Raw genomic sequence first — 125,444 nt, forward strand, 5'->3', positions numbered from 1 at the left:
TCTATATCATTTTACTGTTGGAGCTCCCGTCTTGGACAAGCGTATAATGAGTTTACCAGCCTATCCAGGGCCCGATGTCGATGCTTAATGTCACATAATGACATCACATTGCCATTTGAAGTTAGGGAGACTTGCATAACCAATCTTCTGTCAAGTGATCTCTCTTCAAGAACCCTTTTATATTGTTATCGTTATAACACCATTGTATACGTGAGTCCTCTGCTTAATAAATTTTGTGCACACACACATCCACACATTTGATAGTTTTTATGGTGAGTTTAGTAATAAATTTGGATTGGTTAGTCATAGTTAAAGGAATAGCAAATGCAATGATGTATACATGGGAAATCATACTTCTGTATAGTTTGAGATTAGTTGTATTAGTCGGATTAGTCTGCATTAATAATCACTAGTTTTTTTCTTTCCATCTTCAATAGATTTTTCTCTTTTCTACCATGTTTCTCTACATTTATCTTAAGAGTTTTCTTCTTTTCTATTACACATTGTATAAATTATCTTCTAATTGTATCTCTCTTGTCTCTTCCTATCATTATCTCATTTCTTTTCTAAGAATGTCGACTTCCTTTCCATGATGACAATCTTGGTTTTCTTCAGACTATCAGAAGTTTCTTTTCAGACACTTTTTTCACACATATTTTCTTAACCATTATGTTTTCTTTCCTGCTGAAATGGTTATATTTTAGAATTCTTTGCAGAATACTCTTAAGCTCGAGAAAATTGTGGATCGAAAGAGTGTAATGAGTCACCAAATTGTTATTAAGAAAAGCACTGCAACTTACTAATTTTCCCTGTTATATCCTAAAGTCATGGCTCTCTCCCTCCCCCTACTGCTCCAGATTCCAGTCACTGCTTAGGATTTAAGGATTGTTTATATGATCTTGTTGATAGGTTATACTAGTCCTTGCACCCGTGCTGCCGCACGGGTCATACAAATTGCATATGTGTAAATCCTAAAAGCAAATTTTAATAGTAAGTATCAAACCTTGAAAGTACATCTTAGTGATCACACCTCTCTCTGTTGTTCTGGATAAAATATGAAAATAAAACTGTATTAGTCTAAGAAAATAATGTGTTCTCTATGTATAATCTTATATGCTATATGTGTGGGATATATGAACTTCTTTTTGAGAAAACATATCAACCAATTTACGGACCTTCCTTAAAAAAAAAACCAATTTATGGACCGAAAATGTATACCCAAACACAAAAAATAAGGAAAGGAAAGTAAAAGGAGAACCACATCACCTTAACAAAGCAGAAAAGCATAAATGATCATGGTGGTAGAGTTGGGCAATCATGCATATATAAGATAAGTTGGGGCAAGATTTTATTGAAAAAATTAAAACGTTCATTTTTAGAGTTTCCAATCTAATGAATGGAACTTTTTTTGGATATCATAATCATTTTAATCTTCTTATCATGTTAGGACTGACTTTTCCTAAATTTTCTGACAATTTGATTAGTGTATACATTTTTTTATTTATTTTATGTGGACATATGGATTTAATTATTTAATAATTGTAGCATACATATTTTTCTTTGAGGTATATAGTACTAACTGTCAAGTAAGTCTTTGTTTTCTCCGAAGTTCCTTTTTTTTTCAATAGTGGAGGAAACTATTCAATTTGATAATTATTTAATTCTTTAATTCTTCAAAGATAATTGGAAAGTCAAGTTGTTAATTAATAGTGTAAATTTTTTTTAGATGTACAAATTCAAAGATATATAAATATATAGAAGATAGAGAGATAGATGTGTAACTTGGATCATATCCTTTAACCTTCTCTATATATTGTTTTTAGAGGCACTATTCTTTATTCATCTCAATTTTATCTATCTTTATCTTAATTGCACATACACAATGTTTATCTCTATCATTATACTTGGAGTAATATGTTTATTATTATTTTTATACGAAAAAATGGTAGACACTTGTCTTCACCTTTATAAAAAAAATAGTATTATTTATAAATATACCCCTTATTTATATTACCAATTTGTATTAATTAATAGCCAAAAAATAAAGAGTAAAAAAGTGAAGAAAAACTATAACACCAAATTGAAGAGGAATCATCCAATAGTTTCATGGAGAAAGTGACGATAAACAACCATTTTTAATAAGCTTCTTCCTCACCATCAATGATGCAACAAAATAAAAAATAGAAGCATCATTTATCCTAATTCACAAAAAAAATCAAAAATCCACATACACATTAAGGAATAAAAAAATATATAAAAGAAAGTTCGAAAAATAGACTAATAAACATTTGAAGCTTAACTATTTGATCAATCTAAGAGTAACTTGACTCCCTATCAATTATCATATCATAGAAACCAGTTAATAATCAAGAGATAAGAGAAAAATTGTACCTACACTAATGAATAAATCGTCATATAATTAATACCAAGAAATATTGAAAAATGGATTCAAATCCAAATCCAACACCAAAACTCACTGGTTTCTAGCTTTCATCTTTTGCAACGAATCAAGACTACTACCACCACATAGTATTATTAGAATTGTGAATATTGTTATTTCCTTTCATATTTGAAGCTCTATGTCTCCTCATGTAGCCACCTAAAGCTTGTCCTATTGCAAACTCCAATCCACAAATAGAACACTCTTGTTTTAGACTTTGATAATCAAAAGATGAAGAGTAAAAGTGAGTGGAAAAACAACAATACAAAATTGAAGATAAACTATCCAATTGTTACTTGAAAGTGATGATGAACAAAACCCAAAATATGATGCACAAAATCACATATTTATACACAATGTTTTCAATGTAGAAACTAAAAATATTGAGATCATATTAGTGGTTGTATATATAATGAGTGAGTGTATGGTCATAATTAAAAAATGAGTTACGGAATAAAAAAAAAGCAGTTTAAAGGTTGTGATAGAAATGAATCCATCCATCCATAATCCATAATAAACATGTAAAGAATGTGTGAAGGAGGTATAACGTAAAATGAAACAAAAAGCATAACGTCAAATTAAAAGTTAATTGTGCCTTGTATTACTTGACCTTGTGTATTCTTTTTAATTGTTGATATGAACTGCTGTATTAATTCATTGTTGGTTTGTTCATGATATGTTATTCATTCATTTCAATCATAATGTATTAGTGGAAGCAATATTATAACACCAAAACAGCTACTGGTCAAGTGGTTAAAGTGCTTGGATTGAGGCTATGGGTTGTGAGTTCAACTCCCTGTAGAGACCTTTTTCAGAAAGATTTTTTCACTCAAAAAAGGCAAGATTAGGTTTAGGTTTAGGGTTTCACAATGAGCATGCATTGTGAACCTTAGTATTATATATTAAGATATTTCACGTATTGATTATAAATTTATTATTGCTTTAATGTTAAAGTTGTGTGGTTTTGGGCTTTGATCTGGTAGTTAGGTGGGTCAAGTTTTTGATAATCAATCTTTGGAGTCATGTATTATTTTCTGTTATGTAGTTATTTAAGATTAAGATATATTTGTGTTTTATTTTGAAGGATGGTAGCTTAAACATATATGAAATGTTTCTAAATTAATTTTTTTTATGCTTTATTTGGTTTGTGTATCGTTTGTAGAAATTTGGTTAAATGGTTTTGAATAGTCACTACTTATATGTTGAATTTTTTTTTTTTTTAAATTTGGCATCCGATTCAAGAACTGACTAGTCTGAGGGGACAAATCCCACCGCCCACTTGCGGGAGACTACTATATGTTGAATAATTGATTGTAGGTTTCCTTTAGAGACGTATATGGTTCAAGATAATACATGGAATTGCAACTATTGAATGCTGTAAGATAATATTCCAAAGCCTTTCTGGACCTATATGCTATATTACAACATGAGGTGATGATACTCCTTAATATTAGGTGAATCAATTTTGGTTTTGATGCTCTCATAAGATTACGAGTCGTCATTTTGTTGTGTAGCTGAGTTTACAGGAGCTAGAATATCAAAATTCTTAAAAGCAACCAATTTTGCACTTTTTAGATCCTACTTACTTTCTTATATCTTAGTAATGATCATGCTTTTTAGGAGATGGTAAGGTGAAGAACATGTTTAATAGAGAAGCCTAATCCAAACTTTGTCCCAATACATATTTAGGGTTTAGGGTTAGATAATTAGATTAATAGAGAAACATGGAAGATACTATTAGGTGGTTATCAAATTTTTTGGTAACAAATAGGAGGTTATCAAATGAGAAAAAAGAGAAAAACAATTTCATTCCTAAAAAAAAACTAAGGAAAGGGCACACACATGCAACTTAGGACGCACATTTTTGTGTCAAAGATAATTAACGTCAAAATACACAATGGACTCAGAGGAAATTGGATTAGGTTTGCTTTCTCAACTTAGAAGAGTTAGATATTCACAATGTTGATCACGTTGATCAGATACGCCACGACCCACTTCCAGACAATTCATGTGAAAATCTCGGTCTTAAAAAAGTTACTCATTGTATCTAGTTTAAAAGCTTTAATGATTAAAAGTACTCTCAAACTTCGTGAAAATCTATGTTTACGGATATTATAAAAGAGTTTGTTCCGAGAGACTGTTGTTCAAGTGCAGATAGTGACACGGTTAATCAAAAAATTGAATCTATTTTATTGCATACTTTATTAGACCATTTCCGCACATTTCATAATTTCTGCTCTCACACCAAATCCTAAGAACATAAATTATAAAGTGTGTATAAAAGAAATTCACTTTATTATTAGTATGTCATTAGATGTACTTGTTCCTTCAAAAATTACATATGTAAACATAAATATCCACAAAATTTGAAAGTTATTTAACCATCAAACCGAATCATACTTATATCTAATCTTTGTTAACATTGCTAATGATTTTGCAAACTCTAAACCTAAATGGTTTTGGCTCCAAACATTCTTGACCGTTGATCGAATCTTTCTGATGGTTTGCATGTAAATAACAAACCCTTTATTTCCATCAGTTTTCCAATAATGGGCTCGGTCAACGTGTATTCATCATTCTCATCTTGGAAACGTGTATTCATCCTTCTCACTTTCCAAGAAAAAAATTCGGCCAAATACCTGAGTCCTTTAAGTTTCACGTTTGTTTCAGATAGGTCCTTTAAGTTTCTAAGGTGTCAGATAGGTCCTTTTAGTTTCTAAGGTTTCAGATAGGTCCTTTAAGTTTCAAGTTTGTTTCAGATAGGTCCTTCTATCAACCTCCGTTAAGGACCTATCTGAAACCTTAGAAACTTAAAGGACCTATCTGACATCTTAGAAACTTAAAGGACCTATCTGAAACAAACGTGAAACTTAAAGGACTCATGGAGATGGAGGTATTTGGCCAAAAAATTCAAACTATACCTTCTCTCTCTGGGACAGAGCCCATCCCTCTCTCAATATTGATTCTCATTCATTTTCATCTTCTCGAATTTTGTTTCCTCTCTAAATCTCTCATACTCTCTCTTCATTGATTCCTTTCCATATAAATTTTCAGATTGCTGCATTTCTCCAACTCAATAGACAAACCTTGCGACGGGAAAGAATGACGAAGCAATGACGAAGCAATATGACAAGCGGCGGAAGTAAGAATTCCAAATGCATTTTTTCGTTACAGTTCGAAAAACGAAATTGGGTCTATAAGGTACCATATACACTCCTGCATTCTTCTCTAAATTTTCATTTATGATTTTAGATGTTCTATTAATTTTTTTTATTTTTTTATTTGGAATTTTCCTTATTGGTAGTGAGTTTTGAGTTGATTTTAAACTTCAATAACAATGTCTGCATACCAAATTTTAATATCATTGTTCAATTTTGTGACAGGAAGGCAATAACATAGATTTCTCACCATTTGCAGTGGTTTGAGGTACATGTTTTTTTTCCAGACAAATGCTCTCTGTTCTAACATTTTCAATTTTGTGAGTACAAGGTGTTTGCATAATTGTCTGACACAAAAGGTTGATTTCATTTTATTCAACTTCAACCTCTTTTCTTATGTTTGTATTGTTTGTATATTTTACATTTGTATTTCAAGGTTTGTTTTAGGAGGAGAGCTTTAGTTGTTATCAGTTTGGTAGTTCTTCTATTTTTAAGGCTAAGAGAATTAAGAACTGATATTTACATTGTTAGATTTTATCTTTTTGTTTGTATGAATTTGTAGACAAAATAGAAGTTAAATATGTCTCACTTCTTCATGAATTTGGCCACATGTTCCTGTTTCTTTTGTTCATTTTATTCAACTATAATAGATTACTTTAATCACATTAACTTTTTCATATGTGAAAAGATTGGTTGATGTATATATTTTCAGATTTGCATTTAATTATTTGTTTTATTTATGTTTTCGGATTTTTTTTCTCTTTTTCTTATCATGCTATTTTCACATACTGTGATTCTATTCTGTTTTAAGAGATGCTTTTGGTGATTTATTGATGGCTCCTACTTGAGTTGCTCTATTGGTAAACTTATACGCATCGTGTTTAATGTTCTGAGTTTAATTTAGTACTTAGTCTGTGTGCAATAGAAAAGATAACATTGAAGGCCTTTAAGCAATTTGTTTTGACTGTAATTAAAAAAGATTATTAATTGCAATTTTTTTTTCTTCCTAAAGTTGTATATGTTTTGCTTCAATTCATCTAATTTAATTGCAATTCTTTTTAGAATAGTTTCAAAAGATTATTAATTGCTGCTACTTATTTGAACTTCTAGAACTATCATTTCCACTAAATTTTGAGACATTGTTGTTCTTACATCATTTTATGTATTTGGGTAGTGAGTAACATTTGGTTTACTAGATTGTGTGGTTTTTTTTATGTTTATGGCTATTCATAATCGTTAGTTACACAAGTCTTTTATGACAAAAATGTTTCTTATTTAACATGGATATGTTGTAGATAAATGTATGCAGACTTAATTTTATTGGTAGAAGATGATGTTGTCAAAAAAATTGAGTTTTGTTCTAGATTTTAACAAATCTGGTTTTGTCCTGTTTCATTTGCATTAACGTTAATTTAGATTTTTTTATAGGTAAAACATGTTGTTGTTGAAAAGTTTTTTGTAATTATAAATTGTTGTGTGGTAAATATATTGGGCTTGGCAAGGATTCTGAGTGATAAATTGTAGTATTGTAACCTTTGAGGTTGGTGTGCGCTGCAGATACAAAGTTGTTTTCATTCAATTGATACTGAATGGCTTTTTCTTTTTATGTCCAAAATGCTAATTGCCTATTCTTTCTTTATGGCAGTTGCAAGGATGATTGCCTAACCTTTCGTCTTTACTTCATACTCCACCTTTTACATGTTAATTACCTAATTTTTCTTAGTTTCATCTAAATGAGTGCTTTGTGTCAAGGTTTATATTTGTTTTGAACTTTTAAAACAATACAAGCACCTCGTGTATTTCAGGATTGTGAATTTGCTTAGAGAACAATAGTGTGTAGCTTTTTATGAACAAATAAGACTCTTTTTGAGACTGATAAAAAATCTTATACTCAACGGGAAACAAGATGCGCTCAAAAGTTTTCCAGAAAGTTCTAATTAGTATCAAATCAAAATTTATATGGTTCTAACTAAAATTATTTGTGTGCTCTATTTGCTGTGATACACCGTAAGTCTTATTAATTTATCTCTTAGATCGGTTTTAACTGATTGCATTTTTTGTTTTCAGTCTGTCGTCATATTTTGCTGCTGCTGAATCTCATGATCATACATAAGGTGCTGCAAGGGTAAAATTGGATCCACATGTTATGCAAGAGGAACTTACATTTAGTTCGGGTGGAAACTGCAATAAGGACAGCCACATGTGTCTCTAATTAAAACAGAAAATGACGAGACTCTAATAAGGACAACCACATGGTATGCAAGAGAAACTTTCATACAGTTAGAAGAGTATTAAGTTTGAGATCAGTGTCTAGATTGTCAAACTTACTCTTTATATTAAACTAACTCAAATAGTTTGAAGCTTTGTTTTTAGAATACTTCCAATTGCAACTAAGATCTTCATACAAAAAAAAGTTTGGTTCCATATTGTTTTAAGTTTTGTAGTTCAAGTTTAAACATTATTTTTTTTGTAAACAATGTATGGTGGTGCATTTTCATTCAACAATCATCTATTTTTGGGTGAACATTTAACAACCATCTTTATGCTTAGTATTTATGAATTGAATTGTTTGTTTTAGGTACATTTTTGCTCCGGTGTATTTATTCTAAACATCCCTCAACCTTTGCCATAATATTTCTTTTGTCGTGCATGTAATTACAAATGTAGTGTATAAAGAGATATTCGAAAATGTGTGAATACCTGTAGTATGTCCTAAAATATTGTTGATGTTATATTACCTTCTCCATTGTTTATGACCCGGGCGGTAGCACGGGTAAAAGTTCTAGTATAATGTATTTTAAATTAACACAACACTTTTATAATACTAAGCTTTTCTGATAAATTTAGCGCAAGCAAATCGTAACGTACGTGGCCTCGGTGATCAGCATCGTAAACAAATTTTTTATGTTAAAAAAGTTAATATAATTAAAATTCTTCTATAAAGTCACTGTGTATTTCATTATTAGTTAACGACAAAGATGTTTCACCAAAGAAATCTTCCTCCATTCAATTGACAATGACCATCTGTAACACACATATTTGACACAGTTAGGATATTCATGGAGCATATTAATGTCATCACTCTCTTTCTTTTGAAGAATAAGCTCTTGAAAATCTTTAGCTAACATTTTGAAATGAGGTTAGTAAAATAGCCAATAACAAGTTAACATGCTAAGACATCGAACATAAGACTTAAAATACACAAACACGGGTTGTCTCTGTAATTCTTGATAAAGGAAGACTTAATATAATTTTATGTACACAAACTAAATTAGCATAGCAAGAATGATTTTATGTGCTCTTCTATTGTAAGAACTTGTTAAAGTCGTAAACCTTTCTTCCCCAACGACATAGATCCAATGTAAATTTATAATTTAATGCATTAGTTAAATTAAATTAGACGTTATGGTCAATTGTTAAGTGGTTCAACATAAACACTTAATGTACCACTTAATTTCATGAAGGAGGTGAAACACAAGATTTGACTATAATATCTATGCATGTAACCTAAATTGTAAGTTTTAATCTCTTCCCATCTACAATGATCGTTTTGATCTTAGAATCAACAGCTACGAATGATAGAACTACATTAAATCATTAAATCATATGAAGATTCAAATCAAGGAAAAGCAACAAAGCTAAGGAAGGAGAGAATAATTGTAATAGTTTGTTAATTTCAATCTATAGAGACCTAAATAAAACGAGAAACACAATAGAGTTTTTAAGGCAATAACTAAAAAAAGGCCAATGAATTCAATCGTGAAAAAAAAAACCAGTTCATTGTCTACAAGGATATTTAGTTTTTAAAAGCACATTCTTATGGAACATATCAACATTGAACTATGATATGAAGGAAACTTAAAAGTTCTTAAAAATTGAAAAATCCAAGATGCATAAAGAAAGTGGTTAAGATTTTTTTCATTGAACACCACTGTTTAACGAATAAAATGCCAACATTGAACTATTACATCAAAGGAGAGTCTTGCTTCTTCACATGTTAGTAAAGGACAGACAGAGTGGTTAAAAAGCCAGAACAGAACACATGTGAATCACATGATGTGATAGCTCCACTGCACAATGAACATGTGCCAATCGAAAGACATATATATATATATATATATATATCTGGGACCAAATTATAACTGCTCCCTAAATCACTAATGATAAACACTATTTTAACAAACAAGTTTTAATTGAACTTCCACTTAAGATAAAAAGTTTTAATTGAATATATACTCCCTCACGAAAATAGTTATCTCTTTGATTGGATTTTTGGTCTTGAAAATATCACATTGTGGTAATTTTGTTGAAACTAGATTGTTAGGATGATATTTACTCCAAAGGGTGACACAAATGTGATATTTGAGGACTAAAAATTTCAAATTTAAAAAATGAGACTATTTTCAAGAGTTTGATAAAATATGAAAGCTAAAAGTGTAATTAATCCTCAAGAATAAAATATCAAAATATCAGTCCTTATTTTAAATTATTAGTTATATTTATTGTTTTCTTCTTAACAGAATCCTAATCAATATGAGTCTGTCTCTCCCTCTACTGTTCTAGATTGCACTCTCCTTTCCTCATTTTGTGATGATCGTAGCTTAGGATTTATTGATTGTTTATATGATCTCCTTGATAATAAATTTATGAATCATGATAAAGTATAGTAAGATATAAAGCATAGTACGTTCATTTTGTTTGGGAAAAATGAGCAATTGAGTACTCACCATCTAGCATTCTTGACTTGTGGAAGTGATAGAGTTATGTAGTTTCATTTCACAACTTCTGACTTTCATACTCAATGGTCATTCTGCCATGTGTTTACCCTGGATTTTGGTAAACTACTGAACTGATTTAAAACAAAGGCGAGCGAGATCAACCAGCAAATCTCAAGGCATTTCGTGCTTGATTGTTTTCCAGAAAACTGTGATCGTTCATGTTACTAATGGCGAACTATGAATATAACCGTCGAAATCCAGACACATTATCTTCAAGGGATCAATGCGAAAGCTTAAAAAAGAAGGATTTAAACAAAGAAAAAAGAAAAGAGTCTAGAAAGCTAAACTAGAATTGCATTAAAATGAAAGTAAAGTGGTGCACAAATTCATACATTAGGACTTGTCTGCTTGTTTCTCCTTATGCGGGCGGATTGTTTGAGCGTGCTCGTTTCTCCTTATGTGGGCGGATTGTTTGAGCGTAAGTAATTAGTATGATTGAATTGTGACCTGTTTTCCATAGAGGAAAATGCTATTTATACTAAGTAACTACCTACAGACACGTTTGAGACGTAACTGCCAATAACTGCTACAAACTTATTTGAATTTCAAATAATGTCTCTTCGATGAGAAACCGCTACTTAGCTCCTCTTTTCGACGCCAATCTTCCTTCGACATCTTCTTCGCTCCGTCGAACCATCCCTTCGATCAGCACATCTTCTGGACTTCGCTTCATCCGTCAAACTTGAGAGTTGAACTCAATTCATTCTCTTCGAAATCTGGGTCAAACTTCATTGATCACATTTATTATAGCCTGTCGAAAATACAGGCTAACACCATGTCAGTTATTTAGCATTAACATATAGATGAAAGTTATTATACAACTTGAGATTTTGCATATAGATGAGAGTTATGTTGAGATAAAAAAGAGGTCTATGGCTGTAAAACTACAACACGGTTTCTTACATCTATGAACTCAGTAAGCTGAAAATACTTTGATAGGTTATATATTTTTTCGTATTTATTAATATAAAATATTGTTTTAATGTTAAAATTATGTGGTTTTTGGCTTAGATCTGCTAACTAGTTAGGTCAAATTTTTGGTGTTCAATCTTTGGAGTCATGTATTACTTTCTGTTATGTAGTTATTTAAGATGAATTTATATTTTTATTTTTATTATTTAAGATGAATTTATATTTTTGTTTTATTTTGATAGATGGTTGCTTAAACATAGAAGCAATGTTTATAAAGCTCGATTAAATTTTTAATTCTTTATTTGGTTTGTTAATCGTTTGTAGAAAATTTGTTAAATGGATGATTAAAAGAACCTTACATTGCAAAGATGCATCAAATTATTTTGAATAGCTATTACTTATATGTTGAATGATTGATTGTATACGGTTCAAGAATAAATGGAATAGCTACTAGTGAATGTTAGTAAGAAAATAATCCAAAGCCTTTTTGAACCTATGTGCTATATTACAACGGGAGGTGATAGAAAGGAACTGTTGTGAATTTGTTGAAAAATCACATCAATAAAATATTTGATGTGTGGAGCAAAGTAATCAAGCAATCAATATCAACGTGGGAACAATTATAAACACAAGCAAAAGTAGAAAAACAGCGAGAAAAAAAAAAAAGAAGAGAAAACACACGTACTAGTGAATGTTAGTAAGATAATAATCCAAAGCCTTTTTGAACCTATGTGCTATATTGCAACGGGAGGTGATAGAAAGGAACTGTTGTGAATTTGTTGAAAATCACATTAATAAAATATTTGATGTGTGGAGCAAAGTAATCAAGCAACCAATATCAACATGGGAACGGTTATAAACACAAGCAAAAGTAGAAAAACAACGAGAGAAAAAAAAGAGAAAACACACGAAATTTGTTTACCCAGTTCGGTCAAAAACTGACATATTATGGGGGAGAGAGCAGAGAAATCTCTCTAAAACCCTAATTTGTTGTTTGTTTCTAAACCCTTGTTTTCAGCCCCCCTCTCTCTCTCAAGGTTTCATCTGATACAAGGTTTATATTTATAGAGAAATATAACTCATAAATCACTACTAAAAAAACAGCGTTTTCGGACGGAATTTTCGAACGGATGAGTTTTTGTCTGAATTTTTCGGACGGATTTGGGATAGTTTTTAAGGAGCGTAATGTTCGTCCCAAATCCGTCCCAAAATCGTGTGAAATTTGTGTGACATGTTCAAGCAAGGTTTTTTCCCACAAATTTCGCACAAATTTCGGTAAAAAAACAAATCCGTCCCAAATCCGTGTGAAATATTGAGATGGATTTCGGACGGCCAAATATTTTTATTTTTGTTTTTATAATTAATAAACCTACAAAGCTTGAAGAACAATTTCATTTGAGCGGATGAATTTCCCCCTTTGATATTTTCATCAAAATTGAAAGCCAAAAATTTCCCCCTTCAATGAATTTCCCTCTTCATCTTTTCATAAAAAATTAAACCCTAATATTACCGCTTTTCATCTTTTTCCCTCTTTTCACTTGAACTCAAAAGAACACTAACCCTAAACCCAACAATAAAATTTTCCCTTTTCATTGAAATCAAAATCAATTGAAATCGAACCTCATTAGTGAAGTTCTAGCTTTCTGTTCTCACCGTGTTGTTCCTGCTCTTCTTCTCACTGTGTTGTTTCTGTTCTTGTCTCATCGTACATAGGCGTTGCTGCTGTTCCAGTTCCTGAAATCTAATCTCACTGTTATTGTTCTCATCTCATCAGGTTTGTTCCTCATTTCATTGTTCATGTTCATTAAATCATAAATGGGTTATTTTTGTATCCTCTGAATATGGGTCACTTTTTTTGTTCTTTGAATCCCTCATCGAACCATTTCTCTGAATATGGGTCGTTTTTTATTTCTATAAAAATTTGGGATTAAGAACAATGAAAACAATTATCTGGATAATAACAATGACCGTATGTGTTTGATTTAAACAATGTTTAGTGTTAGCTCATGAAATTGTTTTTTGTTTTTTTTTTTTTGGATAAATTGGTTTGGTTTTCTTAGATTAAAATTGGATTTGAATCAACTAAAATTGAACCCCATCAGTTAAGTTTCAGCTTTTTTGTTCACACGTTTTTACTCATGTTTTTTTTTGTTCTCTGAATTGCTTTTGTTCTCAAATGGGTCGCTTTTGAAACCATGTTTGTTCATATTCTTTTGTTTTCTTGTTTCTATTATGTGTTTTGGATTCTTTGAATCCATAATTGAAGCCAACAGTGAAGAAATGCGAACGACGCGACGAAGAATTGGTTGTGACTTTGTTGTTTTCCAGTATCAGTGGTCTTGTGATCTACACTCTTGGGTGTCTTAAGGTTTGTTCATTTTGTTGTTATCAACACCTAGATAGGGTTTAAGTGTTTTCATTCTCTAAATACGGGTCTTTCGAATTTTTGCGTATATTTAAGTTGGTTGCTGATTGGTTATAATAACTTATTGAATCATGGGATCCAATTTCTGTCAGTGATTTATTGGTTCTGCTTATCGTTTGTTATTGTCGGATTGGTGTTTCCTGTGCAATATCTGTCCTCGGCCTAGAGTCTTTAGTGTAACTTTGTCTTTAAACAAACAATTGATTAAAGGATAGGAAGTGCTCAGATTATTGTGGCAGCGTGTTTGTTCTGCACAGGGGTTTACACAGGGCATGGACACTGCTATTTGTTTAGGCGTGTCTTGTTTTTCTGGTATAGGCTTTCAGCTTTATGTTGTTTCAGTTTTAGTGGTGGGGGACTGGTATGCCAATTGCTTTGCCTGCTCTTAGAAGCTTGCTAGTTGTATTTTGTATTGTCCAAAAAATAGTTTGATTTCTTTTATCATTTAATAAAGGGAAAATTACACTAACCTCCCTTGAGATATGTCAAAATGTCGCTCACACCCCCTTTAGTTTTCTAAAAGCACTCATCTCTCCTCATTTTAACATTCTAAAGTTTCCATTTGAGAAATAACGAAGAACATGGATGCTCTTGCAGCTCTTCGCAAATAACATAGTCTGCGAGCTTATTTTAGTGCAATTGGTGATGCCTTTTAATTTTATATAACAAAAAAGTGCCTTTGTTTTTTCATTTTTCTTTTGATGCAGAAAGTGCTTTTGTTTGTGACTTTCAATAAACATATCTCAGTTTCATTGACTTTCAAATAATACCTTATTATTTCGCAGTGCTTTTGACGCTATGTCATATATTAGTTGCAGCCACATTGATATTTACAATTTCACATTACAAGGGAGACTTTTAGAGATGCAAAAGAGATTTGTCTCCACACAACCATCAACTTTTTTTGCTTGTTTTCATGATTTTTGATTCAGCTGGTATGTTCAAACGTGTTATGTTTTGATGATAAAAACATAGCAATGTGCATATTAAACATGGTATATAACATTTCTATTTTTATTTTTTTGAAACCATACCATATATATTCTATTATCATAGCCATATATTCTAAACACAGTTCTTGAAGGACTTGTACATTTGATATATTGAAGGACCTGCACATAGCCTAAACTCAGTTGTATTGTCTCCATTGCGCATAGAGCCTAATTATTTTTCTAGTTTTTTCTTATCCTATTATGCTTAGTTATTTCCATAGTTTTGACTTGTTTATCATCAATGCTTGCAGTGTGAGTGTGTTTGGAGCCTCAACCTTGTGAAAAAGATGACACCATATGAGGAGGAGCGGGAAAAAAGATGATTTTGGCCTAGCTGGGTTTATCGATTATGTGTTTGATTGCTGCTGTCTTGTATTTGACTTTGTCTTGGAATTTCCTTTTGGTTGGAGTTATGTTTCCAAACCTCTTTACCTTATTATTTTGGCTATTTACTTTTTGAGGGCAGTTGTTGTTGGCCATGTCCCTGCTAGTGCCCTTTAGTATTGAGTAATGAGTAATTTAGTCATGTTATTTTGTGATATATTGTGCTAGAACATTGAGCACATATATTAATCTAGTTTGTATAATTTTGTGTCAGACAATGAGCATTTGTTTACTCTTGAATTATTATTTATTTTTATTTGAATCTAGTATGTATTATTTAATATGAATTTTACGGATTTGAATTTAAAGCAAATTAAATTATTAGTTTTGTGGCAATTCTATCGCAAATAAGCCCATAATTCCGTTTGAAAATCGTTGGAATAATTAATTTAAATCCGTCTGAAAAACGTAGGAAATTTTAACTTAATTCCGTCTGAAATCCGTAGGAAATTTTAACTCAATTCCATCCGAAATTCGTAGGAAGTTAAATTTAATTCCGTCCGAAATCCGTCCGAATTTTAGTCCAATATCCCACAAACGTAAATTTTAGAGTTTGTGTGAAAATCGTGCGAAATCCGTCTGAAAGATATTTGGGACGGAATTTGGGACGAAAATATTATTTGCGACGCGGTCTTTTCGGACAACGCCCTATCTGTCCGAATTCCGTCCGAAAACACATTTCCGTCCGAAATCCGTGGGAATTGTTCGTAAATTCCGTCCCAAAACCGTCCGAAATTTCGTCCGAAAATGACCTTTTTTTAGTAGTGAATTTGGAACAGATATCACGCTGAAGATACGTTTTTTTTTTCTCCTTCAGTGAAAGAATATTTGCATCAAATATAATATTCCCTTTCAAAATATATTTGCATCAAATCGTCCTTCATACGGTACAAAAATATATTTATTGTCCATAAATATATTTTCAGCACAAAATATATTTGAAACAAATCTTTTATATTTTTAACAACAATATTCTTCATCCATCAAATTTTGAGTCTTACTACAACATAAACTAGTTGATTAACACTACATTTTAACAAATAGTCTAGTGAGATTCGATTTTGTTAAAAAATGAATGACATGACAAAACAACTTCAGTTGTACAGTGTTTGATTTGTAAAACTTTTCCAGGGAACAATCTGGAGGCAAGAGACATAACAAAAGCTGAAATTCTTATCCCTCACCAAACGACAACATAACTTTTTGTCCCATGCACAAGTTGTCATGTGTTGTTCAACATGTACTATGTTGTTCACTCTTGTATTGTTCTGTCTAGTTCTTACTGTTTTGCAGATCAAACACATCCTATAAGTCGTCATTTTATTGTGTACCTGATTGAAATTCTTAAAAGCAACCAATTTTACCCTTTTCAGAATGATGATGGGAAATTTGATTGTAGACATACTGGTGTAAAAGTGTCATGAGATGAAGCTTCAATATATTTCAACTTGCATTTACAACATGTATTGGTTGAATGCTCATGTGAATGAACATATCCAACCAAAATAGAAAAAGAAAAAACGATAAAATCAAAAAGAATAAATTAATAGAAACATGGAATATACTCTCAAGAGGTTATCACTTGAGAAAGAAGAGAAAAACAATTTCATTCAATAAAAAAAAAACAGTGTACGAAAAACAGTGCACACAAGTTAGCAAAGGGCGCACATATGCAGCTTAGAACGCACACTTTGGTATCAAAGATAATTAATGATGAAATACACCATCGACTGTATTGAGAGGAATCCGGACTAGGTTTGCTTTCTCAACTTAGAAGAGTTAGGACATCACAACATTGATCACAAGAAAATTCGTTTGAAAAACTCAGTCTTATAAGTCACGTGTTGTGTCCATTGAAAAAGATTAATGATTAAAGTATTTTCATGAGTTTTGAGAATCTATCTTTACGAATATTACACTCGAAAATGTTTGTACTAAGAGAGTTTTGTTCAAGTGCAAATAATGACATTACTAATGGAAAAATTGAATACCTTTCGGTCCACACTTAAAAGTTAGATCATTCCACACACTTCATAATTTATACTTTTATCTCAAAATCGTAAGAACATAGATTATAACGGGTGTAGAATGATTTTTACTTTAAAGTGTGAATAAAAGAAAATTCACTTTTTTATTAGTTATATCACTATATGTAATTGTTGTACATCAACACATACACATTCGAAAACCACATAATTTGTAAAAATAAATCTCCATAAATTGAAAGTTATTTAATCATCAAACCAAATAGAATGAATTTTAAATGAACATAACAATGACTCTTATAATAGTGAGCTTTTCCAATAAATTCAATACAAGCGGATCATAACATATTTTCTCTAAGTTATCAAACATAGTGAACAACTGTTATTTTAAGTAGAGAGAGAAAATCTAATTCGAATTATTCTATATGTATTTAATTGTTATTGACAAAGATGTTTCATCACAAAAAATCCTTCATCATTCAACGGGTAACGACAATCGATAACACTCGTCTTTTCCATGGTTAGGATCTTTATGAAGCATGTTAATGTCATAACTCTCTTTCTCTTGAAGCCTAAGGCCGTAAAGATCGTTATGTTGAGCTTTGTAAAATAGCCAATAACGAGTTATCATACCAAGAAATATAACATAAGACTTAAAATAAATACATAAGACTTAAAATACATATAACATAGGTTGTCTCTATAATTTTTGATAAAGGAAGACATATATCTATAAAAAAATGTAATATATATTTCTATGTCCACAGACTAAATTAGCATATCAAGAATGAATTATTCTACTCCTACATAGTGAGAACTGGTTAGAATTCTAAACCTTTCTTGCCCAACTGCAAGAGATTATCCAATGCTATTTTATAGGTTAATGTATCAGTTAAATTCAATTAGTCATTATGGTCAATTGATAAATGGTTCAACATAAACACTTAATTAATGTACTGCTTATTTTCATGAAGGTGAAGCACAAGATTTAACTATATTATCTATGCATGTTTATTTTCATGAAGGTGAAGCAAAAGATTTAACTATATTATCTATGCATGTGACCCACATGGTAAGGTTTAATCTCTTCCCACGTACAAATTATCGTTTTGTTCTTAAAATCAACATCTATGAACGATAGAACTACATTAAATCATATGAAAACTCAAATCAAGTAAAAGCAATAAAGTTAAGGAATAATAGTTTGTTAATTTCAATCTAGAGACATATATCAAAGGACAAACACAATAGAGAGGACTGAAGGCCATTTAATTCAATCGTGAAAAAAGGAAATCAGCACATATATAGCATAAGCATCACAAGCCAGTTTGCCCATATTTAAAAATAAAAATTAACAAACTAATTAATAAAAGAAAATAAAGATGGTAAAAGTAATAAAAAGAGAAAAGGAAACTCTGATTTTTAACAAATAATGAGAGGAAAAAAAATCATAGAGAAAGCAAGTGGTGGTATATTTAGAAATGTTTTTTTGCTACTCTTATTCTCCTTGCTCCGTTTTTATACTAGTAGATATCTAGGTTCAAAAATCAAAACCAATATTTGATCAAGAAAATGCCAAAATAAAATGTGTATTGTGTGTTTGGTAGAAGGGAATTTTGCTTCTTCACATGTTAGTAAAGGACAAATAGAAAATGGGTTTTTAATAGACATTATTTTTTTGTAACAGGAGGGAAGAGTATATGACAAAAACGGTTCAAAATTAGAACGTACATACATACTCACAAACAAGCATCTAATGCCATGTAACCCATGTGTGCCTATTGAAATTCAAAACAAGGACAAATGAGATGAGGATGAGTTTTGGTAATCAAAGGGTTATTGTGATAGCTCCATTCAACTAAGAACATGTGCCAATCGAAGGATAAATTTGGGTCTACATTCAAACCAACTCATGACAAGCTAAAATTATATTTGCGACCAAATTAACAACTCCCTTTATCACTAGTGATAGATACAATTTTAACAAACAAGTTTCAATTGAACATATGCTCCCTCATGAAAATAGTTATCTCTTAAAAATTGGGTTTTTGGTCTTGGAAATATCATATTGTTGTAATTATGTTGAAACTAGATTTCTGGGATGATTTTTACTCCAAAAGTACAAAAAACTATCATTTGTAGGGCGGAAAATATGAGTTTGAATCAAAGGTGTAACAAATGTGATATTTGAGGACTAAAAAATTCAATTTGAAAAAATGAGACTGTATTCAAGAGTGTGTGATAAAATAAGAAAACTAAGAGTGAAATTAATCCTCAAGTATAAAATATCAAAATATATGTCCTCGTTTTAAATTATTAGTTGTATTTATTGTTTTTCTTCTTAACATAATCTTTGTCAATAGAAAAAGAATGTTATCAAAATATATATTACTGGTAATCGTTTCCAACGCCGTATTCTCCATTGTCGACGATCAGTTGAAAAGGAATGTTGTCTTCTTTGTATTTGTTGTCTAATACAACTTGAGTTTGCATTCTTTCCAACGCCGTATACTCACATTATATTCTTATTCTCTCTCTATTGATTTTGACCAATCAAAATAAAGAAAAACAAAGTTGTCATGGAAGTTATTTAGAAAAAGGTGTACAAATATCACTACTCTTTTTGAAATCTGGCCGTGAGAGGTTTGCAATTGTGAGTGCTTTATTGTATTTCTATGTGTTGTATTGTGCAACTGGAGAATAGGATGAAACTCTCTTAGCCCACTCTAACAATATTTCTCAATGACATACTCGATACCCTTCCATGCCTTTTAAAATAGAATAATCTCTAAAATCAAGGAAAGTGCTAACTAACTCTCATTCCCTATGATTCTACAATCTTCTAGAAAGAGTGCTCATGTAAATTAGGATTTAGACTTACTTTTTCCACCTTACTGGATTCTAGCGCGCCCTATTTTTTTCCTTCTAAAAATACCCCTAGTCCGGATTGCATAATTCGAACTACTTTTGGATTATATAATCCGGACAATTTCATGGATTTTGGAACTTGAAGCACCCTGAAGGCTCTTGATGCCAAAGTGCATTGGATGAATTCGGATTATATAATCCGGAAAGAATTGACACTTTCCGGATTATATAATCCGAAAAGTGTAAATCATCCCGCAGAAAGTCAATATTTGGGGTGAAAAATGATGTTTCTGGATTATATAATCTGGAAAGTGTCAATGCTTTCCGGATTATATAATCCGAACTGCATCAGCACATAGGCAGAAGCCATATGTTTTGGTTGAGACTGTTTTGGCGATTTAGCCATTTGTTTTGGCCTCTGACCATATGTTTGAAGGTGAGAAAAACACAAGAAGGGGGGTTGAATTGTGTTTTGAAAAATTCTTTGTTTCTCCTAAAACTGAAACACACTGATCAGAAGCTAAGTGAGACAGCTTCTGAAGTGATGATCAAAATCTGAACGCAGCGGATAAAAACAGAGAGAGAATAAGAAAGACACAAAACAATTATACAGGTTCCTTCCACAAACCGGAAGTAGTCCTGTCCCCCTTGCACTTCCAAGGAGAGTTCACTATAATGTAATATCTGATTACAATTGCTCAAGCACACAGCAAGAGACTTCCTTTGCTCAAGCACACTTTGCAAGACTCTTCCTATGCTCAAGAACACAATCAAGAGACTTCTATGCTCAAGCACAACTGCAAGAGACTTCTAGACAAACAAGATTACAAAGAAAAATGTTTGAGGTTGAACACTTGATATACAATCGGAGGTGCTCACAATACAAATCAGATAAGACTCTAAGACTTAAGAATTTCTAGGATAAGACTTTCAGAAACAGAATTCTAAGTGAATGCAGAACAATTTCAGCAGAGGTTTGGCACTTCTAAAATGATGATGAGTCTTTCGTTCAACATTACCAAATCTCTAACACTTCACTCCTTTATATAGAGGTGTGAAAGAGACGTTGTGAAATTGCCAGCACATCAAAAGAGTCGTTGTTGAAGCTTTGATCAATCATCAATGATCTTTTGCCTGATATGGTTGTTGTCCTATGAAGAACCAATTTGAAATCCATTCCTAATGCGAAGGAACATCTTTGCAGGCATAGCTGTTATTCTGGAGCTGTTTTCTTGTCTTGTAGCGTGGACACAAAACAGAGTAGTTGAGAAGGTGGTTGTACAGTTCAAACATAGTACAATGTCAACGCTCTTTGAAGATAAGCTTCCAATGCCTTCAAATCTTCACCAAAATGACCGTTGCAAAGTTCCACTAGTCTTCTGCATTGCTTTTGAATCCAATAGACAACTTTTGAAATGTTAATTCTTGAATCTTCAGCTTGTGGTGATTTTCAGCTTCTGATGAGGTTGCTTTTGAACTTGCTTCTGATGAACTTCAGCTTCTGATGACGTCATCCATCTTCAGGAGCGCTTTGTCTTCAGGAGCACTTTTGTCTTCAGATGCACTTCTTTTCAGATGCTTTAAGCTTCATTTAGTTGATTCCTTAGCTCTCATTTGTTCTTCAGAACCTTTATGTGATGTAAAAATTTAACTATGGTCCTGTACACTTGAACAAATATTAGCTAGTCCAATTGACAATTTTTAATACCTTGTTATCATCAAAACTCTTTAAGGTTCATTGTTAAACACATTTTGTTCCAACAATGTTCAAACAGAAAATTGAATTCATAACATAACAATTAACAACACAACATAATTTTCAAACATTCAAACACGAATCAAAGATAAAAATAAAATTATCCAAATGTGTTACATAACTAAAAATTATCCAAATTATTCAAACAAAACATAACAAACTTATAAATTACAATCATCCCGATATCACTACACCCCTGGCACCCCTGCCACCACCCCTGCCACCACCCCTGACACCCGTGCCACGTCTGCCACCCTCAATATTTTGCTTACAACGGTAAACATTCCCATGCTCTTCATCCTCCTCAACAACAATCACATCAATGGCCTCGGCACCGGAACCTCCTCGTTTGGAAGAATCATGCGTGAGACTTGATAAAACTATTTAATGTATCCCTCACTGCCTCCACACCATGCAGTGCACGGTTACCCAACTGCTGAGGTGTCATCGCATAATCAAGAGAATGGGTGATATCCCCCAAGGTCTCCTGGGGAGGTGTACTCTCACATGGATGTATTGGGATCGTCTGAATGTACCCAAACTGATGAAGCACCCGCTCCGGCAGTTATCTCACCATACGGTTACCGAATCGGAGCCATCCAAAGTAAAGGTAGATCCGCTTAAAAGGACATGCCTGACGGTGCTCTCCCTGTGGGGCCATGACAATGCTTGCCAGATCCAGCGCATCCAGGTGGCCTCTGTATGAGTCTGGCGTAGACAAAACCACCCGTGGTGCCAAAAGCATGGCGCGTGGATGTTGGTCATCCTGATATCCACCCCACACATCCTAGCTGCCTATACCTCTGAAGTGCTGACACACCTAAGCTTGCAGCAAAGACAACCACATATAAATATACAAACAATCAAAACTTACAGATGGAAAAACAAACATACTTATTTATTTATATCTGCAACAAAGGCGAGTATCCTTACAGCTGACTACAGTTCCAATGGGTAGCATGGTTAAGCTCCTTATACAAGTGAGATAGTGCCGCAGCTCCCCACGCCATGAAAAACGAGCAACAACTTCCAGGTCTCTAAAGTACCTTAGATAGACAACATCCACAAAGGTGGCACTCTTGTCAGTGAAGAGTGTGATCCCCACCAAGTACATCAAATATATGTGGAGAGCATGGTCCTGCAACTTCTGCACCTCCTCCTCCATACCACCCTCATTATCAGCCTATAATTGCTGCAAAAGACGCTCCTTGAATATCCTCCTCAAGTAGCTAAGTTGTGCATGTGCACTTCTGGTCTCATTCACCTCATAAAGAGCATCACCCAAAAAAGCCCAAATACCTCATCATCATCTCCACCTCATCATCCCTTGTCATAGTTTCATGGGACAAAAGCATGCCATCAATGGGGAGATGTAGCAAACATGACACATCATCAAGTGTCACTGTCATATCTCCGAACGGAAGATGGAAGCTCGAAGTCTTGTTGTGCCACCTCTTCGCAAATGCAGAAATCGGGCAGTAGTCAATCTGGCTGTAGTTGGTAACCTGAAGCCAAGAAAGACCAGTGACACTCAGTCCATCATGCCACCACCGTGCATTCATGATAGGTCTGATATCGTCATCATGCATCAAATCAATCTTCTTCCTGTTATTGATGCATTTTAAATTGGCTCGCCACTTCAAAACATTAACATCAGTTTCACAAAGATTAACAACAATTCACAATCATTAAAGTTTAAGATTAATAGGTACCTCGCCCTCAAACGCCTTCCCGGCTACATAGACATGGTACCTCGTCATCAAGGTAGTGTCGTGTGGGCCACTCCGATAATCATCTAGAGACTCAAGGTTTGGCACCTGTACACGCTTCCCCCTCCGCCGCCGCCACTGCAGGCCATCATCCACATCCTCCTCCATTGCCTCAGCATCATTCTGCACCTGATGCTCCACGTCCATCTGATCGTACTCTGGCTCAGCCTGAGGCTGAGGCTCAGCACGACGTGGCCTGCCAGCCTTACACCTGGAAGCCTGAACTACACCCTCCTCCTCTGCCTGCTCCTGAAGCTCTCTCTTAAGGGATGCGTGCATAGCTAAGTTATTGATAGACCTTTAGCAAGTGTACTAAAAATATATCGAAGTAATAAAATTTATAAGTTCGCATCCACAGGGACTATTTCAATTTCTACTCGGCAACACTACCAAAAAAAATTTCTACTCGGAAAAAGAGTTAAAATAAAGGATGTATTAAATTCAATAGTGCCGTAGGTAGTTGAGTTGACTTTTGTAACATAAACTGATTAAAAACAATAAAAGATTGGTTTTAGAAAATTTGAGAGAAGCATGGCTAAGACCTTCGAATCCTCCGAAGTTCTCCTATGGTAATTTGCACTCCTAATTCAAGCAATGATTATCTAGTTTAACGACAAATTAACAAAGTAATTCTACCCAATCTCTTGACCTAGAATTCTCTCCGTAAGTGACAACCCAAGTGAATTCGAAACCGTAGGAGGTTTTAACAGTCCGTTAATCCATGAGTCATAACCTAATAATTTTCTATCTGTGGCTTAATTACTTAGGTTAAACCTATTACCTAGATCAGAGTCAAAAGCCAGGGTTAGTGGTCATTCAAGTTCTAAGATCAGTTTGCATATTCAAAAATGCTAGTACTAGAAGTCAATATAATATACATACAAACAACATTAAACACAAGGTAATATGAATAAAAACTAGACTTTCATTGATATTCAAAGGAGTTCAACAAACTAGGGTTCCTATAGGATTACATCAGATTCATCTAAGTCTCAACCACAAGAAAATTAGCTACGTATAATTAACATAATCATAAAGTTTAAAAGATTGTACATGAATTAGAATTAGAGTGAATAATTTCTTCTCTGCTTCGTGAATCCTGCCAAGCTTGAACTCTATGTTGCAGTGTGTTTCTTTCCTTCCATTCCTTATTCTCCAAAACGTGATTCCTCAATTTGTCTCCAAAAGTGAATGCACAAAACATGAATAATTTCCTCGTATGCAGCTAGCTTCTTATATGAGAAATGATATTTGAACAACCATTTTTTACAACTTTTGTGACAACTTTCTCTCTCATACTCACATTATCTTTTTACTTTCTCTCTCTTTCTCTATTGCTTTGGTTTTTGTGCCACTACCTCATTTCCTTTGTAAAATTTTGGTTATCACATATATGGATGTTCAAATAACAACTCTTAATAAAGTTTAAAAGATTGTACATGAATTAGAATTAGAGTGAATAATTTCTTCTCTGCTTCGTGAATCCTGCCAAGCTTGAACTCTATGTTGCAGTGTGTTTCTTTCCTTCCATTCCTTATTCTCCAAAACGTGATTCCTCAATTTGTCTCCAAAAGTGAATGCACAAAACATGAATAATTTCCTCGTATGCAGCTAGCTTCTTATATGAGAAATGATATTTGAACAACCATTTTTTACAACTTTTGTGACAACTTTCTCTCTCATACTCACATTATCTTTTTACTTTCTCTCTCTTTCTCTATTGCTTTGGTTTTTGTGCCACTACCTCATTTCCTTTGTAAAATTTTGGTTATCACATATATGGATGTTCAAATAACAACTCTTATATATAGCATTGTGACCTAGTTTTCTTCCTTGCTCCAAATGCGGTTTCTTTTCCAATACGGGTCAACCCAATTATTTTTCTCCTTTTCTTTTTTATATTCACACCACCTAAGACAAGCACATTTGTTCTTCATTCATGTGGCCTCTTATATATTGCTGATGCATATTTCTTTTCTAGCAGTCAGCCAAGAACTATGTCTAATCTTTGATTACATGACTACTAAATATAACCATTATACATTATCTGACTTAATAAATTAAAAGCGACAATTTATTTAAAATGACTCTAAATTAAATATTAAACTATTGGAAATAGACTAAAAACTTAAGCAAAAGTGACTCTAAAGATAGTGAATGACAGACTGTCATCACAACCCCAAACTTGAACTGTTACTTGTCCTCAAGGAACAAACTTGTTAAATGAAAAATGACAGTAAAATAACAACTTGCCAACCAATGACGTCCTCGAAGTTCATCTCCCTACTAGCCATATGATGAGCTAGTTTGACTTACTTGCATCCACTATTCACAACTCCACGCAACAATATGATAAGGGTTCACACTCAATCAACATGCATGTCTACATATTACCATACGCTTGAAAAGTTTCTAAACGTCAATCAAAATCAATGTCATTACACACTTTGAGGTCTTTAAGGGTTATAACGGGGCTTAGGTAAAGGTGGGATAATATTTGGATAAGTAGGCTACACAAAATTTGAGTTAGGCACTCCTACAAAATTTAAACACATAAACACATATTCAATCCCCTCATTCACCCTTTGAAACAACAATTGTAAAGGTACTAGAGAATATTTGTAACTTATTATCAAGTTTGAAATTACTCGGATTTCTTCATTGTTTGTCCCTTACTTTTCATTCTATTTTTTTAATACACCATTTTTGTGTGTATTTTTCATGATTTGTTCTTTATTCTCTAGTACCACCACCCCAAAATTAGTTGGTTGCAAATTCCAATAGCAACCCCAAACTTATTTTTTAGTAATTCTCTACATAGCCTAACTCAAATATAACATTTTGGGTTAAAAACTGAAAGTCTCTAGGCTCAATATGTAGTTTGTCACCGAACAAAAAGTTCTAAATCTACCGGCTCAAATTGGCTTTCCGAAAGGATAAATTCAATTAAAATCAGGGTAGGCTTCAAAGGCTCACAGGACCAAACACTTTAGCCTCGTTGTGTATATGACAAAGATCAATCAATAGTAAAGAAACAATGCAAGTTCTACAAATGTAGTTGCACGGAACACTCTATATAAGTAAATTGAAAAATAAAATTTGGTCATGAACCTTACAGTGTTAGATTTCCGGGAGTTGTGACTACCTATCACACATGCCGTACACTTCGCCTTTGAATATCAAGTCACTACCCCCATATGAACTTTGATGTTATCATTGGTGAAACAAACTGTTATCAAACTGGAAAATTTCAAGAAACAAGAAAATTCATTAATAATAAACAAGCAAACAATAAAAGAGACTCAAACTGAGAACTGACATCTGACAAAGAAGTTATTGAAAAAAAATAAATAAGAACTGAAGTGGACTCTATTTTTTTTTTGTCCATCTTTTCACTTTTTTTTCCTTTTCTTTGTTGTTTTTTTTGTTTTTAAATTAAAAAAAAATAAATAAGAACTGATGGTAGCTTAAACATTAAAGAATGTTTCTAAATAATTTTTTTTATGGTTTATTTGGTTTGTGTATTGTTTGTAGAAATTTGGTTAAATGGATGATTAAAAGAAAATACATTGCAAAGATGGATCAAGTGATTTTAAATAGTCACTACTTATATGTTGGAATAATTGATTGTAGTTTGCCTTTAGAGAGGATATGGTGTTGCTACTAGTGAACGTTGTAAGATAATATTCCAAAGCCTTTTTTGACCTATGTGATATTACAACAAGAGGTGATATAAAGGAACAAGTTTTTTTGATAAGGCACAAAAACACTAAAGTCAGGATTTTGGGGCATGAACCCATGTACACAAGAGCATTACAGCAAAGCCAAACTAATGCAAAACAAACGGAAGCATATCAGAAATCTAGCCTATACAGCAACAATGTCAATTTTTTGAATTCTACAAATATTTAGGAAGGAACAAGTTGATTAACACTCTACATTTTAAGAAATAATCCTTTATATTTGAAGATTATATTTGGTTTTGATGCTCTTGCAAGATTACGGGTCGTCATTTTAATGTGTACCTAAGTTTTAAATAGAGCTAGAATATCAAAATTCTTAAAAGCAACTAATTTTCCACTTTTTAGAGTGTATTTTGGGGAAATTTGATCGTAAACATACTGGTATAAAGTGGTATTAGTTTTTTTTTTTTTAAGCCAGAAGGGATAAAAGAAAGTGTCATTAGTTGAAGCTTGAATATATTTCAACTTACAATTACGTACAATGTATTGGTTGAATGCTCATTTGACCGAAGAATGATTTGTTGTTTTACATGAATGGGAAGGCAGTGCATTAGACTCTTGGGTATAAAAAGATGCATTATGCTGTCTATGGAGAGAAATAAACAATGCACACAACTGAGCAAAGGGCACACACATAGCATAGGACACACACTTTTGCATCAAAGATAATTAACTATGAAATACACATTGGACTATATGGAGAGAAAATTGGACTAGGTTTGGTTTCAACCTAAAAAGTTATATATTCACACTGTTCATCACTTTGAGCATATATGCCACGAGCCATTTTCCACATAAGCTCATTTGAAAAGCTCAGTATTATAAAAGTCACTCGTTGTGTCCAACTTAAAAGCTTTAATGATTAAAAAGACTTTAAAAATTTGTGAAAATTTATGTTTACGTGTGTGACACTAAAAGAGTTTGTACTGAGAGAACGTTGTTCAAGTGTAGATAATGGGATGGCTAATCAAAAAACTGAATTTATTTTCTTGCACATTTTTAGGACCATTTCCGCACATTGCATAATGTCTGATCTTGTGCAAAATCGTAAGAGCAGAAATTATAAAGTGTGTGAAAATAATTTAAATTTAAAATGTGTTTAAAAGAAACTCATTTTAATATTAGTCATGTAACTAAATGCACTTGTTGTGTAACCAAAAAAAAAATGCACTTGTTGTAAATTAGTAAGACTTATGACTATACAATGTAACATATATTTATACGTACACAAATTAAATTAGCATAGGAAGAATGAATTATTGTGCTCCTCTATGGTAAGAACTTGTTACAGTTCTAAACCTTTCTTGCCCAACTACAATAGATCCAATAAGATTTTATAGCTTGGAAATTAACAAATTATTACAATTATTAACAATCGAGAGGACAGAAGGCCATTTAATTCAATCGTGAAAAAAAGGAAATCAGCACATAGCATACGCGTCACAAGCCAGTTTGCCCATATTTTAAAATAAAAATTAACAAACTAATTAATAAAAGAAAATAAAGATGGTAAAAATAATAAAAGGAAAAGAGGAAACTCTGGATCTTTTAACAGATAGTGAGAGGAAAAAAAAATTCCAAGAGAAAGCAACTAGTTGTGTATTGAGAGTGGCAAGTGTTTTTTTGCTACTCTTCTTCACCTCTACCCCGTTTTTATTCTAGTAGATATCTAGGACTAGGTTAAAAAATCAAAACCAATTTTTGATTAAGAAAATGCCAAACTTAAATGTGTATCATGTGTTTGGTAGAGGGGAATCTCAATTCTTCACATGTTAGTAAAGGAAAAACAGAAAATGGGTTTTTAATAGACATGATTTTTTAGTAACGGGAGGAAAGAGTATATGAAAAAACGGTTCAAAATTAGAACAAGCATCAAATGCCACATAACCCATGTGCCTAATCTAATTCGAAAGAAGGACAAATGAGATGAGGATGAGTTGCATTCAACAATGAACATGTGCCAATCGAACCAACCAACTCATGACATGCTAAAACTATATTGGGACCAAATTAACAACTCCCTTTATCACTAATGATAAATTAACAAACAACTTTTAATTACAATTCCGCTAAAAAAAAGTTTTAATTGAACATCTTCTTCCTCGCAAAAATATTTATCTCTTCAAATTGGGTTTTTGGTCTTAGAAATATCACATTGTTGCATCCCCTAAATTTTCCTTATATACTATATTAGGGGTATTATGACAACCAGAATTCAGCTGCTGCAGCGGTAAGGGGGTACCGTAAATTGCTCTAGGTCACTGGTTCAACACCTACTTCTCTTCTTTTTACACATTTAATCCTCTACTTTTGCATATGTATTGAAAAAAAAAAACGTTTTCAAGGGGTTTCGAACCAACATCCTCTTGCTCCTCTTAAACATTTTAAACCACTTGGCCAGTTATAAACTATTGATTATACTTGAAACCATTTAATATATATTCCTTAATATTTTGGCACCCCCAAAAAATTAACTCAAGATCCGCCACTACTGCATACAACACCACCAAAACCAAGACATTTTCAAGTTACCTATTTCATAAAGTATTCAATATTCATAGGTCCCAAAAGTCTAACTACAAAACTTTCGAAAAAACGAACAAAACAAAAATTCTTATGAATGGGAAGCAAAAAAACCAAACTGATCACTTAATCTACTGTTGTCTAAACACTTGTAAGCGGAATCTTATGAACTACAATCACTTACCCTGCTGCTGCAACAAGACACACACAAAGAGAGACAAGTTAGTAATTTGAAGTAACTTGGTGAGTTTCAAATCACTTGTAAGTTGTAATGCATATAAAATAACTAGGTAAGTTTCAACTAATTTCACATAATCCCCATCTTGAAACCATTAATTCAAACCCAGTCTAATCAAAACCATTAATTCACATAATCCTTCTTTACTGATTGTCGACAATGGAGAATTCGACGTTGGAAACGATTACCAGTAATATATATTTTGATAACATTCCTTTTCTATTGATTAGGATTATGCTAAGAAGAAAACAATAAATACGATTGAATCCCTAATGGTAATTGGTTGACGGACAATTCAGTATATTTTTACAACTCGATACTGTTTTTTAGAAACCTTAGATGATAACAATTAACACCTTTCCTTTGTATTTTGCAACATCCTTACTTAATTGAAGTTTGCTATCTTGTTGATTTAATAGCATTTCCTTTTCATCAAGTACACTTGTCTCTGAAAAGGTGAGATATTAGTTCTAAATTTTAATCCATGTTATAATTTTTTTCAATGAGTTTATTGTTTAGTATTCGATTTAGAACATGATTTGAAGGCTGTCTTTGTTATGTAGGATATCGTGGTTTGAAGGTTGATTGACTTTGGTTGTTATGCAAGCAGGTATTCGACATCAACTCTGGCAAAGAAAGTGCACTTGCTTGAGGGAATTTTTTTAACAACTACTTGCTTTTACAGTTTGGTTATTTGAGCATGAAATCATGTTAGCAGAATAATATAAGTTTATGTCTAAACAAGGATACCAGTGATTGTGAATTCTTTGCTTCTTTAGAATTCATGTTACTACATGCATTGTTTTCGAAATACAATTTAAAGGATAAGAGAGAAAAATGTAAACCTAGTAACTTGTTTATCTTACTATTTTGCTTGCAATTTCATTTTCACTATTTGAATTTTTTGATATCTTACATGAAATTCAAGCACTATTATTAGTTCAAGCTTGAGACGCACATATATTTTAAATTTTGCAGGTTGATGGAAGTTACCTTTTCAGCTTAGGTGTTATTCTGAAGCATTGTCAATTAGCCCAAGAACATATAAAGAGCATGAGATAATGATAATGGCAATGAAGGAGGGGATAGTAACGATAATTTGGAGATTGGAAAGTTTTAAATTTATAATCACTAGGAATTCAACCCGTGCGTTGAACGGGTTTGTTAAAATACGGTTAAATAATAAAAAATTATTTAATTGACTAAAAAACGGTAATCTTGATACAATGCACTTATAATTTTTTCATTTAAGTACACTCAATTTTGGTTTAAAATGTTTTGTTTATATATATATATATATATATATAGATTTAAAACAACATTTTTAGGGATTGGATGGAGGAAGACATATGTGCTACTCTATTTTTTTTAATAAAATATAAACACTTAGATCATTAAAATGATCTAATGATATATTATAGATGGTCCACCGGTGAGGGACTTAATTGCTCCCTCACCTTAGAATCCACCGAATTAATAATCTCTTTCCTCCGAGAACCATAAAGTTGACATATCAAACAGAAACTTTGATAATGTGAATATTTTAAGGACAATGAATATAGTTTTTGATGGATCTTACAGTATTTTATAAGTTTAAAGACATATCATAGTTTATCCTAATAGTGTAATCATGTAAGCTCATTTGTTTTTTGGAATCACAATAGTGCAGTCATGCTTGCTGTCAATATCGCTTATAAGAAAAGTTGAAATCAACTTCATTTAACATATGATTAATCTTGGATGATTTTTTCTTTTTCATCTTTTGATCATGTTTTTGAAAATTATGCAACGTGATTGCTTACTTTTACTTTCCTATATCTTATTTAAGGTCTCTCATATTAATTAAAAAGACAATTCTTTTGTTTGTAAATTAGCTTCTTTTAAAGTTTCATATCAAACCTCCACTTTGTAGAATTCTACTCAGACTTTTATTAGTTCAGATTTTTTAGTCAAACGGTCTGGTTTACCTTCTTATCACTTTGCGTAATCTTTTTTTTTCCTTTTTTTTTCGCATGACGTTTATTTTCTCCAATATATTTTGTCTTTTTTCTTTTATCATTATGTTTTTCTACATAGCACTATTATAGTGAGAATATATCACCATTAGTTTAAGATAAGATTGCTTTTAGTACTATTCATTCTTATATAAACATTAATAGAAGAGAAAAGGGTGTGATTATTGTTACACTGAGAATATAACACTATTGTTTTAATATTAGATTGTTGTTAGTACTGTTCAATCTTATATAAACATAAACATTAACAGAATAAAAAAAGGGTTATATTTTTATGCAACTGAAACATAATTACATTAATATATATTAGAGATTATCAGATAGAAAAAGAGAGTGTGGAAAGTTTTCCAAAGAGTTCCACATGATCACAATTTAAACTTAAAATATTTTAGATAGTATATGAGAGAGTGAGTAGTTTCTCTAAAGAGTGGCACATCATCCTGATTCAAGCTTTAGAAAAATTGAAGCTTTCAAAGTTCAAAGACATATTGTAGACATCAAATAAGGTAAGCATATAATCAGAACAACAGGTGAGAAATTTAAAAGGCCATAAGGCATTATATTCAAAAAGTATAAAATCACAATCGCATTGCAATTTTGATCATTTTTTTCTTTATTTATTTATTGGAATACCATTTTTTTTTATTCCTAGTACGAAGAAGAAAATTTTCAGTTAATTTTTTCGTTATATTCTCTATAAATTTTCAATAAAAAGGACATATACCATTCATTTACGTCACTTGCCATTTGTTCCATTTTCATGCTTCGAATTCCAACTTCTAGGGGACGCAACATTTTTGTTTAAAAAGCTGCATAATTTGCACCTAGCTAGCACACCAACACATAACATTATTTTCAATTAATTAAGCACTATTATTGTTTTCAAGAGAGGATGGAAGTGCTTCCACATTAATAAAATGCACTATTATATAATAGTCATTTCATATCACTATATATTAAATTTAAGACCATTCAACATCCAAACTCTGATAAATGGACCACTGAAAGGATTTTATGAATAACTAGGTTATGTATAAAAAATACATAATTAAATTATAAAACTGATATATTACTACAAAGCCACATCGGTATCATTTTTTTCCCGGTATATCCATGTAGATATGCTATTGGATAATTGTAAGAAATTCAAAGTCATAACAATACTAAGATAATATGCAGCAAAAACCAATATATAATCAAGAGTTAATCTTATACCTTACGTTACAAACATTATCAAAGTTGTTCATTGTCTTCAACTTCCATACTTGATAGGCTTGATTTAACCATCGACAAAGTTTAGAATAATAATAAAAGATAGTAGGCTATATTCTCATAGCGAATCTACCTTATCGTGTGCTTGAAGAAAGTCTTCATATATGTGTTTGTGCTCTTGGTTGATACAAAATATCACTACAACAACATGAGGAGGGATGAGAGAAAAGATCAATATATAAATGGAACAATATTTGGTTGATATTGAAAGTAGAACAACAAGTTACTTGAAAAGATAAAATAGTGTGGTTAACTTGGTGAGAATAGACATGATGTGCTTAAACTACTAAAAAAAAGGATCAAAAAAACAAAAAAATAAATAAATAAATAAGATTACCAAACATGTGAGCATGAATAAAAAGTTGTTGTCAATTGTTAAAAATCATCGTTACAGAGATGTCTGCTTGCTCAGTTCGGTTTAACCCACACTTTTTTTGATGCTGCTTCCTACATGAATCAAGCCATTTATAAAGACCATTGGTGTAACCTACACATCTTTTTTATCATTATTAAAAGGAAACCCAACAATCACAAGGTTTATTGTAATAATTTTGTGGTTATAATTCCACTTTGCACAATTGAAAAGGTTCACTAATTAAAAGGTTATGTGCAACTGCAAGCGAAAGGTATGAATTAGGAATACAAAGTGAACTTTCTATCTATTCTATATATCTTCTTTAATGTTTATAACAAAAGTAAAAAAATGTTCATAAAATTTGGAGCTTCCGTGACATATTTAATGCATCGGTTTTTTGTTTTAGGATTTGTACCATTAGACCATATTAAAAAAATTTATGGTGGAAAGGTTTTAAGTGAGGGATAATAGCAATGTTTCAATGCAATAGAGAATAGGGAGTTGGAGCTTTTTTCAGAGATGCCACATCATCACAATGGAAGCCTAAGAATAGTTCAAGTTTCTAATTCAAAGATATATAGAAGATACTATACTATTATTTTTAGGTAATGGATGGATAGTTTTACTTTGAATAGTTAAGTTAATTGTGTCCTCATGAACTTAGCTCAGTTGGTATGGACAATGCATAATATATGCAAGGTCCGGGGTTCAAACCCCACCAAAAAAAAGTTAAGTTAATTGCAAACTTTATTGTTTTAAGAGAATTTTTCTCATGAACAACATTATGTTGTTGATCTAAATATGCGTCTTTACAAATAATGAATAGCATAAACAACTAAATTATTATTATTTTTTAAAAATTAAGTGAGAGATGGAATTTATAATATGTCTATGTAGAGACGGACTAATCCGTCGATATAGAGACAAAAATTAGTTTCTCCTATACCAATTGTAGAGACATAATTTATTATGTTGCGAGGGAAGTTTTCTGTTTCTATTAGAGACGGAATCAGTAAGTCGTCTCAAATAGCCTTAGAGACGAGCAAAATAGCGACATATCTAAAAATTAGTTTCTCCTATACCAATTGTAGAGACATAATTTATTATGTTGCGAGGGAAGTTTTCTGTTTCTATTAGAGACAGAATCAGTAAGTCGTCTCAAATAGCCTTAGAGACGAGCAAAATAACGACATATCTAATTCCGTTTCTAATTTTGTCTCTAACATGTTTTGAGATGGATTTTTTGCATTTTAGAGACTGATTTAGCCTGTCTCTAAATTGATTTTTTCAAGTAGTGATGGAAGATACTATCAGGTGGTTAACAACTGAGAAAGAAGAGAAAAAAAATTTCCTTCAACAAAAAAAGAGTGTACCAAAAACAATTCACACATCTGAGCAAAGGGCACACCATGCAGCTTAAGACACACACTTTTGTATCAAAGATAATTTACGATGAAATACACAATGGACTCTATGGAGAGGAATTTGGACTAGGTTTGCTTTCACAACTTAGAGGAGTTAAATATTCGTTTAAAAAGCTTAGTATTATAAAAGTCACTCGTGTGTCCAATCTAAAAGCTTTAATGCTTAAAAGGACTTTTGAAATTTGTGAAAATCTATGTTTACGAATGTGACACTAAAAAGGTTTATACGTGGATAATGTTATTCAAGTGTAGATAGTGGCATTATGGCTAATGGAAAAATTGAATTTCATTGCTTGCGTACTTTTAGCAGACCATTTTTTTCACCATTCATAATTTCTGCTCTTGTGCAAAATCGTAAGAGCATAAATTATAAAGTGTGCGAAAATGATTAACTATAAATACACACTCAAACAAAATTCATTTTATTATTAGTCACGTCATTAAATATGCACTTGTTGTGCATTAGTACATACTCTTTCAAAAATCACATTTTTGTAAACATAAATCTTCACAAACTTTGAAAGTTATTTAACCATTGAACCAAATATATTGCACACTTTTATAATACTAAGTTTATCAATGAATTCGGTGTAAGCGGATCATGGTATATTTTACGTAAGTGATCAACATCGTAAACAAAGAAATCTAGTTCAAATTCTTCTCTATAGTCGACTGTGTATTTCATTGTTAACGACAAATATGTTTCATCAAAATAAATCTTTCATCATTCAATTAGCAACGACCATCGGTAACACTGATCTTTGGCACGATTAGGATCTTCGTAGAGCATATTAATGTCATAACTCTCTTTCTCCTAAAGCATAAGCTCTTAAATATCTTTAGCTATCTTCTTAAATTAGCTTTGTAAAATAGCTAATAACGAGTTAACATACTGAGAAATATAACATAAGACTTAAAATACATAAATATAACATATGTATATGTTGTCTCTATAATTCTTGATAAAGGAATACTTATGACTACGCAATGTAACATATATTTATACTCGCGTACAAAAACTAAATTAGCATAGGAAGAATGAATTATTGTGCTCGTCTATAGTAAGAACTTGTTAGAGTTCTAAACCTTTCTTGGCCAACTACAATAGATCCAATGCAATTTTATTAGTGATTGCATCAGTTAAATTAAATTAATCATTATTGTCAATTGTTAAATGGTTCAACGTAAATACTTAGACTTTGATTGGGAGTTTGGAGGGAAAGGGAAGGAAGGACTTTAGGAGAGCAGAAATATAAGGGAAAATTGAGAAATCTTTCACAGTTTTTGAAAGAGTATATTCTTTTAGAGTGATAAATTAATGCTTATGATTAATATATTTTTAATTTTAAGAATATTATAACAACATATATTATATTTGAAGAATTTATATAAAGCCTCCCAAACCCTCCAAAATTCTCATTCAATACAATTTTTTAGTTCCCCCAAATAAAGAGGGTTTTTTATTTTGAAGAAACATAAGCCCCCCATAGCCCCTCCTCCCAATGTCCTCTATTTATTCCAAATCGTCCTTTCTTTTTTTCCTAACCCTCCCCACCCTTCCCCTTCAAACTCGCAAACAAAGCCTTAATGTACCACTTTCATGAAGGACGTGAAGCAAGAGATTTGACTATAATATCTATTCATGTAAACAAAATTGTAAGTTTTAATCTCTTCCAACCTACAATGATCGTTTTGATCTTAAAATCAACAGATATGAATGATAGAAACTACATTAAATCATATGAAAACTCAAATCAAGCAAAAGCAACAAAGCTAAGGAAGAAGAGCATAATTGGAATAGTTTGTTAATTTCAATCTAGAGACATACTCCCTCTGTCCCAAATTATAAGAAAAAAAATCATTTTCGTTGTCCCAAATTATAAGTAAAAAAGACCAACTTTTAACATATTTAATTATGTTTTTTCAAAAAATTATCTTTTCCATAGGAAAATTAAATGCAAAGTGCATTCAATTTGCTATCTTTTTCATTTTCTCTATAATCAACTACCAATGAAAATTGTTTTTACATCTTCCTATAAAACTTATTTCAAAGACAACACAAAATACTATGTTACAAACAACTATGTTTTAATTTTCTTAATAAGTGTGATTTTTTTTTTTTTGCTTATAATATGGGACCGAGGGAGTATAAGAAAATAAAGATGGTAAAAATATAAAAGGAGGGAGTATATAAAAGGAAACACGATAGAGGCCATTTAATTCAATAGTGAAAAAAAAAATTCAATAGTGAAATAAAGGAAATGAGCACATAGCATAAGCATCACAAGCCAGTTTGCCCATATTTTAAAATAAAAATTAACAAACTAATTAATAAAAGAAAATAAAGATGATAAAAATATAAAAGGAAAAGAGGAAACTCTGGATCTTTTAATAAAGAATGAGAGAGAAAAAAATCCAAGAGAAAGCAAGTGGTGGTGTATTGAGAGGAGCAAGTGTTTTTTTTGCTACCCCGTTTTTATACTAGTATATAGATAGATATTTAGGTTAAAAAAACTCAAAAACCAATTTTTGATTAAGAAAGTGCCAAAATTAAATGTGTATCATATGTTTGGTAGAGGGGAATCTTGCTTCTTCACATGATAGTAAAGGACAAACAGAGTAGTTGAGAAACCAGAACAGAAAATGGATTTTTAATAGACAAAAACGGTTCAAAATTAGAACGTACATACATACTCACAAACAACCATCTAATGCCATATAACCCATGTGCCTATTATAATTCAACAATGAACATGTGCCAATCAAAGGACAAATGAGTTTTGGTAATCAAAGGGTTATTGTGATAGCTCCATTCAACTATGAACATGTGCCAATCGAAGGACAAATTCGGGTCTACATGCAAACCAACTCATAACAAGCTAAAATTATATTTGTGACCAAATTAACTACTCCCTTTATCACTAATGATAGATACTATTTTGCGTGAGCTTAGCTCAGTTGGTATGAACAATTCATAAAATATATAAGGTCCGGGGTTCAAACCTCTGCCACCACACAAAAAAAAAAGAGATACTATTTTAACAAACAAGTTTCAATTGAACTTCCTCTCAACAAAAAAAGTTTTAATTGAACATATGCTCCCTCACGAAAATAGTTATCTCTTTAAAATTGGGTTTTTGGTCTTGGAAATATCACATTGTTGTAATTTTGTTGAAACTAGATTTTTAGGGTGATTTTTACTCCAAAAGTACCAAAAACTACCATTTGTAGGGCGGAAAATATTTGAGTACTAAAAAATTCAATTTTTAAAAAAGAGACTATTTCCAAGAGTGTAATAAAATAAAAAAACTAAAAGTGTAACTAAACCTCAAGAATAAAATATCAAAATGTAAGTCCTCATTTTAAATTATTAGTGGTATTATTGTTTTCTTCTTAACATAATCCTATTCAATACCACTGATTTGTCTCGAAGTATAAAAAGTTAATACTAAATTCAATTACACACCAATATCTATCTATTTAGTAATAGTTTTTTTTTTTGAAGAACTATTTAGTAATAGTTATAAACAAAATGTATAAACTAACTACACTATCAACTATTCTTATTCTATGGAAATAGGTACAATTATTTACATAAATAAATTGGTTTGTACTTTTAGGTTTGTTTTTTTACTATAGTAGAACTTGGTTACCAACATATCTTATCTTAATATATCTATATATAAAAGTTAACCCATGCCAATTTTGAAGCCCTAATTTTTCCTAAACCCTAATGACTAAAATTCCCATTTTACCCTAACCAATAAACATAATAACAATTAAACCGATAAACAATTAAAACCATATTACTATTTTGTTGCTCATAACAGAAGCTGATAACAAAACACCACAACATACGCGTTTTCTCTTTCCCAAAACAAACATGGTTTCTTCTTCTTCCTCTTATCATCATCACCACCTCCAACCCTAATCTCCTCACACCTAATCTCCTATTTTCACACCTTTATTTCATGCTTTTCTCCTCCGCCATCATCATCTACAAAATTATATGCTTCTCCCTTTTTCAACGACGACCGATCCGTGCCTCCAAGTCGCTGAACTCGACGGCCAATTCATTTATCAAGACCTTCGATCCCTCGGTATGCGTTTTTAGTTTCGTTACGTTTTGATCGATTTTGATATCGCGATTAGGGTTTTTGTACCGCCGGTGTTGTTTTCATTGATTTTTTCGATTTGACAGGAAAGGAGCTTGAAGAAGCTAGAATTCTTAGTGAAACACGGTTGCGGAAGGATTTTTTTGGGGGAAATTGGAATTCGGCGAAATTGGAATTATTTGAGCGTGAGAATTAGAGCTCTATCTTTCTTTCACTCAATTTAGTACGGTTTGCAAATTTCTTCTACCACCTTATCTTTTTTAAACATGTTCTCTTTCTCTCAATTGAATCTTGAATTCCTGTTTTCGGTCATAATTTAGTGTTAATTTCATGGCAAATGTTAGTTTAAGCATTGTAGTACTAACCTAATGAGGTGGATGGATTGCAGAGATGCACTGGATTCTCTAGGGCTGGTTCGATATTGCTGCGATATTGCTGCAGGCGCATGCTTATGACCCATGTTGAACTTATTGATAAGCTACTGAATTACAATCATAATTTCCAATCCCTATAGTTTCTTTGCATGTGTGTGTGTCAATTTTCTGGTATCATTGGGTTTGTAATGATCATACATTCATTTGGTTGCAGCTCTGGAAAAGCATTATGCCAAATAAGGATTCTTAATTAAGGAGCTAAAGATGGCCAAGATGTTTCAGTTGCGCTGCAAGTCCTGTACCCATATGTTGATGGTTTTTTTTGGTCCTTTTCCTTCTTTAAATTGTGTTATAACAAGCAGTTTTAGTTTTTGTTCTTTAAATAATGTAGCAGTTTTTGTTGTTGCTGATCAAAGGGGAATAGTTTTAGTTTTAGTTTTAGTTTTACGTTTCAAATATCAATTATTTTTATTTTAATAATATGTTGGTTTTGCTTTTGGTAGTTGTGAGTCCTCTGTTGATGCTTGAATGGTTGTGTTCTTTCACTCCTTATTTGGGGTCTTTCCTTATCTATTATCAAGTAAGTTTTTTATTTGTCTATTCTTTAGTTTCTTGAAACTAATGTGGAATTCATTTTTAAGTTTTGTTGTATTACAAACTCATATATACATTTACGTGTCTAGGGATTTCATGTCCAACCAACAACTATATATAGTTTCTTATGCTAAAAATGATAACAAGTAATATGGGCATCTTAAGCTTTGAAATAGAGACAAGTAATTAATATTTCAGATTACTAATAATTATGCAGATTGATTTAATAGCTGAGATGATGTATAACTTCTAACATCATAATTTCTAGCATGAGATAATGTATTTTTTGGGTGTGTTTGTTCATATGTTTAACTCTGTATTTCCCTTTTTTTTTGTTACTTATGGTGGTTGTTAAGGTTTTTGTTCTAATCATGGCAAATAATTTGAGTTCAGTGTTTCAAAGTGAGCTTGAAATTCTATAGAAAGAGGCTATGAGAGCAATACAACTCACTTGCTTTTTGAATTTTCCTAGAGTTTGGTGTTCTATGTTAAAAAAAATTAAAACCACTACCATATGATGAAGCAAGAGTTTTAGAATCAAGTGTTGTTTGACATGAAGATATCTTTGTAATCGAAGACGTCTTACTTGATGCCACTGCATTTATTGTTATGTTAGATTACTTTATCATATTCTATGATTAATTATTTCCTTATATTTTTTATAGTTAAATCTGCAATCTGTTTTTGATGATTCCAAAACATCATGTTTACTCCTATGCATAATAAGAATTTCACTAATTGAATTTGGTAGATAATTATCAAAGGCAATTATAATAGATCCCTCCTTCTCTCAGTACCCCAAAGTTTAACTGCAAACAATGGGTGAGAGAACAACTTGCAGCAGCACTAGCCATCAAGAACTGAGGGAAGAGTGACCATAAAAATTGTTCATCTTCAAAATTGAATGAACTGAAGGTGCTTTCTTCGTTTTCATGTAAGATTCGGTGCTAAAAATTGTTCGAATCGGTGCTAACTGTTCACAAATTTGTTCGGTTGAAGATTGATTTAATTCTGACGAGTTTCATTTTTTTCTTTACGTTTTTTTAGCTTCGGTAAAGTTCAAGTCGGTGATAAATGTTTACGTTATGAATTTGTTCCGTTGAAGTTCGATTTGATTCTGATGATTTTTGTTTTGTGATTTTTAGGTCTGAATTCAGAGAGAGGTTTAAGATAGAGAATCCAAGCAACAAATCCGTTGTTGTGGTGAGTTTTGTGAAGTGATATAGTTTTACCGTTGAATTTGATTTTTAGGAAATTTTGAATGTTATTGAGTTTTCTAACATGATTTACGGTGAATTTGAATTAGGTTGGGAAAGCTGGTAGAAAGAAATGGAATGGATATAAAGGTTGAATTAGGTTAGGATGTTGTGATGATTTCACCTCTGTTTCACTGAATAAAATTAATATAAATCTTAATTCGTGTTTTGATTTTAAATTCATTTTTGCGATTTATGTGTATTTTAAGATAAGGCTCCATTCATTGCTAAGGCTGAGAAGTTGAAGGAGGAGTATGAGAAGACAATGCGTACTTACATACAATATGGGAATTGTAATTACTTCTATAACTTTTCTGTTACTGTGAATTTTTATTGCTCTTATTTTACTTGGATTTATATTAACTTTTTACTGATTTGATCAAATTTTGATGTCATAAACTGAGAAGAATGCTTCTGAGGAAGAAGGATCTAATAAGTTTAAGTCTGAATTTGATGTCTTAGACTGAGAAGAATGCTTCAGAGTTGAAGAAAATTATGGCTAATGAGAAAGTTTCTGAGATTGTTATGGCTGATCTGAACGGGCCAAGAGGTGTTGTAATTGAATTATTCAACGTTTTAGTTAGTAATGTCAATATGGATGTTTAATTTGACTTGGATATTTTTTGGGTTATTTCAGGATTTTGGCTAACAGACAATCTGCTGCGCGTTCCAATGAGCACAAGATGCGATACATTTCGGAGCTAGAACACAAGGTTCAGCCACTACACTTTCTGCACAATTTACTTTGTTGCAGGTGGGAACATTTATTTATGTTTGTGAAACCGTGTTTTAGTTTGGTAATTTGAGCTTAGTTTCTTTTTTTTACTAAGCCTTCAATTGATATTGTGGTGTGTTTTGTAAAATTGTGGTGGAAATCCACGCTGACGTGAAAGCTACTTATTGTAGGTTCTTTGTTTCCACAATGATAATGTTTTCGGACTACCCAAAATAGTAAGTTGAAGTTAACACAGATGCAGGATCAAACATGCGCTAATTTTATTCCTTTCATTTTAACCTACTTTTGTATTTAGATAACATGAGCAATGGAGTAAACTCAATATGGAGTGCAGAATTGATACTTGGTTTAACTTCAAGTAGTTTTTGTGAGTCCAGTTTGTGTGGTAATTTCATTTAAGTTTATGTGTTGTTCTGGTATGGTACTGAGTTGGTGAAATCATGTTGCTATACAATATATTTGGTTTTTTACACTACAGATTATGACACTAATTTCTTTATGGTGTTTATGATCCAATAATTTGAAGAATCTCATCTCATTGGAATTGATATATATGTCGCTGAAGCTAATGAGTTCTACCATTCTTTAACAATAAATTCAATATACAATAGATTTTATGAAATTGATCCTTATTGATTTAAAAAGAAAAGGAAATTTATTACTTTTTTTAGGTTTAACAAAGATGCTTATGAAATTTCTTCAATTTGTTTGTTCATTGATCTGTTTGTTTGCTTAGTTCAGGGTATGTTCACTCCTCCACCCATACAAACTCTATTATGATTTTCCATATCCTACTTCACATGCCTTCTTTCCTAGATCAATAGTAGTGTCATACAGTTCTATTCTATAGTTTGACATGAGCATCTTATATTATATATAACTGTTATTAACTTTCTGATAGAATGGTGTTTTGTGTTTAGAGTTGATGTTGTCCTTAGTATCAACACACTCAAACTTTAGTGATAAGAATGTGAGGAATGAGTAAAATGTAGCTACTGCTTAAATTTATGATAGATTAATGGAGATAAGTTAAGTAGGTTTTAACTACAGAATTGGTGCTAATCTTGCTTTTAGTGTACAAGATAAGTATGTACATTCTGCAGATAAGGATGAATCGAATAATGAGAAAGACTACTCATCTACAAGCAATTGTTGACATTAAAAGGTAAAACTGAACCTTATTTGTTACCTTAGTCCAATATTATTAATTGTAACCCGTCTCTTAATATTGATATTTATTCATTTATAGAATTTTTAACAAGAGTCATATGGCTTCATACCTAATAAGAAGAATGAATTTTTAAATTCTCACTTCATCGAAGATTTTGGTCATAAAAGACAAACACACTGCAATGAAGCCAAGTATTTTAGTTCTTAATCTTAGTGTATACAGACTTCATCACCGCATCATGTCATGTCTGATATGCATATATATTTTGATTACATGATCCTTTTTTCTTTAATGCTCTTCATGTCTAGCATGCATGAACTTTTATTCTTAAAATGTTCAATCACTAAAATGTTCCTACTTAAAATGGTCAATCACTAAAATGCATGAACCTTTTTTCCTTAATGCTCTTTATGTCTAGCCATTGTTATTTTCATATACAATTGCTCATGTTTGTAAGAAAGATACAAGTTATTTACTTACTGCCTCCTCTTGCTTTTGCGTTTAAAATTTTTTGTTCAGGTGATCATTGAATATTCCAACCACAATGTTAAAATAAAACATACTTATTCTAAATGTTGATTTACCCCAAAGTCAACAAATATCGGATAAAGTAAATGGTCGTTTCTATTGTCTAATCATTGATTTGTCGTGTCCATTTGTCATACAACTGATGGGATACATACTAATCTTTATTTGGAATTTCAGGACAACATAATGGACTGAAGTTGAACTATTTAACTCAAATTTTGATCCAAGTGAGCCATCCTTCTAAAATATCCTTATTATATAATGATTAGCTTGGTGGTGGGACTGCTTTTGGGCCTTCTGTGTAGCTGTTTAGATCTATTATGACAGCATTGTGCGGCTGTGATGTTTTGGTGCGGTTTTGGGTACTGCTAAGGTGTTCAGTTTTACTGATTTTCTGTCCTGCTTTTCCAGTTTTTAGGGGTTGTTGCAATTGTATGGTGCTGTTTTTTATATATGGCTCTGTCGACTAATTTAGGATATTTTAGAGATACACTCATCATTAATCACTAATTTAGTGACATATATTCTTTTTATGAAGGTTATGTATCTTATTGATATGTCACATGGTACTACAAACTTGATTATTGTCTTCCTCGACTTTTTTATGACACAGTTGAGTATCTCAACTTGAGATTATAGTTGCTTCCAAAAGTGAAGTATATATGTACAGAAGAGCAACATGTTTGAAGTTTTCTATCCATTATCTTTACATATCTACTTGCAAACAATCTACTTTGTTTTGGTACAAATTTAAAATTTTAATTGTCATAGCTCTTACATGTCCTCCACGATCTGATGATTGCATCAAAAAGTCAAAATATAGCTTATTTTAATTCAATTGGTGCTAATTAATGGTCAGTGGACAATTGAGGTGTGAATTCTACCAATAAGAAGATATGTAACTTAATGAGATTTATAGAGATGTTTTTCATAATTTATAATAAACAACGTTGAAAGCATATTAAATTTATAAGTTGTAATTGAGCTATTAAACTTTTGCTTTGACCTACTACATTTACAATTTATATGACCCGTGCGGCAGCACAGGTGGAAAGTCTAGGAAATATTATGTTACGTTACGGTACCAAGGACGATGTCATGGAAATATTATGTTATGGTACAGTATCAACGTCTATGCTTCTTAATATTGTGAAATACTATATGACAATCATGACATTCCTCTAAACTATTTTGTTACCTATTACCGTCAAATATTACCTTCGATATGACCCGTGCGTTAGCACGGGTCGATGGTCTAGTAATACTAAGGTTCACAATGCATGCTCAATGTGAAACCCTAAACCTAAACCTAATCCTGCCTTTTTTGAGAGGTTTAAAAAATCTTTCTGAAAAATGAAAAATGTCTCTGCAGGGAGTTGAACTCGCAACCCATAGCCTCCATCCAAGCACTTTAACCACTTTACCAGTAGCTGTTTTGGTGTTATAATATCGCTTCCACTAATACATTATGATTGAAATGAATGAATAGCATATCATGAACAAACCAACAATGAATTAATACAGCAGTTGATATCAACAATTAAAAAGAATACACAAGGTCAAGTAATACAAGACACAATTAACTTTTAATTTGACGTTATGCTTTTTGTTTCATTTTACGTTATACCTCCTTCACACATTCTTTACATGTTTATTATGGATTATGGATGGATGGATTCATTTCTATCACAACCTTTGAACTGCTTTTTTTTTTATTCCGTAACTCATTTTTTAATTATGACCATACACTCACTCATTATATATACAACCACTAATATGATCTCAATATTTTTAGTTTCTACATTGAAAACATTGTGTATAAATATGTGATTTTGTGCATCATATTTTGGATTTTGTTCATCATCACTTTCAAGTAACAATTGGATAGTTTATCTTCAATTTTGTATTGTTGTTTTTCCACTCACTTTTACTCTTCATCTTTTAATTATCAAAGTCTAAAACAAGAGTGTTCTATTTGTGGATTGGAGTTTGCAATAGGACAAGCTTTAGGTGGCTACATGAGGAGACATAGAGCTTCAAATATGAAAGGAAATAACAATATTCACAATTCTAATAATACTATGTGGTGGTAGTAGTCTTGATTCGCTGCAAAAGATGAAAGCTAGAAACCAGTGAGTTTTGGTGTTGGATTTGGATTTGAATCCATTTTTCAATATTTCTTGGTATTAATTATATGACGATTTATTCATTAGTGTAGGTACAATTTTTCTCTTATCTCTTGATTATTAACTGGTTTCTATGATATGATAATTGATAGGGAGTCAAGTTACTCTTAGATTGATCAAATAGTTAAGCTTCAAATGTTTATTAGTCTATTTTTCGAACTTTCTTTTATATATTTTTTTATTCCTTAATGTGTATGTGGATTTTTGATTTTTTTTGTGAATTAGGATAAATGATGCTTCTATTTTTTATTTTGTTGCATCATTGATGGTGAGGAAGAAGCTTATTAAAAATGGTTGTTTATTGTCACTTTCTCCATGAAACTATTGGATGATTCATCTTCAATTTGGTGTTATAGTTTTTCTTCTCTTTTTTACTCTTTATTTTTTGGCTATTAATTAATAAAAATTGGTAATATAAATAAGGGGTATATTTATAAATAATACTGTTTTTTTTATAAAGGTGAAGACAAGTGTCTACCATTTTTTCGTATAAAAATAATAATAAACATATTACTCCAAGTATAATGATAGAGATAAACATTGTGTATGTGTAATTAAGATAAAGATAGATAAAATTGAGATGAATAAAGAATAGTGCCTCTAAAAACAATATATAGAGAAGGTTAAAGGATATGATCCAAGTTACACATCTATCTCTCTATCTTCTATATATTTATATATCTTTGAATTTGTACATCTAAAAAAAATTTACACTATTAATTAATTAACAACTTGACTTTCCAATTATCTTTGAAGAATTAAATAATTAACTAGTATGGATACCCGTGCCAAGCACAGGCTAGAATTCAACCATACGTAAGTAAAAAAAATGTTGTATGTATCAAGTGTAAGTTACATTTCAACATTGAATAAAAGAGTGGAGGTTGGACGACATATAAGTTGGAAGACTCATATACTTAATACCTTAAATATTCGGTGAAAATGTAATATCATTCTCACTTGGATGATTGCTCTAGCTCCAATGGATCGATCCACACCACCGTGAGTTCCCCCGTAAATTCCAACGGTCGTAACAAAACTCGGTTCAACTTTGTAGCGGAAGCGCGAGTGGGAGAGTTGTTATTGTGTCAAATGTGAGTAAAAGTTCAACATTTGAATTCAAGAGTAGATATTAAGCAACATAATATATCTAATGTCTTAAGATTTAAGGTGAAGATGTGGTGTCAATATCACTTATGTGGTTTCTTTTAATCTAAAGTGATGATTAAACTAAATGTATGATCCCCGGTAGTAAGAAAATTATGAACTATTTTTTTTTAAGTTTTTAGATGTCATGTATTTCTTTAAACATTAATTTTAAATGAAACATGTATTAAATTTGTATGAATAAAAGCTCTCGCCAATTTGAGATTTTGAATGAGTCGCTTATACACATTACTCATTTATCTTTTAATAATAATACTTAATAAGAATGTAATTTCTTCAACAAATGAGTTCCACAAATAACTATATTGTTATATTCCAACAACGCTTATTTATTTTAAAATAATTTATTTAATTAGATCTGTATAAAAGTGAAGAGAGTCGTTTCATAAACATTATTCTCTATTAGGCCCACCACTGTTTATTATGGTGTTAACCCTATGGCTTTAAAGGTAAAGGGGTCCTAGTAATCTTAAATTAAGTCGGGAAGTTTGGCCATTAACTGTTCCACCTAGAATCAAACTCATGTGCTCCATAATAATTCGTCGTTGATGGAGCTAATTAACCACATGAACAAAATTTCTTGTTTTATTTATTTAATTTTTTAATTTAACATCGTGGTGATTTTGTTTGAATCTACAACAATTAATAATCAACATTTATTTATCCTCTAAAAAAATTAACATTTATTTATTCAATATTGGTATTAGCATCTTCTTTCTATTTTCATAAACTCCTAAAACATACAACACTCATGACATTCATATTTAAAAATGGTTTTTATAATATATCATTTCCATTATTTTTTTGGAGAGAATATCCTTTCCATTTATATAAATTAGAGCAATTAGAAAAATATACTCATGAGATATTTTGTATTTTTTCTCTCAAGTACTTCAGCGGTTAAATTCACACAATGAGGGGTATAAGTTTGAACATTGATACATGCATATCAATTTCAATGGAGCTTCCAACCGAGTTGCAATTATAGGATTGTAAAATTTATTTGAGCATTAATATGAATTATGAAATTAGAATTATTTGAAATATTTTTATTAAAAAAGCATTGATTGTAATGGGATTGAACTCAAGTGGTTAGTGAGTTCCAAATTAATCAGGAAACCCGAGTTTGATTTTTCAGTAGAACAATCTTTCGATCAAACTCCGGTATACAAAGAGTCCTTTACAACAAAAATATTTGTTTTCACAATGAAAAAAATTCCTATTTTGAGAGGTAAAAAATTAATTACTTCACAAATGTTTATAATTTAAATTTAATTTCAATTGAATACCGGTATTAATCATATTTATGTGGTTAAAGGTCACTGCATGAAATATATTAACAATATAAATATAAATTCCATATTAATAAAAAAATGGGAATACAATCTTGGTTTAATTTCAAAGTAACTTTTTAAAAATTAGCAACAAATTTGCTTAATTTTTTTTTTAGCAATTCTCATGGTCCAAGACAAAAAATTGTAAATTATAATAAGTGATGATGGTGGTATGAATAAGAAACTTCTATAATAAGCTGAAAAAATTTAATGTAGATAGTCTAATATTTAAGGCTTTAGTAAAAAAATTAAGGCATTTTTTTTACCAAAGTTTAAGGCATTGTTGTATACTTAGAAATATTTTATCACAAATAAATTTTAGCATATGTGGTCATATCAATGAACAAAGTTCATTTGATTAAATGTCATAATATTTTCAAATGAAATTCAAGATGATAAAAACAACAATTGGGACAAAGACTATCACTGAAATGAATAGAAAAGACCGTGTTGGCTCTTTTTTTGGATTCGATTTATGTCCCTAATTTTTTATCGGGTTAGATTTACATCCCCTACTTTTTTTTTCTCCATAAATTTTATTTTTATCTTAAAAAAACTTGTTAGTGTAGATCCTTAAAATGTCAATTATTTTATATTTTTAATTTGCAAAATATCTTTTTTTTAGGGAATTAGCAAAATGTCTTGAATAATATTTAAAATGAAAGACATAAGATTTTATTGATTATCATAGTTTAAAAGTTATATATTTAATTAAGAAAAAAGATATCGTATAAAACAAATGCTTTTTTAATGTCAAATGTTAGTAATTAGTTGTTAGATTTTTTTTCTTTCCCGAAACAAAATTAATTGTTTTCTTCTTCATCCAATTTTGTACCAAAAACCAATAACATCATGGAAAGACACATTTAAACGAAACCAATAAATACATTGAATTAGAAAATTGATATAACATTAAATGCTTGCATGATTTTGCATCTTTTGTTGAAAAATAAAAGAAAAAAATGTCATGTCCACATGCTATGTTACGGTTGAAAGTTGAGTGGAAAAACAAATATTTTGCTTGTTATACGAATTATATTTGTTGGAAAAAAAATTATATTTACCTTATTGTTAAAAAATTCGTGTATGATTGAAATCTTTCATGATTTTGTTAAATCTAATTGGTCAAAAATTAAGACAAAGGGTGCATGAATCCATTTGATTGGTTGAGAAATCAAACAATGATAATAATTTGATGGTTGTCATTGAAGCATTTTTTTTTTTTTTGAGGAGGCAAAGTGCCATTGAAAGATATTAATAAGAAATCAAAAATTCATTTAGTTTTGTTATTATAAGACTTTTGCAACTTTCCACTTATAAATAAGGTAATTAATAAAAATATTAATGCAGTTTTAAAGCATATGTGATTATTAATTTTAATAATAGAATGAATGATGGATACAAAAATATGACGTTACATAAAACATAATATTTTTTCATTTAAAAAACATAATAATTTAATAATCTTTAATTAGGATATTAATTTTAAAAATAGTATAAACTCATTTAAATATTTAATTAGGATGATGGAAATAAAATATAAATGATTGTAAGGTTTACTATTTTTTTTGAAAATGCACTTAAAATTTTAGGGTAGCACCTTGCTCCTTTTTAGTTAAAGAAAAAGGAACTTTTTGACTCAAAAAACAAAAATCAAAGGTGCCATAAAATCGATTTTCTATTATGTATTTCTTATCTTTTTCACTCCAAAGTTATCGATTCAATCAATTTTTTGAAAATAGGATGTATTTCTTCTTGTCTATTGACTGGTTTCCATCTCAAACATAAAGTAGCAAAAAAAAAAAAACAAAATAACATATAAAAGAGCAAGATATTAAAAGTAAAATAACAACATAAGAAACATAAGAAAAATTAAACAAAAAAGAATAGATAGATAGAAAAAATTGTGAGTATTGAGGGATTAAAATAAAACAAAAGTGGGATGAAAATGATTATATTTGAACGTGGTAATAGAAATCCTTCGTATATATATTCTAATTTATATGTGATGCATTTCTTCTTTTCTCTTGATTGGCGTCCACGTCCAAAATAAAGATCCGAACAAAAACAAAGAACATATAAACACCAAAAGAAAATTGAAAAGAGAATATGAATAAGAAACATCAACCAAAGAAATCACATAAAAAGGAACATAACAATAAGAAATGTTAAATAAACAATAAAAAATAAAAAAAATAAAACAAAAAGATAATGAGGTTGAAAGCCGTGATTTTTTATGGGAGGAAGAGGTAGATGAAAATAATAAAAAATCAAATTGTCTATATATAGGGGAAAAATCATATCATGATCAATTTTGATTGGTTGGTGAAAAATAAGTGAGTCATGATTCAATTTTGATTGGCTAATAGAAAATGAATGAGTCAAGATCCATTTTGATTGGTTGATGGAAAAACATTAAATGAAATGGGGTGTATGAAGATGCCACGTGTACTTTTGCTCAAAGATGTAAGCTTTTATATTATAATTATATAAAGATTAATTATCAAATTGAATAGTTTCCTCCACTATTGAAAAAAAAAGGAACTTCCCATTCTGCATGTCACACAAAATGAAAGGAGAAAACAAAGACTTACTTGACAGTTAGTACTATATACCTCAAAGAAAAATATGTATGCTACAATTATTAAATAATTAAATCCATATGTCCACATAAAATAAATAAAAAAACGTATACACTAATCAAATTGTCAGAAAATTTAGGAAAAGTCAGTCCTAACATGATAAGAAGATTAAAATGATTATGATATCCAAAAAAAGTTCCATTCATTAGATTGGAAACTCTAAAAATGAACGTTTTAATTTTTTCAATAAAATCTTGCCCCAACTTATCTTATATATGCATGATTGCCCAACTCTACTACCATGATCATTTATGCTTTTCTGCTTTGTTAAGGTGATGTGGTTCTCCTTTTACTTTCCTTTCCTTATTTTTTGTGTTTGGGTATACATTTTCGGTCCATAAATTGGTTTTTTTTTTTTAAGGAAGGTCCGTAAATTGGTTGATATGTTTTCTCAAAAATAAGTTCATATATCCCACACATATAGCATATAAGATTATACATAGAGAACACATTATTTTCTTAGACTAATACAATTTTATTTTCATATTTTATCCATAACAACAGAGAAAGGTGTGATCACTAAGATGTACTTTCAAGGTTTGATACTTACTATTAAAATTTGCTTTTAGGATTTAAACATATGCAATTTGTATGACCCGTGCGGCAGCACGGGTGCAAGGACTAGTTAGTAATAGCCTTTATTTAACAACATATTTTACTTTGATTAGATTTTAATGTGATCTACAATCATTTACATTTTCGTTTTCTGTTCAAACGGTGGACGAGGTTTGCTTTGTGACTACAAACGGTGGACGAGGTTTGCTTTGTGACTATATTAGTTTAAAAGGCTTGAGATGAAAGATAAGAAATTATTAACAAAAGCTTACACTAGTGATAGCTACAAAAGTTTAACTATTGATGGGTTAATTTTAGCTTTTTCAAACGGTATAATACTAAATCTCGCGACAATAAACAGAACAAAAATCTAGCAAATGACGTGTCACACACTTTTGTGTTTCTCTCCTATAAAATTAAAATCGCAAACAAACTTTCTCAAACTCTACCATGGCAAAAATACATGTTAGTTTTCAGGTTAATATCAAACAACCCATCAGCCTCATTATTTTCGTCTTATTCTTGTAGTTGTATTTTCCAAGCATGTGTTGACGATCTCGAATTAGGAATACAAGTTGAGAAACTCACTCTAATCATCGACGGAGACGAGGTTCTTAAAATTATAGACAACATCTTTTTTAAAATTCTTTGTGGTGGTATTGTATACAAGCCAGTAGTTCTCTCTTTTTTACTTATTAGCAAGTTTAACATTAAAGAAGGTGGCGATGGAGTTGTACACGAACCACTATGATTTTCATATACAAACATGATATATCTTCTTCACTCAATTGTAAATTGTACACAAAGCTAATTTTCCTTAGGATTTTGAAACGGAACTCCTTGTGTTGTTATAAAACGCAGTTGTGATGCCTTCGTGAAATTATGGTTTGCGACAAATATCAATGCTCTTTTCGAAAGACCTTTGAGACGACAATAAGGGGAGACTTTTTGAAGAGTATTATTGACTTTAAGGATAAAAAGAGTATATTTAAAGAGGTTAATAACTTCTTAATTAAAATCAGTCATAGCAAAAAAAGAAGAATTCAAAGAGGCAGAAGATTTAATTGGGTCGGTCCTAATTGAGCTTAATCCAAAAAAAGAAGAATTCAAAGAGGCATATGATTTTATTAAAATCAGTCATAGCAAACACAATGCTTGTACCACTCTCATTTCTGCTTTCTGATTATTTTGAATAGTATAAAACAAAACCGAAATCATCTTCATCTATTTTCATCACTGTTGATGGTGTCTCTCACTAAATTGAATGTGAGAGAAAACATCAATAATGAAGCAAATGATAGAGATGATTTCGATTATGTTTTGTATGTGTATGTGAACCTTACCCAACAAGTTTTTGTTGTGTTTTTTGTACTCTTTCTACTTCCTTTTCACTAAATAAAATTTGGTAGTCACAAAAGTAGTTATTGTTTTAACGGAAACAATTCAAAAAAATTATAATGCTTTAAATCTAAAGTTTCTCAAATTCAACAAGTAGCACATTAAAAAAGATATGAATGTCAAGAAAAAAAATAACAAATTACCATCTCGGGCTTAGGCTTAAGCTCAACTAGGACCGACCCAATTAAACCGGAGGCCCCGATCAAATAATAAAAACAGACTCCCAATAAAAACAACACAATTTTTTTAAAAAGAAACACCAGATATTTAAAAGGAGAAACACAATAGAGAAGTTAAGTCAATAACTAAAGGTCATTTAATTCAATTGTGAAATAAAAGCACATAAGCATCACAAGCTAGTTTGCCCATCTACTCTTTATTCTTGAAGAATTCTTGATGTTATTTTTCTAAAGATATAGCATTGCTCTTTTAAAATAAGGGAAATGTTAACGAGAAAACTCTGGATCTTTTAACAAAGACCGAGAGAAAAAAAAAATCTAAGAGAAAGCAAGTGGTGTGGTGTATTAAGAGGAGAAAGTTTATTTTGCTATTCTTCTTCTCCTCTACCCTGTTTTTATACTAGTAGATATGTAGGTTGAACAAAACTTTTTAATGATGAAAATGCCAAAATTAAATGTGTATCGTGTGTTTATTTGGTAGCGAACATAACACATGTGATAGACAATGGACACGATTTTTTTGTTGTTGCGTGATATGAGTGAAACATAGTTTAAAGTAGGATGTACCTGTTCAAGTTCAAAAGAAGGACAAATGAGATGAGAATGAGTTTTGGTAGTCAAAGGGTTATGGTGATAGCTCAATTGCACAATGAACATGTGCCAATCGAATGACATACAAAAATTATATTTGGGACCAAATTAACTACTCCCTATGTCACTAATGATAAATGCTATTTTAACAAACAAGAGAGAATTCATTCTCCCAAAAACCTAGAGAGAGAAAGTGAAAGGAGAAATGAATATTTTGGGTCCAAACATACTTAAATACTCCTTGTGTGCAAATACCCAGAATACCCTTAGTCTTAATCGCGTCTAGCTTGACACTGATACATAAGTTCATGCTTGAATGATACTGCATACTATTATTGTCCCTCGTACTTAACATTCTTAATCATATTCGCTTTCCATGAATATCAGTCCTCTGATATGTTTAACAGATAAAATTTCCATTAGCTGACGAGCGGGATATTACATTCTACCCCCCTTAAAAAATTTCGTCCTCGAAATTTAGAAATCACTTAACATTTACCCAGTTCAAAACATAACATCTCGATGTAATCCTCATATTATCGAAATTTATTCCCCCATAGTCTTGGCTTAACTTAAAACATCATGATCATAACTTATCCTTGTTACATGTGGACTAGTGATTCTCAGGTCCGTATCTTGCCTGCTTAGCATAAACCATTCATATAAATAGCCCATCATTAACTGATACACTCAGGATTTGCCTTTTAACTGGGGTTCTACCCGGATTCCAGGTTTGCTCTGCAGTGCTCGATAACATCTAAATCATCTTATCATGCATATACATAGTTCATACATATTTTCCTTATTGTACCTTAAGACACATGCCTCTTCATTACATTACTTATCTTAACGATTCTACAATTCTCGTATCTCTTTTCAGAGTCTTAAGAAATCTTTCAATCTCATTACCATTCTCATTGCACCCGAATTCATGAACAACTCACATATCTTGTCGTGGAGAAGTGAAATTCAATACGCTGATACATATGACATCTATCAACCAGTCTTGTAGTTCACGTGCCCTTAAAATTTCCGACTTAGGTCACTTGCATTAGAATACTCTTAGCATAAACTTGTACGTCTCACATGACCTTTCTAAAAACTTTGTTGTTTACTTCGTCAAACCTCTCTTTCCATAGCATTCGCATACTTTCAAGCGTCGTTTCTTGTTAACTAACAATGATACTTGTTCTGACATGTTGTTTCAAAATCTTTATAAACATTGCTATATGCATAACTTTAAAAAAAAACTTCGTTTCCAAGTCCCTCAATACCCATCCTAACTTTAGGAGTTTTAAAATCATGGTTCAAAATTATCATAGCAAGTATCGCGATCACTTAACAAGTTTGACATAAGAGGGTATGTGCTTCTTCGTGCATAACTCAAGGATCATGTCTCCTTTCAAGATAAAATTCTTGAACTTCAAAGTAACTTCTTTCCTATCCCTTTTTTTTTAACTTACATGCATATCCCAGGTACACATTTCTGCATAACATAATTCATATAGGATCCTTATCTCACATTACGACATTTCATTTCCTCGTTCCAAGAACAATAAACTTGAATCTTCGAAACATCATATTCGGGTAACGCTCAATTGTTGTTACCTTCTCCCGTATGGCACTTCCCTTCGAACACCGGTTATCACGCTTGATAATTCCATCATTACTTTGAGTCACAAGAAGGAATTTCTTTTTACCATAGTACTTACTCTTCATTTGTTGTGACTCCAACCTTTCCTATCTACTTAGGTGAAAACACATCTATTATACCTTTACCATATTCATCACTGACCGCATAAGTCTCATTACTTACTTCACATTTCAAGAACTTCTCGCCAGTCCCATAATGCTCCTCACGAGGAGTTGTACTATCAACATCCACATTCCACGGTTACTGTTAACAACTTTATTGATTAACTACCGTTGCGTCACTCTGATTCCCACCGGTTGACTTTAACCAATACTCTAATCTATAGAGACGAGTGAAACTTCACATTCTTTTTTCCTATATGAGCATCATCTTCTTGAACTCTTGTCAAGACCTTTCATGTGGCAATCAATGCCAAAAACTTAGCACTTCTCATTACCTTGTAAGATTAAACCTCACAATAGACTTGTCGCATTTCCCTATTACTTTACTTGGGGATAGACCTTACATTCTCGCTGGTTGGGTTTACCTCGTGACATAAACTTATCATACTTAAACTTGTTTCCGAGTACATCTCGTATTCCCATAGTAGCTTCATCGTATATTCATACTTGCTTTTCCTGAACATCCAGCATTGCATCTTCGTATCCTCGCATATTATGTTCTGCGTAATCATACTATTGCTTGCTCGTTAATTTCTTTCTTTAAGAAAACTTTACAAGTTAGCACACGGGTTATTGGCGTTAACAATCCCTCTTTATATATAAAAACATAGTAACTCTGGACCTTAACCGTTACTCTAAAATCACGGAATGAGTTGACAACTCAATTGTGCCATCAAATTTTTAGTTCCAATGAGTTTAGTCCACTCTACGTGAGTCGTAACAGACCGGTACCTGAAAAAAAATTAAATTCTAGAACGCTATCTCCAATCACCCATATGCTGTATTTATTTTCAAAATTTGGCAAACTTAAAAATTCATCATTACAACAAGCCTTAGCGAGTCAATTAAGCAAAACATAGATTCGTGGGATACTCATTGCTTCACTAAAATCCGGATATCTTGTGACTTCACATAATTCTTTACCACTTTATCCATTCCACAAGCCGGAACCTTAAAACTCTTGACCCAAGTTCTTCTTTAGCTCTTGCCAAGTTAATTTCTAATGTTACCTTAAACCGGATTGACTCTGTTAATATTTTCCCATGCATTTTCTTCTTTAGAAATCATAGGATGTAATGTGCATTCGATACTTGATGTTATAGAGAGTGTTTGTTACATAAAAGATTGTGAAAACAACCCCCCAATAGCTACTACTGACCCTAGAGACGAAATGAAAGTTTTTGGAAAAACTGAAAATTTCGCTCCAGGTTCGCTATCAGCGAAATCCTCTGGAGTAATTTCGCTCATAGCGAAAATTTTGCTATTGGCGAGTTTCTTCAGTTCAGCTTTTCCTGGATATACATTTTTCATAAAAATCTTGTTCTTTGAATGACCCAATGCACACCATTCATCCAAAAACATCATAAAATAATTCTTAACATTCGCATAGCAAGTACTAACATCAATCAATACAATTTACGTCACATTGAAATTAATATTTTAACCGTTAACACACTTAACATAAAACTTTACTTCGTCCACTACCACGACTTAACTTGCTTCTCTGCCGGTCCACTTAACATTCCAATGATATAACCTTATCCACTCTGGACATTCAAATCTTTAGCTTTCTTCACATGTCACTATCAAAACATTTCATCTTACTCTTAACATAACCTTATGTTCCCGGAGGAATTAAACTTCATCTGCTTAGCTCACCAGCCACCTTCTGGCACGATTAACTTCTTACCATTACATACTCCGAGTTCACACTTCTCATCTTGACTTCATCACATACTTCGTTCCTCCTGAGTCCTATTCAGCTCTCAGGCATCCGTTCTAATCATCGAATGCTAAATTGAGTTGATCATGCTCAATTAACAACAACAATCAGAACATTTACCCGAAACACAATGGTCCCACTACCTTAGTTGTAATTTAATGACCCATGGCACGATCTGAATCGACCTGCTCTGATACCAAATGTAACACCCATACTAAACGTACCTAGGAAGTTTAGCATGCGCGTTATCTTTAGTACTGGATACATAAAAATTTACAACATAAAAATACATACGAATGAATATTCATACAACAAATTGCGTTCGTACATACAACAACGTAAACAACTCATCCATACATATAAAATTACATCCTTGATATCCATGACATCCTGCAGCGACACAAACGCACACTTGTTGAAACATCCATCAGGCTTCAAGCTTGCATATCTACCTGCTTATCTGAAACAAATAAGGATTGGGATGAGACATAATGTCTCAGTGAGTTCCACCTAATCCTAGGCTATATGCAACCACGGGGGAAACCTACGGTCACCATGTGTCTACAATACAACCTGGCGGTTGATTATACTTGTGTGGGGACTTGCTTTCCTAGACGGTAGTGCATGTTAGACCCGTCATAGGTTCATCTTAATTGTTATAGGTCTTACTATCATCTTACGTGTCATGACGGTAAAGGGATCCTAGTACCACTCTCTCAAGATGCGACATACACATCAAGACCTAACATAACATATTCATGACACGGTCCTAAACCGGACGATTAGGGAAACCTAAGGTCGTCATCGATAATCATTCATAACATGCTCTAATGCACAACTCGTTCTTAGCTAACATCATAACATAAACATATAGTATCATTCGTAGACATGATCATTCATACATTCATTATAATAGCGTTGAACAAACATTCATATCTTGATTCATTTTATGGAGAGCCCCGAGGTGGAGTAGCCCCAAGTACAATCCCATACCTCCCTCAGTGATGTGCGGGTCCCTTACGGTTTAACCGGTTTAACCATTCCCCTTGGGGAACCTTTTGCATCTTTCCTTGGAAGGAATACAAAAGACACGACACCTACACTCAGTGACATGCGGGCCCCCCTTACGGAGCTTATCCTGTTTCTCATGCCACCTAATTCATTCATTAAGTCTTAGTCTTAACATTCATGAAAGGTTTCTAACCTACACATGCATACTCGTTTACCTCGGATCCGGTGTCGAACCGATTAGTGGTAAACTACCTTCATTGATACCTAATCCTAGGTGAAGAGATTGCTATCAATTCATGGCTTATCGTGCGTACATACTCTTACTTAATCATATGCGAAGGAAATACACTTCACGTCTTACTTTCATAGGCATTCATATTCCTAAACTTGCCATACTTAGGGATTCATGCTATCTTTCTAGTTCTCGACAACTAAGTCGAGACTCTACATTCATTCCCTTTCTTAATTCATCATTTAATCGATTATCTCGGCTTAATCTCTCCTATGCCATTCTTGACGTACATGCTAAAATTACCACGATTCTTGATTCAAAGATTATTTGATGTTATGCGCATTGCCTAGATGTTGTTTTGGGGTTACAAAATTATAAAACAATGAAAGAAAAGCTTCGGAATGCACCACCGAGCCCACAAGGAGCCAACAAGCCAAAAGCATGTTGGCTGGTCCAGAGGAAGTCGCTATTAGCGACCCTGGAGCGTGCCTCTGTCTGAAGATATTCTCTATTAGCGAAATATTTCGCTAATAGCGAGTTTCTTCGGGTCTGTGGTGTAAAATTTGCAATTTTGACCCAAAACTCGTCTAATTTGATCCTGCAATGCACTATGAACATCCTGCAACTTATATATCATTATAAAACATCTTTCATGGAAATTTTAACATAAACAAAGCAAGATCAAAGGCAAAGGTACAAAATAACTTTTTTCTTAATCTTAACAAAACTCATGCTTTTCTTGCAAATTAAGCACATATTCCCAAAGGTGGGTTATATCTAAGAACTCACTTGGTGTTTGTAGCATCATCAAGCCTCAACATCATCCTTTCTCCAACCAAACCCTAACTTGGCCCTCTTGCTTGCATAGCTCAAATCATTCCAATCTTGTGGTTTTCTTGCAATCTAAGGCACCATAATCCATGTTTGTTCAACAATTGCATAAAACTTGGAAGCTTGAGGGAAGAAGATTGAGGAATGGGGGCGCCACCTAGAGAGAAGGAGGAGAGAATTCATTCTCCCAAAAACCTAGAGAGAGAAAGTGAAAGGAGAAATGAATATTTTGGGTCCAAACATACTTAAATACTCCTTGCGTGCGAATACCCAGAATACCCTTAGTCTTAATCGCGTCTAGCTTGACACTGATACATAAGTCCATGCTTGACTGATATTGCATACTATTATTGTCCCTCGTACTTAACATTCTTCATCATATTCGCTTTCCATGAATATCAGTCCTCCGATACGTTTAACAGATAAAATTTTCATTAGCTGACGAGCGGGATATTACACAAACCCACCTCAGTTAAACTATAAGCGACTTCGTTGACATGTCTCCGAATAAACCTAACATCAGAGGTTGATAAATCAGAAGATAACATGGTTTACAATCATTTATCACTGCCCTGTAATTAGAAACGTCAGTTCTACTACCATAATGACTACCCATAGTTTTGGAATCAAAGCTCAAAATCCACAATACTTAACCACATATCACACACCCAATGAAGTGCTTATAATAAGCCTAAAGCCTCCCAAGTCCACGTCAAAATATAAAAAATTAATACTAAATACAATTATACACCAATATCTATCTAGTAACAATTATAAAAAAAATGTAAAAACTAACTATACTATATCAACTTTTCTTATTATACGGAAATAGGTACAGTCATTTACATAAATTTGTATATACTTTTTGTTTTGGTTTTTTTACTGGTGGAGATCTTGGTAAACAACCTGATAGTAATAGCCGTGGCAGGTATCCCTTCACAAATTGCCTTTGGCGGTTGTTGAAAAATCAGCCACGTCGCCATGGCCGTCAATACTGCTTTATGTACACAATTATTGGTAATGATAGGAACATTGGATCATTATAGTCTCCTAACTTCTTCAGTAGTTTGTTCTCCATGTGTTGGCTTCTAGAATTTGCCACCTATGAGTTAATTTTCAATAACAGTTCATACAAAATTTTCTATTTGGTCATTCTATGATTGAAGATGGCCAAGATCCTAAAAAATAATATATAAATTTTTTGATTGCAGAGTTTTCAACATAGAATTCTTATTATACTCTAAAAAAGGCAAATGAAATTGTAAATATTTTACGTATACTGCACTTGTATTCTTGCATTAGTTTAGTAATAAAAAATATTGTGTTCTTTTGCAGTGCATCAGTTACTTGGGTTAAAAGGGTCTACCTTCCAGAGTCTATATCATTTTACTGTTGGAGCTCCCGTCTTGGACAAGCGTATAATGAGTTTACCAGCCTATCCAGGGCCCGATGTCGATGCTTAATGTCGCATAATGACAGCACATTGCCATTCGAAGTTAGGGAGACTTGCATAACCAATCGTCTGTCAAGTGATCTCTCTTCAAGAACCCTTTTATATTGTTATCATTATAACACCTTTGTATACGTGAGTCCTCTGGTTATTAAATTTTGTGCACACACACATACATACATTTGATAGCTTTTATGGCGAGTTTAGTAATAAATTTGGATTGGTTAGGCATAGTTAAAGGAATAGCATATACGATGATGTATACATGGAAAATCATACTTCTGTATAGTTTGAGATTAGTTGTATTAGTTGGATTTCTCAGCATAAATAATCACTAGTTTTTTTCTTTCCATCTTATATTTTTCTCTTTTCTACCATATTTCTCAGCATTTATCTTAAGAGTTTTCTTCTTTTCTATTACGCATTTGTATAAATTTTCTTCTAATTGTATCTCTCTTCATATCATTATCTCATTTCTTTTCTAAGAATGTCGGCTTCCTTTCCATGATGACAATCTTGGTTTTCTTCATAGACTATCAGAAGTTTATTATCAGACACTTTTTTCACACATATTTTCTTAACCAATATGTTTTCTTTCCTGCTGAAATGGTTATATTTTAGAATTCATTGAAGAATACTCTTAAGCTTGGGAAAATTATAGATCCAAAGAGTTTAATGAGTCACCAAAGTGTTGTTAAGAAAAGTACTGCAACTTACTAATTTTCGCTGTTATATCCTAAAGTCATGGCTCTCTCCCTCCCCCTACTGCTCCAGATTCCAGTCACTGCTTAGGATTTAAGGATTGTTTATATGATCTTGTTGATAGGTTATATATTTCACGTATTGATTATAAATTTTTTATTGCTTTAATGTTAAAGTTGTCTGGTTTTGGGCTTTGATCTGGTAGTTAGGTGGGTCAAGTTTTTGGTAATCAATCTTTGGAGTCATGTATTATTTTCTGTTATGTAGTTATTTAAGATAAGATATATTTGTGTTTTATTTTAAAGGATGGTAGCTTAAACATAGAAGAAATGTTTCTAAATTAATTTTTTTTATACTTTATTTGGTTTGTGTATCGTTTGTAGAAATTTGGTTAAATGGTTTTGAATAGTCACTACTTATGTGTTGATTTTTTTTGCTTAAATTTGGTATCCGATTCAAGAATTGACTAATCCGAGGGAACCAATCCCATAGCCCACTTGCGGGGGACTACTATATGTTGAATAATTAATTGATTGTAGGTTTCCTTTAGAGACGTATATGGTTCAAGATAATACATGGAATTGCAACTAGTGAATGCTGTAAGATAATATTCCAAAGCCTTTCTGGACCTATATGCTATATTACAACATGAGGTGATAATACTCCTTTATATTAGGTGAATCAATTTTGGTTTTGATGCTCTCATAAGACTACGAGTCGTCATTTTATTGTGTACCTGAGTTTACAACGGAGCTAGAATATCAAAATACTTAAAAGCAACCAATTTTGCACTTTTTAGATCCTAGTTACTTTCCTATATCTTATTAATGATCATGCTTTTTAGGAGATGGTAATGTGAAGAACATATTTAATAGAGAAGCCTAATACAAACTTTGTCCCAATACATATTTATTGTAAGCATCAAAACAAATCAAACGCCTGAATGACTCGTGAGACTATATCTTATCTGTGATGTTTTCATCTGTGGTAATAGATTCAACTTTCCCAGCAAAACCAAGTAAAAATCACAAATTTCTAAACAGTAAAAGCACCAAAAGAACCATTAATTACCATAAATTACTAGCATATCCAACTAAAATAGAAAAAGAAAAATGGAAAAATATAACATAATTTGATTAATAGAGAAACGTGGAAGATACTATTAGGAGGTTATCAAATGAGAAAAAAGAGAAAAACAATTTCATTCCTAAAAAAAAAAACTGAGGAAAGGGCACACACATGCAACTTAGGACGCACACTTTTGTGTCAAAGATAATTAACGTCAAAATACACAATGGACTCAGAGGAAATTGGACTAGGTTTGCTTTCTCAACTTAGAAGAGTGTTGATCACGTTGATCAGATACGCCACGACCCACTTCCAGACAATTCATGTGAAAATCTCAGTCTTAAAAAAGTCACTCGTTGTATCTAGTTTAAAAGCTTTAATGATTAAAAGTACTCTCAAACTTCGTGAAAATCTATGTTTACGGATATGACAATAAAAGAGTTTGTTCCAAGAGACTGTTGTTCAAGTGCAGATAGTAACATGGTTAATAAAAAAATTGAATCTATTTTATTGCATACTTTATTAGACCATTTCCGCACATTTCATAATTTCTGCCCTCACACCAAGTCGTAACAACATAAATTATGAAGTGTGTATAAAAGAAATTCACTTTATTATTAGTCATGTCATTAGATGCACTTGTTCCTTCAAAAATCACATATGCAAACATAAATATCCACAAAATTTGAAAGCTATTTAACCATCAAACCGAATATAACGTATTTTAAATTAACACAACGCTTTTATAATACTAAGCTTTTCTGATAAATTTAGTGCAAGCAAAACATAACGTACTTGACCTGGTTGATCAGCATCTTAAACAAATTTTTTAAGTCAAAAAAGTTCATCTAATTCAAATTCTTCTATAAAGTCACTGTATTTCATTGTTAGTTAACGACAAAGATGTTTCACCAAAGAAATCTTCCTCCATTCAATTGACAATGACCATCTGTAACACACATCTTTGACACGGCTAGGATCTTCATGGAGCATATTAATGTCATAACTCTCTTTCTCTTGAAGAATAAGCTCTTGAAAATCTTTAGCTAACTTCTTGAAATGAGGTCAGTAAAATAGCCAATAACAAGTTAACATACTAAGAAATCGAACATAAGACTTAAAATACACAAATAGAACACGGGTTGGTTGTCTCTGTAATTCTTGATAAAGGAAGATTTAATATATTTTTATGTACACATACTAAATTAGCATAGCAAGAATGATTTTATGTGCTCTTCTATGTAAGAACTTGTTAAAGTCGTAAACCTTTCTTGCCCAACGACATAGTTCCAATGTAATTTTATAAGTTAATGCATTAGGTAAATTAAATTAGTCATTATGGCCAATTGTTAAGTGGTTCAACATAAACACTTAATGTGCCACTTAATTTCATGAAGGAGGTGAAGCACAAGATTTGGCTATAATATCTATGCATGTAACCTAAATTGTAAGTTTTAATCTCTTCGCATCTACAATGATCGTTTTGATATTAGAATCAACAGCTACGAATGATAGAAACTACATTAAATCATTAGATCATATGAAGATTCAAATCAAGGAAAAGCAACAAAGCTAAGGAAGGAGAGAATAATTGTAATAGTTTGTTAATTTCAATCTATAGAGACCCAAATAAAAAAAGAAACACAATAGAGTTTTTAAGCACATAGTCTCAAGGATGTTTAGTTTTTTAAAAGCAATTGCTTATGGAGCATATCAACATTGAACAATGATATGAAGGAAACTTAAAAGTTATTAAAAATTAAAAAATCCAAGATGCATAAAGAAAGTGGTGAAATTTTTTTCATTGATGTGGTGGTGTGTTGAGAGGAAAAATTGTTTTTTGCTACTCTTCTTCTCCTCTACCTTGTTTTTATACTAGTAGATATCAAGGGAGAGTCATGCTTCTTCACATGTTAGTAAAGGAAAAACAAAGTAGTTTAAAAACCAGAACAGAACACATGTGAATACACATGTGATAGCTCCATTGCACAATGAACATGTGCAAATCGAAAGACAGATATATAATATATTTGGACCAAATTATAACTACTCCCTATATCACTGATGATAAATACTATTTTAACAAACAAGTTTTAATTGAACTTCCTATCAAGAAAAAAAAAAGTTTTAATTGAACATATGCTCCATCGGCAAATAGTTATCTCTTTACAATAGTTAGGGTGATATTTACTCCAAAAGTACCAAACACTGCCGTTTGTAGGGCGAAAAATATAAGTTTGAACCAAGGGTGAAACAAATGCGATATTTGAAAATTAAAAAAATTCAATTTTAAAAAATAGACTATTTTCAACAGTTTGATAAAATATGAAAACTAATTTTGTAATTAATCCTCAAGAATAAAATATCAAAATATCAGTCATCTTATTAGTTGTATTTATTGTTTTCTTCTTAACCTAATCCCAATCAATACCACTAATTTGTCGTTCTTTTTAAAAGAAGAAATTGATTGCATTTCATTAAAAATAATAGTAGAGATACAAGATTGAATCTTAATATGAATGTAGAAACTAGCATGACACCGAGTCATCCTAGCTAAACTATGAGTGACTTTGTTGGGCTTGCCTCCGAATAAACCTAACATCAAAGTTTGCGAAATCAGAAGCTAACATGCATCTACAATCATTGATCACTGTCATTGTAGTTAGAAACGCAACTTTTGCCACCATAAAAACTATCTACCGCAGTTTTAGAATCGAGTTCAAAATCCACAATACTCAACAGCAGATCACACACCCAATGAAGTGTTGATAATTTCAGGGCCGGCCCTAGGGCATAGGCCGGGAGTGTGACGGCCTAGGGCCCATGCCTGTAGGGGGTCCAAAAATTTTTTAAAGGTGGGAGGTGTATATAGACATATTTGGCTTTGGGGAGTATATATAGCAAAATTCTCTGAAAAGGCCCTAAACATTAACATGATGAAGGGCTGAACTGAAATTTGTTAATGTTTTTGGCCCTTTTGGTGCGATTTCCTATATATACCCAATGTAGCACAAAAATTTCTATATACATTCTCCTATAAAAAAAATTTGGTTGTTCTTAATAATATGCTCAAAAATTTATTAATCGAAGAAATTGATGATATTTTTTGGGTAGATGCTATATTTTATTGGATGTACGAACTTGTATTAGAGATGTATTCATTCGAAACGAAATTATGTTGTAAATTTTAATGTATCCAATACTTTATGTTTAATACCCTTCTAAATATTCTAGATAGTTTAGTATGAGTGTTACACAGAGTAACCCAATTTCTCCAATCACCGCCAGATGTTGTGGAAGAGGTTTTCACATCCAAGGATTCATCACTTTCGCTGCCAACATTGCAAGAGTGTGCTACTTGTTTCTTTTTATGCTTCTTGAGCATTCAGATCAAAGCTTGGCAATCTTTGAGCGGCTTACGTGAAACACATCGCATACTAACAAGAGAAGGACTATGAATAAGAGAATTAGATTTATAAAATTGAAATATCATTCTTTATAAAATTAAGCGCATTAGAAAATCATATTAGTACTCGTCTTTCTGCTAATCTATACTATATAATAAGAAAATAAAATGTTTTGTCTCTTTCGGGATGACTTTTTCTGTTTCCAATATTACCCTCAACTTTCAATACAAATAGCGCATATAACAAATTAATAAAAGTATATTCAAATATTAAAATAAAAGTGTAACAAACACGATATGAATATATATATATATATATATATATATATATATATATATGTCCAATTTTTTTTCCTTTGTACTACAAAAAGTGTAACAAACTAGTCTATAATTATTTTTTTCATTATCTCTTTGTACTTTTAGACAGCGTTTTATGTAATAAAGATTGTTGTTGGTGTCATTAAAAAAATAAGAATTTAGATTATATATATTTTTTTTTGTAATATTGTTGGTGTCATTAAAATTGATAATCATGATTAGTTTGATTTATTATAATTTGAAAGTAACAAACTTTTATATTTTTAATTTTAATCAAAATCAAAATTGCATAAAAAAACACCGTGAAATGGTGTCTTTTCGCAATTTCATATTGTTATTGTCTCTTACTATTTTATAAATCATACATTTAATTTTAATAAATTTGAATAATTGCAAAAATTGTAAAATGTAATTTTATGCCATTAAACAGAAATATACACCTTTTCCCACTCTGACTTTTTGAATCTGACCAATTATTAATGTTTTCATATGATAATAATAGTGAAATCTATATATATATATATATATATATATATATATATATATATATATATATATATATATATATATATTGAATACAAAAATGTTCATATATATAATTAACAGTCAAATGAGATTTAATTGTAACCAAAAAAAAAAAGTCAAAAGAGATTTAAGGATATTTAATAAAGTCAAAATTTGTGTAGAAAAAATATTAAAAATAAGATTTTTTTATAATACATTTTCAATGTCTATATAATAGAAGTGATGTTAGTGTTAGATATTACAAGAAATAAAATACAAGGTGATATCGTACAAAATGGCCTCTTACACAAATCAATCTTATCTATTTGGTATTTTCTGCATTTTTTTAATCATCAGTTCAGGTAATGAAAAAATTTAGTTTTAACTTTTGAACTTCATTTTTTATATAAAATTTACTTCTGAAATTGAAAATTATTATTGAATGTTATATTGTGTTGTTAAATCGGCATGACTCAAACACTCAAATGAAGTTGTATTTTTTGTATGAATGTTTTCAAAATTCAATAATAATTCTTTTATGTGAATTATTATTTAAAAAAAAAAGTTTTTATGTGAATCATCGGAAGTTGTTTAGTCAATGCATGAGCACAAATAATATTGGATAGAAATTATATTTTGAAAATGTAGAATATCTAATTTTGACTTTGAATTTATTTAGGATTGGCTGCTAGTGTGATGAATCCAACCTTTTGTACCAAACCTTGCACGAGCCTTTGCTATGAAAGTTGCGTTGCTAGGGGATTTCCAAGAGGTGGACACTGCGTGAGTGTTCAACTTCCGAAGGGGATTTGTTGTTGTTCTAGCTAATGAGTTCTATTGTATCATGCAACCAAAATAAATAAAAGTTCTCTTGAACTTAGCTTTGGAACTTACAATTTGTAAGAATTTTCTATAAATCTATAATAACAATGAACAAGATTATCAACGAGTGTAATTCAAAATAAGATAAAGTTTATATAATTTTCATTATCTTTTTTACGGTTCATTGTAAAAATATTTCAATGATTTCGATGTTAAAGTTCAATCATATGTACTACTTAAAACAATTTTTTTCCCACAAGAAAATTACCACATTCCAACAAAACTTTTAGATATATGTAGTTGTACTAAACAAAATTTTGAGTAATTTTGATTAATTATTTGAATGGACCAATTAGATTGCTTGATTGTCTAATTACACTACATCTAAACTATTAAAAAAAACATTAATAAATAGGACTTTTCTAACGAGCAAAACATTCAATGTGTTTCCTCTCAACTTTCAACCACATCAAAGCTTGATAACATGGCACTTCTCCCTTGCTCCATATTTTTTCTTTCCAAAATATGAACTATAGAATGTTGACCATACCATATTTAATTGATTAAATAAATTATTATAGAATCAAAGAGCAATGGCATTGATCTTAACTGGTTATCTGGCATGTTGATATGAATTATTTTCTGTGCAATGAAAGACAAACATAAAAAAATAACTATAACATATCTAAGAAAAGCCTATAAATATTAAAAAAAATTGAGAAGTAAAAGATTAGCATATCAAAGATAGTGATGATGAAAAGACAGAAAATAATAAAACCAAATCAAGGATAATGAAAACATGGTGAAAAAAGAGTTTTTTTTTTTTTTAGAAAAAAAAAGAGTCGTTGTTACGTGGTTGGTAATTTAAAAAATGAACGGAAAGATATAAACTTTGTGGTCAACCTCATAGTTTAGATGGAAATTAATTAGTGGCGGAAATTTCCATTCTACTTGGAAGTACCTGATCAAAAGGTGATTGCCGGTGCCTTAAATGCGGTGGTTTGAGTGGTGGTAGAATGTGTCAACAGTGCCTCTTGGAGCATACGATTCCCCTTATATGCTAATGCAACAACTTACATATCTCAAAAGCATATGTAAACAATTCATCTCATGCATAAAAGCATAAATTCATCAAGCATTTCAATTATTTTGAAAGCAAAGTACATCAATAGATCATATTGATAGCATATAATCCCCAACTGCGCTAACACATTTACTCAAAATGTTTATTCACAAACAACACATATATAAGCACATAAACCAACCACGCATTTAAGTAATTATAGTGTTTCGAGAGAGTGCCCTTACCTGAGCAAAGCATTCCCTTTTATTTCTTTTAGCCATGAAAGACCCTCAAGAATCCATAGCCATTCCATTTGAATGCTTTTAATTATCTTTTTACTCATTTCTCTAAACTCTAACTCAAACTCTCACTATCTCACTTTCTCAAAGTTCATGACACAAACACTCAAGGGAACAAAAAGAAACTGAAGAAATATAGAGAGAGATGATCGTACTCGAGAGAGAATAAGAAAGATAGAACTCTAACTAGTTTCTACCCAAGGAGTCCACGATGTTGAAGATCAAGAATAAGGCCAGAATTTATTGTTACTATTGATATTTATTTTATTTCTTTTAATGAAAGTTAACATTTTTAAAAGTCTTCTTTTTCTAAAATAAACTAACATGTCAAGGTAACTTTTGATTAAGAAAAGATGCCTAGATTTAAGGTTACCCTATTTCAACGGGACTTAATTATAATAATTTTTTGTCTCTAAAATTTTACGAAAAGTTCAACAGAGTCTCATTTTTAAGTAATTTATTTATTGTTATTTCTAAAGGACTAAAGACACACATAATGAAACTATTATTTTCTAAAACGTTATTTTGAGAAAAGAAATCTAGCCGGTATAAATTTTTATTCTAAAGGACTCGTATCATAATACACCAATTTACTTTTCTACAAACGTTGTTATGAGAAAAATCCAGCCCATAGATAAAAAAAAAATTCTAAACTTTCTATTCTAAATATAATAGAAAGTTATGTTTTTAAGCAACAAAAATTGTGTCTGTTTTTTTTTTATTAGGAACGAAAGAAGAAATAAAACCTTTATATACTCAAGTCATAGACTTTTATTAAAAAAAATAAAGTGAAGTTTCCTTTTCAAAATGAACGTCAGAGTTATATAGAGCTTTGTTTGGCAACGAAATAATTTACAAGACACAATTATCCCTACGCAGAGGGAGAATTTCCTATCAAAAGTACTCACTAAAATAAAAAGAACCCTGAGCTAATATTTAACTCTAAATTGGAATGAATTGGTTTGAGACCTACTGATGACCCAAGCTTTACTTCCCAAATTGCTACTCCTCCAAAGTCATTGTCACTCCCGCTTAACGACTCCCTATTTGGATGTGGGGCAAAGCCCGATCCACGAATTAATGTAGAGGGTCACGATCTAAAAACAACATAATTACAAAAATACAACATGCATTGCATGTAGGCATGGTAAATGGCTTTAAAATAAACATTCAACATATAAACTATAACAATGTACATTTAGCCTAAAAATGCAGACTCTACATGAGTGTGAAGCCTATCAGAGGACATCACATGGCAACTCCACATAAGGAGATGAGTATCTACCCATCTATCAGACTCAATGATCCACTACGGGATAAGGTGGTCTTCAACGCACCCCGTGCCACCTCTCCGGTGTGCACCTCGTGACTTCTCTCTGGTGGCCACGTTTACTATGAAATGCATGAGCATACGATTCCCCTTATATGCTAATGCAACAACTTACATATCTCAAAAGCATATGTAAACAATTCATCTCATGCATAAAAGCATAAATTCATCAAGCATTTCAATTATTTTGAAAGCAAAGTACATCAATAGATCATATTGATAGCATATAATCCCCAATTGCGCTAACACATTTACTCAAAATGTTTATTCACAAACAACACATATATAAGCACATAAACCAACCACGCATTTAAGTAATTATAGTGTTTCGAGAGAGTGCCCTTACCTGAGCAAAGCATTCCCTTTTATTTCTTTTAGCCATGAAAGACCCTCAAGAATCCATAGCCATTCCATTTGAATGCTTTTAATTATCTTTTTACTCATTTCTCTAAACTCTAACTCAAACTCTCACTATCTCACTTTCTCAAAGTTCATGATACAAACACTCAAGGGAACAAAAAGAAACTGAAGAAATATAGAGAGAGATGATCGTACTCGAGAGAGAATAAGAAAGATAGAACTCTAACTAGTTTCTACCCAAGGAGTCCACGATGTTGAAGATCAAGAATAAGGCCAGAATTTATTGTTACTATTGATATTTATTTTATTTCTTTTGATGAAAGTTAACATTTTTAAAAGTATTCTTTTTCTAAAATAAACTAACATGTCAAGATAACTTTTGATTAAGAAAAGATGCCTAGATTTAATTAAGGTTACCCTATTTCAACGGGGCTTAATTATAATAATTTTTTATCTCTAAAATTCTACGAAAAGTTCAACAGAGTCTCATTTTTAAGTAATTTATTTATTGTTATTTCTAAAGGACTAAAGACACACATAATGAAACTATTATTTTCTAAAACGTTATTTTGAGAAAAGAAATCTAGCCGGTATAAATTTTTATTCTAAAGGACTCGTATCATAATACACCAATTTATTTTTCTACAAACGTTGTTATGAGAAAAATCCAGCCCATAGATAAAAAAAAATTCTAAACTTTCTATTCTAAATATAATAGAAAGTTATGTTTTTAAGCAACAAAAATTGTGTCTGTTTTTTTTTTTATTAGGAACGAAAGAAGAAATAAAACCTTTATATACTCAAGTCATAGACTTTTATTAAAAAAAATAAAGTGAAGTTTCCTTTTCAAAATGAACGTCAGAGTTATATAGAGCTTTGTTTGGCAACGAAATAATTTACAAGACACAATTATCCCTACGCAGAGGGAGAATTTCCTATCAAAAGTATTCACTAAAATAAAAAGAACCCTGAGCTAATATTTAACTCTAAATTGGAATGAATTGGTTTGAGACCTACTGATGACCCAAGCTTTACTTCCCAAACTGCTACTCCTCCAAAGTCTTTGTCACTCCCGCTTAACGACTCCCTATTTGGATGTGGGGCAAAGCCCGATCCACGAATTAATGTAGAGGGTCACGATCTAAAAACAACATAATTACAAAAATACAACATGCATTGCATGTAGGCATGGTAAATGGCTTTAAAATAAACATTCAACATATAAACTATAACAATGTACATTTAGCCTAAAAATGCAGACTCTACATGAGTGTGAAGCCTATCACAGGACATCACATGCAAATGATTCCGGAATTAATACACCTCCGCAGAGGGTTGTGGCAACTCCACATAAGGAGATGAGTATCTACCCATCTATCAGACTCAATGATCCACTACGGGATAAGGTGGTCTTCAACGCACCCCGTGCCACCTCTCCGGGGTGCACCTCGTGACTTCTATCTGGTGGCCACGTTTACTATGAAATGCATGAGCATACGATTCCCCTTATATGCTAATGCAACAACTTAAATATCTCAAAAGCATATGTAAACAATTCATCTCATGCATAAAAGCATAAATTCATCAAGTATTTCAATTATTTTGAAAGCAAAGTACATCAATAGATCATATTGATAGCATATAATCCCCAACTGCGCTAACACATTTACTCAAAATGTTTATTCACAAACAACACATATATAAGCACGTAAACCAACCACACATTTAAGTAATTATATTGTTTCGAGAGAGTGCCCTTACCTGAGCAAAGCATTCCCTTTTATTTCTTTTAGCCATGAAAGACCCTCAAGAATCCATAGCCATTCCATTTGAATGCTTTTAATTATCTTTTTACTCATTTCTCTAAACTCTAACTCAAACTCTCACTATCTCACTTTCTCAAAGTTCATGACACAAACACTCAAGGGAACAAAAAGAAATTGAAGAAATATAGAGAGAGATGATCGTACTCGAGAGAGAATAAGAAAGATAGAACTCTAACTAGTTTCTACCCAAGGAGTCCACGATGTTGAAGATCAAGAATAAGGCCAGAATTTATTGTTACTATTGATATTTATTTTATTTCTTTTGATGAAAGTTAACATTTTTAAAAGTCTTCTTTTTCTAAAATAAACTAACATGTCAAGATAACTTTTGATTAAGAAAAGATGCCTAGATTTAATTAAGGTTACCCTATTTCAACGGGACTTAATTATAATAATTTTTTGTCTCTAAAATTTTACGAAAAGTTCAACAGAGTCTCATTTTTAAGTAATTTATTTATTGTTATTTCTAAAGGACTAAAGACACACATAATGAAACTATTATTTTCTAAAACGTTATTTTGAGAAAAGAAATCTAGCCGGTATAAATTTTTATTCTAAAGGACTCGTATCATAATACACCAATTTATTTTTCTACAAACGTTGTTATGAGAAAAATCCAGCCCATAGATAAAAAAAAATTCTAAACTTTCTATTCTAAATATAATAGAAAGTTATGTTTTTAAGCAACAAAAATTGTGTCTGTTTTTTTTTTTATTAGGAACGAAAGAATAAATAAAACCTTTATATACTCAAGTCATAGACTTTTATTAAAAAAAATAAAGTGAAGTTTCCTTTTCAAAATGAACGTCAGAGTTATATAGAGCTTTGTTTGGCAACGAAATAATTTACAAGACACAATTATCCCTACGCAGAGGGAGAATTTCCTATCAAAAGTATTCACTAAAATAAAAAGAACCCTGAGCTAATATTTAACTCTAAATTGGAATGAATTGGTTTGAGACCTACTGATGACCCAAGCTTTACTTCCCAAACTGCTACTCCTCCAAAGTCTTTGTCACTCCCGCTTAACGACTCCCTATTTGGATGTGGGGCAAAGCCTGATCCACGAATTAATGTAGAGGGTTACGATCTAAAAACAACATAATTACAAAAATACAACATGCATTGCATGTAGGCATGGTAAATGGCTTTAAAATAAACATTCAACATATAAACTATAACAATGTACATTTAGCCTAAAAATGTAGACTCTACATGAGTGTGAAGCCTATCACAGGACATCACATGCAAATGATTCCGGAATTAATACACCTCCGCAGAGGGTTGTGGCAACTCCACATAAGGAGATGAGTATCTACCCATCTATCAGACTCAATGATCCACTACGGGATAAGGTGGTCTTCAACGCACCCCGTGCCACCTCTCCGGTGTGCACCTAGTGACTTCTCTCTGGTGGCCACGTTTACTATGAAATGCATGAGCATACGATTCCCCTTATATGCTAATGCAACAACTTACATATCTCAAAAGCATATGTAAACCATTCATCTCATGCATAAAAGCATAAATTCATCAAGCATTTCAATTATTTTGAAAGCAAAGTACATCAATAGATCATATTGATAGCATATAATCCCCAATTGCGCTAACACATTTACTCAAAATGTTTATTCACAAACAACACATATATAAGCACATAAACCAACCACGCATTTAAGTAATTATAGTGTTTCGAGAGAGTGCCCTTACCTGAGCAAAGCATTCCCTTTTATTTCTTTTAGCCATGAAAGACCCTCAAGAATCCATAGCCATTCCATTTGAATGCTTTTAATTATCTTTTTACTCATTTCTCTAAACTCTAACTCAAACTCTCACTATCTCACTTTCTCAAAGTTCATGATACAAACACTCAAGGGAACAAAAAGAAACTGAAGAAATATAGAGAGAGATGATCGTACTCGAGAGAGAATAAGAAAGATAGAACTCTAGTTAGTTTCTACCCAAGGAGTCCACGATGTTGAAGATCAAGAATAAGGCCAGAATTTATTGTTACTATTGATATTTATTTTATTTCTTTTGATGAAAGTTAACATTTTTAAAAGTATTCTTTTTCTAAAATAAACTAACATGTCAAGATAACTTTTGATTAAGAAAAGATGCCTAGATTTAATTAAGGTTACCCTATTTCAACGGGGCTTAATTATAATAATTTTTTGTCTCTAAAATTTTACGAAAAGTTCAACAGAGTCTCATTTTTAAGTAATTTATTTATTGTTATTTCTAAAGGACTAAAGACACACATAATGAAACTATTATTTTCTAAAACGTTATTTTGAGAAAAGAAATCTAGCCGGTATAAATTTTTATTCTAAAGGACTCGTATCATAATACACCAATTTATTTTTCTACAAACGTTGTTATGAGAAAAATCCAGCCCATAGATAAAAAAAAATTCTAAACTTTCTATTCTAAATATAATAGAAAGTTATGTTTTTAAGCAACAAAAATTGTGTCTGTTTTTTTTTTTATTAGGAACGAAAGAAGAAATAAAACCTTTATATACTCAAGTCATAGACTTTTATTAAAAAAAATAAAGTGAAGTTTCCTTTTCAAAATGAACGTCAGAGTTATATAGAGCTTTGTTTGGCAACGAAATAATTTACAAGACACAATTATCCCTACGCAGAGGGAGAATTTCCTATCAAAAGTATTCACTAAAATAAAAAGAACCCTGAGCTAATATTTAACTCTAAATTGGAATGAATTGGTTTGAGACCTACTGATGACCCAAGCTTTACTTCCCAAACTGCTACTCTTCCAAAGTCTTTGTCACTCCCGCTTAACGACTCCCTATTTGGATGTGGGGCAAAGCCCGATCCACGAATTAATGTAGAGGGTCACGATCTAAAAACAACATAATTACAAAAATACAACATGCATTGCATGTAGGCATGGTAAATGGCTTTAAAATAAACATTCAACATATAAACTATAACAATGTACATTTAGCCTAAAAATGCAGACTCTACATGAGTGTGAAGCCTATCACAGGACATCACATGCAAATGATTCCGGAATTAATACACCTCCGCAGAGGGTTGTGGCAACTCCACATAAGGAGATGAGTATCTACCCATCTATCAGACTCAATGATCCACTACGGGATAAGGTGGTCTTCAACGCACCCCGTGCCACCTCTCCGGGGTGCACCTCGTGACTTCTATCTGGTGGCCACGTTTACTATGAAATGCATGAGCATACGATTCCCCTTATATGCTAATGCAACAACTTAAATATCTCAAAAGCATATGTAAACAATTCATCTCATGCATAAAAGCATAAATTCATCAAGCATTTCAATTATTTTGAAAGCAAAGTACATCAATAGATCATATTGATAGCATATAATCCCCAACTGCGCTAACACATTTACTCAAAATGTTTATTCACAAACAACACATATATAAGCACGTAAACCAACCACACATTTAAGTAATTATATTGTTTCGAGAGAGTGCCCTTACCTGAGCAAAGCATTCCCTTTTATTTCTTTTAGCCATGAAAGACCCTCAAGAATCCATAGCCATTCCATTTGAATGCTTTTAATTATCTTTTTACTCATTTCTCTAAACTCTAACTCAAACTCTCACTATCTCACTTTCTCAAAGTTCATGACACAAACACTCAAGGGAACAAAAAGAAATTGAAGAAATATAGAGAGAGATGATCGTACTCGAGAGAGAATAAGAAAGATAGAACTCTAACTAGTTTCTACCCAAGGAGTCCACGATGTTGAAGATCAAGAATAAGGCCAGAATTTATTGTTACTATTGATATTTATTTTATTTCTTTTGATGAAAGTTAACATTTTTAAAAGTCTTCTTTTTCTAAAATAAACTAACATGTCAAGATAACTTTTGATTAAGAAAAGATGCCTAGATTTAATTAAGGTTACCCTATTTCAACGGGACTTAATTATAATAATTTTTTGTCTCTAAAATTTTACGAAAAGTTCAACAGAGTCTCATTTTTAAGTAATTTATTTATTGTTATTTCTAAAGGACTAAAGACACACATAATGAAACTATTATTTTCTAAAACGTTATTTTGAGAAAAGAAATCTAGCCGGTATAAATTTTTATTCTAAAGGACTCGTATCATAATACACCAATTTATTTTTCTACAAACGTTGTTATGAGAAAAATCCAGCCCATAGATAAAAAAAAATTCTAAACTTTCTATTCTAAATATAATAGAAAGTTATGTTTTTAAGCAACAAAAATTGTGTCTGATTTTTTTTATTAGGAACGAAAGAAGAAATAAAACCTTTATATACTCAAGTCATAGACTTTTATTAAAAAAAATAAAGTGAAGTTTCCTTTTCAAAATGAACGTCAGAGTTATATAGAGCTTTGTTTGGCAACGAAATAATTTACAAGACACAATTATCCCTACGCAGAGGGAGAATTTCCTATCAAAAGTATTCACTAAAATAAAAAGAACCCTGAGCTAATATTTAACTCTAAATTGGAATGAATTGGTTTGAGACCTACTGATGACCCAAGCTTTACTTCCCAAACTGCTACTCCTCCAAAGTCTTTGTCACTCCCGCTTAACGACTCCCTATTTGGATGTGGGGCAAAGCCTGATCCACGAATTAATGTAGAGGGTTACGATCTAAAAACAACATAATTACAAAAATACAACATGCATTGCATGTAGGCATGGTAAATGGCTTTAAAATAAACATTCAACATATAAACTATAACAATGTACATTTAGCCTAAAAATGCAGACTCTACATGAGTGTGAAGCCTATCACAGGACATCACATGCAAATGATTCCGGAATTAATACACCTCCGCAGAGGGTTGTGGCAACTCCACATAAGGAGATGAGTATCTACCCATCTATCAGACTCAATGATCCACTACGGGATAAGGTGGTCTTCAACGCACCCCGTGCCACCTCTCCGGTGTGCACCTCGTGACTTCTCTCTGGTGGCCACGTTTACTATGAAATGCATGAGCATACGATTCCCCTTATATGCTAATGCAACAACTTACATATCTCAAAAGCATATGTAAACAATTCATCTCATGCATAAAAGCATAAATTCATCAAGCATTTCAATTATTTTGAAAGCAAAGTACATCAATAGATCATATTGATAGCATATAATCCCCAACTGCGCTAACACATTTACTCAAAATGTTTATTCACAAACAACACATATATAAGCACATAAACCAACCACGCATTTAAGTAATTATAGTGTTTCGAGAGAGTGCCCTTACCTGAGCAAAGCATTCCCTTTTATTTCTTTTAGCCATGAAAGACCCTCAAGAATCCATAGCCATTCCATTTGAATGCTTTTAATTATCTTTTTACTCATTTCTCTAAACTCTAACTCAAACTCTCACTATCTCACTTTCTCAAAGTTCATGACACAAACACACAAGGGAACAAAAAGAAACTGAAGAAATATAGAGAGAGATGATCGTACTCGAGAGAGAAACAGAAAGATAGAACTCTAACTAGTTTCTACCCAAGGAGTCCATGATGTTGAAGATCGAGAATAAGGCCAGAATTTATTGTTACTATTGATATTTATTTTATTTCTTTTAATGAAATTTAACATTTTTAAAAGTCTTCTTTTTCTAAAATAAACTAACATGTCAAGATAACTTTTGATTAAGAAAAGATGCCTAGATTTAATTAAGGTTACCCTATTTCAACGGGACTTAATTATAATAATTTTTTGTCTCTAAAATTTTACGAAAAGTTCAACAGAGTCTCATTTGTAAGTAATTTATTTATTGTTATTTCTAAAGGACTAAAGACACACATAATGAAACTATTATTTTCTAAAACGTTATTTTGAGAAAAGAAATCTAGCCGGTATAAATTTTTATTCTAAAGGACTCGTATCATAATACACCAATTTATTTTTCTACAAACGTTGTTATGAGAAAAATCCAGCTCATAGATAAAAAAAAATTCTAAACTTTCTATTCTAAATATAATAGAAAGTTATGTTTTTAAGCAACAAAAATTGTGTCTGATTTTTTTTATTAGGAACGAAAGAAGAAATAAAACCTTTATATACTCAAGTCATAGACTTTTATTAAAAAAAATAAAGTGAAGTTTCCTTTTCAAAATGAACGTCAGAGTTATATAGAGCTTTGTTTGGCAACGAAATAATTTACAAGACACAATTATCCCTACGCAGAGGGAGAATTTCCTATCAAAAGTATTCACTAAAATAAAAAGAACCCTGAGCTAATATTTAACTCTAAATTGGAATGAATTGGTTTGAGACCTACTGATGACCCAAGCTTTACTTCCCAAACTGCTACTCCTCCAAAGTCTTTGTCACTCCCGCTTAACGACTCCCTATTTGGATGTGGGGCAAAGCCTGATCCACGAATTAATGTAGAGGGTTACGATCTAAAAACAACATAATTACAAAAATACAACATGCATTGCATGTAGGCATGGTAAATGGCTTTAAAATAAACATTCAACATATAAACTATAACAATGTACATTTAGCCTAAAAATGCAGACTCTACATGAGTGTGAAGCCTATCACAGGACATCACATGCAAATGATTCCGGAATTAATACACCTCCGCAGAGGGTTGTGGCAACTCCACATAAGGAGATGAGTATCTACCCATCTATCAGACTCAATGATCCACTACGGGATAAGGTGGTCTTCAACGCACCCCGTGCCACCTCTCCGGTGTGCACCTCGTGACTTCTCTCTGGTGGCCACGTTTACTATGAAATGCATGAGCATACGATTCCCCTTATATGCTAATGCAACAACTTACATATCTCAAAAGCATATGTAAACAATTCATCTCATGCATAAAAGCATAAATTCATCAAGCATTTCAATTATTTTGAAAGCAAAGTACATCAATAGATCATATTGATAGCATATAATCCCCAACTGCGCTAACACATTTACTCAAAATGTTTATTCACAAACAACACATATATAAGCACATAAACCAACCACGCATTTAAGTAATTATAGTGTTTCGAGAGAGTGCCCTTACCTGAGCAAAGCATTCCCTTTTATTTCTTTTAGCCATGAAAGACCCTCAAGAATCCATAGCCATTCCATTTGAATGCTTTTAATTATCTTTTTACTCATTTCTCTAAACTCTAACTCAAACTCTCACTATCTCACTTTCTCAAAGTTCATGACACAAACACACAAGGGAACAAAAAGAAACTGAAGAAATATAGAGAGAGATGATCGTACTCGAGAGAGAAACAGAAAGATAGAACTCTAACTAGTTTCTACCCAAGGAGTCCATGATGTTGAAGATCGAGAATAAGGCCAGAATTTATTGTTACTATTGATATTTATTTTATTTCTTTTAATGAAATTTAACATTTTTAAAAGTCTTCTTTTTCTAAAATAAACTAACATGTCAAGATAACTTTTGATTAAGAAAAGATGCCTAGATTTAATTAAGGTTACCCTATTTCAACGGGACTTAATTATAATAATTTTTTGTCTCTAAAATTTTACGAAAAGTTCAACAGAGTCTCATTTGTAAGTAATTTATTTATTGTTATTTCTAAAGGACTAAAGACACACATAATGAAACTATTATTTTCTAAAACGTTATTTTGAGAAAAGAAATCTAGCCGGTATAAATTTTTATTCTAAAGGACTCGTATCATAATACACCAATTTATTTTTCTACAAACGTTGTTATGAGAAAAATCCAGCTCATAGATAAAAAAAAATTCTAAACTTTCTATTCTAAATATAATAGAAAGTTATGTTTTTAAGCAACAAAAATTGTGTCTGATTTTTTTTATTAGGAACGAAAGAAGAAATAAAACCTTTATATACTCAAGTCATAGACTTTTATTAAAAAAAATAAAGTGAAGTTTCCTTTTCAAAATGAACGTCAGAGTTATATAGAGCTTTGTTTGGCAACGAAATAATTTACAAGACACAATTATCCCTACGCAGAGGGAGAATTTCCTATCAAAAGTATTCACTAAAATAAAAAGAACCCTGAGCTAATATTTAACTCTAAATTGGAATGAATTGGTTTGAGACCTACTGATGACCCAAGCTTTACTTCCCAAACTGCTACTCCTCCAAAGTCTTTGTCACTCCCGCTTAACGACTCCCTATTTGGATGTGGGGCAAAGCCTGATCCACGAATTAATGTAGAGGGTTACGATCTAAAAACAACATAATTACAAAAATACAACATGCATTGCATGTAGGCATGGTAAATGGCTTTAAAATAAACATTCAACATATAAACTATAACAATGTACATTTAGCCTAAAAATGCAGACTCTACATGAGTGTGAAGCCTATCACAGGACATCACATGCAAATGATTCCGGAATTAATACACCTCCGCAGAGGGTTGTGGCAACTCCACATAAGGAGAGGAGTATCTACCCATCTATCAGACTCAATGATCCACTACGGGATAAGGTGGTCAACGCACCCTGTGCCACCTCTCCGGTGTGCACCTCGTGACTTCTCTCTGGTGGCATGAGCATACGATTCCCCTTATATGCTAATGCAACAACTTACATATCTCAAAAGCATATGTAAACAATTCATCTCATGCATAAAAGCATAAATTCATCAAGCATTTCAATTATTTTGAAAGCAAAGTACATCAATAGATCATATTGATAGCATATAATCCCCAACTGCGCTAACACATTTACTCAAAATGTTTATTCACAAACAACACATATATAAGCACATAAACCAACCACGCATTTAAGTAATTATAGTGTTTCGAGAGAGTGCCCTTACCTGAGCAAAGCATTCCCTTTTATTTCTTTTAGCCATGAAAGACCCTCAAGAATCCATAGCCATTCCATTTGAATGCTTTTAATTATCTTTTTACTCATTTCTCTAAACTCTAACTCAAACTCTCACTATCTCACTTTCTCAAAGTTCATGACACAAACACACAAGGGAACAAAAAGAAACTGAAGAAATATAGAGAGAGATGATCGTACTCGAGAGAGAAACAGAAAGATAGAACTCTAACTAGTTTCTACCCAAGGAGTCCATGATGTTGAAGATCGAGAATAAGGCCAGAATTTATTGTTACTATTGATATTTATTTTATTTCTTTTAATGAAATTTAACATTTTTAAAAGTCTTCTTTTTCTAAAATAAACTAACATGTCAAGATAACTTTTGATTAAGAAAAGATGCCTAGATTTAATTAAGGTTACCCTATTTCAACGGGACTTAATTATAATAATTTTTTGTCTCTAAAATTTTACGAAAAGTTCAACAGAGTCTCATTTGTAAGTAATTTATTTATTGTTATTTCTAAAGGACTAAAGACACACATAATGAAACTATTATTTTCTAAAACGTTATTTTGAGAAAAGAAATCTAGCCGGTATAAATTTTTATTCTAAAGGACTCGTATCATAATACACCAATTTATTTTTCTACAAACGTTGTTATGAGAAAAATCCAGCTCATAGATAAAAAAAAATTCTAAACTTTCTATTCTAAATATAATAGAAAGTTATGTTTTTAAGCAACAAAAATTGTGTCTGATTTTTTTTATTAGGAACGAAAGAAGAAATAAAACCTTTATATACTCAAGTCATAGACTTTTATTAAAAAAAATAAAGTGAAGTTTCCTTTTCAAAATGAACGTCAGAGTTATATAGAGCTTTGTTTGGCAACGAAATAATTTACAAGACACAATTATCCCTACGCAGAGGGAGAATTTCCTATCAAAAGTATTCACTAAAATAAAAAGAACCCTGAGCTAATATTTAACTCTAAATTGGAATGAATTGGTTTGAGACCTACTGATGACCCAAGCTTTACTTCCCAAACTGCTACTCCTCCAAAGTCTTTGTCACTCCCGCTTAACGACTCCCTATTTGGATGTGGGGCAAAGCCTGATCCACGAATTAATGTAGAGGGTTACGATCTAAAAACAACATAATTACAAAAATACAACATGCATTGCATGTAGGCATGGTAAATGGCTTTAAAATAAACATTCAACATATAAACTATAACAATGTACATTTAGCCTAAAAATGTAGACTCTACATGAGTGTGAAGCCTATCACAGGACATCACATGCAAATGATTCCGGAATTAATACACCTCCGCAGAGGGTTGTGGCAACTCCACATAAGGAGAGGAGTATCTACCCATCTATCAGACTCAATGATCCACTACGGGATAAGGTGGTCAACGCACCCTGTGCCACCTCTCCGGTGTGCACCTCGTGACTCCTCCCTGGTGGCCACGTTTACTGTGAAACGCATGAGCATACGATTCCCCTTATATGCTAATGCAACAACTTACATATCTCAAAAGCATATGTAAACAATTCATCTCATGCATAAAAGCATAAATTCATCAAGCATTTCAATTATTTTGAAAGCAAAGTACATCAATAGATGATATTGATAGCATATAATCCCCAACTGCGCTAACACATTTACTCAAAATGTTTATTCACAAACAACACATATATAAGCACATAAACCAACCACGCATTTAAGTAATTATAGTGTTTCGAGAGAGTGCCCTTACCTGAGCAAAGCATTCCCTTTTATTTCTTTTAGCCATGAAAGACCCTCAAGAATCCATAGCCATTCCATTTGAATGCTTTTAATTATCTTTTTACTCATTTCTCTAAACTCTAACTCAAACTCTCACTATCTCACTTTCTCAAAGTTCATGACACAAACACACAAGGGAACAAAAAGAAACTGAAGAAATATAGAGAGAGATTATCGTACTCGAGAGAGAAACAGAAAGATAGAACTCTAACTAGTTTCTACCCAAGGAGTCCACGATGTTGAAGATCAAGAATAAGGCCAGAATTTATTGTTACTATTGATATTTATTTTATTTCTTTTAATGAAATTTAACATTTTTAAAAGTCTTCTTTTTCTAAAATAAACTAACATGTCAAGATAACTTTTGATTAAGAAAAGATGCCTAGATTTAATTAAGGTTACCCTATTTCAACGGGACTTAATTATAATAATTTTTTGTCTCTAAAATTTTACGAAAAGTTCAACAGAGTCTCATTTTTAAGTAATTTATTTATTGTTATTTCTAAAGGACTAAAGACACACATAATGAAACTATTATTTTCTAAAACGTTATTTTGAGAAAAGAAATCTAGCCGGTATAAATTTTTATTCTAAAGGACTCGTATCATAATACACCAATTTATTTTTCTACAAACGTTGTTATGAGAAAAATCCAGCCCATAGATAAAAAAAAATTCTAAACTTTCTATTCTAAATATAATAGAAAGTTATGTTTTTAAGCAACAAAAATTGTGTCTGATTTTTTTTATTAGGAACGAAAGAAGAAATAAAACCTTTATATACTCAAGTCATAGACTTTTATTAAAAAAAATAAAGTGAAGTTTCCTTTTCAAAATGAACGTCAGAGTTATATAGAGCTTTGTTTGGCAACGAAATAATTTACAAGACACAATTATCCCTACGCAGAGGGAGAATTTCCTATCAAAAGTATTCACTAAAATAAAAAGAACCCTGAGCTAATATTTAACTCTAAATTGGAATGAATTGGTTTGAGACCTACTGATGACCCAAGCTTTACTTCCCAAACTGCTACTCCTCCAAAGTCTTTGTCACTCCCGCTTAACGACTCCCTATTTGGATGTGGGGCAAAGCCTGATCCACGAATTAATGTAGAGGGTTACGATCTAAAAACAACATAATTACAAAAATACAACATGCATTGCATGTAGGCATGGTAAATGGCTTTAAAATAAACATTCAACATATAAACTATAACAATGTACATTTAGCCTAAAAATGTAGACTCTACATGAGTGTGAAGCCTATCACAGGACATCACATGCAAATGATTCCGGAATTAATACACCTCCGCAGAGGGTTGTGGCAACTCCACATAAGGAGAGGAGTATCTACCCATCTATCAGACTCAATGATCCACTACGGGATAAGGTGGTCAACGCACCCTGTGCCACCTCTCCGGTGTGCACCTCGTGACTCCTCCCTGGTGGCCATGTTTACTATGAAACGCATGAGCATACGATTCCCCTTATATGCTAATGCAACAACTTACATATCTCAAAAGCATATGTAAACAATTCATCTCATGCATAAAAGCATAAATTCATCAAGCATTTCAATTATTTTGAAAGCAAAGTACATCAATAGATCATATTGATAGCATATAATCCCCAACTGCGCTAACACATTTACTCAAAATGTTTATTCACAAACAACACATATATAAGCACATAAACCAACCACGCATTTAAGTAATTATAGTGTTTCGAGAGAGTGCCCTTACCTGAGCAAAGCATTCCCTTTTATTTCTTTTAGCCATGAAAGACCCTCAAGAATCCATAGCCATTCCATTTGAATGCTTTTAATTATCTTTTTACTCATTTCTCTAAACTCTAACTCAAACTCTCACTATCTCACTTTCTCAAAGTTCATGACACAAACACTCAAGGGAACAAAAAGAAACTGAAGAAATATAGAGAGAGATGATCGTACTCGAGAGAGAATAAGAAAGATAGAACTCTAACTAGTTTCTACCCAAGGAGTCCACGATGTTGAAGATCAAGAATAAGGCCAGAATTTATTGTTACTATTGATATTTATTTTATTTCTTTTGATGAAAGTTAACATTTTTAAAAGTATTCTTTTTCTAAAATAAACTAACATGTCAAGATAACTTTTGACTAAGAAAAGATGCCTAGATTTAATTAAGGTTACCCTATTTCAACGGGGCTTAATTATAATAATTTTTTGTCTCTAAAATTTTACGAAAAGTTCAACAGAGTCTCATTTTTAAGTAATTTATTTATTGTTATTTCTAAAGGACTAAAGACACACATAATGAAACTATTATTTTCTAAAACGTTATTTTGAGAAAAGAAATCTAGCCGGTATAAATTTTTTTTCTAAAGGACTCGTATCATAATACACCAATTTATTTTTCTACAAACGTTGTTATGAGAAAAATCCAGCCCATAGATAAAAAAAAATTCTAAACTTTCTATTCTAAATATAATAGAAAGTTATGTTTTTAAGCAACAAAAATTGTGTCTGTTTTTTTTTTATTAGGAACGAAAGAAGAAATAAAACCTTTATATACTCAAGTCATAGACTTTTATTAAAAAAAATAAAGTGAAGTTTCCTTTTCAAAATGAACGTCAGAGTTATATAGAGCTTTGTTTGGCAACGAAATAATTTACAAGACACAATTATCCCTACGCAGAGGGAGAATTTCCTATCAAAAGTATTCACTAAAATAAAAAGAACCCTGAGCTAATCCTTTAACTCTAAATTGGAATGAATTGGTTTGAGACCTACTGATGACCCAAGCTTTACTTCCCAAACTGCTACTCCTCCAAAGTCTTTGTCACTCCCGCTTAACGACTCGCTATTTGGATGTGGGGCAAAGCCCGATCCACGAATTAATGTAGAGGGTCACGATCTAAAAACAACATAATTAGAAAAATACAACATGCATTGCATGTAGGCATGGTAAATGGCTTTAAAATAAACATTCAACATATAAACTATAACAATGTACATTTAGCCTAAAAATGTAGACTCTACATGAGTGTGAAGCCTATCACAGGACATCACATGCAGATGATTCCGGAATTAATACACCTCCGCAGAGGGTTGTGGCAACTCCACATAAGGAGAGGAGTATCTACCCATCTATCAGACTCAATGATCCACTACGGGATAAGGTGGTCAACGCACCCTGTGCCACCTCTCCGGTGTGCACCTCGTGACTCCTCTCTGGTGGCCACGTTTACTATGAAACGCATGAGCATACGATTCCCCTTATATGCTAATGCAACAACTTACATATCTCAAAAGCATATGTAAACAATTCATCTCATGCATAAAAGCATAAATTCATCAAGCATTTCAATTATTTTGAAAGCAAAGTACATCAATAGATCATATTGATAGCATATAATCCCCAACTGCGCTAACACATTTACTCAAAATGTTTATTCACAAACAACACATATATAAGCACATAAACCAACCACGCATTTAAGTAATTATATTGTTTCGAGAGAGTGCCCTTACCTGAGCAAAGCATTCCCTTTTATTTCTTTTAGCCATGAAAGACCCTCAAGAATCCATAGCCATTCCATTTGAATGCTTTTAATTATCTTTTTACTCATTTCTCTAAACTCTAACTCAAACTCTCACTATCTCACTTTCTCAAAGTTCATGACACAAACACTCAAGGGAACAAAAAGAAACTGAAGAAATATAGAGAGAGATGATCGTACTCGAGAGAGAATAAGAAAGATAGAACTCTAACTAGTTTCTACCCAAGGAGTCCACGATGTTGAAGATCAAGAATAAGGCCAGAATTTATTGTTACTATTGATATTTATTTTATTTCTTTTGATGAAAGTTAACATTTTTAAAAGTATTCTTTTTCTAAAATAAACTAACATGTCAAGATAACTTTTGATTAAGAAAAGATGCCTAGATTTAATTAAGGTTACCCTATTTCAACGGGGCTTAATTATAATAATTTTTTGTCTCTAAAATTTTACGAAAAGTTCAACAGAGTCTCATTTTTAAGTAATTTATTTATTGTTATTTCTAAAGGACTAAAGACACACATAATGAAACTATTATTTTCTAAAACGTTATTTTGAGAAAAGAAATCTAGCCGGTATAAATTTTTATTCTAAAGGACTCGTATCATAATACACCAATTTATTTTTCTACAAACGTTGTTATGAGAAAAATCCAGCCCATAGATAAAAAAAATTCTAAACTTTCTATTCTAAATATAATAGAAAGTTATGTTTTTAAGCAACAAAAATTGTGTCTGTTATTTTTTATTAGGAACGAAAGAAGAAATAAAACCTTTATATACTCAAGTCATAGACTTTTATTAAAAAAAATAAAGTGAAGTTTCCTTTTCAAAATGAACGTCAGAGTTATATAGAGCTTTGTTTGGCAACGAAATAATTTACAAGACACAAATTACCCTACGCAGAGGGAGAATTTCCTATCAAAAGTATTCACTAAAATAAAAAGAACCCTGAGCTAATCCTTTAACTCTAAATTGGAATGAATTGGTTTGAGACCTACTGATGACCCAAGCTTTACTTCCCAAACTGCTACTCCTCCAAAGTCTTTGTCACTCCCGCTTAACGACTCCCTATTTGGATGTGGGGCAAATCCCGATCCACGAATTAATGTAGAGGGTCACGATCTAAAAACAACATAATTAGAAAAATACAACATGCATTGCATGTAGGCATGGTAAATGGCTTTAAAATAAACATTCAACATATAAACTATAACAATGTACATTTAGCCTAAAAATGCAGACTCTACATGAGTGTGAAGCCTATCACAGGACATCACATGCAAATGATTCCGGAATTAATACACCTCCGCAGAGGGTTGTGGCAACTCCACATATGGAGATGAGTATCTACCCATCTATCAGACTCAATGATCCACTACGGGATAAGGTGGTCAACGCACCCTGTGCCACCTCTCCGGTGTGCACCTCGTGACTCCTCTCTGGTGGCCACGTTTACTATGAAACACATGAGCATATGATTCCCCTTATATGCTAATGCAACAACTTACATATCTCAAAAGCATGTGTAAACAATTCATCTCATGCATAAAAGCATAAATTCATCAAGCATTTCAATTATTTTGAAAGCAAAGTACATCAATAGATGATATTGATAGCATATAATCCCCAACTGCGCTAACACATTTACTCAAAATGTTTATTCACAAACAACACATATATAAGCACATAAACCAACCACGCATTTAAGTAATTATATTGTTTCGAGAGAGTGCCCTTACCTGAGCAAAGCATTCCCTTTTATTTCTTTTAGCCATGAAAGACCCTCAAGAATCCATAGCCATTCCATTTGAATGCTTTTAATTATCTTTTTACTCATTTCTCTAAACTCTAACTCAAACTCTCACTATCTCACTTTCTCAAAGTTCATGACACAAACACTCAAGGGAACAAAAAGAAACTGAAGAAATATAGAGAGAGATGATCGTACTCGAGAGAGAATAAGAAAGATAGAACTCTAACTAGTTTCTACCCAAGGAGTCCACGATGTTGAAGATCAAGAATAAGGCCAGAATTTATTGTTACTATTGATATTTATTTTATTTCTTTTGATGAAAGTTAACATTTTTAAAAGTATTCTTTTTCTAAAATAAACTAACATGTCAAGATAACTTTTGATTAAGAAAAGATGCCTAGATTTAATTAAGGTTACCCTATTTCAACGGGGCTTAATTATAATAATTTTTTGTCTCTAAAATTTTACGAAAAGTTCAACAGAGTCTCATTTTTAAGTAATTTATTTATTGTTATTTCTAAAGGACTAAAGACACACATAATGAAACTATTATTTTCTAAAACGTTATTTTGAGAAAAGAAATCTAGCCGGTATAAATTTTTATTCTAAAGGACTCGTATCATAATACACCAATTTATTTTTCTACAAACGTTGTTATGAGAAAAATCCAGCCCATAGATAAAAAAAAATTCTAAACTTTCTATTCTAAATATAATAGAAAGTTATGTTTTTAAGCAACAAAAATTGTGTCTGTTATTTTTTATTAGGAACGAAAGAAGAAATAAAACCTTTATATACTCAAGTCATAGACTTTTATTAAAAAAAATAAAGTGAAGTTTCCTTTTCAAAATGAACGTCAGAGTTATATAGAGCTTTGTTTGGCAACGAAATAATTTACAAGACACAAATTACCCTACGCAGAGGGAGAATTTCCTATCAAAAGTATTCACTAAAATAAAAAGAACCCTGAGCTAATCCTTTAACTCTAAATTGGAATGAATTGGTTTGAGACCTACTGATGACCCAAGCTTTACTTCCCAAACTGCTACTCCTCCAAAGTCTTTGTCACTCCCGCTTAACGACTCCCTATTTGGATGTGGGGCAAAGCCCGATCCACGAATTAATGTAGAGGGTCACGATCTAAAAACAACATAATTAGAAAAATACAACATGCATTGCATGTAGGCATGGTAAATGGCTTTAAAATAAACATTCAACATATAAACTATAACAATGTACATTTAGCCTAAAAATGCAGACTCTACATGAGTGTGAAGCCTATCACAGGACATCACATGCAAATGATTCCGGAATTAATACACCTCCGCAGAGGGTTGTGGCAACTCCACATATGGAGATGAGTATCTACCCATCTATCAGACTCAATGATCCACTACGGGATAAGGTGGTCAACGCACCCTGTGCCACCTCTCCGGTGTGCACCTCGTGACTCCTCTCTGGTGGCCACGTTTACTATGAAACACATGAGCATATGATTCCCCTTATATGCTAATGCAACAACTTACATATCTCAAAAGCATGTGTAAACAATTCATCTCATGCATAAAAGCATAAATTCATCAAGCATTTCAATTATTTTGAAAGCAAAGTACATCAATAGATGATATTGATAGCATATAATCCCCAACTGCGCTAACACATTTACTCAAAATGTTTATTCACAAACAACACATATATAAGCACATAAACCAACCACGCATTTAAGTAATTATATTGTTTCGAGAGAGTGCCCTTACCTGAGCAAAGCATTCCCTTTTATTTCTTTTAGCCATGAAAGACCCTCAAGAATCCATAGCCATTCCATTTGAATGCTTTTAATTATCTTTTTACTCATTTCTCTAAACTCTAACTCAAACTCTCACTATCTCACTTTCTCAAAGTTCATGACACAAACACTCAAGGGAACAAAAAGAAACTGAAGAAATATAGAGAGAGATGATCGTACTCGAGAGAGAATAAGAAAGATAGAACTCTAACTAGTTTCTACCCAAGGAGTCCACGATGTTGAAGATCAAGAATAAGGCCAGAATTTATTGTTACTATTGATATTTATTTTATTTCTTTTGATGAAAGTTAACATTTTTAAAAGTATTCTTTTTCTAAAATAAACTAACATGTCAAGATAACTTTTGATTAAGAAAAGATGCCTAGATTTAATTAAGGTTACCCTATTTCAACGGGGCTTAATTATAATAATTTTTTGTCTCTAAAATTTTACGAAAAGTTCAACAGAGTCTCATTTTTAAGTAATTTATTTATTGTTATTTCTAAAGGACTAAAGACACACATAATGAAACTATTATTTTCTAAAACGTTATTTTGAGAAAAGAAATCTAGCCGGTATAAATTTTTATTCTAAAGGACTCGTATCATAATACACCAATTTATTTTTCTACAAACGTTGTTATGAGAAAAATCCAGCCCATAGATAAAAAAAAATTCTAAACTTTCTATTCTAAATATAATAGAAAGTTATGTTTTTAAGCAACAAAAATTGTGTCTGTTATTTTTTATTAGGAACGAAAGAAGAAATAAAACCTTTATATACTCAAGTCATAGACTTTTATTAAAAAAAATAAAGTGAAGTTTCCTTTTCAAAATGAACGTCAGAGTTATATAGAGCTTTGTTTGGCAACGAAATAATTTACAAGACACAAATTACCCTACGCAGAGGGAGAATTTCCTATCAAAAGTATTCACTAAAATAAAAAGAACCCTGAGCTAATCCTTTAACTCTAAATTGGAATGAATTGGTTTGAGACCTACTGATGACCCAAGCTTTACTTCCCAAACTGCTACTCCTCCAAAGTCTTTGTCACTCCCGCTTAACGACTCCCTATTTGGATGTGGGGCAAAGCCCGATCCACGAATTAATGTAGAGGGTCACGATCTAAAAACAACATAATTAGAAAAATACAACATGCATTGCATGTAGGCATGGTAAATGGCTTTAAAATAAACATTCAACATATAAACTATAACAATGTACATTTAGCCTAAAAATGCAGACTCTACATGAGTGTGAAGCCTATCACAGGACATCACATGCAAATGATTCCGGAATTAATACACCTCCGCAGAGGGTTGTGGCAACTCCACATATGGAGATGAGTATCTACCCATCTATCAGACTCAATGATCCACTACGGGATAAGGTGGTCAACGCACCCTGTGCCACCTCTCCGGTGTGCACCTCGTGACTCCTCTCTGGTGGCCACGTTTACTATGAAACACATGAGCATATGATTCCCCTTATATGCTAATGCAACAACTTACATATCTCAAAAGCATGTGTAAACAATTCATCTCATGCATAAAAGCATAAATTCATCAAGCATTTCAATTATTTTGAAAGCAAAGTACATCAATAGATGATATTGATAGCATATAATCCCCAACTGCGCTAACACATTTACTCAAAATGTTTATTCACAAACAACACATATATAAGCACATAAACCAACCACGCATTTAAGTAATTATATTGTTTCGAGAGAGTGCCCTTACCTGAGCAAAGCATTCCCTTTTATTTCTTTTAGCCATGAAAGACCCTCAAGAATCCATAGCCATTCCATTTGAATGCTTTTAATTATCTTTTTACTCATTTCTCTAAACTCTAACTCAAACTCTCACTATCTCACTTTCTCAAAGTTCATGACACAAACACTCAAGGGAACAAAAAGAAACTGAAGAAATATAGAGAGAGATGATCGTACTCGAGAGAGAATAAGAAAGATAGAACTCTAACTAGTTTCTACCCAAGGAGTCCACGATGTTGAAGATCAAGAATAAGGCCAGAATTTATTGTTACTATTGATATTTATTTTATTTCTTTTGATGAAAGTTAACATTTTTAAAAGTATTCTTTTTCTAAAATAAACTAACATGTCAAGATAACTTTTGATTAAGAAAAGATGCCTAGATTTAATTAAGGTTACCCTATTTCAACGGGGCTTAATTATAATAATTTTTTGTCTCTAAAATTTTACGAAAAGTTCAACAGAGTCTCATTTTTAAGTAATTTATTTATTGTTATTTCTAAAGGACTAAAGACACACATAATGAAACTATTATTTTCTAAAACGTTATTTTGAGAAAAGAAATCTAGCCGGTATAAATTTTTATTCTAAAGGACTCGTATCATAATACACCAATTTATTTTTCTACAAACGTTGTTATGAGAAAAATCCAGCCCATAGATAAAAAAAAATTCTAAACTTTCTATTCTAAATATAATAGAAAGTTATGTTTTTAAGCAACAAAAATTGTGTCTGTTATTTTTTATTAGGAACGAAAGAAGAAATAAAACCTTTATATACTCAAGTCATAGACTTTTATTAAAAAAAATAAAGTGAAGTTTCCTTTTCAAAATGAACGTCAGAGTTATATAGAGCTTTGTTTGGCAACGAAATAATTTACAAGACACAAATTACCCTACGCAGAGGGAGAATTTCCTATCAAAAGTATTCACTAAAATAAAAAGAACCCTGAGCTAATCCTTTAACTCTAAATTGGAATGAATTGGTTTGAGACCTACTGATGACCCAAGCTTTACTTCCCAAACTGCTACTCCTCCAAAGTCTTTGTCACTCCCGCTTAACGACTCCCTATTTGGATGTGGGGCAAAGCCCGATCCACGAATTAATGTAGAGGGTCACGATCTAAAAACAACATAATTAGAAAAATACAACATGCATTGCATGTAGGCATGGTAAATGGCTTTAAAATAAACATTCAACATATAAACTATAACAATGTACATTTAGCCTAAAAATGCAGACTCTACATGAGTGTGAAGCCTATCACAGGACATCACATGCAAATGATTCCGGAATTAATACACCTCCGCAGAGGGTTGTGGCAACTCCACATATGGAGATGAGTATCTACCCATCTATCAGACTCAATGATCCACTACGGGATAAGGTGGTCAACGCACCCTGTGCCACCTCTCCGGTGTGCACCTCGTGACTCCTCTCTGGTGGCCACGTTTACTATGAAACACATGAGCATATGATTCCCCTTATATGCTAATGCAACAACTTACATATCTCAAAAGCATGTGTAAACAATTCATCTCATGCATAAAAGCATAAATTCATCAAGCATTTCAATTATTTTGAAAGCAAAGTACATCAATAGATCATATTGATAGCATATAATCCCCAACTGCGCTAACACATTTACTCAAAATGTTTATTCACAAACAACACATATATAAGCACATAAACCAACCACGCATTTAAGTAATTATAGTGTTTCGAGAGAGTGCCCTTACCTGAGCAAAGCATTCCCTTTTATTTCTTTTAGCCATGAAAGACCCTCAAGAATCCATAGCCATTCCATTTGAATGCTTTTAATTATCTTTTTACTCATTTCTCTAAACTCTAACTCAAACTCTCACTATCTCACTTTCTCAAAGTTCATGACACAAACACTCAAGGGAACAAAAAGAAACTGAAGAAATATAGAGAGAGATGATCGTACTCGAGAGAGAATAAGAAAGATAGAACTCTAACTAGTTTCTACCCAAGGAGTCCACGATGTTGAAGATCAAGAATAAGGCCAGAATTTATTGTTACTATTGATATTTATTTTATTTCTTTTGATGAAAGTTAACATTTTTAAAAGTATTCTTTTTCTAAAATAAACTAACATGTCAAGATAACTTTTGATTAAGAAAAGATGCCTAGATTTAATTAAGGTTACCCTATTTCAACGGGGCTTAATTATAATAATTTTTTGTCTCTAAAATTTTACGAAAAGTTCAACAGAGTCTCATTTTTAAGTAATTTATTTATTGTTATTTCTAAAGGACTAAAGACACACATAATGAAACTATTATTTTCTAAAACGTTATTTTGAGAAAAGAAATCTAGCCGGTATAAATTTTTATTCTAAAGGACTCGTATCATAATACACCAATTTATTTTTCTACAAACGTTGTTATGAGAAAAATCCAGCCCATAGATAAAAAAAATTCTAAACTTTCTATTCTAAATATAATAGTATTTTTAGTGTCTAGTTATCCTTTTTAAAGTCCATGACTATAACTTAAGAGACTACTAAATTAACTTAACATTTTTGTTTTACATATCACGTGATTATACTTTGTTAGTGATTGAAAAATCAAAGTTCAATATGTCTATATGTATGTATAGGGGGAACTGAAATAACTCCACAATAAAAAAAAGAACGGAGTAATTGAAAGAACAAAGGTGAGATAAGTTTAATATTCAATACTACTTTATTTTTAAAACCATAAAACCGTACTAATCAATTTTATTTCACTAAACAAGAATATATTTGTTCTCTTTTTCATAAATAGTTCTTGTGATTGTGATGATACTAGATTAGATCCTCAACAGAAAATGAAATAAAATAAAATAGGTACGGACTCTCTTATAGCATCAAAATTTACTAGATGTGAGAAATAATTTTAGGATTAGAAATAGTGATGAATGAGTTTCAAAGAGGAAAGCATAGGAAGAAAACATAAGAAGGACTAGACCAAAATAGAATCCGATCGGGGAAATGGAAACAGCAAAAAGTACATAGGATTATATCTAAGATAGAAAGGAATGAGATATTAGGGATAAAAGGAATAGCACATAGAGAAAGGATAATATACACACCTTGAAGTTTTTGATTTGGCTAACTGATTGTGCGACTCTTTCTACTCAAAGCTTCTATACAAGGGATATGCAAGTCTCAAATGGAAACATCTAGCTCTTTTTACATTATTTTTTTACGGTTATTAACTCTCCATACCAATAATTCTTTAGTCATGAATTTTTTAATCACTTCTTATTATTAAAACTCACCATCATAGATAAAAGTATAACATTCTCCTAAGTCCAGATAGTGTTTTGTCCAAATATAAAAGAAACAAGGGATGAAGATAGTTTCCTCTATATGAGCTCTTAATGACCACAAAACTAAAAGGAACTATTCTTTTTCAAAGATTTACTGCTAACTCTCTCTTGATTTACCTCAAAATGGCAATTTGTGTGTCACTCATACTTAGAGAAAAAAAGAAGGTGAAGGAACAAGAGAGATGGGAGTTTATGGTTTTGTAGAGAGAGAAGTAGGAAGAAAGCAGAGAGAATGAAGAAAGGAACGTGAAAGAAAAGGAAGAGAGAAGAGAGAAGATCAAATGAGAGGTTGGGAATTTGGTTGGCTTGCTCCACTTATAAAGAAAGCCACAACAATTCCTAGCCCTTGGATCATAGTGTAAACATGTTGATTAGATCTTAGCCTTTCAAAATAAATAAATAACATAAGGGCCTTGAAAAAAATATAACTTAAGTGAAAAGGTTAGGACCATGTAATATGTGTGTGACGTGTAATTAGAAAGAGGATAAGAATTAGAGTAGATATTTTCCTTAAAGCTAATCTTCCTTAACTTTATTAGTTACAATTGGTTCTTATGAGCAAAATTTCGATGGGAAAAATATTTTTATAGCATAAATCTATCATAAATAATTTTATGATTCTATACAAAAAATTTCGTATAAAACGGAGTTTGTTTTAAAAATTAAGCGCGGTAAATTTTCCGTTTGTGGAAGAGACTGAAAATTAAATTCTCGAGAAATTTTCTGAAAAATTTATCATGAGTCGCTATCGCGACAAAAACTACAAAATATTCGAGTAGCGATAAAAATTCATCGTCGAAGGTATTATTTATTTTTATTTGATCATAGACTAAAATAAACGAGGTAGCATAATATTATATTATTAACATTTATTTATTTGTAAAATTACGGGTCGTACAAGATCAGAGAGTGAGGGTTTAGAGGAAGAGTAGATTCTACATTGGGGACTGTTAAGAGTCCCCTATATATAGAGGTGGAGGGCTGCAGAGCCGTCGTAATGCCACATTTGGGTACGATGGTTACGAAATCGTGGGAAGTGTAACCGCTAGAGGAATAAATGCGGGAACGTGCAAAGAGACGTTGTGGCTCGTTTGAACCGTACACCCCCTTCGCGGAGAAGGGGTATGTTGCAAGTAATGTTGTCAAACGTGGTGTTTGGGCTTTGGATTGTATTGAGCCTAAGTAAATGGGTCTAAGATCCTTTTGGCCGGTCCAAAACAACAGTGACAATGCATAATATATGCAAGGTTTGGGGTTTAAACCCTGGCCACCACAAAAAATGAAATGATTATTATCATGAATTTTTATTATTGATAATTTCCATCAGAAGAAAAGGTTATTTAAAAAGTTTAATTGGTTTTTTATTTTTGAAGAAAAGTTTAATCGGTCATTAGAATTAGAATTAAATGATTGATAATTTCCATTAGAAGAAAAGGTCATTTAAAAAGTTTAATTGGTTTTTTATTTTTGAAGAAAAGTTTAATCGGTCATTAGAATTAGAATTATATTTTTTTTTATCTAATAGCTTAGTTGCTAGAACTCACACAATTAAATGTGGAGAAGTGGGGTGTCTGGGGTTCGAACCCCGGCCCCTGCATAAATTATGCAATGTCCCTACAAACTGAGTTAATCTAACACGGACATTTAATGAAATATTTTATCTTTATCAAGGGAAAAAGGAATGAAAGTTTGATATTTGAATAATTGAATATAAACCAAGTGATTGAGCTCAAGTGGTTAATAAACTTTAATAAAAGACGAATCGTTCGTGAGAACCAAATTTGATTTTTAGGTGGATCAATTATGAGCTAGGTTATACTTATCTCATATGAAAATATTCCTCCTCAAATATAAATCTATATTATTATTTTCAGATAAAAAACTCAGATGTAATAAAAACTAAGATACAAACTCAGTTGATCGATTTCTCTCTCTGTCACCGTTCCACCATCACTTCACCGTTGTTCCACCACCGCTCCATCACCATTCCACCACTGCAAAGCTTCAAGCTAATCTTCGCTTAATTGAAGTTGTTCGAAAAGCTCAAAGTTCTCGAAGTTGCGTTCTCCCAGAATTTGGTCAAGCTTGTGGTCTTTTAAGCTCTGATTTGTGGTCTCTTACTCTCTGATTTGTGAGTTTCATGATTCTATTTTGTGAATTTGATCTAATTTATGAATGTTAGGTTTTAGATATGTAAAGCCCCAATTTTTAGCACTAAAAAATTGTGTCTGTTTTTTTTTCTTAACGAAAGAAAAATGTTTAACTTTTTTAATCACAAGTCATAATCTATTATTCACAAAATATATTAAAGGTTCCTTTTCCGAATGAAGGTTAGAGTTATACAGAGCTTTGCATGACAATTCAATAATTTACAAGACACACTTACATCCCTACGCAGAGGGAAAATTTCCTAACAAAAGTATTGACTAAAATTAAAAGGAATCCTAAGCTGATCTTTAACTATAAAATAAATAAAGTTGGTTATTGGACCCACCTATGACATCAAGCTCAAGGCTCTCTCCCTACCGACTATGTGGTTGGTTCGAGTACATCCCTCGTGAACATGATCTATCATACGGCTAGGTCAAATCCCCAAGATGAAATAGTCTACTCATTAGGGGAGGTGGAATAGGCATCTTCTGTCGTGGTATCTCGACTTACATTGGAATCGTCGGAATCTAATGGCATATAGCCCACACATCCACTGAAAGTGTCACCAATCCGAAAATAACAAATATACAGGAGCAATAACCATAAACGGAGTAAACATTGTACGTGAATTAGAGATCTCATCCTTTTTTTGAAGAAGCTAAATAGCCCACGCAAATTGGCACCGGAGAGAATCGAACCTGAGACCTTGTGGAGGAGCACACTCCCAAGACCCAATCCAATACCACCAGGCCAACCCAAGTGGGTTATTTAGAGATCTCATCCTAATCCATGTACGAAAACAAGTAGAGAAATAATGCTCAAAATAAAAATATTTAAGACTCGATTCCTAGTGCAATGTCTATATGTCAATGCATATGATTCTAGAAATTAACACCGCTCCGCAAAGGATTGTGGCAACACCACTAAGGATATGAATATTTTACTCATCTATCAGACTCGATGATCCACTAGGGGATAAGGTGTTTAAAAACGCACCCTGTGCCACCTCTCTGGTGTGCACCTCGTGACTCCTCTCTCGTGGCCACGTAAGTATGAAATGCATAAGCATATGATTCCCTATATATGCATAAGCATTTCTAATCATATGCAATATCTCAATTATATCATCAGTATATGTAGATCAATAATATCAAGAAAAATACATTGCAAAGTAAACATTTATTCACTTTAGCAACTAGGCATTGTCAAAACGTAATCAGATGTGGAGCAATTATGCACAACAAATTAACATGTATAAGTATATCTAAAAAGTGGATAGGTGCCCTTACCTCGAATGACTTTTCGTTCACACAAATATATATATCCTTCCCATGTTAGTCACCAGAGACCCTTATTTTATTTTATTATCAATGGTGTGTGAGGATATCATGTAGGTCGTGAGCAATAGGGAGGCTATGATTTGATAGCTTTGTATATGTCTTGATATCGACTGAAGTCATATAGTTAATGACTCATTTTTCTCTATGAGTGGTAGTAGTGAGAATAAGTAATTTAGATTTAGAAACATAACTTTGGGAAATTTCAAGGTGGAAAGTTAAGGAATTCAAATCTGTAATTCACTAGCTCTTGATATGTCTTCGTTGAGTTGAATGTTGTGGTAGATATTGAAAACTTTATACAATTTTGGAATATAAATGTTTGAAGTAAAAGTATGTTATAAGAGGTTTGAAGAGTTTTTGGTTAAGATTTGACACATTTTCTTTTTCAGATAATAGGGTCAAACCAATTAGACAATTTTTGTTAGAGATTTGAGTTTACAATAAGAATGGGATAATGTGTCATAACTATTTTACAAACAAAGTTCAGACTCTTGTAGTTAGCGTATATATTGTTACTTTCAGTTGAACTAGTTAACGACCAAGGTCAAAAATAGTTGGAGATATGTTAGGTCGAAAGGCCGTAGTTTAAAGAATGTTGATACTTTAGAATCATTTTATACATGTGGGCTATGGCCTAATCAAAGTCAAAACAAGATAATTGTCTTTTTATAGTCTGTGGGAACTGAATTTCAAAATTGATTATAGAAAGTGATACTGATTGTTTTTAGATTTGTAAATGGTTAATAGTCTATTGAAGTATGGATAGGTCTTGTTTGAGCTAGAATCGAAAAAGAAAAAAAAAATGATAGACAAGAAGAAATTTGTTATGCAAAAATTACTATTGCCAAATTTAGAGGATATTATGGCGTGAAGTATTCCGACTTATTTATTTGAATTTTTGTTTTGAAAATACATGCAAACTACTTTTCAAATTAAAGGATGAAATTTCTAGTTTAAAAATTGTTTGGATTAAGACCAGTGAAAACTTGCATTTTGAAATGTCAAGGAAGTTTGTGAATCATTACCAAAATTTCAGTATTTTAGAAAGGTGTAAGTGTTATAGTTGATTAGGCTTGCCGGGCTAAATTTATCATGTGTTATTGCTAGCCTGTGCGTCGGTCATGGCTCAAACGTGGGTCGTGACCGTAACTAAATCAAAAACAAATGTTACTATTTAGATCTTGTAACATTTGACAAATGTTGGTAAAGCCCGTGTTACTAAATGATTTCAGTAACACTTGAGAGTATTACTTGTAACACTTAAAAAATGTTACTACCTCCGTCCCTAATTATAAGACCCTTTTGAAAAAATAACGGGAATTAAGATAGTGATATTTGTATTAAATATGTTTGTAATTACTATTGGTTTTACAATTTTATCTTTTAAGAGAGAGGGTTGGTTTATGTTTTCAACATGTTATTTATTGCTTATTGAAGAAAAAGATGTATAATAAATAGGGGCATGTATGTAAAGAAATAATTAATGTAGTTGGAAATAGCAAAGGGGTCTTATAAAAAGGGACAAAAAAAATTCTCAAAAGGGTCTTATAATTAGGGACGGAGGTAGTACTTATTAACTATGACCTAGAGGTCCTACCGGTTCAATGCATTAAAACATTGATTCAAAGACCTTTCCTGTTGGAGTAAATCAACGTTTTAAAACAACCGATTGAACCATGAACCAGTAATGTCAACAGTTTGGTTATTTGAATTGTTCGGTTGCAGTTTGCTCTTATTTGAGTAGTTCAAACAAATGAACTATGACCTAGAGGTCCCACCAGTTCAATGCATTGTTCGGTTATTAAAACATTGATTCAAAGGCCTTGCCCCGACCTAGCAGTCAATTAAGTTCTAACTTGGGCATAACTACATGGTTTTATCCCAATTCCAATTACAGGGAGAGAGACAAGACAACACAAACATTTAACCACACAAATAAACAAAAGCATGAGAGGATAACTTACAGGAGATGAAGAATCACTTGTTAAACCAGGAATACAAATAACAATAAATTTGAGACTTTTATGTTTAATCTTTAAGATTTGTTGGGAATATCAAAGGTCAAATACATAATGAGGTCCTTCGAGTTAGATATTTGTAACGAGTTAGTCATTTTAGATTTATTTTGTATCAAGTTAATCCCTTAGGCCTTACAATGTTGCACCGTTACCTTTTCCATCCAACACCATTAAAATGTTTATGTGGCGCCTAACTATGAAAAATTATTATTTAATTAATTTTTGGCAAAAGTATAAATGTAAAACACATGTTCTTCATCTTCTCCATCATTTTAGTATTCATCTTCTCCATCCATCAACATTCCTCATTTTAATCAAAATTGAAAACTAAATTATTTATTTTAGTAAAAGTAAATCAATAAAACCTAAAAGTGAAGGAGACGAACATCTACAATGCTTATCCTAAACTCAACTAAACCCATGTCAATACCCAAGAAATTAGGTTAAAAATGCTTATGTGACCGTAAAAGATAATGCTTATTAAAAACTGATTAAATAAAAATATTACTTTATATTAAAACCTTTTAATTTTTTCTTTCCATTTTTTAAGGTATTTTGTGGAGCTCGTAGTTCTTTTTTTTTTTTTTCTTTCACTTGGACAGAAAACAACATTGCAACATTAGTTAGGTATTGTTATTTATTCTCATTTGCCAAAAAATATTTGATAATAACATATCCAAATTGATATATCATTCTTTATACAATTAAGCGCATTAGAAAATCATATTAGTACTCGTTTTTCCGCTAATATTCAATAAAGTGAAACGGTGTCTTTTTCGCAATTTCATATTGTTATTGTCTTTTGCTATTTTATAAATTACGCATTTAATTTTAATAAATTTGAATGATTGATATATTTCATATTCCTTAAAAAAATTGTAAAATGTAATTTTACGCTATTAAACAGGGATAACATTATATATACCTTTTCCCACTTTTTTAAAAGGGAATATCATTTTATATTTATAATATTTACACTATTGATTACTTTAACTTTTTGAATCTGACCTATTATTAATGATTTCATATGATAATAATAGTAAAATCAATATATATATATATATATATATATATATATATATATATATATATATATGGAATATAAACATGTTCATATATATAATTAGAAAATTATATTAGTAGTAGTCTTTCCGATAATATTCAATAAAGTGAAAAGTTGTATTTTTTGCAATTTCATACTATTATTGTGTTTTTTCTATTTTATAAATCATACATTTAATTTTATTAAATTTGAATAATTGATATGTTTTATATGCCTTAAAAAAAATTGTAAAATGTAATTTTATGCTATTAAACAGGAATAACATTTTATATACCTTTTCCCACTTTTTTTAAAAAGGAAATATCATTTGCTCAAAAAAAAAAAAAAAAGGAAATATCATTTTATATTTATAATATTTACACTATTGATTACTTTAACTTTTTGAAACTGAACTATTATTAATGCTTTCATATGATAATAATAGTAAAATCAATATATATGGAATTTAAACGTGTTCATATATATAATTAACAGTCAAATGAGAATTAATGATATTTAATAAAGTAAAAATTTGCATAGAAAAAAATAGTAAAAATAAAAATTATAATACATTTTCAATGTCTATATAATAGAAGGATGTTAGAGTTCTATTTGGTATACAAAATGGCCTCTTACACCTATCAATCTTATCTATTTGGTATTTTTTGCATTTTTTTTATCATCAGTTCAGGTAATGACAAAAATTAGTTTTAACTTTTGAACTGCATTTTCGATATACAATTTACTTCTCAAACTGAAAAATATTATTGAATGTTATATTGTGTTCATAGTCTACACATTAAAAAATAAAACAGTTTATTAAATCGGTATGACTCAAACACTCAAATGAAGTTGTATTGTTTGTATGAATGTTTTAAAAATTTAATACTAATTCTTTTATGTGAATCATTATTTAAAAATATGAATGATACATATGAATAATATATAATTTTGACTTTGAATTTATTTAGGATTGGCTAGTGTGATGAACCCTCCAAGCACCGTATGTACCATACCTTGCACTGAAACTTGCAATAAAGAATGCCGTGCTAAGGGATTTGTGAGAGGTGGATGTGCGACTACTTATGTTAAGAAGGGGATTTGTTGTTGTTCTGGCTCTTAAGAGGGAGATTTGTTGTTGTTCTGGCTAATGAGTTCTATTGTATTATGGAACCAAAATAAATAAAATAAAGTTTATATAATTTTCATTCTCCTTTTGGATGTTTATTGTGAAAATATTTCAATGATTTCGATGTTGAAGTTCAATCATATTTACTACTTAAAACTAAACTTTTTTTCCACTAGAAAATTACCACATTCATACGAAACTTTTATGATATATTTAGTTATACTAAAAAATAAGTAGTTGTAAAGAAAATTTTTGGTCTCAATTGAATTAAATTATTATCAAAATTTTGAGAAATTTAGATTAACTAATTGAATGGACCAATTATAAGAGTGCAATGAGCTCTGAGTTTGTTTTCTCTGCTCAATGTGACCAAAACCTTCAGGCCACCAAAAAGCCACCCAATCCCCATCAACAACCTTCCCCAAAGATTTCTTTCTGTGATAAACTGCTTGGACCTTCACAAGAAACCCTAATTCGTGAAAAAGAAGACATGATTGAGAAAAAGCTTGTCCGCATAGAGCATGAAAATGGCAATCGACTGTTACCCAAGGTTCACCTGGAACCATCAGTCTTCCAAGAACTTTGTACACCATGGAAGGATGCCATTGTTGTTAAGCTGCTAGGGAAGAATATCAGATACCACACCATGAGAGAGCGCCTACAAAAAACTTGGAAAACCCAAGGAGGATTCGAAATCATGGACAATGATAACAGATTCTTTATGGTGAAATTCGATGAAGCGGCAGATAAAGAAAAAGTCATAACCGGAGGCCCATGGCTAATTTTCGACCACTGTCTTGCAGTCGCACACTGGACGCCGGAATTTGCTTCTCCAAATGCCAAAGTAGACAAAACAATCGTCTGGGTGAGATTTCCAGGATTGAATCTTGTGTATTATGATGGGAGTTTCCTCTTAGCCATGGCGTCTGCCCTTGGCCGCCCCATTAAAGTAGACACAAACACTCTGAAAATTGAACGTGGAAAATTTGCAAGGGTTTATGTTGAAATTGATCTAACTTTGTCGGTCGTAGGAAAAAATTAGGGTAAACGAACATTGGAACAAAGTCCATGCCGGAAAAAAACAACACCACCGCGCCTCCACCATAACTAGCCGCAGCCAACTCCCATGGAGAGAGTCAGAGGATGCAACAACCAGCATTGAAGCTCAATTAATTCTGGAATCTCAAAACGGTAAGGCAGTTACTGTTTTTACTCAAGAATCATTAGCTAATGATGACAAAATAATTAGTAATGATGGAGAAAATAATGAGCTACATGGTGATTGGCTAGTTGTTACTAGAAAAAAGAGAATCCCCAATAACCCCACCTTATTCTCCTCCAAAACCGCTACACCTAAAGGAAACCGCTTTAATGCCCTAACTAATCTGAATGCTTCCAACAAAACTGGCCCACACAGTCATATTGCCCTAGCTCGCCCTGTTCCTCATGACCAACCACGTGCCCCTCATATCCCTAAGGTAACAAAACGGCCCAGACATGACCACGATCCTTTGACTCACAATCATATGCCAGCAATAACAATTCACAAAGCCCCAATCAAGAACACCTACGTGGCAAAAAATTTCCCTCAAATTCACAACAGCCAAAAAGCCACCAATGATTCACACAATCATGTCCCACCTTCACGCAATATACCGACCCATGCTCAACAAATAAATCACAGTGACATAAACACTAGCTCACCTATTCATGCTCAACATTTAAACCACAACGACATTAACACTAGCCTATCTATTCAAACCGAACCAGAACCTAACAACCCCAATCAATTCAAAACCGTGACACTAAAGAAAAGGACCAGCATGACACTATTATCTTTACTGACAGTGACCAGGATTTACAGAATGCCAATGAAGAGGACATGGTTATGTAATTGTTATCTCATTCCTTTATCATCAATGTCTTTTGTTATGGAAGCTCTCCTAGATATCTCAATCCTCTCTTGGAATATTAGAGGGGCACAAAACAGGAATGCAAAAAGACATTTGAATGATTTGATGAGAAAATATAACCCAACTCACATGGCAATTTACGAAACTCATGTTCCCTTTAGTAGAGTCTCCTCCTTTTGGACCAACAGCGGTTACACCCCCATCTACATCATTGAAGCAAATGGCCACTCCGGAGGTATTTGGCTTCTGAAACATTCAGCCATGAACATCGCTACTAATGTTATTGATTCTAACCAACACTAAATAACCTTCTCTCTCAGCCGTGGAAGTGCAAACACCATTTGCACATGTATATATGCTAGCCCTAACCATACCGTTCGACCTAGCCTCTGGACCCACCTTATGAACATTAACCATAACATTGATGGACCTTGGATGCTCATTGGCGATTTCATTGAAACTCTCCTTCCCAGTGACCAAAGAAGTGGCATCTTCCATCACAACAGGGCTGCCACTTTCTCAAACTTCATGACGGCTTGCAACCTTCTTGACCTTACAACCACTGACGGTCGGTTTACTTGGCACAGAAACAACAATGGTATCCGCATCATCTCTAAGAAACATGATAGAAGTCTTGCAAATGTTGACTGGCGCATGGCTTTTCCAAAAGCTTATGTTGAGGTATTGTGTAGGCTTCACTCTGATCATAACCCGCTTCTCCTTCGTTTTGGTGGTCTTCCGTTGGCCAGAGGTCCGAGACCTTTCCGTTTCGAAGCTGCATGGATCGATCACCATGAGTATGCGGACCTGGTTAAAAATTCTTAGCACTTCCCCAACATCACTGAGTCTCTGAATAAAGTCAAGGAAAATTCCATCACTTTCAACGATGAAGTTTTTGGCAACATTTTCCAAAGAAAGAAGCATATAGAAAACCGCTTCAAAGGGATCCAGAATTATCTTGAAAGATTTGATTCTGTTCGTCATTCCCTTCTTGAAAAAGAATTACAACAAGAATACAATCACATTCTTTTCCAAGAAGAAATGATTTGGTACCAAAAATCTAGAGACAAGTGGATCAAATTTGGTGACAAAAACACTGCTTTTTTCCATACTCAAACTATCATCAGAAGAAAAAGAAATCGTATCCATAGACTCAAGCTCCCATGTGGTACTTGGTCCTCCGATAGTGACACTCTTCAAGATGAGGCTCAAAACTATTTCAATTTTTTTTTCAGTGGTAACCAACCAAACCATGACTACACGTTCAATGAAGGCGCCCACCCATCAATTGATGCCGAGGGGAAAATTGCTTTAACTTCCCCTATCACCAAACCCGAAGTGTTCGCTGCCCTCAACTCCATGAAGCCCTACAAATCCCCTGGCCCCGATGGCTTCCATTGCATTTTCTTCAAACAATATTGGCACATTGTTGGTGATGATATTTTCCAAATGGTCCAAGCAGCTTTCCAAAATGGTTACTTTGATTCGGAGATCTCAAACACTCTTATTGCGCTCATTCCAAAAATTGACCCCCCCCCCCCCCACTACTTATAAAGATTTCAGACCCATTAGCGTTTGCAACATCATTTACAAAATAATCACAAAGGTATTGGTTCACCGGCTAAGACCTATTCTCACTAACATTATTGGCCCGTATCAAAGCAGTTTTTTGTCTGGTAGGGGTACTTCAGATAATTCTATTGTTTTGCAGGAGATAATTCACTTTATGAAGCGCTCTAAAAAGAAGAAGGGATTTGTAGCTTTCAAGCTTGATTTGGAAAAAGCTTTCGACAACGTCAATTGGGATTTTCTCAACATCTACCTCCATGATTTTGGATTCCCATACATCACCAGCAAGCTTATCATGCATTGTGTTTCTTCATCAAGCTACTCAATTTTATGGAATGGAAACAAGCTACCTTCTTTCAAGCCTACTCATGGTCTCCAACAAGGTGACCCCTTGTCCCCTTACCTTTTCATCCTTTGCATGGAAAAGCTCTATGTTGCTATCAACTCCGCTGTCAACCAAAGGAGATGGGAACCGATTCAAATTACAAATATGGGGCCCCAACTTTCTCACCTTCTCTTTGCAGATGATGTTCTCCTTTTCACCAAAGCGAAGAGATCTCAGTTTCACTTCATTCACAATCTCTTTGAAAGATTCAGCCGAGCATCTGGATTGAAAATCAACATCTCTAAGTCGAGAGCTTACTATTCTTCAGGTACTCCTCATGGCAAAATCACTAGTCTCACCTCCATCTCTGGCATTCAAAGCAAAAATTCTCTTGGAAAGTATTTGGGTTTCCCTATGCTTCAAGGCAGACCTAAGAAAAGTGATTTCAATTTCATCATAGAAAAAATGCAAACTCGGTTGACCGCTTGGAAAAGCAGACTTCTAAATAGAACAGGTAGATTGACTCTTGCATCTTCTGTTCTTTCTTCCATTCCTACCTACTATATGCAGATTAATTGGCTCCCCCAAAATATTTGTGACAACATTGATCAGACAAATAGGAACTTCCTTTGGAAAGACAAGAATAATAAAGGAATCCACTTGGTGAATTGGAAAAAAGACACTAGTCCAAAGAATGTTGGTGGCTTAGGCATTCGAACAGCAAGAGATGCAAACACAAGTTTGCTAGGGAAACTTGTGTGGGATATGATGCAATCAACAAACAAATTGTGGGTTAACATTCTCTCCATTAAATACAGATCAGGGCCAAACATCCTACATGCTACCGCCAATAGCAACTGCTCCCCCACCTGGTCCTCAATTATCAAGGCTAAAGATATCCTCCGTAGTGGTTATGATTGGAGAGCAGGTTCTGGATCTTCTTCTTTTTGGTTCAATCATTGGAGCTCCCACGGGCTCATTGGCTCTCTTGTCCCCATCATAGATGTTCATGATCTTCAACTTACGGTTCGATATGTTTTCACGTATAATGGACAACCCAATCAGGCTCTCTATACCGCACTTCCCCAACCAATTGCTGATTTCATTAACAACTATCACCTCACTTTCAACGATAGGGTCCAAGACACATTCATTTGGAAAGAAAACATTAATGGCGTTTATACCGCTAAGAGTGGTTACGCTTGGCACCTTGGTAACTTGGTACCCACTAACAATCCTCTTCACATGGTTTCTTAATCTTGAATATGGAGACTGAAAGTTCCTGAAAAGTTCAAATTCTTGATTTGGCTCACTTGCCACAACGCTGTCCTGACACTATCTCTGCTGCACCATCGAAATATTGCAAACTCTGCCACTTGCTCCAGATGCGGGAATGAAGAAGAAACGCTGCTTCACTGCCTTCGTGACTGTAGTCACTCTAAAAATATTTGGCTCCAAATCGGTTTCACGGATCAGGAGTTCTATACAGAAGGTGCCGATTCAAACTGGATTAAAAGCCACGCAATTGGTGCACGCTCTACCACCTTCCTGGCCGGACTTTGGTGGACGTGGAGGCAAAGAAATCAAACGTGTCTCAGTGCTGATCCCTGGTCCCCTACACGTATCAAGTTCCAAATTCAAAACACGGTGGCAACAATTCAATCTGCTCTGCATTCTGAAGCCGTCCCCAAACCTGATCGGATGGTTCGCTGGAACAGCAGCAACTTTAATTGTTTGGTGCTCAACGTCGATGGCAGCTGCTTAGGAACTCCTATTCGAACTGGTTTTGGTGGAATCATCAGGAACTCTGCAGGTTTATTCATTAAAGGCTTCTCTGGTTACCTTGCAACTAGTTCGGACATCTTGTTTGCCAAGCTTACAGCAATACACCGTGGTATTCTTCTGGCCATAAATTCAGGTATTGAAGAAATGATTTGTTACTCGGACTCCATGCTCTCCATTCATCTCCTCACTGAACATGCCTCCATCTATCACGCTTATGATGTTTTAATTCAAGACATCAAGGATCTCTTGTCCACAAGGAATTTCACCATTCAACATTGTCTTAGAGAAGGAAACCAATGTGCTGATTTTTTTGCTAAGCTAGGTGCTACTTCGAATGAAGAATTTTCAATCCATGATACTACTCCAAGTGACCTCCTTCCTTTGATAAAGAACGACGCTATGGGAGTTATCTTCCATAGAGCTTAGGCCTTTCTTTTTTTTTTTTTTCTGTTGCTCTCTCTTTTTTTTCTTCTTAGCTTTGTAACCAAAAAAAGAATGGACCAATTATATTACTTGATTGTCAAATTACACTACATCTAAACTGGGTTGAGATTCTCTCCATTTATAAAAATAAATAGAGATTGAAACTACGAAAAAGATAGGCACACAAAATAGGTGGTGGATCCTATCATTAAATAAATCCCACCATCCTTGAAGAAATTGTGATAAGAGACAATTGTTCAAGTACATACATAAAATGGCATGACGACTGAAAATTTGAATTTATTTATTTAAAGACTTTGATGTTAGACCGTTTTCACACACTTCACAATTTCTACTCTAATGCTAGATCATAAGAGCAGAAATGTGCAAGGTGCGTACAAATGGTTAAAACTTCGAATTCTTCATAAAAAATTAAATTAGTTTTTTAATTAGTATGTCACATTGCATATACTTGAATTGTTCCACTTTATTACATTATCGGTCAGAAACCCACGTCTATAAACAAAGATCACATGTTTCATAAGTCTTTTCACCACTAAAGCAAATATAATGTATTTTAATTGAAGCAACAAGTGACTTTGATAATTTTGTGCTTTCGGTAATGAATTAACTTCAAGCGTGTTATGAGGGGAGTTTTTAATTATTGGTTGATGTGGTGGAGTTTTTAATTGATATGGTGGTGTATTGAGAGGAACAAGTGTTTTTTTGCTACTCTTCTTCACCGCTATACCCTGTTTGTATACTAGTAGAATTCAAGGTTATATAGACCACTTTTTGATAAAGAAAATGCCAAAATTAAATGAGTATTGTGTAAATGAAGAATCATACTTCTCACATATTAGTAGAGGAGAGGCAGAGATTAGGTGAAAACAGAGAAGAGAAAAATGAGATTTTGATTAGTTGTTTATTTTGTAGTGAGCATAACAAAACCAAATCGATATGTAGGATTATTATTTTTTGGGTAATGTGAGTGAGACGGGAGGGAAAGAGTATATGCTAATGGCTCAAAAATACAATGTAAACCATACTCTCAATCAAGTATCCAATGTCATGACCCATGTGCCTATTCAAATTCCGAAGAAAGGACAAACGTGATGAGGATGAGTTTTGGTAATCAAAGGGTTATGGTGGTGATAGCTTCAGTCCATAATAAACATGTGCCAATCGAAGGACAAGAGACCAGATTAATTACTCCCTCAGTCCCTAACCAAAGTAGAATATACACACTCACAAACAAGCATCCTATGCCTGGCCCATGTTCCTAATCAAATTTTAAAGAAGGATTGATATTTACTCATGGTCAGGTTTCCTTTAAAAAAAATAAATTCATCCGGTTAGGTTTGACCCCATGACCTCCAATACTTTATCCCTTAGCTCAAATCATTGATCAGAACTTCACAATGTGGATCCTTTGAGCCAATATACCATGACCAACTTGCAGTTAATTAATTTGAAAAACCCAGTCTTATAAAAGTCACTTGTTATAGGACGTGAAGTTACGCTCCGAAATAGTTTGTACTAAGAGAGAGTTGTTCAAGTGCAAATAGTGATGTGGCTAATGGAAAAATTGAGTTTACTTCAACACGCATTTTGAAGTTAGACCATTTCCGCACACTTCATAAATTTTAGTCATTTTAGTCTGATGCCAAATCATAGCAGCAGAGGTTATAAAGTGGGTACAAATGGTTAAACTATAAAGTGTGCATAAAAAGATTTTTTTTTTCATACATGCACTTTAATTGTTGTCCTTAGTACGCACTCTTTTAAAAATCAAATCTTAGACATATATCTCCACAAATTTTAAGAGTTATTTAACCATTGAACCATATAGAATGTATTTCAATTGAACACAATAATAACTTTTATAATACGGAGGTTTCCCACTTAGTTAACTGCAAGAAGACGGTTGCATATATGCTCTAAATGATAAACATTGTGAACAACTAGTTCTTTTGTGTTGAGGGAGAAAATTTAGTCCATATTCCTGTATTGATTATTAATAATTTTGACAAATATGTTTCACCATTCAATTGCCAATGACTATATGTGGCACACATCTTTAAAACATGGAAGATCTTCATGAAGCATATTAATGTCATAAATATTTTCTCTTGAAGCCTCAAGCTCTTAAAGATTGATAGTTAGTTAAAGGAAGACTTATGACTATACAATGTAGCATATATTTATATGTACACAAACTAAATTAGCATATGGATTGAGAGTGTTCTCTTCTGCAGTAAGAACTTCAATTCAAAACCTTTCTTGCCCAACTACAATAGATCCAATGCTGGTTTATAAGTTAACGCATCACTTAAACTAAATCAGTTGTTTATGGTCAATTGCCAAATGATTCAAGTACCACTTAATTTCATGAAGGTGAAGCATGAGATTTGATTACAGTATATATGCATGTGTCCCATTTTGTAAATTTTAATCTCTTTCCACCTACAATGATCGTTATGATCTTAAAATCAACACCTATGAATGATGAAAACAACATTAAATCATATGAAAACTCAAATAAATAAAAACAATTTAGTTAATGTATAGTTTGTTATCTCCATGAGCTTAGCTCAATAAGTTGGTAGGGATATTGCATATTATATGCAGGGGCCGGGGTGGACACTCCACTTCTCCACATTTAAAATGTGCGAGCTCTAGCCACTAGACTACTTGACAAAAAAAATGAATAGTTTGTTAATTTCAATCTAGAGACATATATAAAAGGAGAAACACACTTGACAAAAAAGAAAAACGAGAGAAACACAATAGAGCAGTTAAGTCAATAAATGAATGTCAATAAATTCAATCGTCAAATAAAAGAAAATAACCACATAGTCTACAAGGATACTACCATCTAGTTTCGATTTGAAGGTTCTTTCTCTAAGGATGTGGTCAAAGTAACATTTGGATATGTTTTTATAATGACACATTCTTATGTTGCATATCAACAATGAATTATGGTACGAAGGAAACTAATAATGATTAAAATTTATAAAAAAAAAATCCTGCGAGCAATATACTTAACAAAATGTTGTAGATGTGCACATGAAACCAAATATAGTTTGCATTGCTACTAAGAAAAAACAAGGAGATAAATAGGATAAGCAAGGTTTCTAAAATGTCTGAGAAACACTATATTGATTAAAACCCGCACAAGAATGGATTTTATCTTTTACTCCCTCCGTTTTAAAATGAGTGTCGCTTTAGCCAAAAAAAATTGTTTCAAAATGAGTGTCGCTTTCAGTTTCCAATGCAATAATAACTTTTTCTTTTCAATTGTACCCTCCAATTAATATTGTGCACACTACTTCCAAAGTATTACTTTTAAAACTAACCAATAGTTAATAAGGATAATTTGGTAAAATAATCATTCTCTTTCTTTTAATCATTGCATTTCTTAATATGTGTGTAAACACCTAAAACGACACTCATTTTGAAACGGAGGGAGTACTAACTAATTAATATTGAGATATGTTAATGAATGTCCTAAAAGCATTCTTTAAAAACTTCAAATATGGAAGGTTGTGCATTCAATGCATTGGAAACTGAAATATGAAGCTTTTCTAATAATAATTTTTTAATTGAATATCCTTAAAGAGTATGCTTATGACACTCATTAACAAAACTCATTAATACTACAAAGGGAAAATGATCATGTCCAAATGGAAAGTACAAAGGGTTGAAAGTTCTAATTAAGATAGCAAATTATCATTTTAAGAATATAGACTCAGCCAACAACATATAACATTCATGAGTTAGAAACTTGCAAAGGGTTGAAAAACTCATAGTACAAAGCATAGTTGGTTGCAACATTTTCATGATCTCAGATTGGGAAGACAAATTACAAATTTATTAGGATCATCAAATTTGTAATTATGCACTAAGCAAAGAGAAAGCAGTGAAGTATATTGCATAACACAAGCAGAATATGAATTGATAAAAACGAACGAAGTTATTGCATAACTTTTAGGGTAGGAAGTTATTAATAAAATAAAACAAACGAAGTTATTAATAAAATAAGATAAAGATAGTAAAAATAGGAAAATCTGGATCTTTTAACAATGGAAAGAAAAAATGGGTGTGTTAATGTGAGTGATACGGTTGAAGAAGGAAGAGTTGAAATGAAGTTTTTATTTTGGTTTAAGTGGTAGTGTTTTTTATTCATATGCTGGTGTATTGAGATGGACAAGTGTTTTTTTGCTACTCTTCTTCCTCTCTACCCGGTTTTTATACTAGTAGAAATCATGGTTAATGACCACTTTTTGATAATGAAAATGCCAAAATTAAATGAGTATCAGAAGAATCATACTTCTCACATGTTAGTAGAGGAGAGGCAGAGATTAGGTGAGAAAAGAGACAGAAAATGAGGTTTTGATTTAGTTTTTGTTCCGTAGCAGAACACATGTGAAATGAATGATTTTATTTGGTAATGTGGGTGGGATGGGAGGGAAAGAGCATGTTCAAATGGCTCAAAAATAGAATGTGCACCATTCTCACTAACAAGAATCCTAACATTCCTATGCCTGGCCCATGTTCCTAATCAAACACCAAAGAAGAATAAACGAGATGAGGACTCCAGTTGACATGACATGTTCCATGGACTCCAGTTGTTTGTCTTGCATTCATAATCAAAGTATTGCATGACATTCATATTTTTGAAAATCTGAAAGCGTATTTTTTATGTCCAAAAGCAGTGCAAATGTTAATATTTAAGTATCTTCGTCCCGTCAAATCAAAGACGTCGTCTCTTGACTCTCCGGACAAAGAAACTTAAATAGGGGCAGCTGTTATACCCTAATTTTGGACCTAAAAATACTTGTTCAATTCTTCTTCTCTTGCATTATAAGTCATTTGAACTGTCTCTGATCAATTGCATCTTTCTCTGCATTTTATTTCAATATTACTTGCAAAATTCACATAGAAGGGTATTTTAGTCATTTTCTGCATTCAACTCATTTTAATCCTTGAAAATTGTTTGAGTCTTTTAAATTGGTTTGTATAGGTCCTTGTTTCAATCTCATGTCAAAATTCATTTCAAAAAATATCAGTTGAGTCATTTTTTCAGTCAGTTTAGCCCCTAGGGGCATTTTAGTCATTTCCTATGATAAAATCTCTTCCAATCTTTAAAAATTTGTTTAAGTCCTTTCAAATAGTTTGAATAAGTCTTTATTTCAATTCTATGTCAAAATCCATTTCAAAAATTGCATTTGGAGTCATTTTGAGTCAGTTTTGCCCCTAGGGGCATTTTAGTCTTTTCATGTGTCAAAACCCTGTTTAAATTCTAAAAATTGTCTCTGTGTCTTTTAATTTTGTCTGTATAAGTTCTTGCTTTAATTTCCTATTAAAAATCCATTTTAAAATTACATCTGAGTCATTTTTAGTCGTTTTAGCCCCAGGGGCGTTTTGGTCATTTCACATAATATTTTTGATTAACTTTAATCTGCTTTGTTGCTTTTAATCGTCTCGCTTTACGTTAATTTTCAATTTACTTTTTCAATTCAATTTTAGTTTAATTTTCATTTTTGTCCTCGTACTTTTGTTATTTGCATTTTAATCCTTTTTTAAAGTTTGTTAGAGTCAAAGTCAAGGTTTGTTACAAGTCAAGTGTCACATGTCATTGTTCCATTGGTCCAAGCATTCCCACATCACCTATAAATAAGTCAAAGTCATGGTCAAGGTTCAACAATTAATCATTTTCACAAAAACTCCCAAAAATTCCAAAAAAAATCATTTTTTTCTAATCATTTTTCTCTCCCACTTTCTCTCTCCTCTAACTAACTTTCTCCACCTCCATCACCACCATAACAACTTTCCACCACCACTCTCCTCCACCCTAACCACCATAACTAATTCTCACCACCACCCAAATCACCCTAACCACCACTTCTAACCACCACATTCATCACAAAATCTCCAAAATTCATCAAAACCGATCCACTTTTCTTAGCCATTTTCGTTCCTTTTTTCACAACAATCACGTAATACTTGCAAATTCACCGACGAACACAACGCTAACGTTTTCGAATCTGTCAACACCAAAGCTTCAACTAAATCGGATCAAATTGTTCAACAAGGATTCAAACTTCATCATCCAAGGCTTAACCGAATCCGGTGAGGATTTGAGCGGAGAAGAAAGTCGAAGCAACAAGGTTGCTGCTCAGCAACAGCCAAAACAAGCAGCTCAAGGAAGAAGAACAGCAACAACCAATTCGGAATTGGAGTGGACGAAGGTGAAGCTTCGCGAAACGGAGGTATTTCGTCCTTTCTTTCTCACCATTTCATGTTGTAGTGTTCGTTTGTTCATGTCTTGTGCTCAAAATTTTCGATTAGCAATACATAGATCCAGGCTTTGATACTTAGTTTTTGGCAATTTTGTGTGAAGATTTGAATAGAGGATGATGAGAGCTTCGATTTGATATATTGTTTGTTGAAAAAGGAGCAAATTTTTTTACTCCAGCGGCGGCGCCGCCACCCTATGGTGGCCGGCCACCGCGCCGGAGTAATGAGGCTTGCCGGAGAAGATGAATATTCATCTTCTTGTTCTTGAGTTTTCCAGAAATCTGTTAGAGAGAGGTGAGAGTAAAATAAGGGTAGAGAGAGAAGTAGTTTAAGTGAAAATGAAAAAAAATCAGCAAAAGCCCTTTTATACTCCCTCAGCCCATTCCGAAATTGCCATAAGCCCAACGTTTTTTTGTCTTCTTTTTCCAGTATGCTACGTGCACCCCCCCCCCCCCCCTTTCCCAGCATTTCTTGCTAAAAATTGCTAATTACACCCCTGTCTGTCCAAAATCTTTGATAAAATTCCTAAAAAAAAATCATGTATCCTTGATCATTTTCTTGACATTTTTTTGGTGTTTTTATGTGTTAAATCTTGATTAAAAAATATGTAGTATTTTCTTGTTAAAAGTTTACCATTTTTTGTTAAAAATTGTGAAATTTTATATGTGTTTGTGTCTAAAAATTCTCTAAAAATTCCAAAAATTTTCACACATATTTCTTGATAGTTTTGTGGTATTTTTGTGATAATTGTTGCATGTTAAAATTGATAAAAATATATGTGGAGTTTTCTTGTGATTTTATGTTACTTTTTGTTAATTTCTTGTGAAATTCTTGCATGTTCTTGATCCCAAAATCTTGCTATGGTATATTGACCCTTGATATGAGAATTTGCAATGTGTATGCCTCTGATTTGGTGCTATTCTTTACTGTTTTGGAGTTTGATTTGTTAATTTCTTGTTTTACAAGTCATGTAAATAATTGTTTGTGGAAATAAAGTGTAAAATATGCTTAAAATGTGTCATAATTCTTGGTGTAATATTGTCTTATAATTTTCATGTCATAGCTGAAATAAAACTCTTTGAAGATTGTCATGGCATGAAAATTATAGGCCTTATGATTGTGGGAATTTTATGACAAAGTTTAGGCATATTTTACCACTTTTGTGTGCTAGGATTTCTACTTTTTTTGTCAAGTTTCATTACTTTCCTATGCTATTTTACTTGCATCCATTTCAATCCTTATTATTCCTTGTGCCACTAACCATTTTGTTTCATGTTTCATGCATCTCCACAAGCTTACTTCATTCTTCCATTATAGTTTCATTTCTTGCACTTTAATTCCCATATCAATACTTAGAATGTAACATCTAGGAAATCTTGTACTTTACTTTTATGCCATTTTTAATTCTTGCAAGACCATAGAATGTATCTAGGCCAATGATGTAATAAGGACAATGGACTCTAATAATGTACACCGACACAAGCACCGACACATGCACACACTTCACTTTAGATATATAGTTAGAATATGCATGTTTAGATGTATGTTTAGGATTGTATGTTTAGATGAATGTTTAGGCTTATTACTTAGAAAAAGTCAATTTTCCAAAAAATATGAACCAACTTCACTCAAACCTTTTTTTCATAATAAACCTTGGGATCAAAATCCCATTGTATTTTCCTTTTCTTTTTCTTAATCAAATTTCAATGAACTTTAATCATACTTTGACTTTCTTTTGCAAATCACTAATCCAACCTCACAATTTCATAAATCTCATGCCCTTGAGGCCTCTCAATCTCCATTCTTCAAAATTCATTTTCAAACTTAAAATCAACCAACAAAAACAAAAACATTTTTGGAAGAGAACTACGGTGGATTTGATCCCTTAATCGGGTACGTAGGCAAGGAACAAAATTCCTTCAATTCAACTAAAATAAAAATCCAAAAATATTCTTCTCCCTCCAATTCTTCATTTAGCAAACTTTAGGTGTAAATAACATTTCAAAATAGCATTTAAAAATAAAGCGCGCGCGTAGAAAATTAAAGACGGTTCCTATAGGATACTATAGTCGTTATGGGTGCCTAACACCTTCCCGTAGCGAAAACAACTCCCGGACCTCGATTCTCAAGGGTTTTGCTTACTTTTTCCCTTCCCAAGAAAAAATAAGATATCACCGGTTTAAAAGGTTCAAACGTAATCAATGTTTGACACCCGAAAACCAAGATAAAACAGCTGGCGACTTCACTGGGGAGATTCGAGAGTTACGCCTAGTCTTTATTTCCACGCATGCGCTTGTATTTTTACTTGTTTCTTTTGCTTACTTTCCTATGTGAATAAATGTTTAATTTCTTGCAAACGTGTGGGGTGAGAATATCAAAAGTCCTGCACCCGGGCTGAGTGAACTTAGGATTTAGGAGGGATATAATCGACAATTCATTCCGGGGGTTGCCTCGTGTTTTGGATTATACGATCAATCCCACATAGCTGAGGCATTTTAGGGGTGATGTTGTCGGCGCGTGTTGTCGCGTTTAGGCACTTTACTTCTAATTGTTCTATGACGCTATGAACCGTAGATAACCAAACCCATCCATGGCCATTTTCTAGGACGTAGTGCGGAGGCTAAACCGAGTGTTGTCTCGAGTTTTAGTCGTCACGCGATACTACACTCAAGTTAGACCTTCCACGTATAATCATGGAGCGAGTGTTCGTCTCGTGACACCGTGATATACGTCGGAGAGGTTGCAACTTGGGAACCTTTTTAGAACTCGGTTACTATTATCCTAAAGCCCTAGTCTCACCGGACAACGTGTCCACCCATGACTCCTCGACTTTGAACTTCAAACCCACCATGTTTTCCCCGAACTTGAACATAATCATGCATTCATGCATACATGCATAAGCTTTTGTCATGCATTGTTATCGAAGGGCTTAGACAAGTTGAATTTGTAAACATTGTAGGAATGAAGAAGACTAAGTCCTACAAGTTCAAGGAAGTGGATTTGGCTAGTTTGAGAGATTTGGCACTCAAGGTTGAGGATCCGACTGGTTTCCGACGTCGTTACGGGGCTTTACTTACTATTCTCCAGACTAACGTGGATGAGAAGCTTGTGCACACTCTAGTGCAATTCTATGATCCGGAGTATCGGTGCTTTACTTTCCCCGACTTTCAGTTGATGCCTACTCTAGAGGCTTATTCTTCCTGATGGGTCTATCTATTGCTAAGGGGATACCTTTCTCAGGATCTGAAAATCCTCCCACTCCATTGATTGTTGCTAAGGATCTCTATCACTAAGGCACGCATCCGAGGGTTCACTTTAGAGTATCTTCTTGGGAAAGCCAACCTCAATACCACTTGTCAGGACACTCTCGAGGCTATTCTTGCACTTCTCATCTATGGGCTTATTCTCTTTCCGAATCTTGATGGCTTCGTGGACATGAATGCTATTATGATCTTCCACTCCAAGAATCCGGTCCCTACTTTGCTAGCTGACGCATACCATGCTATTCACGATCGTTTCGACAAAGGTCGTGGATACATTCTTTGTTGTGTGCCTCTCCTCTATAGGTGGTTTATTTCGCACCTTCTGCAGTCTTTCCACGACAATCCGGGGAATTGGTCTATTTCACAAAGGATTATGACTCTCACTCCTAATGATGTGGTTTGGCTCACTCCCGCTTCTAGGGTTAAGGAAATCATCTTTGGTGGTGGGAAATTTCTTAATGTACCTCTTCTTGGTACCCGGGGTGGAATCAACTATAACCCGGAGCTTGCTTTACGACAATTTGGTTTCCCGATGAAAGATAAGCCCATCAATCTTGCTACAGCTCCTTACTTCTTCCACTACTCCAATGCCCCCACGGGAATAAAAGAGGATTTCATGGATGCTTGGTCCAAGCTTCGGAAGAAAGAGGTGAAGCACATGGGTGTAAGATCCGGTATTGCTCAGGAGGCCTATACACAGTGGGTGATAAACCAAGCTGAGGAGATTGGTATGCCATACCCCTCTATGAGATATGTGTCTGCATCTGTTCCTACCATGCCCTTGCCTCTACTCCCACCTACCCAGGAGATGTATCAGGAGCATCTAGCTATGGAGAGTCGGGAGAAGCATCAGTGGAGGGCTAGATACTATGAGGCTGAGAACTTGATCATGACTTTGGATGGAAAGGACGAGCAGCAGACTCATGAGGTCCTGACACTGAAGAAAGAGTTAGCTAAGGCTAGGAGAGAGATTGAAGAGAAAGATATGTTGCTTATGAGAGACTCTAAGAGGGCTAGGGGTGCCCGTGACTTCTATGCACGATACTGCAGCTATGAGTCTGAGTCTGAGGATGACGCTTCCACTTCCTATGCTTGAGGATTTCTTTATGACGGAATTGTCTTGTAAAACTATATGTTGGTTGTTTCCCGTTCATGTTAATTGTTGTTTAGTAATGTTTACAAGTTTCTAATTTGTCTAAAACTCTTCGGTAACACAGAAAAGAGTCTTTTTACATATGCATTAACACATTTCATGCATCATATGCATTCATTGGTCACAAAAAACTTCTCTCGTGCTCATTGCCTCCTCGTTTTGTCCGCCGCAGTCTGAAAAGTGGCTCGTGTTCGCAAAGTCTACCAACCAGATAGAGTTCATCAAACAAGATTTCACAAGAGAAGGATGATGACTAACTTTGAAGAAGAGAATGCTCAGCTCCGTGCCGAATTGGCTGCTATGAAAGAAGACTTGGCTAAGGCTCATGACGCTATGTCCACTATGATGGCTGCACAGGAACAACCAGCCACATCTATTCCAGTTACTGCTGAGGTGATTCCCTCTATCCCACTGTCTACTGTGGCTACTGATGCTCGTTTTGTTATGCCCAACGGCCGTCCTTATGGCCTCTCAGCTTACTACTCTCCTAATACTGCTGCTGGTGTCTCTGGTTTTGCTGGTCAAGGACAGATTCCTGTATCTACTGCTATGCCTCAAGTAACCACTGTTGTTACCGACCCTATTGTACACACTGTGCAACAGGTGATTGATGTTGACACTCCGCGTGGACAAGATCCCGCAATGGAAGCTATGAAGAGACAGTTAAGGGAGTTGGCTATAGAACTCCGTGAGGTCAAGGCTAGCCGAGGAAACAATGGTGCTCCTGCTAAAGCTCGTGATCTATGCCTGGTATCCCGATTTGAGGTTCCTAAGAAATTCAAAGAGCCAGAATTTGACAAATACAATGGAACTTCTTGTCCACACAACCATGTCATCCGGTATGTCCGAAAGATGGCTAATTACGCAGATAATGATGCCCTGATGATCCACTGCTTTCAGAGTAGCTTGATAGATGATGCAGCAGACTGGTACACTAGTTTGAGCAAAGACAACATCCATACTTTTGAGGAACTCGCTGCTGCTTTTGAAGGTCAATATGAATTCAATACCCGTCTGAAGCCAAATAGGGACTCTCTTAAAGCCCTATCTCAGAAATCAGATGAAACCTTCCGTGAATATGCTCAGAGATGGAGAGGGGCAGCTGCCCGTGTTTCTCCTCGACTTGATGAGGAAGAATTAACACAGACATTCCTGAAGACTCTGAAGAAAGAATATAAGGAGAGAATGATAGTCTCTGCTCCGAACAACTTCTCTGATATGGTTACAATGGGAACTCGTCTAGAGGAGGCTGTCCGAGAGGGTATTATTGTCCTTGAGAAGGGTGAATCTTCAACCAGTGCACCAAAGAAGTACGGTAATGGCCACCATAAGAGGAAAGAATCTGACGTAGGGATGGTGTCTGGTAACCCGTCTGCAGCCGCTACACAATTACCTTTGCCCTATCACTACATGCAGTACTCTCAACACCCTTTCTTCCCACCGTTCTACCAGCAATATCCTCTGCCACCAGGCCAACCACCAGTGCCCGTCAATGCCATCACTCAGCAAGTACAACAACAGCCTCCTGCTCAACAGCAACGGCAGCAACAACAGGGTCCCCGACCCAAACCTTCTTTTCCACCAATACCAATGCGGTATAGTGAGCAGCTCCTAACCCTACTTGCTAAGGGACACTGCGTCACTAGACCAGGCAAGCCTCCGCCTAATCCATTGCCTCCCAGGTTCCGACAGGATCTAACATGTTAATTCCACCAGGGTGCTCAAGGCCACGATGTTGAAGGTTGCTTTGCTCTGAAATATATTGTGAAAGACCTGATAGAAAAGGGACGGTTGACTTTTGAGAATAGTGTTCCTCATGTTCTTGATAATCCACTCCCAAACCATGCTGCTGTTAACATGATCGAGACCCTCGAAGGAATCCCTGTTCCTCAGGAAGAGCCCATATTGGATGTCCGCAATGTTGCCACTCCCTTGGTGCCATTACATGTCAAGCTCTGTCAGGCTTCTCTGTTCAAACATGATCATGCTTCATGTCCAGAATGTCTCCAAAATCCTATGGGCTGTCATGTGGTGCAAGATGATATCCAGAGTCTGATGGATGACAAGCACTTGATTACCAGTGATGTATGTGTGATTGTGCCAGTGTTCCATGACTCTCCTGTTGAAAGTGTATCTCAGACAAGGGATGTTGAGCCCTTGGTGATCAGGTTACCTGGTCCGGTATCATATACCTCTACCAAAGCAATTCCTTACAAATACAATGCAACCATGGTCGAGAATGGAGTGGAAGTGCCTCTGGTATCCCCAGCGGCAGTTGATAATGTTGCTAGCGAAATTACAGCTCTGAGAAGCGGGAAAGTCCGTCCACCCTTGTTTCAAAAGAAGGTGGTGACACCCATTGCCACAATAACTCCACCAGTTGCTCCTCCTGTTGACAAGAACCCCGGCCCAACAGGCCAATCTATTGAAGAGTCTAATCTGGATGAGATTCTGAGGCTTATCAAAAAGAGTGACTATAAAATTGTTGACCAGCTGCTGCAAACCCCGTCAAAGATATCCATCCTATCTCTACTCATGAGCTCAGAGGCTCACAGGAAGGTGTTAATGAAGATACTTGAGCAAGCTTATGTTGATCACGAAGTCTCTGTGGATCAGTTTGATGGGATAGTGAGTAATATTACTGCCTGCAACAACTTGGGGTTTGGTGACGATGAACTCCCCGAAGCAGGGAAACACCACAACTTGGCTCTGCATATCTCAGTACATTGTAGATCTGACATGATATCCAATGTGTTGGTGGACACTGGATCGTCTCTGAATGTAATGCATGAATCCACACTGAGGCAGTTGAGCCATCACAGAATCTCTTTGAGGGGAAGCAGCTACTTGGTTAAAGCTTTTGACGGATCTCGCAAAGATGTTCTCGGGGAAGTAGACTTGCCAATAACTATTGGTCCTGAGACATTCCAGATCACTTTCCAAGTCATGGACATCAATGCTTCTTACAGCTGTCTCCTCGGAAGACCGTGGATTCATGACGCTGGAGCAGTCACTTCTACTTTGCATCAGAAGCTCAAGTTCATGAGGAACGGTAAGATTGTCACTGTACATGGTGAAGAGGCATATCTGGTTAGCCAAGTGTCATCTTTCTCTTGTGTTGAAGCAGGGTCCGCTGAAGGGACGTCGTTTCAAGGCTTGACTGTTGAAGGAGCAGAATCCCGGAGGGCTGGTACTAGCATGGCTTCATTGAAAGACGCCCAGAAGGCTGTTCAAGCAGGGCAAGCTGCTGGCTGGGGCAAGGTGATTCAGATTCTGGAAAACAAGCGCAAAGAAGGCCTTGGATTCTCCCCAACATCGGGTGTTTCAACAGGAACTTTCTACAGTGCTGGGTTTATCAACGCTATTGCTGAAGATGCTGACGAAAGAAGCCATGTGCCTACATTTGTTGTACCAGGAGGCACTGTGAGAAATTGGGAGGCCATTGATGTTCCCTTAGTCATGCATGCTTCCATGTAATGTGTCTTGTTGCTCATGTTTTCTTTGTTTTCAAAATAACAATCCTTTCGCTCTGCCCAAGGCGAAAGTGATATCATTGTAAGGGCATGTTTGTTTCGGCATTGCCGTTATCAATAAAAGTTGTCGTCTTTCTCACGACTCTTTGTTTTTTACTTTTTAGTGCCTTTTTCTTGGAAATAATGGTAATGCCAGAAAAAACCAAAACATCTGTATTTTCTTATTAATTTCAAAAATCTGCATAGAAAACACTTTTTCTAAAATCATCCCAATCATATTATGCAGATTGAACCATAATAAACCCGTTGAACACAGTGGCCCTATGGTTCCTCCAAATTTTGAATTCCCTGTATATGAAGCTGAAGATGAGGATGATGATGAAGAGATACCATATGAGATCACTCGACTGCTTAAGCAAGAAAGAAGAGCCATTCAGCCTCACCAGGAAGAGATTGAGCTTATCAACCTGGGTACTGAAGAGAACAAGCGCGAGATCAATATCGGTGCTGCACTTGAGCCAGAAGTGAAAAAGAAGATTATTCAGCTTCTCCATGATTATCCAGATGTCTTTGCATGGTCCTATGAAGATATGCCGGGTCTAGATCCCAAGATTGTGGAACACCGGATTCCGACAAGACCTGAATGTCCTCCTGTCAAACAGAAATTGAGAAGGTCTCGTCCAGACATGGCTCTTAAGATCAAGGCTGAAGTGCAGAAGCAAATTGATGCGGGTTTCCTCATGACAGCTGAATACCCTGAGTGGATTGCCAACATCGTACCAGTACCAAAGAAAGATGGGAAAGTTCGAATGTGTGTTGATTACAGAGATCTGAATAAAGCCAGTCCAAAAGACAACTTCCCATTGCCTCATATTGATGTTCTTGTTGACAGTACTGCTCAATCCAAAGTGTTCTCTTTCATGAATGGTTTCTCTGGTTATAATCAGATACGAATGTCTCCTGAAGATAGAGAAAAGACGTCCTTCATCACTCCGTGGGGAACGTTCTGTTATGAAGTGATGCCGTTTGGCTTGATAAATGCTGGTGCTACCTATCAAAGGGGTATGACCACTCTATTTCATGATATGATTCACAAAGAGATTGAAGTATATGTTGATGATATGATTGTGAAGTCAAGTGATGAAGAGCAGCATGTTGTGTATTTGAAAAAGATGTTTGAAAGATTGAGAAAGTACAAGCTGCAATTGAATCCTAATAAATGCACATTTGGTGTAAGATCTGGAAAGTTGCTAGGCTTCATTGTCAGTCAAAGAGGCATTGAAGTTCACCCTGACAAAGTCCGAGCCATCAGAGAGATGCCGGCCCCTCAAACTGAAAAGCAAGTCAGAGGTTTCCTCGGACGTCTGAATTACATTTCAAGATTCATATCTCACATGACTACTACATGTGGACCAATTTTCAAATTGCTCAGAAAGAATCAGCCTGTTGTATGGAATGATGAATGTCAGGAAGCTTTTGATAGCATTAAAGAATACATGTTGGAACCACCTATCCTTGTCCCACCAGTGGAAGGAAGGCCTTTGATTATGTATCTGTCAGTGTTAGATGATTCTGTGGGTTGTGTTCTCGGTCAACAAGATGAGACTGGTAAGAAAGAGCACGCTATTTACTATCTGAGCAAGAAGTTCACCGACTGTGAGACTCGGTATACAATGCTTGAAAAGACTTGTTGTGCCTTAGCTTGGGCTGCCAAACGCCTGCGTCATTATATGGTGAATCATACAACTTGGTTGATATCCCGAATGGATCCAATCAAATACATCTTTGAAAAGCCTGCTGTTACTGGAAAGATTGCACGTTGGCAAATGTTGTTGTCTGAATATGATATTGTGTACAAAGCTCAGAAAGCAATCAAAGGAAGTATCCTTGCTGAGCATCTTGCTTGTCAGCCTCTTGATGATTACCAGCCAATTAAGTTTGATTTCCCTGATGAAGAGATTATGTATCTGAAAGCAAAAGACTGTGAAGAACCACTGATCAATGAAGGGCCGGACCCCAATAGCAAATGGGGATTGGTGTTTGATGGTGCTGTTAATGCTTATGGTAAAGGAATTGGGGCCATCATTGTAACTCCGCAGGGGCACCACATTCCTTTTACTGCTCGAATAACTTTTGAATGCACAAACAACATAGCTGAAT

General features: G+C 33.0%; 1 protein-coding gene and 12 long non-coding RNA genes across 13 annotated transcripts; 8 read left to right on the top strand and 5 right to left on the bottom strand.

Moving 5' to 3' along the window:
• Nucleotides 1–2,080: 2,080 nt before the first annotated feature.
• On the bottom strand, nt 2,081–2,501 carry LOC146927152 (uncharacterized). The gene is made up of 2 exons (XR_015005597.1): nt 2,392–2,501; nt 2,081–2,198 (listed from the first exon to the last, which is right to left on the bottom strand). It is a non-coding gene; the product is annotated as an uncharacterized LOC146927152 (long non-coding RNA).
• A 2,912-nt stretch (nt 2,502–5,413) lies between these two features.
• Nucleotides 5,414–8,034, top strand: LOC146927153 (uncharacterized). Its single transcript, XR_015008173.1, has 3 exons — nt 5,414–5,641; nt 5,824–5,866; nt 7,666–8,034. It is a non-coding gene; the product is annotated as an uncharacterized LOC146927153 (long non-coding RNA).
• A 4,608-nt stretch (nt 8,035–12,642) lies between these two features.
• LOC146927154 (uncharacterized) lies at nt 12,643–15,348 on the top strand. The gene is made up of 2 exons (XR_015005598.1): nt 12,643–13,656; nt 14,957–15,348. It is a non-coding gene; the product is annotated as an uncharacterized LOC146927154 (long non-coding RNA).
• Nucleotides 15,349–41,229: 25,881 nt separating this feature from the next.
• On the top strand, nt 41,230–41,663 carry LOC146927155 (uncharacterized). Its single transcript, XR_015008174.1, has 3 exons — nt 41,230–41,323; nt 41,427–41,476; nt 41,586–41,663. It is a non-coding gene; the product is annotated as an uncharacterized LOC146927155 (long non-coding RNA).
• A 348-nt stretch (nt 41,664–42,011) lies between these two features.
• Nucleotides 42,012–44,387, top strand: LOC146927156 (uncharacterized). Its single transcript, XR_015008175.1, has 3 exons — nt 42,012–42,130; nt 42,283–43,277; nt 43,989–44,387. It is a non-coding gene; the product is annotated as an uncharacterized LOC146927156 (long non-coding RNA).
• Nucleotides 44,388–45,195: 808 nt separating this feature from the next.
• On the top strand, nt 45,196–46,308 carry LOC146927157 (uncharacterized). The gene is made up of 2 exons (XR_015005599.1): nt 45,196–46,029; nt 46,223–46,308. It is a non-coding gene; the product is annotated as an uncharacterized LOC146927157 (long non-coding RNA).
• Nucleotides 46,309–67,174: 20,866 nt separating this feature from the next.
• Nucleotides 67,175–67,869, top strand: LOC146927158 (uncharacterized). The gene is made up of 2 exons (XR_015008176.1): nt 67,175–67,285; nt 67,603–67,869. It is a non-coding gene; the product is annotated as an uncharacterized LOC146927158 (long non-coding RNA).
• Nucleotides 67,870–70,147: 2,278 nt separating this feature from the next.
• On the bottom strand, nt 70,148–70,907 carry LOC146927159 (uncharacterized). The gene is made up of 2 exons (XR_015008177.1): nt 70,784–70,907; nt 70,148–70,204 (listed from the first exon to the last, which is right to left on the bottom strand). It is a non-coding gene; the product is annotated as an uncharacterized LOC146927159 (long non-coding RNA).
• An 18,677-nt stretch (nt 70,908–89,584) lies between these two features.
• LOC146927160 (uncharacterized) lies at nt 89,585–90,576 on the bottom strand. Its single transcript, XR_015008178.1, has 2 exons — nt 90,259–90,576; nt 89,585–89,641 (listed from the first exon to the last, which is right to left on the bottom strand). It is a non-coding gene; the product is annotated as an uncharacterized LOC146927160 (long non-coding RNA).
• A 779-nt stretch (nt 90,577–91,355) lies between these two features.
• Nucleotides 91,356–92,347, bottom strand: LOC146927161 (uncharacterized). Its single transcript, XR_015008179.1, has 2 exons — nt 92,030–92,347; nt 91,356–91,412 (listed from the first exon to the last, which is right to left on the bottom strand). It is a non-coding gene; the product is annotated as an uncharacterized LOC146927161 (long non-coding RNA).
• Nucleotides 92,348–93,126: 779 nt separating this feature from the next.
• Nucleotides 93,127–94,118, bottom strand: LOC146927162 (uncharacterized). Its single transcript, XR_015008180.1, has 2 exons — nt 93,801–94,118; nt 93,127–93,183 (listed from the first exon to the last, which is right to left on the bottom strand). It is a non-coding gene; the product is annotated as an uncharacterized LOC146927162 (long non-coding RNA).
• An 8,448-nt stretch (nt 94,119–102,566) lies between these two features.
• LOC146927163 (uncharacterized) lies at nt 102,567–103,169 on the top strand. The gene is made up of 2 exons (XR_015008181.1): nt 102,567–102,639; nt 102,920–103,169. It is a non-coding gene; the product is annotated as an uncharacterized LOC146927163 (long non-coding RNA).
• A 242-nt stretch (nt 103,170–103,411) lies between these two features.
• LOC146927164 (uncharacterized) lies at nt 103,412–104,119 on the top strand. The gene has a single exon (XM_085707024.1). The coding sequence runs from the start codon at nt 103,412–103,414 to the stop codon at nt 104,117–104,119; it is 708 nt and encodes a 235-aa protein (XP_085563150.1).
• Nucleotides 104,120–125,444: the final 21,325 nt, after the last annotated feature.

This window comes from Medicago sativa, chromosome 4, assembly GCF_051527215.1.
Source record: "Medicago sativa cultivar Bolivia chromosome 4, Bolivia_mono, whole genome shotgun sequence".
NCBI classification, from domain to species: domain Eukaryota; kingdom Viridiplantae; phylum Streptophyta; class Magnoliopsida; order Fabales; family Fabaceae; genus Medicago; species Medicago sativa.

Bases quoted from the DNA above. Each gene is read 5' to 3' on its own strand.
- LOC146927164 (XM_085707024.1), top strand. From the start codon at position 103,412: ATGAGCTCTGAGTTTGTTTTCTCTGCTCAATGTGACCAAAACCTTCAG.